This window comes from Leucoraja erinacea, chromosome 5 (genome assembly GCF_028641065.1).
Source record: "Leucoraja erinacea ecotype New England chromosome 5, Leri_hhj_1, whole genome shotgun sequence".
Taxonomy (NCBI): Eukaryota; Metazoa; Chordata; class Chondrichthyes; order Rajiformes; family Rajidae; genus Leucoraja; species Leucoraja erinaceus.
In genome coordinates this window covers 38,296,978-38,441,156 of record NC_073381.1, presented here as the reverse complement: position 1 = coordinate 38,441,156, position 144,179 = coordinate 38,296,978, and the positions used below count along the sequence as shown (strand labels likewise).

At 41.8% G+C, this 144,179-nt stretch overlaps 1 protein-coding gene across 1 annotated transcript; it reads right to left on the bottom strand.

The window, feature by feature from the left end:
• Positions 1 to 39,035: 39,035 nt before the first annotated feature.
• On the bottom strand, positions 39,036 to 90,375 carry apoba (apolipoprotein Ba). Its single transcript, XM_055635394.1, has 29 exons — positions 90,236 to 90,375; positions 89,536 to 89,574; positions 88,663 to 88,778; positions 87,407 to 87,552; positions 84,209 to 84,365; positions 80,616 to 80,771; positions 80,386 to 80,492; positions 78,743 to 78,828; positions 77,034 to 77,259; positions 74,596 to 74,823; positions 74,222 to 74,339; positions 73,979 to 74,125; positions 72,916 to 73,127; positions 72,215 to 72,452; positions 71,157 to 71,336; positions 70,874 to 71,062; positions 69,853 to 70,020; positions 68,620 to 68,825; positions 68,372 to 68,527; positions 62,853 to 62,974; positions 60,673 to 60,883; positions 59,313 to 59,491; positions 57,746 to 57,945; positions 55,526 to 55,668; positions 53,564 to 53,985; positions 45,271 to 52,962; positions 44,827 to 44,944; positions 41,310 to 41,490; positions 39,036 to 41,072 (listed from the first exon to the last, which is right to left on the bottom strand). The coding sequence occupies exons 1-29, from the start codon at positions 90,291 to 90,293 to the stop codon at positions 39,360 to 39,362; spliced, it is 13,914 nt and encodes a 4,637-aa protein (XP_055491369.1). The 5' UTR covers positions 90,294 to 90,375; the 3' UTR covers positions 39,036 to 39,359.
• Positions 90,376 to 144,179: the final 53,804 nt, after the last annotated feature.

Genomic DNA, 144,179 nt, shown 5'->3' with positions numbered 1-144,179 from the left:
ATTACAGTTGTTTGTGATTTCACACTGCTGCTTTGAAGAATGACACGCATGCGTCCTGGCGGGGTTCTTTACGTAATCCCTCATCGTAACGCCTCATAAAATACAGATCAAACTTCAAACTGGTAAGTTCTCGTTTAATCTTACTATTTATCAGCCTTCAGTCCCATCAGTCTACCCAACACCATTTCCTGCCTAATGTGATTTCCTTCAGTTCCTCCATCAACCTAGGTCCTCTGGCCACCAGTATATCTGGGAGATTGTTTGTGTCTTCCTTAGTGAAGATAGGTCCAAAGTAACTGTTCAACTTGTCTGCCATTTCCTTGTTCCCCATAATAAATTCACCTGTTTCTGTCTTCAAGGGACCCATATTTGGCTTAACTAATTTTTTCCTCTTCACATACCAAAAGAAGATTTTACTATCCTCTTGCCTTTTTAGTTATCTTCTGTTGCTCTTTAAAAGTTGCCCAGTCTTCCCGCTCATCTTTGCTATGTTATGCTTCTTCTCTTTTATGTTTATACTGTCCTTGACTTCCCTTGTCAACCACGGTCGCCTCTTACTCCCCTTAGACTCTTTCTTCATCTTTGAAATGAACTGATCCTGCACTTATTGTATTATTCCCAGAAATAGTCCCCATTGTTGTTCCATTGTCATCCCTACTAGGGTATCTTTCCAGTCAACTTTGGCCAGTTCCTCCCTTATGCCTCCATAGTCCCCTTTGCTCAACAGTAATTCTGACACTTCCGATTTTCCCATCTCCATCTCAAATTAAAACATCACTGCCTTGGCGACGAGGATGGGATAGAGTTTGTGAAGTCAACCTTTAAATACAGTGCAGGACTGTTTTGCAACATGCAGTATTGTTTAACATTTTAAACAGTGAATACGGAGCTGTGTCACAGTTGTTTGCGAACTGGGCACGATAGGCCATAGATCCTTCTATGCATGGAACTGGAGTTTAAAATAGTTGCTGTACAAATCGTCGAGAGTTTGTCAGGCCATCTCTATGTTTAAGAAGGAACTGCAGTTGCTGGAAAATCGAAGGTAGACAAAGATGCTGGAGAAACTCAGCGGGTGAGGCAGCATCTATGGAGCGAAGGAAATAGGCAAAGTTTCGGGTCAAAGACCTTTCTTCCGGCTGATGTGACTATCTCTATGTTGTGTCTACGTGGCAAGATGATGTCCTTGGGATTGTATAGGATTTTAGACTGAGTTTTTTTTGTCGAGTTCCTCAAGCTGTATAACCTTTGTACAGCTAAGTTTTAGCTGAATTGCCTCACCAGAACAGACAGGAAATCGGGATTTTTGAACGGACTTTAAAAAAAAAGAGAACGACACGATGTCGGCATCCACGAGCTACATTGGAAACCTTGGCACTTTCGACAAGAGTAGAGAGCCGTTCAGCTCCTACATGGAGAAAGTGAACATGTTTTTCATGGCAAACAACATAATGGAGATTAGTGGTGAAGGAGTGCTAGTGACTGAAACAAATAAGGCAAAACGCATGAAAGCGATTCTGCTCACGGAGATGTAGTGTACGGCACACTCGTGAATCTCCATGCGCCCTTAAAGGCAAAAGACGTGCCATTCAATTACATTATGAAGAAGTTGGAGGAGCACTTCAACCCAAAGCCTCTGGGAATTGCAGAAAGCTATAAATTCGGCACTAGAAACCAGAAGCAGAATGAGACAATCAACGGGTACATTGTTGCCTTCAGAAAATTAACTTTACAATGTAAAGGGCATGTCCCACGAGCATGCGACTGCATGCGGCAAGCGCGACCAAACTGGAAGCAGGGGCCGCGTGGGGGTCGCATGGAGATCGAGTGATCCCCGTACAGGGCCGGTCCCACGAGCATGCGACTGCATGCGGCGAGCGCGACCAAACCAGAAGCGGGGGCCGCGCGGAGGTCGAGTGAGTGATGTGAAGTTCGAGCGAAGTCCGCACGTGACGTACGGCGTCAAGAAGCCGCGTCCGGCGTCGAGACGCTGCGTATGCGAGTCGAGGCGGTGCATACGGCGTCGAGGTGGCTGCGGGCTGGCAGGCCGTTCCCGCGTGGAACTTTTGAACACTGTCAGTTTTACGAAGTCCCGCGCGATGTCGGGACCAGCTCCGCACAACTCCATACGGCTCCGGCGAGCGAAGAGGGACCGGCCCCGCGAGGCCATACGGCTCAAGCGACCATGTTAGGTTGCGCTTGCCGCATGGAGTCGCATGCTCGTGGGACATGCCCTTTACTTTGGAACCTTTCTCAGGCGCGACAGATTTGTTTGTTGTCTAAATTTGAATAAATTTGTTCCAAACTCATGAACACTCCAGATCTAACATTCGAGAAAGCATGCAAGATTGCTACCACAATGGAGATGGCATCAAAGATTGCTCGCAAGTTTTGTCCACCACAGACTGCAGTGGCCGTTTACAGTCACAAGGTACTATGGCCAAACCAAGAGGCGCTAAACCAAAATCAAAGTATGGCGGGGAGCCGAGTTCACCCAGTTGTTATCGTTGCAACGGTAATCACTCATCCCGATTTTGTCAGTTCAAAATGGCCAAGTGCTATAACTGCCAGAAGAAAGGCCATATCGCCTCAGCATGTCGGGCCAAGCTTAAAACAGGAAACCAACAATCTGCGTGAAACAAGCGACAACACCAGAAAGGAGTTCACAACTTGGAGATGCACACGGTATTGGGGGTTCGGTATTGAGCACACGGTATTGGGGGTTCAGTATTGATATGGATAGAGTACTGGCTGGTAGACAGGAAGCAAAGAGTAGGAGTAAATGGGTCCTTTTCAGAATGGCAGGCAGTGACTAGTGGGGTACTGCAAGGCTCAGTGCTGGGACCCCAGCTATTTACAATATATATGAATGATCTGGACGAGGGAATTGAATGCAACTTCTCCAAGTTTGCGGATGACACGAAGCTGGGAGGCAGCGTTAGCTGTGAGGAGGATGCTAGGAGGCTGCAAGGTGACTGGACAAATGCATGGCAGATGCAGTATAATGTGGATAAATGTGAGGTTATCCACTTTGGTGGCTAAAACAGGAAAGTAGACTATTATCTGAATGGTGGCCGATTAGTAAAAGGGGAGATGCAACGAGACCTGGGTGTCGTGGTGCACCAGTCATTGAAAGTAGGCATGCAGGTGCAGCAGGCAGTGAAGAAAGCAAATGATATGTTAGCATTCATAGCAAAAAGATTTGAGTATAGGAGCAGGGAGGTTCTACTGCAGTTGTACAGGGTCTTGGTGAGACCACACCTGGAGTTTTGGTCTCCTAATCTGAGGAAAGACATTCTTGCCTTAGAGGGAGTGCAGAGAAGGTTCACCAGACTGATTCCTGGGATGTCAGGACTTTCATATGAAGAAAGACTGGATAGACTTGGCTTGTACTCGCTAGAATTTAGAAGATTGAGGGGGGATCTTATAGAAACATACAAAATTCTTAAGGGGTTGGACAGACTAGGTGCAGGAAGATTGTTCCCGATGTTGGGGAAGTCCAGAACAAGGTGTCACATTTTAAGGATAAGTGGGAAGTCTTTTAGGACCAAGATGAGAAAAACATTTTTTCACACAGAGAGTGGTGAATCTGTGGAATTCTCTGCCATAGAAGGTAGTTGAGGCCAGTTCATTGGCTATATTTAAAAGGGAGTTAGATATGGTCCTTGTGGCTAAAGGGATCAGAGGGTATGGAGAGAAGGCAGGTACAGGATACTAAGTTGGATGATCAGCCATGATCATATTCAATGGCAGTGCAGGCTCGAAGGACCGAATGGCCTACTCCTGCACCTATTTTCTATGTTTCTACGTTTCTATGAACCCAGATAGAAATGAACTTGGGTTGTACACCATTTATGCAACCAACATCGATAAGCCTATACCAGCCAAGGCAAGGGCTTTCGAACTAAACTATTGATTAATGAACAGTTAATCCGTCCCTCTCTACTCCCTCTCTACTCCCTCTTCACCTATGACTGCACACCTGTACATGGTACTAACACCATCATCAACTATGCAGATGATACAACGGTGATTGGCCTCATCAGCAACAACGATGAGCTGGCCTACAGGGAGGAGGTCCAGCACTTAGCAGCATGCTGCGCTGACAACAACCTGGCCCTTAACTCCAAGAAGACCAAGGAGCTCATTGTAGACTTCAGGAAGTCCAGAGGCGGCACGCACACCCCCATCCACATTAACGGGACGGAGGTGGAACGTGTTTCTAGCTTCAGGTTCCTGGGAGTCAACATCTCCGATGACCTCTCTTGGACCCACAATACCTCTACTCTGATCAAGAAGGCTCATCAGCGTCTCTTCTTCCTGAGGAGACTGAAGAAGGTCCATCTGTCTCCTCAGATCCTGGTGAACTTCTACCGCTGCACCATCGAGAGCATCCTTACCAACTGCATCACAGTATGGTATGGCAACTGCTCTGACTCCGACCGGAAGGCATTGCAGAGGGTGGTGAAAATTGCCCAACGCATCACCGGTTCCTCGCTCCCCTCCATTGAGTCTGTCCAAAGCAAGCGCTGTCTGCGGAGGGCGCTCAGCATCGCCAAGGACTGCTCTCACCCCAACCATGGACTGTTTACCCTCCTACCATCCGGGAGGCGCTACAGGTCTCTCCGTTGCCGAACCAGCAGGTCGAGGAACAGCTTCTTTCCGGCCGCTGTCACTCTACTCAACAACGTACCTCGGTGACTGCCAATCACCACCCCCCCCCGGACACTTATTATTATTTATTCAAATCATTTGCTATGTCGCTCTTCCAGGGAGATGCTAAATGCATTTCGTTGTCTCTGTACTGTACACTGACAATGACAATTAAATTGAATCTGAATCTGAATCTGAATTGAATCTGAGTTAATCGATATGTGTATTGACACAGCAGCAGATTGTTCGGTCATGGGCAAAGACCTGATGAAACATAGTTCCCACAGACACCATTGTTTGAGAGTAAGGTCAAGCTGAGAACCTACTCAGGCAAAGTTTTGGTAACATGCGGCCAAATGAACTGGAAAGTTCAGCATAATGGTCAGTCAGTAACACTGCCCATCATAGAAGCCAGCTACAGAAATAAACCAATCCTCCTTGAAAAGAATTGACTGAGTAGAATAGAATTAAACTGGAAGAACATTTTCAGCGTTAATTTGTCCAAATCACATCTTGAAAACGTCATAAGTAAACATGCAGAAATATTTATTTTAATAGATATTAAATCTTTAGATATGTTGAGGAAAAAATAGTAGCAAAGTCAAATGTGGGCCCCTTGAAGGCAAACACAGGTGAAATTATTATGGGTAACAAGGAACTGGCAGAAGAGTTGAACAGGTACTTCGGATCTGTCTTCACTAAGGAAGACACAAACAATCTCCCAGATGTACTGGAGGACAGAGGATCTAAGGGGGCAGAGGAATTGAAAGATATTTTCATTAGGCAATACATAGTATTGGGTAGGCTATTGGGACTGAAGGATGATAAATCACCTGGGCCTGACGGTCTGCATCCCAGGGTCCTCAAGGAAGTGGCTCTAGAAATCGTGGATGCATTGGTGATCATTGTCCAATGTTCAATAGGTTCAGGATCAGTTCCTGTGGATTGTAGTATAGCTAATGTTATCCCACTTTTCAAGAAAGGAGCGAGAGAGAAAACAAGGAATTACAGACCAGTTAGCCTGACTTCGGTGGTGGGAAAGATTATTCAATTATTGAAGAGGTAATAATGGGGCATTTGGATAGCAGTACAGGTGCACAACCTTTTATCCGAAGATCCAAATAACGAAAACCTCCGAATAGCAACATTTCCGGTGGGCGGCGCGACTCTGGTCAGCAGTGGCCTCTGCAGTCTGTCCGCGTTTTATTATTTTCTGTCTGTGTTTAAATGTAGTTTTTGTTATTTTTTGTTGGGGTGTGTGTGTGTGGGGAGGGGGGGGGGGAAACTTTTTTAAATCTCTCCCTGCACTGGAGACCCGACCTTTTCTCGTCGGGTTTCCGTTGTCGTTGGGGCCGCAACGAGGAGCGGCCTCCAACAGGAAGAAGCCGGGGACTCTGGTGCTACGACTCACCGTCGCCGTCGCGGGGCTGGCCGAGTCCGGAGCGGGTGGAGCGGTGGAGGAGCGCTGCTGCTGCTGCTGCTGCTGCTGCTACCGGAGAGTCGGAGGCTCCAACGGCAGGTCTGTGGACGGCGGCACCGGGAGCCCGCGGGTCCCTGGAGGGAGACCGCTTTTCAGGGCTCTCGCAACGGCGACTTCCCCCGCCCGAGTTGCGGGGTTGAAGAGCTCCTGGAGCGGGGCCTAACATCACTGCCCCGCGCGGCTTGGAATGGCCGCGGGACTCTGCGAGCGCACGCCGGGGGCTCTAACAGCAAGACCCGGTGTGCGACCTCGCACCACCCGGCGTGGCTTTAATGGCCGTGGGACAATCGCCATCGCCAGCCGGGGGCTTTGACTTTGACTCTGACATCGGGGGGGGAGAGTGCAGTGGAGAGATAAGTTTATTAGGCCTTCCATCACAGCGATGTGATGGATGTTTATGTAAATTATGTTGTGTCTTGGGTCTATGTGTTTGTAATGTATGGCTGCAGAAACGGCATTTCGTTTGGACCTCAAGGGGTCCAAATGACAATGAAATGTATCTTGTATCTTGTATTTTTTCGGTCCTTGAAGAAAGGTCCTTGAAAACGTTCACCGAGGGCGGCCCGCAGAGGTGACAGCGGAACCTCCGGTCGGTCCTCGAAGAAAGGGGAACTAAATCCCCATTCATAAAAGAGAAGGTGAGGGTATATTGCGCGGGAGGGTTAATAATTGACAATATGCTGCTACCTGCCCGCTGAGTTAAAACGTTCCCACGGTAGACTCACGATACACAGTGTATCATGAGTCTTGCGTGGGAACTTCTCAACTCAGCGTGCAGGCAGAAGCAGATTGTCGCTCCCTTCAATTTCACCCCACCTACACCCCTCTGCTCCCCGGCCATGTGTGTGACCCCATCCCTCCCCTCTCCAGCTCCCCGCTCATTGCACCGGCGCGGGGGCTTTGAACTGTCTTCACGTCGGCGATGGCAGCATACAGTGCAGTCACCGGAGACGTCGGGACCAATTGGACGTCGACCACCAGGCCCACAGAGAACCCAGAGACCCACAGCCTGCAGCAGCCCAGCCCAGCCCCGCTCCAACTACAGAGGAACCTGGGTTGCGGATGACGGGGCGCAGCTCGGGGCATCGTAGGGGCCCATCGGGGAGCGGGTTCCTGTTGGTCCTGACGTCTCTGGCCACCTGCTATCCTCCGGGAACTGTACCTCCCTTGCAGGAGAGTGGGGTTGTTTGCAGTTGCAAAGGGAGGGGGCAAGGGCGGTACAGTTCCCAGTCTCAGCTCCAGTCCAGGGGGGTGACCGGAGACGTCAGGACCAACGGGACAGCGACCCCCCAGGCCCACTGAAAGCACGGAGATCCCAGAGACCCACAGCCAGCAGCAACTCCAGCCCAGCCCCGCTCCAACTCCAGGGGAACACGTAGGGGCAGAAGCGGATGGTGTGCAAGGTGTTCTTGGGGTGGCGCAGCTCGGGCTGTGGGCAAACTGCCACTTGTCGCCGTAGCGGCCCATCGGGGAGAGGATTCCTCTGGAGTTGGAGGGGGAGGGGGGTATTGTGCTGTTTGATCGCCCCCTACTATCCCAGGGACAAGTAGCACAGCGGCTTTTTAGACTGGTGGGCAATCACTTCCAAAGTTCTGGCCACACAGTCAGTACACCTCTCCTACACTGCATTTCATACAAACATTTATTCTGCAAGAAAAAAACTGCATTGAAGACTCAAACTCGCGACCGAGTAACTGCCGGGATCAAGGCGCAAACTCGCGACCTTGCGGATATGAGCCGAGCACTCTACCATTTAGCCAGCCATTCAAATCTACGCTAAAAAATTTCCATTCCGAAGACCGACAAATTCTGAATTACGAAAAGTGTCTGGTCCCAAGGCTTTCGGATAAAAGGACCTGTAATAGGATTAGTCCGTCAACATGGATTTATGAAACGGAAATCATATGGCCTCCCAGTGGCCTCCTCCTGCACGAATTTTCTATGTTTCTATGTAAATTACTAAACAAAATAAATTGAAAAATAGAAAAAAAACTATTATTTAAAACATTTTAAACTGATAGCTAATAATAATGATAGCAAATAAAATGGGTAAACCACTTACCTTCATTTATCTTTTTTTTTAAACAGGATTGACAACCACTTTCAAGTAATGTGCTGGTTCTTCCATCTGCTTCTCCTGATATTTGAAGGGAGCTGGTGTGAAATGCATCTTTCTCCCCTTACCTCTGCAAGTTAATATTCCAATACTGCGACAGTGGTGAGTCCAGAAGTGGAATGTCCCAACATAATAGAATGTCCCAACAAATCAACACCATAAGATAAGCATGACCCACCATATTGCCCATTGAAAGACAAGGAATCGGTTAAAATGTGTTCATTTCACCATGCAGTGCAAAAACACTAAAGGATACTGAAGCATACAGCTTGAAGGAGGACTCACCCAGAAAAAGTAATAGAAGCAGTTGAAATCTGCAGACGATTGAAAAAAATGACCTACAATTAAATTATTTAAAGAATGAAAGGGAGACCCAATAGAAGTATATAAAATTATGAGAGACATAGATTGGGTAGATGGTCAGAACTCATTTCCCAGGGTAGAAATATCAAAGATGAGAGGGTGTATCTTTAAGGTGAGGGGAAATGTTTAAAGAAGATGTGCGGAGCAAGTTTTTTTACATAGAAAGAGGTTATGCCTGGAACATGCTGTCAGTGGTGATGGTGGTTGCAAATAGGATGGTGGCATTCGAGAGGCTATTAGATAGGCTTTTTTCACGTGACAGGATCATGTTTAGGCAGAGGTGATTAGTTTAACTTGGTATCATGTTTGGTATGGGCACCGTGGGCCGAGAGGCTTGTTCCTGCGCTGTACTGTTCCACAATCTAATATTTCTCATTGCAATATATGGAAAGAGATATATGGAAGTACAAAAATGGAGAGAAACAAAGATTTTGAGACTCCCATAATCAATGGAGTCCAAGGAATTATTCATTAAGAATTTTTTTTGCAATTTTTCATGCATATGTGCTAGAAATAGGTTGGAACAGATTTTTTGGGGGATAAAAAGGAAGACACAGAAAATGCAATTTAAATTTGTTCGATTGTATGGACTATAATTATCTTGGTAGATAATATCATCATAATTGGTTTTAAATAAAATAGAGGCCACAGAAGACAATAGTTAACCATTTAAAAAACATTATATTTTTATCTGTGTGTATTTTGCATACTTAAACGTAACTAATTTAGACCTTAAATTACTGCTAAGACTTATTGTATCGTTGTTGATACATATGACAAATAAACACTTTTGACTCTTGACAGTGTACAATGTCACGCCCTTAAAGCCCTGTCCCACAGTATGAGTTCATTCCAAGAGTTCTCCCGAGTTTGCCCTGATTCGATCTCGGAGATTGACGGTAATGGCCACTCTTCCGCTCTGGTGGATATTTTTCAACATGTTGAAAAATCTTCATGAGTCTTCCCGTGCTTACCTGCCGGTAGCGAGTCTTCCTGAGTACCTGCCATTAGCGTTACGAGCCGCTAAGAGACGTCCCCGAGCTCCGACTTACCCGCTGCATTCATTCTCCGTGCTTACCACGAGTTTGATTTTATTTTAACTCGGGAGAGCTCTTGGAATGAACTCGTACCGCGGGACAGGGCTATTACTTGTAACAATATTTCTGGTGATAGTGAACTTAAAGCAATTTGATGAATCAGATTTGATGGTTGTTTTATTGCCATTAACTCAGATGAAACAGAAAATTAACGGCAGCAATGGTTTAATTTAATTTGTGATAAAGAAATGAATATTAACTCATATTTGTGATGGCAACTTCCACTGGATCTTCCATATTCTATGTTCTTTCCCATTCAAAAGTAAAGATGCTGATGTTTTGACTTCTGTTCCTAAAGTAGTTGTTCAAGGGCCAATTGGAATTCAAGGAGCAAAGAGACCTTTCTGAGGTGCAGGACAGGGGGGTTATTTTTTTAACAAAGTAGTTCACTCACAAAAAAAGCATGCAAGTGCAGTTTTTCTCATGCAGGTTTGCTTGCGATTCTGTGTGAACACGTTGGTTGAATATCTTACTCATGCATTAGTTTCACACAGTGACTGTACATTATTAGGCATGCACATGGCCTTTATTTGATGGATCTTTAAACCCTTTTTAATTACATTCCCAGAATGTGGGCGTTACTGGCATGGTCGGAATTTACATCCCTTCTCTAGTTGCCTCTTTGTAATGCAGCTGGATGGCTTTACCCCAAATTCCCATCATCTGAGCACCAGAGGAAAACTTAAGCCAAATTTTAGTATATTAATTAAACTTCATTATTTAATCTATTTGCTCTTTCAATAAATTTTGTTATTAGTTTCATTACTGAATATTATTTGTGACAAATTTATTTTCCATTATGTATATTATGATAAGAAGAATGTATAAAAATTGTTGCCAAATGAAACACCACATAAAAGTGCCAATGGCAAAAAAATCAAACAAGCATTATATCATTACAACTGCAAAAAAATACAAAACATTGAATTAGCAGTTGTAGAGTTCAATGTTCAGATTCACAATTTAATTGTATACTAGATTTTTTCTGTTGTTTTATGACTTTTATGTTGCTTTGGCGAGATGAAATTAAACTATGAGATGCATTGGGCTCTATTTAAGGCATTATTGTAATCTGCAAATACTGGAATGTAGAGAGCTTGTAAAAATATCACGTTGTACAACATATTATGAGCATCTATTGTTTGTGGACCTGCAGGTGCACTCATTGCACTATTTTATGCACCTAAATATAAAATATCTGAGCTGCTCAAAAAACCCCCCCAATATATTACCAGTTTTCACAATTTCAAAATGAAGAATGCGTGAGACAGGCAATAAGAGAAAATGTTCCCAAGTTTTTCAAAATGTCCTGTTTATGATAAACAGTTGTGGAATAGAATAACTATCACAGTAATTATTGCATAATGAAACGTAAAGCTGCTTGTTCATGAATAAATATGCTGCCTTTGATCTGACAGCTGGTATAGTTTGCAGCGTGTGCTTTCAGTCATCACCATTGATTAACGTTATTAGCACGTGCATTGACTTGACACAATTGCTACCATTCTCTGTAAAGCCATTGTATTTAACACAAGACCATTTAATGCAGGTGTTTGCCAACGTAGCTGCAGCATTAATTGAAACCGCATTTCAAGGCATCAACAAGAACAGAGCCGTATGATATTTTCAAAAGTCCAAGCATGCAAATGGCTAGAAATGTGGGATATCTGACGTAGGACAATAAGGAATGAGCAAACTGGAAGGGAAAACATAGTCCGCATAAGTTTCTGAAAATAGTCACAAAGGTAAAAATGATAAGCTCCAAAGGAACTGATTACATACGCATCTATGTCATCTATACACGGTGCCACTTATCCAGTGGCGTAGGGTGGGTTTTGAGCACCTGGGGCAGTTTAAAATATTGCGCCTCCTCATTAGCGGCTAGCCATGGCCCATGAGCTGTTATAAATCCAAGGGGGGGACACGTTTTTGGTCTCTTCCTTTGGGGGATGCGACTTCTTTTGTCGTATCCCCCGTCTCCGCCTGCGCCGAGGCCTAATGGCGGAGCTGGCGGCCTCGGAGCTGGGGCAGCGGCAGCGGCGACCAGAACTCGGAGCTGGGCAGCGGCAGCGGCAGCTTTGACAGCGGCAGCGGCGGCCTGACCTCGGAGCTGGGACAGCGGCAGCGGCCGCCCGGCATCGGAGCTGGGACGGCGGCGGCAGCGGCTGGGATGGCGGCAGCGTTAGTGACAGCGGCGGCCTGGCCTCGGAGCGGGGGCGGCGGCAGCAGCCACACAGCCTCGGAGCGGGGGCAGCGGCAGCGGCGGCCTGGCCTCGGAGCTGGGACAGCGGCGACCAGAACTCGGAGCTGGGGCACGTTCAGGCGGCAGCGGCCACTCGACCCGACCGCGGGCCCAGTGGACGACAGCGGCGGCTGGGACAGCGGCAGCGGCCTCGGCGCAGAGGGAGAATAAGAAGGGATGAGACAAAGACTTAAGACTTTTTAGGGGCGCAAAAAAATTGTTGGATAAAAAAAAATTATAAAATGGCAAAAAAATTTACATTTTATTACAATAATTCAGGGGAAGGCTGCCAAAGAGGTGCAGCGTGCCTTTAGAACAAATTTTTTTGCCATTTTATAATTTTATTTTATCCAACAATTTTTTTGCGCCGCTAAAAATGAGCGCCCCGGGCAATCTGGCACCCCCCCCCCCCCCCCACGCTGCGCCACTGCACTCATCATATACGAGTCTAAGTCAGCAAGCCCTTTTATTTAGATTGCCGGCACTTACTGATATTACCAGGATACTTACCAGTGAATGGGCCGTAATTAGTCAAAGTTTTATGAAGGATTCTTGATTATTACGGCTCTCAGAGGTTATGGGGAGAAGGCAGGAGAATGGGGTTCTGAGGGAGAGATAGATCAGCCATGATTGAATGGTGGAGTAGACTTGATGGGCCGAATGGCCTAATTCTGCACCTATCACTTATGATCTTATGTTTACACCCATGGTGCATCAACTCCAACAGAAAATGAATTTGGAAAATGAATTTGCCCCAGGGTGGGCATTGAATTGCACTCGATATTCCCAAGTTAGGCCGGTGAATAGTGGCAAACTGGTCCTTTGCACCTTGCTGATCAATGATTCACATGCCCTTCCCCATATACACGTACCTATCTTCAAATTGGATTTGAGATGTATATTCTGAGGAGTATCAGGTCAGGTTTGAAATGTCTACATTGAAGTTAGAGTTGTTGTTGTTCAGAGGAGATGTGAATTTTCAAATCCTCAGTGTGGATACATCTTGTGTTCATTCTGTTCAGATGTAAAGGAAATGTCCTCTCTCTCTATTACTTCTGAAGGTGCTGACAATAAAACTTTGATCCTTATAATCACCTTATTGCTGACAATAAGACAATGAGACAGCACTGCATCCAAGTTGGTTTAAATCAGCATCTGCAGTTCCTTCGTACACACTTCATCCAAATGTTGTTTACTATGTGTGTGTTCATTATCAGTGAGGCCAATTTGTTTAATTGTGGCACTAGGGAGAAATTGCAGCCAGATTTACAACTAATCTCTCAGTATTTACATCCTTGTACAACCTTCCGGCAGGAGCCGTTCAACAATGAGGAAGAGCTGGAATTTTTATTGACTTTTCACTTATTTACGCCGGCGTGTTTAGTCTAAATTTAATGCCCAAACACCACAATTGCTGGTTTGATGCTCCTCTTCATTTGCATCCACATCACCCTGAGCACTGCACAGATTGATGTTTAGTTTATACAATAATTACTGATCTATATGGCTCAGTCACAAGAAAGATTGATAACATTCAAAGACCAAAGGTTGCTAACCTTCAAAAGATTGTGCGGGAATTACAGATTAATCTCCCGGCAACAGCTGCAAACAACTCACGGGATACACAACTCACCAAATACAGACAGCATTAAAAGTTGTTTTTTAAATCACCTTGTTTATTAAATATAAAAACAATGGTCATTAAACATTATATGCATCCTGAATGGGTCTAAAATTCTGAATGAGTCTAAAAAGGCAAAATAAGTAGAGGGGTTAATGAGTAAATGACAGCCGGAGTTTAATTTAGATGAAGTCAAAGGGGCAATGCTCAATGAAAACAAATGAGCTTGTTAACTCCTTGCACACTGAATGTGTGAGAGAAAGTAGGACAGTTACAATGTAGACTCTCACCTTCAGTGGCCCATGAAAAACTTGCGATAAATTGAGTGTGAAAACAAATAGACCTGATGACACTTAGCTGTAACATTGCATTTGCTATGCATTCCAAACTACTTAAGGTGAAAAACGAAGCTGCCAATGTGGTATGTTAAGGTAAAATAGTGCTTACAGAAATGAAAAATCACTTGCTAAATGTAGACATTTCAACGCTGACACCATGCTCTGCAGAAGAAACATTACTTAAATCTAATCTGACATTAGATACATGCATATGGGGGAGGGCATGTGAATCATTGATCAGAAAGGTGGTGATGGTGCAGCTCAATTGCTGGTAAAGTAAGTTTTGTTCCTACAGTAAAATAATTGACTACCTTGTCAGGAATCTGTTGGAAACATGCTAAGTGTGCAGATGGGAGAAATGCAGGTGGTACATAACTTTTCAGATGTTTCAAAGTCTTTGGCACGCACTGTACATTTATAATCTACCTTTATTAATTTACTGTAATTCTGGTGTTCGTATCACAATGAAAACAGTCAGACACATGAGGCAATGTAGTTGCTTGGCTTTCAGATTCTACCCACAGTTGCTCATATACTGATCCATACAACCAAGTCCTGAGCTTTTACTAAAGTGTGGTGGTTTATCAACAATTCCCAAAATGCTGCTGTAACAGTAGAAAAGTCGGCAAGGGTCTCAGCACAAATTCTGCTTGCTCCTTTCACAATTAAAAAAAAATCTGAAGCTGGCTTCATCACAAAAATGGCCACCAATCTTTGTGATTATTTACATATTGCTTTTCGGGGCTCTAACTAAAGACCAGAAAATGGAACTGATTGAATGGTTCTAGCAAAGACTTGATAGGCCAAATGTTCTCTTTTTGGTTTCCATTGCTTTTTGCTGTTAGTTGTGGCAACTTGGGCAGACTCCAGAATAATTAGCTGGATCTTTTAATTTTTTCTCTCAATGTTTACGAAGGAATTAACAAGTGTATAACACCACAAAATTGTTGAAAATTTATAGAAGTCATTTTCGGTAATTAAATTTCCTTTGAGAAATGTTTCAAATGCTACTCAGTGGCACAGATTTATTGAAATTGTATGAAAAAAGGCAAATATGTTTGAGCAGATGCACATGGGAATTAAAGTAATTTTCCAAACGGGCTCAATTTGGATGGACTTTCCACTGGACAGATTTTTGTGCCAATTATCTTCATATCCAAATCAGCAACAAAAAATTATCACACATCATCTTTTACTGACAGAAAGCAAAGGCGACAAAATGGTAAGGAAACCAAAAATGTCAAGATCCAGTCTTAACAAGGGCACAGACAATTTCAATAAAGTTTCCATACTCCTGTATTGAAATTCTTCTCATCACTTACTGCACCTGCATGTTAGCCTTCAGTTTAAAAGCCCATTTGAACATTAGGTGAGATGCTGCCTGACCTGCTGAGTTACTCCAACACTTTGTGCCCTTCTGTGTATTAACCAGTATCTGCTGTTCTTTGCTTCAACAGTCAGCTTGTCCATTTCCCCTTAAAAACTATATTACATCCTCCTCCATATACATCATCCCATCTAATTGAATAGCATCAGAAAACTTGGGAATAAAGTTGGATCATTAGATTAATGTAGCATTAATGTGAATGGTGGTTGCTGGTCAGTAAGAACTCGGTGGACCATAGGGCCTGTTGTCATGCTATCTCTCTCTCTCTCTCTCTTTCTCTTTCTCTTTGCTCACTGTCTGAGAACAGATTCTCAATCCATTTCAATAAATTACCCTCAATACCATCTCTGGAGAGAAGGAATAGGTAACGTTTTGGGTCACCCATTCCTTCTCTCCAGAGATGCTGCCTGTCCTGCTGAGTTACTCCAGCTTTTTGAGTCTATCTTTGGTTTAACTAGCATCTGCAGTTTGTTCCTATACCCTCAATACCATGTCCTCTAACCCTGTTGATCAATGTTCTACGTGGGACCTTATTGAATGCGTTCTGCATCTGCCTTACCTATTCTACTGGTCGCATTCTCAATGCACTGTATCAACTTTGTCAAACATAATTTTCCATGGGGGCTCTGTTATTACTCCTTCGTTTTTCATTTGTTTTTAAGATAATCATAAAGGATTGTTTAAGGTGACAAAAAATTCCTAAATCTTATTCAGATAGATGATTCAATTATAACAATTCTTTTCAATGGTCTCAGTAACATGCCCTTAGTCAATTATACTGGGAGAGGTTCTACATTTTGTCCCTCTCCAGCAGGTTGTATCTTAATATTCCAAATAGATTAAAATTGCAATGTTTATTGGAGCTGAATGTCCACCATTTATGTCTTTTTGGATCTGAGTACAAAAGAGATGTCGTAGTTTAAATCACAGAAAGATCGGTTTTCATTGATACGGTTCATTGATCGGTTTTCATTGATGCGTTGAAGGGATCAAGGATTGAAACCATTTCTGATCTGGTTAGCAATTTATCAAAATGCTCCTTTGGTGTTTAAGCATCTTCATATCAACATACAAAAATGTTGGGCAGAGTAGCAACTCCATAATCAAGCTCAGACATGATTAGACCATGATTAGACTTGATGAGTCAGACCAGACTCGATGTTCTGAATGACCTAATACTGCTCCAATTTCTTATAGTCAAGATGATCCATAATATTAAAACATGTAATCTTCTTCTAACTACCTCCAGAGTTGGGAAAATACAGAATTAAAGACCAGTAAAAGATGCCTACTCTGGATTATTTCGCTACAAACTGCTTGCAACATCAACATCATCCCAGGAAATTACGCATTGCATATACTACACTAACCACCAGTAATAAGTCCCAACAATGAGAATACCACAATCCATATTGTAGGGAAGAGATGATGGTAATGAGGAGGGAATGATACCTACATCAACTGGACTAAGCCCCACTGGATGTTGTGCCAGAAGTTAACACCGGAGCTTTTATTTCCTTTCATCAGAGTATCTGGGATTGGACATTGAACATTGCATTTTCTGACCCATGAAGGAAAACGACTACAAACTCAATGACTTGCTGCATCATTTCATTTGGAAATTCATCAAACCAAACAACTGAAAGAGTGGAGAGCATGCCACTATCTGCTACCTACGTGGCAGCTTGGAATGACAAGCTAAATCATTACTCTGCTTGGAAGAATTTTCCACTATTTTAGGGTGTAAGCTTCTCACTACAACATTATAACCATTGTGCCAATGGCAATGTTGTTAAAGTCAAGTTACAGTATAGATTTTTCAAATTTAGACTGCAACATTTGAAAACCCACACACCCTTTGAACACAGGAGTAGAGAGCACAAAATTGAATGCATTGGTCAGTAGACAAGGATATTTGATCTCTAAATTTTAATGCACAGAAAATCCTGTTGAAAGTGATGTGTGCAGTTGAATTCCTGGCATGTGCTCCCACCGTGCGAAGCTCTGCACTTGGAATGCAAATTTGTAAAATCTTCCCTTATAAATGAGGCTTAAGTGAAATTAAATTTGTCATGGTGAGGATAAACCTTCCATTGAATTTCACTGATCTAATTCTGAAAATAAACCTTTCAGCTGAGATGTGCTTGACTCGAAATATTTACTTCAAATCTTTTATTTTTCACTTACCTCCAATACTAAGCTCATTTCACAGAACACTCTCACAGTATGATCATTATTGGTAAAATACACTGCTTAACAACCTGTTTAAGAAGCAACTGCAGATGCTGGAAAATCGAAGTAGACAAAAATGCTGGAGAAACTCAGCGGGTGAGGCAGCATCTACGGAGCGAAGGAAATAGGCGACGTTTCGGGTCGAGACCCTTCTTCAGACTGATGTGAGGGTCGGGGGGGAGGTGGAGGTGGGGAGAAGAAAGGAAGAGGCAGAGACAGTGGGCTCAGGGGGAGCTGGGAAGGGGAGGAGAAAGCAGGGACTACCTGAAATTGGAGAAGTCAATGTTCATACCACTGGGGTGTAAATTGCCCAAGCGAAATATGAGGTGCTGCTCCTCTAATTTATGGTGGGCCTCACTCTGGCCATGGAGGAGGCCCAGCACAGAAAGGTCGGATTCGGAATGGGAGGGGGAGTTGGAATGCTGAGCAACCGGATGGTTATTGCGAACCGAGCGGAGGTGTGGACGAAGCGATCGCCAAGCCTACGTTTGGTCTCACCGATGTAGAGCAGCTGACACCTCGAGCAGTGGATGCAATAGATGAGGTTGGAGAAGGTGCCGGTCAACATCTGCCGCACCTGGAAAGACTGCTTGGGTCCTTGAATGGAGTCAAGAGGGGAAGGTAAAGCGACAAGTGTAGCATTTCCTGCGGTTGCAAGGGAAAGTGCCAGGAGAGGGGGTGGTTTGGGTGGGAAGGGACAAATTGACCCGGGAGTTACGGAGGGAGCAGTCTCTGCGGAAAGCAAACAGGGAGGAGATGGGAGCATGGGGCCAGTGTGGCCCGTGGAGGGGCAAAAATGTTGGAGGATTGGACGGCTGGTAGGCGGAAAATGTTGGACAAAGGGGACTCTGCCCTTTGTTCGGGGGATGTGACGAGCTGGTAGGTGTGGACCCTGGTGAGGATCAAACCCCCGGAAGAATGAGGACTCTGCGATGCCCTGGTTTGACGAGCAGATGCAGCATAGGAGGAGGTAGGGGGGAGTCCTTACAGGAGGCAGGGTGGGAAGAAGTGTAGTCCAGATAGCCATGGGAGTCAGTGGGTTTGTAGTAGATGTCGGTCAATAGTCTATCACCTGCGATGGAGGTAGTGAGGTCTAGAAATGGTAAGGAGTTCGGAAATTATCCTGGTGTAGAATGCCGGAGGAATTTCCGTGGAGAAATGGATGAAGTCAGTGAGTTGTGTGTGTGGGTGCAGGAGGTAGCAAAAGCACCTCGTCGATGTATGTGCAGAGTTTGGGATAGGGCCATGGTAGACACAGAGGACTTACCCTACAAAGGGCAGGCATAGCTTGGGGTGGCGTCCCATTAGCAGCCTTGTAGGGGAGTTAATGGGAAGAAGTGTAGTCCGGATAGCCATGGGAGTCAGTGGGTTTGTAGTAGATGTCGGTCAATAGTCTATCACCTGCGATGGAGATAGTGAGGTCTAGAAATGGTAAGGAAATGTCGGAAATTATCCAGGTGTATTTGAATGCCGGATGGAAGTTAGGGTTGAATAGGATGCAGTGGAGGTATGTGGAAATAAGTTTGGTGGGACACAAACAGGCAGAAACAATGGGTCTGCCAGGACAGTCAGGTTTGTGGATTTTGGGGAGAAGGTAAAATCGTGCCGTACGGGGCTGGGGAATGATGAGGTTGGAGGCTTGAGAGGGCAGGGAGCTGGAATTGATGAAGTCAGTGATAGTGCAAGAGATGGTGGCCTGGTGCTCGTCTGTGGGGTCATGGTCCAAGGATGAGTAGGAGGAGGTGTCTGAGAGTTGGAGTGTGGCCTCAGCCTTGTAGAGATCGGCACGCCAGACTACCACGGCATCTCCCCTGTTGGCAGGTTTGATCACCCAGTCTGGGTTGTTGCAGAGTGAAGGGCTGAACGTTCCGTGGGGGAGAAGAGAGTGAGAAAGGGGAGTGGAGAAGTTGAGGCGGTTGATGTCCCGCCGGCAGTTTAAAATGAAAAGGTCTAAAGCAGGTAGTTGGCCATGAGGGGGATTCAAAGAGGAGGGGGTCCATTGGAGACGAGAGAAGGGGCCATCACTGGGGGGGTGAGGACTCCTTCCTATGGAAAATCACTTTGATGCGGAGTAGACGGAAGAAGAGCTCCACATCGTGGCAGACGCGGAACTCATTGAGGTGGGGACGGAGGGAAACAAAGGTGAGGCCTCTGCTGAGGACAGACCGTTCAGTATCCGAGAGGAAGAGGTCAGGTGGGATGGTGAAAACACAGCAAGGATGGGGGTTGGGGCCAGAGGAAGGCAGGTGAGTGGACGGAGGTCCGAGGCGATGTCTGGTAGGTGGGTGGAGGGAGGGTGGTCAGGGAGGAGGGTGGTATGAGGACTATAGTGTGCATGGGGAGAAGCTGGGGTCATATGGTTTGAGGGGGAAGGGGGAAGGGGGAAGACCCAGTGGAACATCTACTGAGGTTCCCTGTGTTAGCGGGACCAGCACTAGGACCCAGCGCAGTTAGACCCTGTGATGTCAGAGTCTGCAGTGTGGAGACTTCAGGTCCGGGCAAAGCGTCCGGTGAGGCTCCGAGCATCAGCGGGCCAGGTGAGGCGGTGAGGTTCGATGGTCCCGGTGAGGTGATGAGGTGAGGAGGTCCCGGTGAGGCGGAGACGTTTGACGATCCCGTTTTGGTGGCGAATCGGTGGAATTGAGGAGGTAGCGAGGGTCGGCGTTATCGGTGAGGCGGCGATAGAAAGAGTTACCGGTGAGGCAGCGAGGATCAGCGTCATCGGTGGGTGGGTGAATGTCGGCGGCAGCATCCACGTGGACGTCAGCGACAGCGGCGTCTTTGGTGGTCCGGGCCTGAGGTCAGTCCGGGAGGCGGTGAGTACTGGTGCTGCTCCTCGTGGCCAAGATGGTGTAACGGGACTTGGCCTGATGGTGTTCGGGCAGGTGGCACAGGCCAGTTTTGGGGCCCGGGGCTGCAGGCGGTCCAGTTGCGGAGTGTCGGTGGCAGGAGCAGCCTGGAGTCGGGCGAGTTTAAGGTCCTTGGTGGAGTCTAAGTGGGCCAGGAATCGTTTATTGAAGACATGGATCTGCCGTAGGATGAAGTAGAGTTGGAGTCCGTTGCAGGTCTGGGTGAGTGAGGTCCGAAGTTTTGGGAGAGTCAATGCGAGGTCCTGCTCTTGCCGGTGCATCTCAGCCAGAGTAGATCGCAGGGCACGGAAGGAGAACAGCCGTGTATGGCGGCAGATAGCCAGTCGGTATCTATAGTCCAGGTTGGGTCCGAAATGGGAGGTAGGGAACTGGAGCTGAAAACCATGAGGTACAAGATGGATCCGCAGGCATGTCGCGAGAAAGCAAACATGGCTGTGGTAATGGGTTTGGGTTAAGATGTGGTCATAGAGTTGGAGGGAGGGGGGAATCACAGAGGGGGGGCAGTGAGCGAGGAGGTTGTTAAACTGTCTTCGGAGAGAGGAGGTGAACTTCATCGAGTAGGCATACTTTGAGGAGATTTCGCAGTGGAGTAGACAAATGTTTAAGAAGGAACTGCAGATGCTGGGAACTCGAAGGGAGACAAAAATGCTGGAGAAACCCAGCGGGTGAGGCAGCATCTATGGAGAGAAGGAACTTGTAAACAACCTGTAATTGCTTAAGGGCTTTTAATTGATGGAATATTAGAAAGGAAGTAGCATTTAGATATGAAGGAGTTTTGGGTGAAGTCTTCCAGAAGCCCAGTTTAGAAAGATTTTGGAAGGTGGAACTAGATTATGTAAGGCAAATGAGTAGGGTAAATCATTTGAAAGGACAACACTGGTGTGGTCCTCTTGCCAGTGGTTTGAGTGGTTTGAAGGAAATTGTAGGGAGAATGGAAGTGTACATAAAGGGGATCTGTCAACCAAGAAGCATTTTTGAAGGACATCAGAGGATCGGTGAAGCCCTGGGGTAAAAAAAATGCCCATTCAACCCCACGCCTGTTTTATTGTTCAATCAGTTTGGATGTTTATCTCAACTCCATGTACCATGTTTTGTTCCATTTTCCTGAACACTTTCTTAACTCTAAAGTCTGCCACAAATGAATATGATTTAATGCAGGTGCTGGAATATTTCTAAAATCAACCTTTTATTAATTTTATTTATAGATTGTAGTCCCTGCATTGATATAAACATTACTTTAGATTCTCAGCTCTTTTATACATAAGAAACCTGATTGGGAACTGTGAAGGATTTGTCATATGGTGTGTGGCAAGTATTGTCCAGAAGCCTGAAGTATTTATGGCTAAATCAACATCAAATTGATGCTGGTGATTGTTGTAGGGATATCCTGAACATGTCTCTGTTTTGGGTCTTTGTGGAAGGATCTTGGCTTGTGGAAAACGTTACAGGAGCTTGTCGTAGGAAAAAAGAAGCTATAAGAGAGACGCAAGAATAGCTCTATATATCTTTTCAGTGGTATAATTGACATTTGCTTCACAAGCGAGATGTCTGGAGGTGAATGTGAAAAGCATCTTTTCTTTTGCCTTACCTTAAGTTTAGCATTGGAAAAGTGGCAGAATTAGAGACAGGCGGTGGTGAATAAGCTGCAACCAGAGCACGGAACCAATGAGCTTCATTTGGTTTTGATACAGGTTCACAATCTCTTATCCGAAAATCTTGGGACCAGACACTTTTCGGATTTCGGAATTTTTCGGATTACGGAATGGAAGACTTTTAGCGTAGATTTTAACGTTTTGCGGCCACGAGTGCTCGGCTCGTGGCCGCAAGGTTGCGAGTTTGCGCCTCGATCCCGGCAGTTAAAAATGTTCGGTTTTCGGAGCTTTTCGGTTTTCGGAATTTCAGATAAAAGATTGTGAACCTGTAACGCTGAATCTCTGGTTCAAAATTGACTTAATTCATCCTACTACATTCCAAAATAATCTGCCCCTTTTTATAAATTAAACCAATCAACCAGCCTTCCAGCCTTGAAATGTTATTATTTATTAGAAATGTTATTTTATTAACAAGCAATGTATTTGGAGAAAAGGTCATGTGGGTTCTTTATTAGGAAAGAGACATAAACAGTGCTTGACCTTTACAGATGTCACATATTACAAAGGTGTAGATCTAGACGGGACATAATGTAAGACCAGGGGTCAGGTAGCTGGATATTGTTCGGTGGCACATGCTGACAATTATATCCCATGTTTATTGTCTGCCCATCAGAAAAGATCCTTTTTGTTCCATGATACATAGTTTTGCACTGCAGCTGTTTTAAAATCCTCACATGGAAAACAATATGAAGCGATGGAAAGAATTTGCAGTCTGATTAACAATCCGATTGGCTGTATTGTGTGAATGCCCCTTCCACAGTGGCCATTATCTTTATATCTGCTGATAGAGCTATTAGTTCTATATGAGCTCTGGGAAGAAGGGATCACTAGTCCAACATGACAAGCATGTGTTATACATGAATACAGAAGTAAATATCTGTGGTATAAATTAAACTCGTGTCTTCCTGTTCATACGTATCACTACCTTCTCTAATGCTTAGTCTAGTTTAGTTTAGTTTAGTTTAGAGATATAGGGCGGAAACAGGCCCTTCGGCCCACCGGGTCTGCGCCTACCACTATCCTACACACACTAGGGACATTTTTTACATTTACCAAGCCAATTAACCTACAAACCTGTAAGTCTTTAGAATGTGGGAGGAAACCGAAGATCTCGGAGAAACCCCATGCAGGTCACGGGAAGAACGTACAAACTCCGTACAGACAGCACCTGTAGTCAGGATCGAATCCAGGTCTCTGGCATTGTAAGGCGGCAACTCTATCCCTGCGCCACCGTGTCACACATTGTCCAGCCATGTTCTGTGCAAGAATGATATCACTAAAAACATAATCAAGCAGACTATTCTTGGCCATTTGCAATCTTGTATGCGCTTTCTGTTCCTCTGGTTGAGTAAATCTAATATAGACCCTGCAGATTCTCAGTCCTTTTTTTAAGTTACCACCAATTGCAGCAACGTATTTGCAGTGTGTCAATTCACGCTCACAGTGGATCTGTTACCTCCCAAGCATCCTTAAGGTAATGTGGCTGCGTACACTAGTTGGGAGTCACCAGATTAATTTGACACCCCTGACTTTGACTTTTACATAGACGCAAACTGATATACAGACTGATTCCAGGGATGTCAGGACTTTCATATGAAGTAAGACTGGATAGACTTGGTTTGTACTCGCTAGAATTTAGAAGATTGAGGGGGGATCTTATAGAAACTTACAAAATTCTTAAAGGGTTGGACAGGCTAGATGCAGGACGATTGTTCCCGATGTTGGGGAAGTCCAGAACCAGGGGTCACAGTTTAAGGATAAGGGGAAAATCTTTTAGGACCGAGATGAGGAAAACTTTTTTCACACAGAGAGTGGTGAATCTCTGGAATTCTCTGCCGCAGAAGGTAGTTGAGGCCAGTTCATTGGCTATATTTAAGAGGGAGTTAGATGTGGCCCTTGTGGCTAAAGGGATCAGGGGGTATGGAGAGAAGGCAGGTACAGGATATTGAGTTGAATGATCAGCCATGATCATATTGAATGGCGGTGCAGGCTCGAAGGGCCGAATGGCCTACTCCTGCACCTATTTTCGATGTTTCTATGTTTCTATGCAAAGTGCTGGAGCAACTCAGTGGGTCAAGCAGCATTTTGGCAGGTCAGAACCCTTCCAACCCAAAACGTCAACATGGTCTATTTCTCCAGAGATGTAGCCTGACCCACTGAGACGCTGTAGCACTTTGTGTCTATCTTTGGTATAAACCAGCATCTGCAGTTAAGGAACTGCATATTTTGACTTTTATATCACTGAAATATGAAATGTTATAGAATGTTAATTATAAAATATTAATTAAAATAAATGTCACTCTTACATCCAGTTAACTGAAGAGGGCATCTGTAGCAATAAAATCTTATGATGCATATTATACATAACATACCAGGAAGGCATTTAAATCTCCCAGAAAAGTCTTAACTTACAATATATTTGGTTAGAAAATGGAAAATGTGGAAATGATATCAAAGATAGTGAGAATTATTCTTATGATCCAAATAAAACAAGACGCTCTCCCCTGTACACCACCTAGACTTGCACCTCTTTCTCCACTGCCGTTTCTGCTCCTCACTCTACTGCCCTTTCCACTTACATTCCTTTCACAACTCTTCAATCAGTTTTTGTCCTAAAGCCATTTCCCAATTGGTCTGTTAATGGAGGTCCTACAGCCCAATAGGAAAAATCAGGAGTGGAGACTAAATCTGGTCAAATTCCCACAAGCAATATTCTCCTTTGCGGACATTGTGCCTGGCCTTCAAAGGTGGACATTTCTGAGATTCTGCCCAACTAATTACAGCTGGTCTAATGTGAACATACCTTAGAACTTGCTCTTATTCAGAGTGATCTTGACCTGATCGGAGGCAAGGGATTGAAAAAGGTGCTCCATGTTTCCCACTGACTTCACCGTCTGAAAATCAGATGTATCCAGTGCCTTGCTGCCATAGCGCTGTCAAAATGGAAAATATTTATTTCTGTTTGCTTTCTCATTCATGATATTATTTTGTGAGTGTATCATTTATACTAATTGATTTGATTGTACAATTTACAGAATTAATCCAATAATCATCCTATTTCAAGCCTCAACCGCGAGACTTCCTTGGGAAGTTATAAACCAAAATGAATAATTTAATAAGCTCCAGAATACCTTTCACATGTGCCAATTGTGGTTAGACTTTGTTCACGTTCACCAAAGAAAAAAATAAATACACTTCCAGCAATCTGAGATCTCCTATTTATTTTTCAATTCAGCCCTTAAAAAAAGTGTAACATCATAACAGCTCATAGGTCCATTGTTGATTTAACGTCAAATACTGAAAGCCAAACTTATTGTAAACCTTTTATTCAAACTCAAGGTTTTTCAGTGACCAGGGGAGTCTTGTGAAAGTGATCTGACTAGAATGTATTTCTTTCGAAACACTCATAATTAACTGTCTAACTGTGAATTAGTTATGAACAATTAACTAACAATTGTCCCTATGATAAAGCCAAACAATCACCATTTTCTTCCATGAAAGCAATTCCATTCATTGCCATAAAAAAATTATCAACCCAAAGGGTCAACCTGCCCATCTCTTTTAAATTGAAGCAGGTCTATTTTATATATTATGTGTAGGTGTCATGATTCACAAAGCAGAACAATTCAACAAGCAAATAAAGGGAATCTGGCACATGGTTACGATTTTTAAAATATCATAGTGAAAGGCATTAAATATCCTTTCAGAACTAAATAAATTATTTATAGGCTCACCGTCAATAGCACATAATTGAATATCTTTTACTCTGATTGAGAAGTAATAGCTATTATATTATCTGCCATTGCTAATTTCCTTTTAAAAGCAATACAGTGTGTCTGCAGGGCTAACATGAAACTACACACATACAAAATAAGTGTGGTTCTCACTTGCTGTTTATTAATGTCCATCCCCTTTGTGTAGCTTTACTTAATGTGACTGCACACTGTGACCCAGCATGAGTAGCTCAAAGTTTCACCGATGATCCCAGAGTGAAACTTCAGTCCTTTCTTCCCTAACCATTCCTTCAGCAGATGCAGAACACAGTTTAATAACTGAAAGTACCCAGCAGTTAAAAATTTCATTAGTTTGAAAAAAATAAAGGGAGACATTTTATCAATAGGTTGATATTGGTGTGCTTTTTGTCAATTTGACCCATATCTAATTAGATTATTGTTGCAAGTGAGACAACTGTTTCTACAGCGACCTAATGTTCTGCCTATTATGTGCACATGATCTATAACCTTTTAAAATACTACTGTGGGAAAGCAGCACACTTCGCTGCAGACACAAGCCATAGATTCCTAACAGGTGGCAGTCTTTCCCTTAGCAACATTTGTTACAGAATCTCTATGTTCAGTATATTGAAAATATCAGGGGGCACAGTTTCCAACCAGGTATCCAGGGGAAATAAGTAAAGAGAATGTAAGAAGCCATAATCAACATAAGTACAAGCAGCTGCTGTGGGTTTATGAACTTGGTTGAGATCTGCAGCTCAGGGGCTTAAGATGATTTGTGGCCATCTGCAGCGCCACCTTCTGACCTTTGTGAAATACAGCAGCGTAACAAACCTTTGGAAGGGATCTCCAGCAATGTGACAATTGTCTTTCCACTTGTTCATGGCAACCAGCCCATCTTTATCTTTGTAACTTCACATAAATAAATGTGAGTAAGCAAAGTTGGTGGAAGTAGCTAACTAGATACTTGAGTCTTGTTCTCACTCGAAACAAAAGTGAAAATTAGCTCAAGGAATAGTTTGCAATCTCTTAAAGATCAATTATGGGAATTTCCAGTTGTTACTGAGGGTGGGGAAGAAGGGGAGGGAAACTGTTTTAATCATAGCAATAAAACAGAATCCATCAGCATGCACAACTTATTCTGAAGAATTCTATTCACTCCAAGACTGAATGGCCGCTCTGTCAGACCATAAAATATATAAGTATCTTTTAATGAGAAACATGTAGGACAGTTTCATCTCCCACCGAGCTTTTTAAAAAAAAACGCTAATCCCAATAACATGGATATATTAAGTTGAGATAATTAAATTCTGGTTCCTTTATGGAGCAGCACGTGGTTATGGCTAATTGAGAATCCATATTCTCACAGTTATGAATGTAAGAACATTTTCCTTCAGCTTAAACCTTTAAACATGAACAGATAAATGACTTAAAGATAAACAGCAAGGTGCAACAAATCAAATTAGACGCTTTAAAGATCAATACATAAATGGCCCGAGAACTGTTGGCTGTTCCATGTGGAACCTCTGGCATTACCCAGTCCCCCCCCCCCACCCCCCGCGTAATCGGCGAGTAAATTTGTGATTTCGGCACATGTAGGTGCCTTTATGAAATCCTAAATATCCTGACAGCTGTTCACCACTCTCGTTGGGGATACTTTGTGCTGGGCTTGAATGGAATCCATCGCAAAGGTGGATAAAGTTCCTGCAATTCCTCAGCCGTAACACTCAGGTATCCACCTACAGAACTGAGCACTGGAACAGTGTTTAGGTTGATTTCAAGAGGGAAGACGGGAATAATACGATTTACATTTTTCTCACTTTTTTGTGTTCAGTTAAAGGTTTTTTATAGGTATTCTAAAGTGCTTATAAATGTGTTTTTTGTTTTTTTTAGCCTTTTTAGATATTAGTTTTTAAATGTTTAAAAATATTTGATTTGCACTAAAGTTTGAATTTTTCTAAATGCCAAACATTTTCAAAACATTCAATGTTCTGAGAGACACAAGAAACTGCTGCAGGTGCTGGAATTTTTAGCAAAAAAACGAAGTGCTGTAAGAAATCATCGGGTCGGGCAGCATCGGTGGAGGGGAATGGCAGACGACATAAACAGTCTGAGGAAGGATCCTGACATAAAATGCCGTTTGTTCATTCCCGTCACAAATGCTGCCTGACACAAATGAGTTCCTCCAGCATTTTGTTTTGTGTGCTTGTATGTTCTGAGAGCTTGTCAGCAAACTAACTCAAGAGGTGTGGTCTTTCAACTTTAGTATCAGTGAAGTTTGATTTGTTGGCAGGAGCCTGTCATGAGGCTGGAGCCTGCTTCATCCGGGATGCTACAACCAAGGAATCTGCCAATTCCTTGTGACTTTATTTAATTGGAAGGAGTTGGAAGTCATCTTCCACTGGAATGGTACATGGAGAAGATGGTTGAAAAGGATGCCTACAATGACTTGTCTCCTACCTTGATGGGCCATGATCGCTGCTGCTCTGAAATCCCCTGACATCACTTTAGTTTTCCATACATGTTAGACAAAGCACCAAGGTAAACAATCAGCCACGTGCAGTGATCCTGGCATGAAGGGCTGAGCAGCGTCAGCCAGCTTTCATTTCTCATGATTTTAAGTCCTTCCAACTGCTTCCAAGTGACGCCCAACCCACTTGACTATTTGCCACAGAAGCACATTATTTGCATACAATCACATATTACAATTGCTCCACACTCTTAAATCTCTATCTATACACTGTAATGGCTCAATTGGAATCATGTATTGTCTTTCTGCCGACTGGATAGCACACAACAAAAACTTTTCACTACACCTCGGTACATGTGACAATAAACTAAACTGTTTTAGATGCTAGCATTCCAATTTGTAATATGAGGGCTACTGGGTGTTGGAAATACAATCATATCATTGCAGTCGCTGCACAATTAAAATGTCGTTGTTGCCTTAATTTACAACTGCCTGTCTGCAACTATGTTGCTCCATCCTCTTCAATCATGCTTAAATCATTAATCACTCATTCTCCCTTCTCTACGATCACACGTGAAGGTTGTGCAGATGTGGTGTTGACATGAAAACATATAATTTCAGACTTTTATCCTTGCTGTCGTTTCTAAAGGGAAATCAACCCCCTGATTTATAGCACAAAATGCAGCACTTTGTGAAATGCATCTTATCCTCAATAATAAAGTGCATTACAATCAATCTTAATGAATAATTGATTCTGCCTAATGAACAACCATGAATGATAGATTAATTAACTGTTTGAAAAAGATAAGGCATGCTTCCATTGAGTTCTTTATTTTAATAATATTAAAGATTTTTTATTTTGCAAATACATTGCTGACAAGTGCAAGATTTTAGTCCAAGACTTTTCAGCTGGCATTTGGACAACAAGAAGAGTGAATTGAGAATTTGTCCCACCCTTCAGGAATATGCTGACTTTGAGTTCTGACTGCCTCTCGATGACAGTATACTGTACATACAATAATGATAAATACAACAAAGAGTGCAATGACAAGTGCAAAACAGCAGAATGGTGCAAGTCTGTAGTGCAATCTAAGTACAGGTGCACAACCTTTTATCCGAAAGCCTTGGGACCAGACACTTTTCGTAATTCAGAATTTGTCGGTCTTCAGAATGGAATTTTTTTAGCGTAGATTTTAATGGCTGGCTCAGTGGTAGAGTGCTCGGCTCATATCCGCAAGGTCGCGAGTTTGCGCCTTGATCCCGGCAGTTACTCGGTCGCGAGTTTGAGTCTTCAATGTCGTTTTTTCAGGTATGAAATGCAAGTGTCGGCATTTGGAAGTCCAAAAAAAGCCGCTGTGTCTTGTTGGGATAGCAGGGGGCGATGGCACAATACCCCCCCTCCCCCTCCAACTCCAGAGGAATCCGCTCCCCGATGGGCAAGAAGTGGCAGTTTGCCCAATTGAGAATTTGTCCCACCCTTCAGGAATATGCTGACTGGAGCGGGGCTGAGTTCTCTGGGATGCATGCTTGCAGTGGGCCTGATGACAGTATGACGTGGCCACTACAGCTACAAACTACCGCCCTTGCCCCCTCCCTCTGCAACTGCAATACAAAGGGCGGTACAATTCCCGGAGGATAGCAATGGACCAAGGAACCCGCTCCCCGATGGGCCCCTACGAAAGCCGCGCCCCGTCATCCGCAACCCAGGTTCCTCTGTAGTTGGAGCTGGGCTGGGCTGCTGTCTGTGGGTCTCTGGGTGTGCACGTCCAATTGGTCTAAGTGACTGCACTGCCTGCTGGCTGCCAAAAGACAGTACTAAAATGCAATGACGGGGAGCTGGAGAGGGGAGGGAAGGGGTAACACACATGAATGAGGTAGAGTTAAGAATAAGCTGGCCTGCACGTGAAAGTTCAGCAAGACTCACGATACATGTGTATCTGGTGGGAAGCGGGCAGGTGATTGGATCACCTTCTCTTTTATGGATGGGGATTTAGTTCCCCTTTCTTCGAGGACCGGCCAGAGGTTCCGCTGTCACCTCTGGGGGGCCGAACGTCCTGTCTCTAAAATATTGGGGGCGATCCAGGTTTCTCAAGGAATCTCCCCGATGGGCCGCTACGGTGACGTTCTCGCCCAGAGCCCGAGCTGCGCCACCCCAGAAGAGACGTACCCCTTGCAAAGGAATACGGGGAGCTGTGGTGACAGGGAACGGGGCCTTAATCTGGGATCTCCGTTTGCCAGCCTTCGGTGTTCTGATCTCTGCGACGCAAGCATGACGTGTGAAGACAGTGGACTGAATGGGAGGGGAGGGATCACAACCTGTGATGGACCAGGCTACAGTTAAAAGGTTCCCACCACTCTCTGCAGGTTCAGGCCATCAAGAGCGGAGCAGTAGCCATTATCAGGCTGACATGCATCCTGTCCTTTTATATTTAGTTCCCCTTTTTCGAGGACCGACCGGAGGCTCCGCTGTGATTGCGGGCCGCCCTCGGTGACAACAGTGATATTATTGGCAATCTTCGGATAAAAGGTTGTGCAAGATAGTGCAAAAAATCTAAAATGCAATGACCTAATAACTGAATGAGGTAGAGTTAAGAATAAGAGGACGTGGCAGTGCATCTGGGAAGAGGTGCTTGGATCACGAGTCTGATAGCAGTGGGGAAGAAGCAGTTCTAAATATTGGATGCCCAGGTTTCTCAAACTCTGGTACCTTCTCCCAGAAGACAGAAGAGAAGAAAGGAATAGCTGTGGTGACAGGCATCCTTAATGATACTTCCAGCCTTTCTGATGAAATTTAGGGATCAAACATATGGTATATAGTATTGACGGCTGAACTGAATAACAATCGGATAATCAATTGTTTATTACGCATTTTATTGGCAACTTTAAAGATCCTGGCCACCTAGTCTTTAGCTTTCACCAGTGTTGAGGGTCAGGAAGGAAGAAATGTTATGACCAATTCTAACTGAGATGGAAGCTCAAGGCCAAGGTCCAGAAATTTAGGGATCAACTCATATGGTATCAAATATTGATGGCTGAACTGAATAACAATCTGATAATCAATTGTTTATTACGCATTTTTATTTTCTCTCCTGATCTTTAGCTTTTCATTTGGCTCTGTGCTAATAGTTGTAAACATTTTTGTTTCCTTAGAGGAATTTCCAATGGAATGTTCCTGTCTGGGGACTGATTGATTGGTAATGAGGGGCAGAATTCAGAGAAAGGGTGTCTTAATATTTTTTGGATAGCCAAATAATTCAGTGTATATGATTTATTTTAAGTTTTCAATATTTTGTATTTAATAGTCAATGATGGGCTTTGCTGATCAGAATTTAGTTCTCACCTCAAATAACTCAAGGAAGGTGGTAGGAGTGTGGTAGGAGCTATCATCTTCAACTGTTACAATCTTGTGGCATTGCTAGTTCCACACATTGCCATTAGAAACTTAGACATTACACAATGTACAATAGACAATAGGTGCAATAGTAGACCACTTGGCCCTTCGAGCCAGCACCGCCATTCAATGTGATCATGGCTGATCATTCACAATCAGTACCCTGTTCCAGCCTTCTCCCCATATCTCTTGACTCCACTATCTTTAAGAGCTCTATCTCACTCTCTCTTGAAAGCATCCAGAGAATTGGTATCCAGCGCCATCTGATGCAGAGAATTCTACCGATTCACAACTCTCTGGGTTTAAAAGTTTTTCCTCGTCTCCATTCTAAATGGCCTACCCCTTATTCTTAAACTGTGGCCCCTGATTCTGATCTCCCCCAACACCGGGAACATGTTTTCTGCCTCTAACGTATCCAATCCCTTAATAATCTTATATGTTTCAATAAGATCCCCTCTCAACCTAAATTCCAGTGTATACTAGCCCAGTCGTTTCATTCTTTCAACATATGTCAGTCCCGCCATCCCGGGAATTAACCTCGTGAACATACACTGCACTACCTCAATAGCAAGAATATCCTCCCTCATTTTTGGAGACCAAAACTGCACACAATACTCCAGGTGTGTTCTCACTAGGGCTCTGTACAAATGTAGAAGTATCTTTTTGCTCCTATACTCAACTCCTCTTGTTATGAAGGCCAACATGCCATTAGCTTTCTTCACTGCCTGCTGTACCTGCATGCTTACTTTCTGTGACTGATGTGGACACCCTGAACTTGTTGTACTTCCCCTTCACTATTCTGACCTAATGATGAAAATGGACCACTGATATATTTCCAAGCCATGATGATATTTGAGTTGGAGGAGATTGTGCAGTAGACGGGGTTCCAGGGCATTGTTGCCCTTGCCTCACTATGTGGTAGAGAAACATGGTCTTGAAGGTGCTGTTGCCATGTCAAATTGCTTCTAAACATGACAAGGAACACCATTGGAGGGAGGGAGGGAGGAAGGGAGGCAGGATCGCAGGCAGGAAATGCGTAGATGGTGGACTGTGTGCAAAACAAAATTGTCCCTTTGTCTTCTATAGTGTTGAGCTGTTGTTAGAGATACATCTATTAAAGCTAATGAGAGTTGATCAACATATCCCTGACTTAAGATATTAGAAAAAAAGTGTGAATTTGAAGCTCTAGTCAGTCATTTATAATAAGCAGATAAATTATAACATTGATATAATGTACCATCCACATTTTATTTCAAAGTCTCGTGACGAGACTACGTGAAGAACCCGGCAGCCCGCATGGCATGAGATATACGGATGCATTCAGAAATGCTCCGTCAGAGCTTTAATGGTGAAGGTAAGGTTTGTTTTGCAGGAACGATGCTTCTTGTTTCAACGCGGGTTTGATTTCCAAAAAATAGACAAACCAAGAAACAAGAAGAGATGTGCCGCTGTAAATTCAGCGGGGAATGACGGCAATGAACGAGGTTGGTAGCTGGTACTATCGAGCTTAGAAATGCTGACAGGCGCGGCATAGCAATCACCGCTAAAGCTCCGAAAGGGAGCAGCTTGTCAAGCCGGTCTCGGAGACGTGAACAGGCACAGCCTGCACAATAATCTCCGTGAGAGCTCTGAAAAGGAGCAGCATGTTGACCCGGGCACGGGATGCTGGCAGGGTGGCCGGGCACGGAGACGCTGGCAGGGTGGCCTGCACAGCAACCTCCACGAAAGCTCCAAAATGGAGCAGCTTGGTGACCCGGGTTCCGAGACACTATCAGGACGGCTTGCACAGCAACCTCCGCGAAAGCTCTCAAAAAGAGCAGCTTGTAGCCCCCGGGTTCAGGGAAGACCAAGTCGGAACTGGTTGTCCAAAAGGACAATACTGGCCAGGGAGGCACTGCCGCAACATCTAAGGTTGAGGTTATCAGTCAACTCACAAGAGTGGGGATAACTGGGTGAGAGGCTGGTGATGGGGAGCTGCATTGCACTGATACAGGTAGTTCAATTCAGATATCTGAGGATATCTCCCGAGGCTGGGAGTTTGAGGATTTACTCAACAAATGGATAATACCTTTCAGCTCATGACTAAAAAAGAGCTGCTAGCAGTCGGGTACAAAATTTGCCACTCCCTCGGGGATAGGTGAACCAGTAGAGGCAGAACAGGCAAGTGGCATTACATACTTGACTTCCCACCAGCTGAATGAGGAGAATATGCAGGACAATGCTGAAATGTATGTTATTCCTCATAACTGCCAGATTTGTGATGTACTGAAGGTTAATATCGCCATCTGGGATATTCTGATTGGCTAAACGAAATCTTAAGATTTAAAACTCCAGCGAGTTTGGAGAGCTCTCACAAGAGGGATTTCAGTGTTTGCGAGGTCGGTGAATAGAACACAACATTCTGAGGTGCAAGACGCCTTAGCACTGCTGTGTACGGATATCATCCCTAACAAGTTAGTGGGGCGGGTCCTGGGCCTACACAACTAAGACAGAGCCAGAGGCCTTTTTTAGGAGCAGGTTCATAACACTCACCATGGAGACAGCGCGTGCCACACACTCAGTCTCAACCCCCAGCAGGCCACGATGTCAGAGCCAGAGGGAAGGGATCGAACAAAAATTGGTGTCAGCAGATGCTATCAATCAACCACCTAATCCCGTTGAGATAGGTGAGTATTTCTTCCTTCAGCTGCATAAAATGTACGGAGGATATTCAAGTCAAGGATATTTTGAGACTGTTCAAAGTAAGTGGGAAAAGATAGCCACTGGCCCTTTTATTTTACTAGCCATAAATGACTATAAATCTGACATTCTGTCTGACCAGTTTCCTCTATTTATATAACTGTATATTTCCTATATACTAGTTGTGGTGGTAGGTGGAATGAGGATGAGTTGAGACATGGCCATAAAATATGGCATCAACTATTTGGAAATGCTAGCAGCATTCCAGGCATTGAGAACGTATTGTGGGAATTACCATGATACGCAAATTAGGCTAAATTAGGGCAATACAACAACAGCAGCGTATGTTAACCATATGGAAGCTTTAAATCTCAAACATGTGATGCACTAGCAAAGTCCATTTGGGTGCGGTATATAAGAGGAAAATATGGGTGTCAGCTGTACATCTGCCATTTGGGTACAACATTGAAGCAGTCACCAGGTCAAGAAATCCCTCATTCTGCCTTATCGGAAGATGCCTCCAAAAGATAATTCAAGACGAGAAAAACAGGAATTATAGTAGTGCCAAATTGGCCTACTCAACCATGGTTTCCATTGTAAAAAGGTCTGCTGAAAGAAGCTCCAAAATTTGCTCACAGAGACAAACAATGGTTAGTTCAAACTATCACTCGTACACCGCATCCACTGCATGATCGTATTGATTTATTAATTTGCAGGATTTAAAGAGACCCTTCAAGCTTATCCAGCAGGACAGTTGACGTGATCACTGCAGCTTGGCGATGTGGCACTAGAGAGCAGTATGCTACCTACATAAAACAGGGAAAAGGTTTTGTGAAGAGATGCATGTGAGCTACATTAAAGCAGAAGTAGCAGAGGTTTGGGGGTTTCTTTCAGTTTGGTTTTATGAGAAGCGACTAAGTTGTAGCACAATTAACACTGCTCGCAGTGCCTTATCATCGTATCTAGTGCTTGGAGTGGGGCAACATACAATTGGCTCTCACCCACTGGTGACAATGTTTATGGAAGGTGTCTTTAATATGAACCCTCTAAAGCCTAGATGCAAGGTAGTGTGGAATGTGTAATCAGTATTATATTTTTTACGCAAATTGGCAGCAGCGTCATCCCTAACGTTGGAGCAGCTACTCATAAGTTAGTCATGCTTATGACACTTATTTCAGCACGAAGAGCTCAGTCTTCACACAATCTCTGTCTGGATAACTCAGTCATAACAGACAAGAGGGTAGCATTTTACATGAATGAACTCCTAAAGCAGAGTAGGCATGGTTGGGTACAGTTGGAGCTGGCAGCATACCCACCAGATCGGAGACTGTGGGTGTTTATTATGAGAAAAAGTATAGTGAGGTTACTAAGAACCTACGAGATGATGGAAAAGCTTTCTTCATAGTTATAAAGAAGTCTCACAAGAGAGTGTCAGTACAGACTATTTCATGACTGATAGAGCGTATGCTGTTGGAAGCAGGAATGAATACAGATAATTTCGAGTCACTCTCCACCAGGGCTGCTGGTACGTCGGCAGCCAACAGCAGGATGGTCAGATGAACGCACTTTCGGAAGTTTATAATAAACCACTTAACAGGTCTGGACGATTGCAGATAGAATTCTGGACGATGTTACATGAGCTGTTTTTCTGTAAATCCAAGGTTAATGGGACTGTGGTCCAGTTAAAGGCAATGTACATGAATGTAGAGTTAGCATCATGTGTTAATGGCCTATATCTTTTCTACTATTTATGGTTTATCTGGGTAGTGTGTTCACATACAGATTGGTTTACTGCATGAAACCTCAGAGCTTCAAAGGCTTCACGTAGTCTCTTCACTACGTAGACTTCGAAATAAAACAGAAAGATTAAACGAGAACTTACCGTTTGAAGTTTGATCTTTATTTTATGAGAAGTTGGAGTGAAAGACTTCATGCCCTCCACTCTCAATCCTGAATCTCATAAATTTCATTTAGTAAGTCAAGGGTTATTAATCTTTCTACAGCTTGATTCTGGTTCAACTGGACTGTGGTTTCATACAGTGGCTCTGAAGACTGATGCGCATGCGGGCTGGTAGTTTCTTCACGTAGTCTCTCACTCCAACTTCTCATAAAATAAAGATCAAACTTCAAAAGGTAAGTTCTCGTTTAATATTTCTATTAAAATGCATAAATAGGTGAAAAGTATAAAATCTATTATATATGTGATTCTTCCTCAAAAATGTAATACATGAGTGCATTCCTTACATCAATAATAATTTTCCATCTAGATTTAAATGTGCAGTTATTTCTTTGGCCTCATACTTCCCAACTGCAGGAGTTTGCCAGCTTAACACGGGCTTCTTATAATTTCAGTGATTCATATACTTCATCCTATGTGAATATCAATGTAGAGTTTTTGGGGCTTCAGAATTGAAACAACTTGCCTGCTTCATTTAAAAGTAAGTAACAGAATCACAAAAACAATTAGCCGTTCAGTGCAATTGCTGGATTTCATTCCTAAGCAAATTTGTATAATTATACTTTCAAGATAAATTGAACTGTGAAAATGATTCTCAATGCAGCTACTTATTCAAATCTTTGATCACAAATTATTTTGTGTCCTTTTGGGTAACTTTGCTCAAGATATAGTGGAATTTCTCTGAGCTGGTTTCAGAACTTCCTGCACATCCAAGATTTGGAACCGGCATGGAAACATAAGTGGCAGGATCTGTATTATTAGTATAAAGAAATTGCAGTGTGGTTGATTGCATTTTTAAAGGATAGATTTTAAAATATATATGTTTCATCAACAGTTCAGTTTTCCTACTGTGACCAGTTGTTCTGGAAAACACTGGCCCTCCAGGCTTTCACAAACACTGATACATTTAGTAAGACTGAACACCATAGATGAACATTTTGTTCTCTTGAAACTTTGGTTGATAATGGATGACAACCATTAATGAATAACTACTGGGCAGCAACAACAGATAGGTGGAGGGGCATGAAGTGTAGAGAAAGTAGGGACTCTGCAGAATGACTTGGAGAGGTTGGGAGAGTGAGCTGAGATGTAACAGATGGAATACAGCGAGCAAAGTGTAGATTCATGTATTTTGGTAGTAGGAATAAAGGCATAGACTATTTTCTTACTGGGGAGAGAATTCAGAAATTGGATGTGCAAAGGGAGTGCTGCTGCAGAATTCCCAAAAAGTTCATTTGCAAGTTGAATAAGTAGTAAGGAAGGGAAATGCAATGCTAACATTTATTTTGACACGGGAGAATACAAAATCAGGAATTTAATGCTGAGGCAATAAAGCACTGGTCAGACTGCATTTGGAGTATTGTAAGCAGTTTTGAGCACCATATCTGAGGAAGGATGTGCTGACATTGGAGAGGGTCCAGAGGAGGTTTACGAGAACAATCCCAGTAATGACTGGGTTAACATATGATGAGCAATTGACAGCACTGGGCATGTACTCGATGTAGCTTAGAAGAATGCGGAGTGACCTCATTGAAACTTACTGAATGGTGAAAGGCCTGGATAAAATGGATGTGGAGAGGATGTTTCCACGAGTGGGAGAGTATAGGACCAGAGGCCATAGCCTCAGAATATAAGGACATACCTTGAGAAAGGAGGACAGGAGGAATTTATTTAATCAAAGGGCAGTGCATCTGTGGAATTTATTACCACAGGAGGCTGTCAATGGATATTTTTAAAGCAGAGATTGACAAATTCTTGATAAATAAGGATAACAGAGGTCATGGGAAGGAAAATGGGGTTGGGAGGGAGAGATAGATCAATAGACAATAGATGCAGGAGTAGGTCATTCGGTCCTTCGAGCCAGCACCGCCATTCAATGTGATCATGGCTGATCATCCCCAATCAGGACCCCGTTCCTGCCTTCTCCCCATATCCCCTGACTCCGCTATAGTGCCCTATCTAACTCTCTCTTGAGATCATCCAGAGAACCTGCCTCCACCGCCCTCTGAGGCAGAGAATGCCACAGACTCACCACTCCTTGTGAGAAAAATTGTTTCCTCGTCTCTGTTCTAAATGACTTATGTTTCCTGCCTCTAGCATGTCCAAGCCCTTAGCAATCTTATATGTTTCAATGAGATAACCTCTCATCCTTCTAAACTCCAGAGTGTACAAGCCCAGCTGATCCATTCTCTCAGCATACGACAGTCCCGCAATCCCGGGAATTAACCTTGTAAACCTACGCTGCACTCCCTCAATAGCAAAAATGTCCTTCCTCAAATTAGGGGACCAAAACTACACACAATACACCAGGTGTTGCCTCACTAGGGCTCTGTACAACTGCAGAAGGACCTCTTTGCTCCTATATTCGATTCCTCGTGTTATAAAGGCCAACATGCCATTCGCTTTCTTCACTGCCAGCTGTACCTGCAAGTATACTTTCATAGACTGATGTACAAGGACCCCCAGATCCTGTTGTTCTTCCCCTTTTCCCAAAGATCAGCCATGATTGAATGCTGGAGTAGATTTGGCCTAATTCTACTCCAAGAACTTGTGAATAAAATCTTCCACATACTTATAACATTCTTGCTATTATGTGTGCCTATAAAGAATTCAAACTTTAGATGGATGTGAAATGGGCAGATACCAGTATAATATAGTCCCATCTAATTTCACCATCCACTTGTTCAAGAATAGTATTCTGATGCAGTAAAATATTTCTCTCTTGTACCCCGTCACGAAGTTAAAAAGAAGTCTAATCACAGCCAAAATTACTTTATTTTGTTTTAATAGCTGAACAGTTGGAGCAATACGTTTTATTTTTTATATTTGTTACAATGAAACAATCTATAAAAAAAACTTGCTAAGTTATTTATAACTTTGCCTTTATTCTCATTTGAAAACTGAAATAATAAATGATTGTGTGTTTTCCATTCACAAGAATGGTACGTTATGCATGCTAGATGGTTTGATTTAAAACAACTTTAAATATTAAGATGCATTTTAAAATTTTGATTTTCTGTTCTTTGTTTCTCGTTCTTCCAGCAGAATTTTATTTGTCTGATACTGTTCCAGAATTAATTCTAAGCTCGAGCAGTACCTCTTTGTACCTTCTGTTGTCCCGTGATAAAAGTTGTGTTCATTGTTCCTTCTTTCAAATTGAGAACCTCATCAAATGATTCCCAGTCAAGAGAGTGTGGAACATTAATCTGAAGCTCTCCAGGTGCCCTTTTCACGATAAATCCACTGAATAGTTCATTTGAAATCAATTCCAGGAATTTAAATAGTTGTTCAGTAAATTTGCTGCAGTTTTCAAAAAACAAATCAACTGCATTTCTTGCATTATCAATTAAACTTGGATAAATTTCATCAAGATACGAAAAGTCGTCTATTTCTTTCTTGAGTGCCCGTTTATAGGTATTTGCTTGCTTCTTCATGTCTGCAAAAAACTCTTTCAAATTTTCTTTGATACTTTGAAGATATTCATCAATTATTGCTTGCCCATCATCTTGAAACTCTGACTGCATGATTACATAATATTCATTTAAAGTATCAACGGAATTATTAATGAACATGTTTGCTTCTTGTTTCAGAAAATTAGCTCTTGCAAGACTAGCATCAATTAAATGTGGACCTTCTTTTGTATATTCCGCAAATCCTGTCAACGTTTGAATTAACGTTTCATCAATTTCATTGAACTTGTCCGTCCATCTAAATAAGTCATTATCAAAATATTCTTCACGGATTGATTTGCAATATATGCTTCCTGCCCGAATCTTTTCAATAAGGACTTGCAACAGGTCTTGGCTCATTTGAATCAGTCTTAAAAGATACATTTTCAAATCTTCTGTAAAGTATGCATATGCTGAATTGACACCATCATTGTACAACTGATACGTTTTAGATTTTACTGTTTCAAATTTTACATTGGCTAGTTCTTTGTACGTTGAAGCCAGTTTTTCAGAAAAGATCAGTATATTGTCCTTTAGGGATTTTAAATATGGTTCAAAATTAAAACTCTGCACTTCTTCTAAAGTTGCAATCAGCTCTATTTGAACTTTCAGCAGCAATTGTCTTAACTGTTTAATTATTTCTGTGCTGTTGATGACTGTATTAGTGCCAGAGACTTTGAGCTCCAGTTCCTCGATGTACTTGACTGTCCCTTGAAGACTTTCTTCCACAAATTGATCAACTCCTCGAATAATGGTTTCAACATACTGTTTTGCCTGCATTATGAAAAGCTTATATAGTTCTGGAACTGTATAAAAGTTTTCATGTCCAGGAACCTGAAACCTGTGACGTTTTAGAAAACTGGCTGCTGAATCAACCGAGTCCATTACAGTATTCTGATACTCATGTTGTAAATTAGAAATGTCACCCAATAGTGTGGTGAATGTATTGTTATAGCCTGCATTTGTAAATTCTATTGTTGCTCTCTTGTATAATGTCTTTGCGTTGTGTTTCATGTTCTGATAGTTTGAGGTGATATCTACAACTGTAGACTGGAAATAACTATCAGCTTCTTTAATGCTATTGACTGTATTTGCATATACATCGTTGATGTTCTGCTTCATCAAGCCCTTTACTTTTGGACTGACAGCACTAATCTCAATTCCAAGGTGTTCAGTGTGGTACTTGTTAACCCAGTCATAGACAGCTCCAATCATCTTTGGTACTCTTTCTTTTGTGCCTTCTGCTAAATCTGGGATTCCTTCTTTCCATTTGAACAGCAATTGAATATTTTCATTGTCCTCCAGTGAAACACTACTTTCCAAAATAAGGATTTTAGCAGATGGCTGTTGAAAAAAAAAAGAAAAATTACATTGCATGCGAGTGCTATTATTTTATGCATCTGATTAAAGCAGCTTAGAAATGATCTGTCCACGTAAGGTAGTTTATCTGAGAAATCATGACTTAACAGTGCTATCACGGACCTTGGTGAGAAACATATTTTGTGACTAACTAAATAAACCAAATAACAGTTGCATTAATAACTCCAGACATTATTTTTCATAAACATGAAAGTTACATACTGGTTTGTGGAAATATAGCTTTCCATACAGAACATCGGGATTTTTCGTTTCAATGCTCATGCTGAGAGATCCTGTAGAAGGAGTGGAGATGGAAGAAGAAAATCTACTATCATCTTGTTGCAAATGAAATTCAAAATCTGTGAAAGTCGGGCTGTTGATGGCTACATCCCATTGAAGAATCCTGATAAAGAAACCAAGAGAAATAGATCGTAAATTAGAGCAGAAAAGAAAAAATACTGTTTCTCTAGGTACAATAAAAATCAATTTCAATGTGATTCAATACAGTTCTGTTGAAGATAACTAAAGCTAAAACATTAACTGTTCCACAGATGCTACTTCACCTGCTAATATTTCTAGCGTTTTCTATTTTTACTTCAAATTTGCAACATGTACATTTTTTTTTTATTTTCAAGTCATGTTTTCCTATAAATAAGGTAGACATTCAGAACCTTTTTCCCCCAATGTGGAAATGTTATAAACTGGCGGGCATAGCTTTAATGTACGAGGGTGAAAATCTGATGGAGATGTGCAGGGCATGTTTTTTAAAAGCAGAGAGTGGTGGGTGCTTGGAATGCTTTGCCAGTGATCGTTGTGGAAACAGATGGATATAAGAAGCCTTTAAATAGGCATGTGAATATGCAGGGAATGGAGGGATATGGGTCACATGTTGGGAAAGGAGATTAGCTTGATTTGGTGTCATATTCGACACAGACATTGTGGGCTATAAGGCCATTTCCTGCACTCTACTGTTCTAATCATTTGAAATATTATTTATGCCAGTAGATTAATGTCTTTGCTATTTGATCTGTAGTAAAGTGTAACACAATAGGATTTGCAAAAGCCACAAGCTATTTATTCTATAAAAGTTAAGATTATTAAAAGCATCTGAATTCTGTCATTAGTGTGCAATCTGGAAGAGATATAGAATAACATATAGATATAGAATGGGTGATTTTTTTTTAAACTACACTACCACTTTCCAGCAGCAGCCCAATATCACTTGATTCCCCTAACATCCAAAAATCTACAATCTCTCTCTGTAAAATAAACTCAGTGACTAAGTCTCCACAGCCCAAAATATATTCTACAAAACCAATTAAAATGAACAGGGGGAAACTGAGATGCAATAAATCAAAAGGTGCTAATCAGCTGTTTCATCATGAATGGTATTGTTGGATTTCACTCTCCCCATGAATGGAAGATTTTCCATCATACACCTCTCGTGAACCACGATGGTATTTATATTGCTGATTCAGTTGAATTTCTAGTGAATAGTGCTCTCCCACTCCACCAAAACTACAGAAGAATGATGATCAAACCATCGAGCATTGAGAACAGGTGGATTGGCTCTTCTTCTGACAATGGTCATTGTATAACACAATTTACTAACCAACTAATACAGAATCTTGCTGTGAACAAACATGTACACGTTCAAAGGAGTTGCAACTAGAATTTGACATTTTGCAATTATCGCAGAACATCCTTTCTTCAGAACTTTTGATGGTAAGAGAGGCAAAGTTTAAAAAAAGATGTAAGATAGGCACAAAATGCTTGAGGTTCTCAGCGGGACAGACAGCATCTCTGGAGAGATGTAAATCGAAGGTTTAAAAAAGATGTGTTGGGTAGGTTTTGTTTTACACAGAAGGTGTTGGTGGAGGCAGCTACAATAGTAGCATTTGAGAGGCTTTTGGATAGGCACACAAACATGCAGGGAATAGAAAGATATGGATCACATGCAGGCAGAGGAGCTTAGTTCAACTTGGCATCACATTCAGCTCAGACATTGTGAACCAAACAGCCCGTTCTGTGCTCTACTATCCAATGTTTTTGTTCCACGAACACAATTATTATTAATCCTAAATGACTGCTTATTTACTCTAGGTCAGTAATGCTCCACTATTTCTAGGAAGATTCCTGTGTGTTCTTTTATGATGAGAAGCATTTTTTGTCAATTTCTCTGTCCATTCCCTATTCTCTAGTATAATATCTCAGTCTGTTGGTGAAGGCTCTCTTGAACTTCTACAGGTGTATAGTTCAGAACATATTGACTGGCTGTGTGACGGCCTGGTTGGCAACTTGAACGTCCAGGAGCGAAGAAAATTACAAAGAGTGGTGGACACTGCTTGGCCCATCACAGGTACTGACTTCCCCACCATCAAAAGAATGTATAGGAGGCAGTCAAAAAGGCATCCAGCATCAGCAAAGACCAACACCATCCTGGCCATGTTATCATTTCACCCCAACCATCGAAAGAAGGAGTCAGAAAACCATAACAATTAAGGGCGGCACGCTGGTACAGTGGTAGAGTTGCTGCCTTACAGCACTTGCAGCGCCAGAGACCCGGGTCCGACAGCAACTATGGGTGCTCACTGTGCAGAGTTTGTACGTTCTCCCCGTGACCTGCGTGGGTTTTCTCCAATATCTTTGTTTCCTCTCACATTCCAAAGACATACTGGTTTGTAGCTTAATTGGCTTGGTATAAGTGTAAAATTGTCCCTAGTGTGAGTAGGGTAGTGTTAATGTGTGGGGATCGCTGGTCGGTGTGGACTTGGTGGGTCGAAGGGCCAGTTTCCATGCTGTACCTCTAAAATAAACTAAACCAGGTTCAAGAATAGCTTCTTCCTAATAGCCATCAGGCTCTTGAACACAACACAACCCTAACCTCAATTGTGAACTATGGACTGTCTTTGGGTGTACTAATGACTTTGGACTTTTTTTCAATTGCAACCCTAACCTCAATTGTATTGGGTTATTACCTTATTGAAAATAATATGATTTTTTATCAATTAGCTCGGTGTATTGTGTTTAGAAGCCATTTATGCTGCCGTAAGTAGGAACTTCAGCTGTTGGTACATATGACAAAGAAACTCTCCTGACTCTTGCTATCATCTGTCGTGGTTTGTAAAGAACCCATATTTTTAGCCAATCCATGTTTTTTTACATACATATAAAAGCTCTGACAGTTTGTTTTTATGTTCTTGCTAGCCTACTTACTTATTTTATTTTATTTTATCATTCGATAGTATTCCTTTGCTGATCTCTGAAAATCTACATCATGGAGATTCTTTGGCTCCCTTAACCCATGCTGACCATCAAACACCATTAATAATACGGTTACACTAATCCCACGTTTGTACTCCACTCATACCCATTCGGTGATCGACATATCAGGTGTTGTTTACAGAACCTAAATTACTTTTCCAACTCAAAAAACTTTGGGATATGGAAGGAAACTGGAATATGTAGAGGAACTCCTCAAGTAATGAGGGAACTTTCAACCTACACATAGACAGCATCAGGGATTAAAATTGAACTCAGATTGCTGGAGTTGTGAGACAGCAGTATTACTAGCTATAATATTTGAATCATATTAAAATATGTTAATTCACCAGATCCAACAATCAAAGTATAAATCGATTTTGTGCTGAGCCTAGGTCCATTAGAATTAATTAAAAGTCAAATTAAACGTAAACAAATTATTTGTCACCTAAAAGTGTCATGAAAATATACAACATACCTGAAATAATCAGCAACAACAAATTTATCCTCCCAGTTTAGACTTAAGTCAGGATGTGAAAACAAGATTTTTTCACTCAGTCTGTATTCATCAACGGTTTCAATTATTGTTTCAGTGACTATGAAAGAAGAGGAAATTGTCTTTCATAAATATGATAATCTCTTCTGATTAAATGACTTATTTTCTGCAAAATACTGAATTGCCTACATTTTGTTGATAAATTTATATGAATAATTATAAAAATGTTTTAGAAAACAAAAATCCATGTTAACAATTTAAAAATGACAATTGGAGTCTCAGAATATGATTGGTATATTTAACAGGAAAACAAAAAAAACTGAACGGAAAGTGCATTCACAGATGTCATTTATATGGCAAATAGCATTGTCATTTTTAAGGATAAAAGATCAAAAGATAAAAGATATTGCTATCTTTATAGCTTACCCTCCAATTCATATTCCAGAAACCTCAGAGTAGAACTGCATGTGGCTTCCACTTTTGCCGTAACTGCTTGGTCTGCTTCCGATTTCACACTTGCAATCCATGTAGTGTTGTATATTGGTGACATAACATTGATGTTTCCACTTAATGATTTAAATGCTGGGATAGCAATTGCTAAAGGCAGAGATATTTTCAGGGAGGGTATCTCCACTGTTCTGGCTTGGAATACTAGAGCTGGTGGTTCAGAATCTGCAGTTTGCTTTGTACTGGTGCTCTTTTTGAGATGCTGTTTAGCAGTCCCAAAAAATGTTGGTAGGGTAAACGATGAAATCCCGACTATGATTTCTGGTGTTGTCACATCAAGATAAGGGATGTTGTTATATTCTACATACTTAGAATCAATGTTCATATTAGGAAAGCTTACTGTAGGAAAATCCGGCAAAGACACTTCAAACGGAAGAATGTTTGTCCTGAATGGAATAGCAATATTTGTGAAGTTAATTGTGTATGAAGGCACTTGAAGAGTAGTATATGGAACTCTAAATTCAGGGGTAATGAAAACGCTTGGTAATTTTAATGCTGACAAGCGGAATTTGTATGAAGGCACAACAATGTTTACCAATGGTACTTTGAGTGTTGGAAATGTAATATCACTGTTAAATGGGTGTTTATCTGCTGTTGGAAGTAGGTTGCCGAGAATCCGTTCTGGAACATTGTTGATCCATTCGGGAAAATTAAGTAAAATTTCAGGGACAATTAGTTGTAGACCATTGGCTAAGCTCTGGACTGGGAGAGAGATAAGGAAATTATCTTCACTCTTCATGCACACTATTAGTGCAGATGCATGGAGGTATTGTTGCTCCTCTTCACTGGTAGTCAGACTAAATTTCAGTACATCCCATAAATTTTTGTCATAAACCGGAAGCCAGATATTTTTCAGAAAATCTACATGTCCGTGCAGGGAACCGGCCAAGTCAAGACGTATTTCGGTTCTGTTGTTTAATAGTCCTACCGCATCACTGAAGCTAGTTGAAGACAGGTGGCCAATATTATTCCATTTCAATGCTTGGCTCTCTGGTGAGATACTTACAGTGACCTGCTGTTGTACATCTGCCCTTTGCCACCAAGAACTGGGTTGATTCAATTTGGCATCTAAATTTCCTTTTGCACTCCAGGGTGCTAATTCTAGTGTTGCTTTAGATGTTTGACTACCTCTTGTAACTCCATTAATAAGCGTTATTGCATTATTTCCAGAATGCTCCCACACAGCAAAAATCCGTTTTGTGGTGGCCTCTAAAGCAAGGTTTTCTTTCATTTCGATGTTAAGATTATTGCCAGAAGGTGTCTTAGCTGATGAACTTAAATCAAGTTTTGCATTTGAGCGAACATTATTTGAACTGAAATAAACATTGGCTTCATTGTTCAAACTACCAGTAAATTTGTGTTTAAAAGCCACACTTCCCCGGGCCTGAATGTTAGCTGAAGTTTCCAAATTGAAGTAGGATGCAAGGTCTCCCAAGGAGAATGAATGTACAGCATTTCCTTCAAGATCAGTCCCAACTGAAGGCACTAACAATCTGTAGTCAAGAGACACCTTTGATTGCACATTGGGCTTAGATTTTGTATTACCATTCAAATCATGAGTGAAATTAAGAATTAAGTTAGGAAGTTTAATATTTGCTTTGGTATTAACTGAAGCATCCACGTTGTTCCATGATAAACTTAGAGTGCTGTTGTGCTTTCCATAAATGGTCTCATGGTTAACAGAAATAGTTGTTGCTAATTTCAGTCTTCGCCTTCTTGCCAAGCTTGTTGTTCCTTCTGCTTTAAAGTCGGAAGTGAAGATAGACGTAGATGAGACACTATAGCGAGCAATGATGTCTGACTGGTTGAAGAGTTCAGCATGCGCACCAAGTGTCACCAAGCTTGATTTGAGTGAGAAATCATAAGTCAAATTGCCCATAGCTGGAATCTTGATAGAATCTTGTAGAGCTGGCATTTTGATCCTTGGAAAAGACAATGTATAAAAACTGTCCGGAATATTCAATGCAAATTCAAAAGATGGTATAACAAAACTGTAGGAAGGCATGTTGAAACTAATAATTGGTAATCTAAAGGTCGGTGTAGTAATTTCTCTTGTAGCAACAAAACGGAAATTTGGGATTGCTAGTCTGTAAGGTGAGACTTCAGCCTTCACTACTGGTATGGTGTAACCTGGTATTTGAAGAAATTTTGGCAAGTCATTTGAAGCAGGATTCGTTTGTGTTTTATCATCCCGTATTTTTCTTGATAAATTCCAAATGGTGTTTCTGACATGTTTAAAGGTATTTTCAGATACGTTTAGGAGATCTTCAATCCGGTTGTAAACAGGTGTCAAATCAATTTTAAAGTCATGAACATCTTTATTCTTACTGTATTCAGTCCTTATGCTTAAGTCAATCGACTGTCGTGTTGTTCTCAAGAATGATTTGAGTCCTGCATCTTCCCACAGGGAATAATCAGTGACAGAGGGAAGTTTGAATGCCGAGTGAACTATTGAAATATCTGGGATAGAAATGGGTTGACGGAGGAAATCGAGGTTTGCGTTACCATTCAATGCAAAAAGCAAAATGATATTTTCATCATTATTACTTGCAACAATATTATGAATGTATTTGTACTGATTGAATCTTGAAGTTACTTGCCAGCCACAACGTTGCTCATTTGGATTTAATATCAGTTCATAGTTATTCGAGAACTCTACTTTTCCAGTAAGTGTCATAGGTAAGGAAACCTTTACATTAACGTTATTATTTGCCTTTGCAACAAATGCAAATGGTTCTGCAGCAAAAGTAAAGGAATTTCTTACTGTGCCTGTGGTACGACCACTAAGGTCGGTATTTTGAAATCCTATCAATTTTACTTCCAACAATGCTAAATCTACAGTTCCATTCACATTCATGACACTAGTTCCAAGGTGAGTAACTGTTGTATCTGCATTCAAAACCAAATTGGCATTAAATGAAGGAAAGATCTCAGTCTTTAATTCTTGTTTCATCTTTAGGTATTTGGTGTCCGTGTTGCCAGCAAATGAAAGTACAAGAGCAGGTGCGCCAAAGTTGAATTTCAGCTCGTTTTTGTGTAATCCTTCATCAGAGTAGTCTTTGAAAGAGCATTTTCCATTTGTAAATGTTCTGACAGTGCTTGTTACCCCCTTTCCATTTGCAGAAGCTTCAACAGTGTTCCTCAGCAAAATTTGACTTGATGTATGTATACTTGGAACATTTAAATTGTGTCGATAATTTGTCTCCATTCTTGCTGAAAGTTCGCTATCTATTTTAATTTCTATACTATTCTTTGCTTCGGCCGTATAGGGTTCAGAGGTAATTTTGATCAAAGTCTCTGCATTTCCATTCACAACTGTTTTCCTGAAATTAAGTGTTCCTTTGTGATCGATCAGGAGAGCTGTGTGGTCAAGCTTCACATCTTCACTTAGTTTCAACTGATTCTGCTCAAGAGCTGTTAACTTGGCTTTAGCTTCTAGGTCAAAGGATAGAATGTCTAAATCTGATTTTCCTTTTGCGGTGATAAAAGCGAGAAGTTCAGGCTTGCTTTGATCAACTGTGCTGTTGTGAATTCCAACACTGGTGTGCAAGTTGTAAATAGGAGATGAAATATTGAATGTGCCGCTGAGTTTTCCAAATGCCGGAACATACACTTTGTGAGGGACACGAGGCAGTTGGAATTCTGGAATTTTAATATCATTTAGCATGAAGTTGTTTAAATTCACTTTTGGAATTCCTATGGAAGGGATTTGCAACACACTGAAATCAATTTCAGGAATTGTTATACCTGGTAATGACATAATGGGGAAATTGAAATCTGAAAACACAGAGATCTCTCCTGTGGGAATTTCAAAATTCTGTATGTCCTGAATTGTTGTGACAATGAATTCCTTAATCGCTTCCAAGTTGATTGGGAAGGCAGGGATAGTAAATAAATTCAAAATTCTGATTGCTGGTATTTCAAATTTTGTAGGAATCTTGATATTTTTAAGATCATTTAAATTGAAAGTGTAAGATGGTGTTGTTAGATCTGTCAGAGGAACTATAAAAGACGGAATGACAAGCTGTCCACTTTTAACAGTACGAATACTGAGTTCAAATTCAGGCACCAGTATTAGACCTAGGTCCAGCTCTGGAACAATAAAGCCTTCTTCCAAGTGAATGTACATTTGATTCACGACATCTGTGAAATTATTCTCTTCAGCCAAACTGTTAATTTTCTCTTTTGCATTCTCATATGCTGTTGTGAGGTGACGAACAAGCACTTCATAATACTTAACAGCATCCTGCCAGTATTGTTGCAGTTCTTCATAGACATTCATTTTATTGATCATGTCGTGGAGATCCTCAATCATGCCACCATACTTGCGAACCAGATCATTGTGAATCGCCACAGTTATATTTCTGAATACATCTACCATCTCAACAATGAATTCATTGATGTTTCTTTGTGCTATGTAATCTGTTATTGAAGACTGAATTGCTTGTATGTATTTTGTCATAGCCCTAACTTTTTCTTTCAGCTCAAATGCTCTGATTTTATCATTGACAACATCACTTGTTTCTTGGATCCAATTGTTTGTTTTGTCAACGAAGGCATTATAATCAAATTCTTTTAAATCTTTAATAACTTTCTTAAGGAATTGATTAATATTGGCAATCGTTTTCTGAAAGTCATATAATCCTATCTGTTCAGATAGTTCACTGATATACTGAACAGCTCTTTCAATGTATGATTTCACATCAATCTTTTTAAGATAGTTTACAATTCCCTGTATTGTTTCCTTTACCTGATATTGTTTAATGAGTTGCACTGTTTCATCCAACAGGTTTTGAACCAGTGTATCAAGTTTAAATTTAGTAATTATCTTCTGAATCTTGGCATTAATTAAGTTAATACTATAATCTATTTCTAAGACCTGAGCCACATACTGAATATTCTGGTAGGTTCGCCTGATTAAATTATTTACTTCTTGTCCAAATGAAGTTAATTTTTGTTTCAGTTTTTCAATTAGTTCATTGAAGTCAATCGTTGAAATTTGTTGGTTTATTCTCTCAGCAACTTCCAACAAATTGATGTTCTGGAGATGTGCCCGTAATCCACGCAATATAATTCTGAACTCTGAAGCAACTTCTTGAATCCATTGTGGAATTTCTTGTAGAGCAAGCTCCTCAAAATATTTCTGCATTTGAATGACGATTTTCAGGGATTGTTGGGTTATTTCATATTGCTGATCAATTTCTCTCACTGCCTTCACAATCTTATTAATGAAATTTGCAATCGCTTCCTTCAGATCAGACGTGTCGTATTCTTTAAGGTAGTTAAGATAAATCTGCATGTTGGTCACTGTAACATTGGAAAACTCCACCAAAGCAAGCTGAAGTTGTTCTGCTGATTTTCCATACTCTGTTACAAACTTGAGCACTTTGTCTTTCATTTCATTAACCTTCACATCTAAATTCACACCTTTAATGTAATCATTTGTTTGGCGTAAAAGAGTCTTGTATTTCTGGGCAAACTGATTAGATTTCAAGTCCAACAAAAACATGTTAATGGCATCCAATGCGTTTAGAATTACATTTTTTACAGAGTCAAAGTACAGGGGCATGTCTTCCATGAATGGTATGTCCAAAATATGAACATTTCTATTTTTGTCATATTGCAGATTGCCGAAAATTTTTATCTTTGATGGCACAGTTGGTTCAACAGTGTTCTCCTCCGTAGAGGCGTGTTTAAATCCTAAATCAACCTCTGCTTCACTTGCAATTTCTATCCCAATATTGTCTGGATTGTTGTAGGCATTGATAGTTTGCATGTAGCCATTGTTGTTGAACTGACCTTCCAGTTTCCACATGCTTGTTTGCTCACCTGGATTCAAAATAACATTCAAGGTGTTTTTCAGAAGCGTTTGCAACAACTTCTGATCATTCATGCTATGTTCAGAAATACCTTCATAGCTGTGGCGAAGTGCAAAGGCAAATGGTTCTGCCTTCATTTGGAATTTGTTGTTAAGCTTTCCATTGTGCCTGCCCCATTGATCAATATTTCCATTTGCAGTAGTATCTGCTTCTAAAGTGAAGACAAATGGAAGAGCTGCAGTGCGAATCAGATTCTGAAATTGTAGTTGTTTCGATTTGCAAGATACATCACTGTAGAAATATGCAGATAGTCCAACGATTTCCAAGTTTAATTTATGATTAATTTTATTAGATAGCACTTTTCCGGTTGTGTTTGCACTTAATAATGCTTTCCATTCTGCACATTGTAATTCATAAGTATGTTTCACCTGATGGGCCATCTGTTTTCCCACAAATTCACCCTTCAAGTCAATCTTGAATGGTTCAAGCAGAAGCTGTCCAGTATGGGCAAGATCTAGTTGTTGGTAGTTTAATTTCTCATTGTAACTGGCTGAAAGTGTGAAAGGTTGCACGAGCACTTTGAAATTTTGCTGATATGTGTTTTCAGAATCAAGGCGACCATCAGTCTGCATTTCTCCACTGCATACCCAGGAATTGACAGTAACGTGATTTACATGCTTAAGTGTAGCTTCGTGGCATGATGTCTCTGTTGTTGTATGAAGAACCAGGCCTTTTTCTTTAGTAAGTTGAAGATTGATGTTATTGCTTGCTTTGGTTTCCAAAATTACACCTGAAGATTTACAGAGCATGTATATTCCACTGTTATCTGCTCTTCCATTGATATTCAAATTAACTAAATGATTGTCTCCATTCTGGATGTCAAATATCATGTTGGCTTGTGATTGCTGAACATTAGTAGTGAATCCAAGTTTTAAATCAATAGGATCTATATTAAGTTTTGAGGTCAGTTCAGTTGACAGACCATCATTTCCAATGGTCAGAACACCGTGGTTATTTACACCATTGCCATTATAACCCACATGCCATTTATTTTCAACTTCAAGTTGTTCTAATATTTTAACACTTAAGCTGTTGGTTGCATCTATCTCATTATACTTTCCTGTTGAATTCATGAACAAAGTAAGCTGTCCATCAGTGTAGCTGAGTTGATCTGCAATTTCTACGGCAATGTCAAACATTTGACCACGCAGTTTGTTCTCTGCCTTCAGTGCTTTACTATTTTTAATCAATTTTATGTTGCTCATGAAGTCGCCTTCACTTGACTGGCCTGAAGTATCACATTTCAGTTCATATTTCTTGCTCGTTAATCTTACTTTGATGTTGTTTCTTAGGTTTAACCTTGATCCCTCGGTGTTAGAGGAAAACGTGATACCATCACTATTGAATTCATTGTTCATTCTATTGGTAATTTGGAGATTTGCACAATTGTAATTTAAAATTGAACTTCCTTTGCCTTCTTTGTTGGCGTTAATTGTTTCAGACATGGTGTAGTTCCAGGTGGAATAAAATGTAGATACATCTAATGCTCCTTTGGCACGGCCTTGTATTTCAAAATTGGAATCATGCCCAAACCCAAATTGATATGATGAACTCAAAGAGGTCTTTGCTCCTCCAATACTGTATGCCTCCCATTCAAATCCTACATCGTTTTTACCATTTGAACCAATATATTTTGTTGATAACTTTCCTGAAGTCGTGAGCAGGGTATGTTTAAATGATCCAGTGATGAGAGTGGATGCTTCCTCTTCAGTTTGATTTGAGGACAAAGAACCTATGATACATAAACATACATTTATTTTGGATTCAGATCGGAATTAAATTTAGGCAAAGTACATTTAGTAAATTGATAATAATTAAAGATGTAATATAATGGCAATGGAAGTTTGTAAAATTCAATAGCTGTAATTAGTTTTCATGCCAAATGCAGTTTGCATAAAGGAGATACACGAGACTGTAGGTGTTAGAATTTTAAGCAAAAAACAAACTGCTAGAAGAGCTCAAGGTTTCAGGCAGCATCTGTAGGGGGAAATGGACATATGACATTTTGATAGAAATGGTAGATGAAGGGTCCCAATCAGAAATGTTGTCTGTCCATTTTCTTCCATAGATGCTGACTGACCCTCCGAGTTCCTCCAGCAGATTGCTTGTTCCAGTTGATTTGATTATTTAAAAATATCACTATCATTGGGAAAAACTCAGAACAATTATCTTCCCTCATATGCTTAAATAAGAGATAAATGACATTGTGTGATCATATATAATGTGATATACTATGACAAGTTAAAGCTCCCAATCAACAAAACTAGTTTTCAAAAATATGGTTATTATAAAGAAGAATTAATTATTACAAAAATTGTTAGTAATACACTCACCTTTCACTTTAAATGACAAATAATCCAGAAGTGCGTCTGCTTTGATGTCTACATCAGCTGAAAATGGTCTTCCCTCTTTCTTTGCATTACTTTCACATTTTAAGTCGGAGGTCCAATTATAATAATTACTGTTCAACTGGGAGAAGAATTCCAGTTTGTTAATTGAAGGAATCTGGAGCTTGTACGTTTTGGGAATGGTAACAGAAGGAATGGAAGTTACGTCTCCAACAAGTGGAATAAATACTGATGGTATGGTGTAATAATTGGATGGTGAATTGATTCTAAATACTTCCTTTGCCATTGGAGGATATCTTACAGTTCTTGGAAAAAGTTTGATTTCTTCAAACACTTTGCCACCAAATGGAATTGGAACTTGAATGTCAATTTTATTTTTCCCAAATGTGCCTGCGATGGAGCCACGACTGTGGTGGGAAAGATGAGGGAGAGGGGAGAGAAAATAAACAAGATTAAAGAAAGACAATGATTTTTATATAAAGAAAAACTTGTAACAAACTGATTCATTCTGTGCATTTTACAGCAAATGGGAAAGGGATGTGGTCAATAAAAGACAGAAGGATAGGGATTGGTGTGAAATAAATGAAAGAAACAGTTTAAACAAAATACCAATAGCAAAAAATTGCAGCAGGATCTTGATCAGTTGGGCAGGTGGGATGATAAGTGGTTGATTGAATTTAATACAGAGAAATGTGAGGCATTGCCTTTTGGGAAGTCTAACCAGGACAGGACCTACATAGTGAATGGCAGGGCTCTGGGGAGTGTTGTAGAGCAGAGGGATCGAGGAGTGCAGGTACATGTTTCTTTGAAAGTGGCACCACAGGTAGATAAGGTGGTCAAAACGACATTTGGCACACTGCCCCTCATCAATCAGAGATTGAGTATAGACATAGGGAGGTCATGTCACAATTATATAAGATGTTGGCGAGGCCGCATTTACAGTATTGTGTTCAGTTCTGGGCACCTTGTTATAGGAAAGATATCAATCTGGAAAGGGTGCAGACAAGATTTACAAGGATGGGCATGAAATATAGAGTGGTTGAGCAGGTTAGGACTCTATTCCTTGAAGTGCAGGACAATGAGGGGTGATCTTATAGAGGTGTACAAAAACATGAGAGGAATAGATCGAGAAGATCTTGGCTAGAGTTGGGGAATCCGGAACAAGAGGACATAGGTTTAAAGTGAGGGGGGAAGGATTTAATGGGAATCTGAGGGATAACGTTTTCACACAAAGGGTTGTGGGTATATGGAACAAGCTGCCAGAGGAGGTAGTTCGGGCAATGTTTAAGAAACATTTAGACCGGTACATGGATAAGACAGGTTTATAAAGATATGGACCAAATGCAGGCAGATGGAACTAGTCTAGGTTGGTAGGAACATGTTGGTCGGTGTGGGCAAGTTGGGCTGATGGGCCTGTTTCCACAATATATGACTATGAGAGTTCTTAAGCTCTGCTGGGTTTATCCTGATACAGTATCAAAAAAGTAGTTACTCAATGTAATGGACCATGCTGTGTTCTCCATATGGTGTCCAGCAATGCCCTGGGGTGACAGAAGCATTGCCATATATCACTTCATTGTACCTACATTTGACAATTGATGCATGGAAGTTGGAGATCTATTGAAACTTCCAACAGGAACTCTGGAATCCATTCTGCAAGATCCGCCCATATACTTATAGGGAAGTGGTGGGATGTTAGAAAATTGAAGCAGGATTAATTTGATGGCAGGAGGTCATTGTAACTACATATTTTTTCATTTCCCACATGACAATCACTCAGATTGGCCCGCTACTAGGTGGATAAGCTAGAGATTGGAGCATGGAGCCTGAGATCCTTGAGATTGGTGCTCGGAATCAGAATTAAAGGGGGAGCAGAGATGGCATTTTCTGTTGCTCATTTGAAAAAGAAACTCATGGACCCTTGATAAAATAAACAAACTAACTTACTTCTTCAGAAACAAAATTTCTGGAAGAGTGAAATATGAGCTCATTTGCATCAAATCCATGTTCCTCAGAGTTTCAAAATGGTTTTGAATAGTGGGAGCAAATGGAACTTTGCCATTAGCCTGTTCCAACCATTTTTTGCTGGCCTACCAAAGATAAAACAAGTGTGTTTGTAACTGCTGTACATTGATCCTTTTTAACAATTCCTTGCAAATGAAAAATCAATATGTAATGAAATGTATATTCTTCAATAATTCTTTTGTATTTGTTGAATGAAAAACTTTACTCCAACTTTCAGTTCCTACTGTTGAGCACATTTTCATTGTGTAAATTGATCCAACAACAATTTTAACATGCTCGAATGCTCAATAATGCTTCTAATGAACAATTATCAAAACAAGTTACAGAAAGTGCTAGGTTAGAGAGGTCTGTAAATAACGTACCATGGAAAAGTGTATTAACTTAGATAAACTGAAGTGAAGCAAAATCTCCATATTTAACTATCTTATGTTGGCAGCTTTGTTGTCAGAGGCCCTAGAGTTGGATGCACAGTTCAGGTCAGACAGAAATGCAAGACTGCAGTCAGTCAAGTTTTTGGTGACTATGGAATGGGGTATGTGGCAGAGTTCTAGCCAGAAAAGATAGCTTGGTATTGATATATATTTGGAGGAAAATACTTGCATTGTCAGACAACAGACCAGAAGCTATGGCTGTTGGCTAGGTCATGGGAAGATAAATATTGTATAAATTATACATATTAAAAAGGACAACATTTTGCGATGTTGTTTGAGTAACTGTTGCTGGATGAGAAACAAATGTGGGTGGGATAGGAAGGAAGATTGAACCATGGAGAAGTCTAGCGATAATGGTGCAGAGGATGGAAGACATGCCATTGCTGCTGATTCTCTGACTGTGACTCGATACAGAGGAACAGAACGAGCAAGTGTAGACCAACACAGCTGGTAGGGAGAAATGATCATATCAGCAATGACAAAGGTTGTAGGCCATCAAAGAAGGACCAGGATTGATAGCTTGCTTGTGTCATAATTACTTTGTTGGTTATTTATGCCATTGTTTAGTGGCCTAGGAAGGGCCAAACCTAGAAGGTAGGTATTTATGTATGTCACAAGGGACTATATATACTGGAATCGTGAGGGAAAATAAATAAGCTGCTGGAGAGACTCCGTGGGTCATGTGGCATCTGTGGAGGGCAGATGACATTTTGGGTTGGGGCCCTTTAGGCTGATGGAGGAAAGAGATAGCTGAGAGAAAGTGAAAGGTGGATCTACATAAGGAGAAGTTAATTTGCAGTCAAATGGAGGAGGGAAGAATAGCAATAGTAACTAAGGCTGGAGGTAATAAGTATAGAATGCAATAGGGTGCAAATGGTGGAATCTAATAAGGAAGGAAGGTGTAGAGTTAAATGTAGAGTCAGTGGGAGGGATGACGGGTAGAAGGGAACATGGACTGGGGAGGAGGGAATTGTAAGAAAAATGGGGGATTCCAAGTACGAAGCAGTGGGTGATGAGTGGATGGAGCAGATTGACGAGGTGAAACTAGGAAAGGAACAAGGTAGCAGGCTGGAGGGATGGAAAGAAAGATGTGCAAGGATATAGGAGTTAGGATGAAGCAGGATAGTTGAAAAAAAAAAGAGGAAGAAGATTACCTGAAAACTGAGAATTTAATGTTCATACTATGGGGTTGTAGACTAACCAAGCAGAATAAAAGGAGCAAGGCAATGACAAACACACAGACTCTGCCCACCAGCATCAGTTGGAACCTCCAGTTGCTAGCCATCTTAATTTCCCCTTGCTATCCAACTGATCCATTCTTAGCCTCCTCCACTGCCAGAGTGAGGTCACATGCAAACTAGAGGAGCAGTGCCTCACAGTCTACAACTAACTAGTATGAACATTGAATTCTTCAATTTCAGGTAACCCTCCACCCCCCCCCCCCCCCCCCCCCCCCACCCCACAACCCAGTTCCTATCCCTCCTCCATTCATCTCTCACCCCTCACTACTCTGGGTCTCATATTTTTCTTCCCCCTCTCTCCCCCCCCCCCCCCCCCCCCCATTCCATTGCACCCACTATCCCTGTCAACCTCCCTTTCCTTATTAGATTCCACCAAATTTCATTCCATTGTGGACCATGAAAGTCAGAAACGATTACATTGAACACTCTACGCTGAGGACTCAAGGATACATTTTTACCCATTATCTTACCTGCAATGAATTGAAAACAACATGCCTGATCGTCATATCAGTTTGGGCAACCTTTTGATCCAGGAAGTTATCGAGGTGCATGTTTAATGTATTTTGGTATTCTGATGTGTCAAATAATCCCATGTTTGCAATCTTCTCATTAAGTGTTTTAAGATCAGATGTTGCTTCTGAGTTCCACGCTACTTGGACCTTCTTAGAATCTAAAAATGATGCAGATTGCAATGAATTGCACATATTTTAATTTTTAAAAAAAAGCATTTTATTCATGAATCTGATTATAAAGTTGCTTCAATTGTAATTTTATTTCTCTCATTTTCATTGCAGATCAGTTGTTCTCAATATTACAGCCTGGAAATTAATCATGAGGATTGATTTTTATTTAAAATTTAAGTGGCACCTTATCTCCCCCCCTCCCCACCCCCCTGCATTTGAGGTGGCACACGACACAAACCGTTTTGAATCTGCGACTCCGGTCTGCACCACACAAGCTTAAGGTTCCAGGATGATAAATCAGTCAGCTCCCATATTGATACAGCCAGGCAGAGAAGAAGGGCCATGTGAGGGCTTGAGCTCTTGATTGATCTAGAAAGAGAGGTCCTAATCTTTCTACACCTATTCCAACTTTATTAGCTTCTCTTGGGTCTATGTAAAGATTGATAGTTCAATTATTGAATGCCTGCACTATACGGTTAATGGATGAAATGAATAGGTTGTCTCCTTAAAGTTTGAATCTGTGCCCAAAAGATGTGAAGAATTGAAAGGTTATATACATGTAAGCAATCCCTCATTTGTTTTAAATCAGCAAGGCTGCTTTGTATCTGTTGGCTCATTTGAGGACTGATTCAGGAAAGTTTTAAGCTTTAATGGACGATAATGTGACTACCCGTTTCCTGTTCTCTGCTTTCCAGCTGCTGACCATTTCTTTTTTAATTATAAACTAAATAATGTTGTTGGAAAATATTCTCTTTATTACTCCAAAAAGAAATCTTAGAATCCACAGAATAAAATGATTTGAAGTAGAAAATAATAGTTGTATACATATAGTAATACTAGTAATAGCTTTACTTCTCTTCCATTGTAAATTGCCTGGTCTCGAATTGGTTCCATGGTGTTACAGAATGCCTCGTTCGACATGAGGCCTATTAATGGTCTCCAGAGATGCTGCCTGGCCCGCTGAACTACTCCAGCACATTGTGTCTTTTTTGTGAACTGGCATATGCAGTTCCTTGTGTCTATATTAATTGGATCATAGATCTTTGTAACATTTTTACACTGAAAATATGCTGATTTGTTTACTTCTGGACCTCCTGATCTCTTTTCTATGCAAACCTGAAAAACATATTATTTAAGGAGGTGCATTCCACTGTTCCAGTGAAAGCAATAAAATGAACAATGTGCATTGAAAAAGCCCACATTAAGTGCAATCAATGACTGCTATTGTTTTGAGGGAACATGTACTGAGAAAAACTGGCCTGTTCCAGCTTCCAGTTTTCAATTCCTCAATTGCATTATAAGAAAATATAGAAATGAAAATCAAAATTTAAAATAGTCCTTATTAGTCACATACCATATTTGAAATTGGTTTTGTATGATGCTTTGAACTGAGGTATAGAGGCTTCCATTTTGAGTTCAGTCAATAATCCGTCAGGTAAACGTCGAATTTGCGTTCCAATATTTGTATTAACATCCAGGTGAGGAATGGAGAAAAAGCCCCGCAGCATGAGTTCTCTCTGCTCATCATTATAGCTTTAAATGAAGAACAATAATTGTCAGACTTGATAGTTTTTATTCCTACTATTTTTACATTGGTAATTATACAGTTTATGTAATTAAATGTATGCATTCTGCATCCAATGATATACGAGCTGGCAGTGTTGTGGAAATGGCACATTTCAAGAACTTAAAATGCCACAAGGGCAAAAAAACAGACACTAGGAACCTAGCATTCAATTTCACAGGCGTCGTTAACTTTACACAGTGCATTTCTCCAAGCGCATTTTACCTGTGCTTTCGATAAGTGAAATCTCCTAATCTGAGGAAAGACATTCTTGCCATAGAGGGGGTACAGAAAAGGTTCACCAGACTGATTCCTGGGATGGCAGGACTTTCATATGAAGAAAGACTGGATAGACTCGGCTTGTACTCGCTAGAATTTAGAAGATTGAGGGGGGATCTTATAGAAACTTACAAAATTCTTAAGGGGTTGGACAGGCTAGATGCAGGAAGATTGTTCCCGATGTTGGGGAAGTCCAGAACAAGGGGTCACAGTTTAAGGATAAGGGGGATGTCTTTTAGGGCCGAGATGAGAAAAACAGGTGAATCTCTGGAATTCTCTGCCACAGAAGGTAGTTGAGGCCAGTTCATTGGCTATATTTAAGAGGGAGTTAGATGTGGCCCTTGTGGCTAAGGGGATATGGAGAGAAGGCAGGTACGGGATACTGAGTTGGATGATCAGCCATGATCATATTGAATGGCAGTGCAGGCTTGAAGGGCCAAATGGCCTACTGCATCTATTTTGTATGTTTCTATGTAATTACTAATTACGTATTCTTTTGAGAATTTGGCTGGGATTGCTCAAAATCCTTTCACTTCACATCTGCAACTGGCAAGATGGTGCTTTTGGTCATTTGGACTGCACTGAAATAACTTAAACAAAGGCTTTTTGTCTGAAGCATTAATCCTTCTACTTTTCAGATGTTGAAAAGCCTGCAATGTATTTCAAGTATTTGCAAAGGTAAAATTCCAACCAAATTCCATAATAAATCATTTGGAAGGGAAAACATCACTTTATGTATTTTGAAAATAGTGTTTTTCTTCTTTGACATTAGATGCACTTTTTGTTTGTGAAGAATTGATGTGCTTTTTACTATTAGCTAGCCTTGCTTGTAATATACAATTGTAGGTCCAATACAATATTTTATACACACCTTGCTTGGCCCTGGATGGTCACTTCACGTACATTTTTGTTTGTGGCATCAAATCTAAGAATGTATGAGGTCTTGCCCTGTGTAGATCTGTCTTCACCTCCTAGCTTCACGCCAACTTCTACATCAAATTTGGGAATCTGAACATCTGCTGTCAGACTGTGCTTGTTGATATTGTACTTCATTTCAACTGCAACCTCAACATTGTCACTGCCTATTAAAACAGAAAACGTTATAGTTATCACAAAGCAAACTAACTATGGTTAACAACGCTCTAAACAACTAAAACTATAAATGAAAATCGCTCATAGCAAATTACAACTTGTAGAGCCCATTTATCTGGAGTTTAGGTGTAGGCGTTTTCCTTTTTTACTGTCTTTGCTTTTTAATGTGCAAGGCAAGGTGTGTTCTTGCACTATGAGTGAGTAAAATTCTATGCCAACATTTTGACTGGAGCAGATTATTTTAATGGAAATAATTTTATGACTGATAAGATGACATAAGTAAAACATATGGTGGAAGTAATTTTATATTTGCAAGTCCCTCACAACATTAAGATAGCCAAAAGCTTTCTTAATCTTCAAAGGGTCCATAACTAACATGTGCAACTTCAACCCTTGAATCACACAAGTTGTCTCTCAGCAGTTCTCAATGAGGAGATGGTATCTTCAAAGTGCAGTTGGCCAAGAATACTGCAGTAAATTCACACCGAGTCATGTGCCATCACAATAAAAGATGGGCAACCTCCCCATTGGACTCTGTCCAGCAGCAATGCCTGCACTGATTTGAGTGTTGACACTGAACACAGAATTATAGGAGGATTTGTTTTAATATGATTCGGAGGTGACTGCCAAAGAAGTGGAAGAACAGCACTCACTAATGAAGAGTGCTACTGCTGACAGCCACACCATAATTTCTTGAAGCTGCTTTCATCCACATGACCCACTTGATTTGCAAGCTGTTTTGGGGGAAAAGGACTTGGGGTTGCAACTGCAGAGAAAATATTGTCTCACATCCACCTCTTTACTGGTGCTGCAATTTTCATTTACTTATTATGACACTATTCATCCAAGCAGGTCTATGTCTTCTAAAAGTGTCCCTTCCTGTTCAGCCCATCAGTCCCCATTCCTGCACCTTATTTTCACGTGATCCTTCAATCTACTCCCCCTCACATACCCAGCAACTCTTTGATTCTTTTGTCTCATTTCTACAGGCAGAGATAATTTACAGACACCAGACAATCACTGTATCTTTGAGGAAAGTGGAGCACTTGGGGGAAATCCAGATGTGGAGAACTCACACAAACAGCACCCAAAGTTAAGCTTGAGGCCATGCCACTTGAGCCACAAGGCAGCGGTATAAACACCTATGCCATCTTAGTTTCCCAGTGTATAGAACACAGAGTGGACAGGAGGGTAATTTCCAATCTGAGAATTAATTCCTAGACCTAGCTCTTCAATATCACAGGTCAATATTATAGGTCAATGCAAATACATAGCCATGGCTAAGCTCAACTTCTTCAGAATCAGGTCTTTCTCCCGTCAGCTTTGAGATTAAACATAAGGTCATAAGTGATAGGAGCAGAATGAGGTCATTCAGCCCATCAAGTCTACTCTGCCATTCAATCATGACTGATATATCTCTCCCTCCAAACCCATTTCTCATAGCTTCTCCCCATCACCCCTGACACCTATACTAATCAAGAATTTATCTATCACTGCCTAAAAAAAAATATCAATTGACAGCCTCCACAGCCTTCTGTGGCAAAGAATTCCACAGATTCACCACCCTCTGCCTAAATAATTTGCTTCCCATCTCCTTCCTAAAGGAACCTCCTTTAATTCTGAGACTTTGACCTATGGTCCTAGACTCTCCCACTAGTGGAAACATCGTCTCCACATCCACTCTATCCAAGCCTTTCACTATTCGGTAAGTTTCAATGAGGTCCCCCCTCAACCTTCTAAACTCCAGTGAGTACATGCCTAGTGCCGTCAAATGCTCATCATATGTTAACCCACTCATTCCTGGGATCATCCTTGTAAACTCCCTTGGACCCTCTCCAGAGCCAGCACATCTTTCGTTAGATATGGGGCCCAAAATTGCTCACAATTACTGACTAATGGATTAGCCTGTTGGGGGACTGCTGTTCAATACATTATGCAAAACCATTTAAGTCAACATACCATCGGCCACAACAGCAAACCTAAGAGAGTGTTCCAAATCCTCTTCAATTTTCGGGGACTTATATGTTAATGATGCAGAGTAGTCTGTAACTGTGCCAGTAGGTTCGATTTGAAGTACAAGACTGAAAAATGAATAAGACATGAACAAATTAATATCACTGGCCCAGGATATTCCTGTAATAATTAGTCAAAGATTTGACATAAAAATACTTTGATAGGGAGAGTAAGTTCTTGATTACAATTAAACTTTGTTCTCATATTTTAGAGTTGATCCAGAATTGAATCAGTACATGGAATTTATTATGTTACTGATATATTCAGAAGTTATACATAAACAAAATATTATGCTAAAAATGTGTAATTATAATTAAACATGTTGGATTAATATCAGCAGGCAAGGTACATTCAGCACAAGATTAATGAGCTAGAATGTGTTGGCTTTGGACTGTGCCTTGTGATTAGAGCAAAGTTTAATTGCAAAGCAAAGTTTTCAAGAACCCTGCTGTAGAAAGGATGCCATTATGCTGGAAAGAGTGCAGAGATGTTGTCAAAACGCGAGTGCCTGAGCTATGGGGAATGTTTGGGCAGGCTAGAACTTTATTCCTTGGAGTGCAAGAAGATGAGGGATTTGTCTCCAGCATTTTGTATCTATCTTTGGTATAAACCAGCATCTGTAGTTCCTTCCCACACGGTAATCTCATGAAGGTGTGTAAAATCTTATGGGGAACAGATAGGGTGAGTGCACAGAGTATTTTACCAGGGTAAGGGAATCAACAATCAGAGGACGTAAATTTACGGTGAGAGGGGCAAGATAGGAACCAGGGGGGTAAATTCTGTACTTAGAGGGCTGTGGGTATGGAATCAGCTTTCAAAGGAGGTAGTTGAGGCAGGTTATACAAGAGCATCTAAAATATACTTATATAGGTACATGCATAAGAAAGGATCAGAGTGATATGGGCCAAATATGGGAAAATGCAACAAGCTTAGTTGGGCCAAAGATAGACACAAAAAGCTGGAGTAACTCAGCCGTTCAGGCAGCATCTCTGGAGAGAAGGACTGGGTGACAATTTGGGTTGAGACCCTTCTTCAAACTGGTTAGGGATAAGGGAAACAAGAGATATAGATGGTGATGTGGAGATATAAAGAACAATGAATGAAAGATATGCAAAAAAGTAACGATGATAAAGGAAGTGCCATTGTTAGCTGTTTGTAGGGTGAAAATGAGAAGCTAGTGTGACTTGAGTGGGGGAGGGATAGAGGGAGAGATGCCGGGGCTACCTGAAGTGAGATAAATCAATATTCATACCACTGGGCTGTAAGCTGCCCAAGCAAAATATGAGATGCTGTTCCTCCAATTTGCATTTAGCTTCACTCTGACAATGGAGGAGACCTCGGACAGAAAGGTCTCTGTATGAATGGGAAGGAGAATTAACGTGTTCGGCAAATGGGAGATCAGGTTAGTTTATGTGTGCTGAGCAAAGGTGTTCCGCAAAACAATCGGCCAGTCTGCGTTTGGTCTCGCTGATGTATAAGAGTCCACATCTTGAACAACGGATACAGTAGATGTGGTTAGAGAAGGTGCAAGTGAACCTCTGCCTAACCTGAAAGGACTGTCAAGGTCCCTGGACAGAGTTGAGGGAGGAGGTATAGCGACAGGTGTTGCATCTTCTGCAGTTGCAGGGAAGGTACCTGGGGAGGTGGTGGTTTGGGTGGGAAGGGAAGAATTAACCAGGGAGTTGCGGAGGGAATGGCCTCCATGGAAAACGGAGAGGGGTAGAGATGGGAAAATGTGGCTAGTGCTGGGATGCCGTTGGAGGTGGCTGAAATTTCAGAAGATTATGTGTCATATGCGACGGCTGTTTGGACCATTTGGTCAGCATGGATGGGTTGAATTGAAGGGCCTGTTTGCATGCTGTACGACTCATGACTCAGATATGTTTTCTACCATTTACAGTAATGTGTATATTTAATTGAGTATTGTTTGAATGGCTGCTGATGTAATGCCAGCATTGCCAAAGTAACTCTCCCTTGAGGGGCTGTGAATGGGGTCTAAAGGGCAGCAAAACATGCAGAGGGGAGTGAAGCTGATGATGCCAGAACCTACTGTAAACCATGAACCATCTGCACTCATGCCTATCCTGCATGTTGGAATAAATACCTAAATATCCGAGCACCAGGACTCAACAGTCAGTTGTTGAACTGAAGGACTGGATACTCCCGGTATCTGGCCTTTCAACTATATGCCAGCGGCAATTGCAGCAATTGGGTGGGGTCATCTGCTTTCATTTTGAAGGTAAATTTAGATTTTTTTTATTTTTATTTTTTTCTTTATTTCAATGCTTATTTATGCATACTTTAGCAGCAATCCCATGTTTTAAAAATATTTGTTTTTCAATTTTTATTTTCGTTTTTCATTTTTTTCATTACACTTTTGGAAAGATTAGCAATCTTTTTACATGCGAGTTTAGTTTAGTTTATTTTGTTTATAGATACAGTGCGGAAACAGGCCCTCAGCCTACCGTGTCCACCCCGACCAATTATCACCCCGCACGCTAGCACCATCCTACACATTAGGGACAATTTTTACAATTTTCACCGAAGCCAATTAACCTACAAACCTGTACATCTTTGGGGTGTAGAAGGAAACTGGAGCACCCGGGGAAATCCCACATGGTCACGGGGAGAACGTACAAACTCCATAGAGAAAGCACCCATTGCCAGGATCAAACCCAGGTCTCTGGCAATGTAAGGTAGCAACCCTCCCGCTGTGCCACTGTCCCACAGTTGTCAAAAGGCCATCAGACTAGATCATGGGCAAAGCCTTTGTTCCAGCTGCCTGATCACGTCACTACTCTTCATGGAACATCGATTATAGCAATGCTAGCAATACTTCAGCAGCCATTTAACCAATAGATATCATGTGCAAAAATATGTTGTAAATGATAGAAAATATAATTCTTGATAACAAATTAACATTGTTTTTAATCGCAAGGTATGGGCCAAAATCAGCCCAATTGAGCCCATTAATTCCATATCTCTCTCAGACAACATCTTGCCTGGGCAGCTTAATTCCAACATTTCTTTTTTGCAATTTCTAGCACTCATTGTATTTTCTTTTCCATTTTCATTTGTGTGTATCAATAACATTTACGATAATAAAATGCAAACTATTTCTTTTCAAATGTTTCAACATTGTTCCGCAATAATCAATCAGGAAGCTATGTTGCTCCAAAAATGTTTAATTCTCAGGTCATTCCCAAGTTTCACTAGTTTATGTGAGTAAGAAGATATCCAGATTTTATTTCTAACTTTCAAGATTTTGGCCCATTATTCCAGATTCTTTCATCAGAGAAAATAGGTTATCTAACCCGTTTAATTTCTACATCATTTTAAACACCTTGCTTGAATTATTCTTTAATCCTTTCATCTTCCAGCCATAAGATAATGTAAACTAATCTTTCTTACTATTTAAAATGTTTTAAGTCCTAATATGATTTAGGTGAATATTGATTGTACACCTCTGAAGTTAATACAGTTTTCCGAGACATATAATAAAACTGAATGTCATATTTTAATTGGAATGTAATGCAAGTTCACACAATTGAAATATGATTTTCCCTTATTTATATTCCAATTTTCTTGAAATAATCTTCCTTATTCAAGACTTTGATAAAAAGTAATTTTAGTGCCTGTTTGCCAACTATTACATGGAAATGTAGGAAATTCTTTGGTTAGCCATGAATTATTTAATGTAGAATGGTTCCTGAATCTTCCACAACTGAATTTAAGGAGCATTATTGTGAGTTATATAGAATGAAAGCCAAGTGGATGGAATCAGTCAGGGCTACATTAAGAGGATGGAATCAGACAGGGCTTTGAGGAATGTAAAGAAAGGAGGAAAGAAATCAAGCGGGCAATTAGAGGGCCAAGAGGAGTTTGGTGAGTCAGATTAAATAAAATCTTAATGGGCCTGTCCCACTTAGGCGGTTTTTTTGGCAACTACAGGCGACTAGTTTGTCACCACATTCTCGCCAGTGGTCGCTGGGAGCAGGCTCCTCAGTCGCGCAAAAAGTCGTAGTGTCTTTCAGGTTCCGCTAAATTTTCAACATGTTGAAAATTTTTTGGCGACAGTGGCTTTGACGCCAATGAGTGTAGCTTGACTTCTCCTGATGTAGGTGCTGTCGTAGGTTGTCACCAGGATGACGTAGGTCGTCACCAGTTTTTCGGTGACCTGCTACGACTACGACAGTCGCCGCAGTTGCCTAGAAAAATCGGCAAGTAGGACAGGCCCATTAAGCTTTTTACATTGAAAAGAAGAGGGTAACCAGAGAGAATGTTGCACCATTCAAGGATAAAGTGGGGAATTTGTGCTAGGTGTTTGGGGATATTGGTGAGATACTAAATTAATAATTTGTATCTGTTATCACCAAGGAGAAGGATATGAAAGACAGTGAGATCAGTGTGTAGAATATGAATATGTGTGGGCAGTTTTGAGATTAAGGAGGAAATGTTAGGGTTTTTGAAGAGCATTAAGATGTATAAATCATCGGGACCAAATGGGATCTATCCAAGGTTATTGAGAGAAGCAACAGAAGAGATTACAGGAACCTTGACAAAGATCTTTGCAACTTCTCCAGTCATAGACGAGGTCCCGGAGGACTTCAGATAGCTAAAGTTGTTCCTTTATTTAAGAAGGGAAGTAGAGAGAATCCAGGAAATTATAGGCCAATGACCTCACGTCAGTGGTATGGAAGCCTATGGAGAAGATTCTTTGGGATAGGATTTATTCTAAATTGGAAGAGAATGGGTTAATTGTGGACAGTAAGCATAGCTATGTACATGGCAGGTCGAATCATACTAACTTGATCACATTTTTTGAGGAGGTGATAAAGGTGATCGATAAAGGTGATCAATGAGGTGAAGGATGTTGTCTACTTGGATCTTAGTGAGGTATTTGTCGAAGTCCCCCATGGTAGGCTGATCCAGAAGATTAAGACGCATGGGATTAACAGTGGCTTGATCGTTTAGATTTGGAACTGGCTTACTGATAGAAGACAGAGGGTTGTTGTGGAAGGTCAATATTGAGGCTGGTTGTCTGTGAACAGTGGAGTTCCACAGAGACCTCTGCTGTTTGTAAATTCAGTACAGTGAGCACCAAGTATCGTGATCAAAGCCGGTTTGATGGAGCCGTGAGGTAGCAGTACTACCTGCCACCCTATTGTATGGCATTTCTAGAGGATTACTGGGTGCACTGAAGTTATCTTAAAGTAGCTATGTATATAAATCACCAAATTGATTGGAAAACCTCCCATCATAGACAATGGTTGGAAATCAGTCAATCTAGTAGACAACAGCTACGGTTTCAAGTTTGCTTCATAAATTGGTGCTAATATTTATAAGAAAACTTCATATGGTCTTAGCAGAGCCTATGCTCCATTTGCTCTGCAATCATTAAATATTGTCAATAGTTGATATTTAAGTTGATTTTAGAATAATTGATTCATTGACATAATACTGACCTTGTTTTTCCAAGATATGGTGCATCAGAGTATACATGGCTTCCACAAAGATTAATCCCTGTAAACAATGGTCTGCATGTTTTACTTTCTTCTTTGCTCTCCATGATAGATGAGATTGCTTCAGTTTTTGCACTGTGGATCAGAGACTGTCTGGTGCTGCAAAGGACCAGAATGTACACATTAAAATACATCATCACTATTGAGTTTCCATGAATTTTACAAACCTGAAAAAATAATTTTGCACCAACCTGAAACTTAAGAGTTTGACTGGCTCCTTGGGTGCTGGGATGTTGAATTTTATCTGATTAGAACTCATGCTGATCTCAGCTTCAAAACCAGATTTAAAATATATGTTGCCATTTAACCGGATTGCATTTCTGGAAAAATCTGGTACATTGACACCTAACTGGATCACAATCTCAGTTGCAACTTCAGGCTTAATCAAACCTTTGATCTGCAATGGAAAAATATTGATTTTTAATAATAAATTCACAAATCAGTATCCTACCATTCGCATAAGAACTCTCACTTAATGTGTATGTATCGGATTACATAAAATCTCAGATAGAGATTGCCCATTAATTAATTTTAACTGAATAAAATATTTTATTATTTTATATTTGTGATCACTTGTTCCATGTAGTCGGTGTAATGAAACGGATACCAAGATGAGCTCTAGATCCAAAGTCCGTTCCATTACAAATTGCCTTTATATACTGTATCTCCTTATAATTCCTCCACCCCACCCCTGTTGGCCAATCTTCATTTACAGTTATGTTACACATTGACTTGAACATTCAATAGCAATTTTAACTGGGCTCCCTTCATCTTTCATCCAAACATGCCGCAAGCCAAAAATCTGTCACCCATCTTTTAATACAGGTTACGTTTTACTCTTGAACTTGCTGAACTGTTTAGGTTCCCAGTTAAACAATGCTTTGATTTTAAAATGTTCACACTCTTAGCTGCTCTATGGTTTTGCATGTTCCTGTGGTCACAGTGTGCAGATTAATAGCAGAATTTTGGGAGATTGAAGGAAATATTAGAATAGGATAGTGGAGGTAATGGGGTTGATTACAAAACAGGAGTACATTCAATGAGCTAAAATGGTGTCCTTATATACCAAGAGGAGATGTAAAATATAGGAAATCGTAACCTCCTGTCCCATAACTCTGCAAAATCCATACCTCACAGTTTTGGTCTCTTGAGTATTCCTGGATTTAGTAGCACCTCCAATGGTAACAGTTCCCAAATCCTGGAACTCCCTTCTCTCCACCTCTCTGTCCCATTTTTAATTATTCATTCTAGTAACTCCTTGTGCTTACATTATTTGGCAATGCTTCCATGATGTTTCTTGTGTAAAGGTGCTTCCTAAATACTAATTGTTGTCTTGCTGTTAATTGGCTTGGTCATCTTAAACATTATTATATTTTAACAGATACAAATAAAAAGGCATGTCAATGTTTAGCGTGAGTTATTACCTTTTTTCCTTCAAATTTCATCGCTGCTTTGGCACCAGATGTGACTGTACCAGTAATAGATAGTTTCAGAGGGAGACCAGCTCCAGTGGGATAGATTAACGTGCTGTCCATGAAAATATAGTGAGCAAATAGTTCATCACCTAAACCGTTCAGGAAAGCTGACCTGACCTACAAATACAAAGAATAATTGGCAATAAAATCAATATATCAAATATTCCTCAAATCTAAAAATCATTCATTACTTTAATTGTTGCACTCCTTAACGAGGTTTTTATCGTTCTTTTAAGCGCACATAAAATGTAGTGACCCACATCAATATAGTATACATCAAAGATAGACACAAAATGCTGGAGTAACTCAGCGGGTCAGGCAGCATCTGTGGAGAAAAGGAAAGGTAATGTATCGGGTCCTAACCCTTCTTCAGACTAAGGGTCGGGGGAACAGGAACTGGGAGATATAGAAGGTACTTAGGACAAATGAATGAAAGATATACAAAAAGCAACAAGGAAAGGTGGAACCTACAATGGTCCATTTTTGACTGCGGGGTAGGTGATAACGAATTATGCAGACAGTGGAACTCAACAGGATGACAGCGTAACTAGTATGATGACTAGGGTAGGAGAGGGACGGAGAGAGAAGGGATGCAAGGCTTACTTGAAGTTAGAGAAATCAATATTAATACTGCTGGCCAAGCGAAATATGAAGTGCAATTCCTCCAATTTGCATTTGGCCTCACTCTGAAAATGGAAGAGGCCCAGGACGGAAATATCAGTATGGGAATGAGAAGGGGAGTTAAAGTGTTTGGCAAGCAGGAGTTCACACAGGCGAATTCGGACAGAGAGATCAATGCAATACATCAATTAAAGTTCAAGCCTCAAAAGTGTCCAGCAAAGGCCATTTCCAAAAAGAGACCAACTCATCTTCTATCTCTGATCATTCAAATATAGTTCTCACGTTTTTATTGAGCCAAATATCTTTGTTTAAAATATCATATTTGAAAATGTTACTTGTTGTGCTTTACCTGTGCTGGAAGGCTTTGGAGTAGTTGGAAACTTTTTGACATCATTTCTTTCAGCATCTTGAAATCGCTGCCTTTGACATATCCAAGTTCATTTCCAAAGATTCTCAAGAAAGCTTCTACTTCTGGTGTTTTTTGTTCCATTTCCTTCAACATTTTTTGAAAATTCTGTGTAAGTTCCTTCATCATATCCTATGAAACAGCAAAGACATAAAGTACGGTTACGATCTTAAATAGCCTACAAATATATTCTGGTTCAAATTAAGACTAGTTTTCAGGCACATACTTCCTGCGGATGTTCATCATCTTTGATGATTCCAAACCACTTGAATAGCACTTGTGATACTTTCTCTGGAACCTTGCCATTCACCCAGTATAGTGACTTCATTGCACTATTTGGGAAAAATCCTTTTGGTCCAAATATTGCCTCGAGAGATGGTTGAAATCCATTGCCTTCCAAGCCAATCTGTTTAAAATGGTAATAGTGTTTAATTCTTAAGCATAGCATTAAAAATAATTAAATCAGTAGGTACAAAAGTATTTTTTTTCTATCATACTAAATTTATAAAATTGATTGTTGTTGTATGGTTGAATTTCATAGTCAATAATTTATATTATGGCCATTTTCTATTTATCAGTTTTCTACCACTCTTATTTGCAACTATTGTTCTCTGTAATGACACATAATTTGGTAATTGGGGAGGGAGCAGGTGGTAGGGGTTGAAGAAGATGAGGTGCAGTACAGAGCTGGCTGCTATTTCCTGCCCCCTAAATATGCTCATTTTAAAGTCAAGGGAGGTTCTGATAAGCAGGTGAAGGTTGGGGGAAAGTTCATGACTGCAGCAGCCATTAAAACTACGAGGACCAGAAGGAGCTGAAGATTTCCGAGTCTCCAATTAGCACTAACCTACCAGAACTGATAGAGTTTAACAAGTCCTGGAAAACCTGGATGGCATAAGTCCAAGGTCCTGACTGTAGTTCAAGAGACAATATGTCCTGTGAGATGTTCTCCAAACTTTCCCTGACCCTCTGTCCTGCTTGTGGATGCAGTTGGTGACATGGAGGACTTAATGTTTAGAGAAGTTTCTTATCCTAGCAGTGACAATCATTTAAGTACAACACTCATAAAATAATCCTTCTTAAATGTATTTAGTTATCATCACAGATTAATTAATCCCCATTTTCAACTGATATCAAATCACAGGTTTTATCAGAGGGGCAGGCCATAACAAACCAGCAATTACAGGAAGCTTGGCTATTTTTCTCCACTATTTCACAGGAAACAAAATTAACTCTAGTATATACCAAATGTAATCAATTCAAGAAATACATATGAATACCAACCTCAAACAGGTCCACAGATTCTCCAAAAACATTCAAAGTAGTTTCTAACATTACAGCTGTTGGCAAATTACTGTTTGAGTCGAAAATTATATTGCTTTGCAGTCCACCTTCCAGTTTACCCTGTATTTTTGGAAGCATAATTTTCTCATATATGTTATAGTTTCTAGAATATTTTCTGAAATCCTTGGGTGTTGGGAGCTGAGTATCTTTTAGAGCATCTGCCACTTTGCTTTTCAGTCTGTGCAAAACAAAATACAGACATTGGTTGAGTTACAAATGAGTACTAATATTACATTAGGACTGTCTTCAGTCAACAGCACCAGGTAATAGACATGCATGAATTTTAGCCATTCCAGGTCCCAACTAAACATTAACCCAAGGAATGAAAAACATACTCAATCGCAATTTTATGTTATATCAGAATGTGAAAAGGAACAACACTGTTAGCGTTTTTTTTTACATCAATTGAAAGTTACAGCATAGAATCAGTTTCTTCAGCTTACCGAGTCCACACTGACCATCAATCACCTGTTCACACTGGTTCTATATTATCCCACTTTCACATCCACGCCCTTTAAACTCAGGGCAATTTGCAAAGGCCAATTAACCTACAAACCCGCACATCCTTAGGGTTATCAAGGCTTTGGCCATTCCAGCATCCATATCCTTGAACATGAGGTAAACATTTCAAATTCACTTACTCTTGGACCATGGGATCCTTGGATGTGAGAATGTTCCTAAGATGTGTGGAAACAAAACTTTTCACTTGTTCATTTTCAAACTTTTGTAGAGTTTTAATGATTTTTCTGAGGTTTTTGGATGTTGGTTTCTTCATGACAATAAGGTAGGCCCCCAGTCTCTTCAGAACAGGTGAACCTTCATTTGTATATACTTCAAAAAGTTCAGTACGAATCTGAAAGTAAATGATTAACAAATGAATAATTTGTACAGCACACAAAAAAAAGTATCTTTCAGAGCCTTTTCATTGTATAGATCTGGAATAGAGCTAGGACCACTGCACAAGTGAATTATATAACTAGACGATAAACAAAATGGTGAGACTTAGTGTAATGGGATTCTAGTTGATTAGCATCTGTATTAATAGTTTGGGCAACCAGATCAAGTGTAATAACAAGTTTGCCAGATGATGCCAAGGAGGAGGACAGTGTGGGCTGAGGTATATAAACAGGTTAAATGAATGGGAAAGATGTTACAGAAAAATGTTAAATCATATAAAGGGAGCATTAAAGAAATATAAAGAATATATAGGACTTGAAATTTCTTGTACATGAATCACTGAAATATAATGTTCAAGCAATCAGAAAGACAAACATAATGTGGACTATGATTGCAAGATTGGAGATATCCTGATCTAATAACATAATACTCAGGTAAAACCATGCATGGAATATTATGCATAGGTTGGCTCTTCCTACATATGGAAATATATATGCACGCAATAAAGGAGTGCAGTGAAGGTTTAGTAGATTGATTCAGAAGTTCTCAATTATTAGTGAGATTTCACTTCAATACATGGACATTGGAGATTCAAGAAGCCACCTCATCAAGAATAACCAGGCATGAGTATATTTATAACAAAACAAGTGTCATTTTCAAACTCCCCAATCTGCGATGCACCTTTTCCCCAGAATGTCTAATTTTTTCTTTATATTTTATTAGCAATAGCTTGTTGGTCTTTATCTTGAACTGTTTGTTTCTTAATAAAAAATGGTGCATAGATACATTATCCAGAAGAGTCAGTACCTCATCAGTTAAGGTCATTTGTCTGAAAGCTTGAACAGCAGCCTGCTGAACAGAGGAGGAAGCCGTGGCACTCTTAACACAGCTTAAAAGTGACATTGTAACTTCAGGATTTGCATCTTCAATTGCTTCTCCCATATTTCCCAGTGCCTGAAGAATGAAAAAAAATATCGCAAGTAGATATTGTGCTCAACCCATTTAATAATGTTAAAATATTCTATGTTAGTCACATTCTATATTTGTTACCTTCAGGGTGAGGTAGATTTTGTTTTCATCCCCAGAGCATTCATTTCCAATAATGGACTTTATGTAGTCTGCAACTTGCTTTAGTTCTGGCACAACAAGCTTCCTTTCATTGTAAAATCTAATAGAATTATGAGAGAATTAACAATTTAATAATATTGAACAATTTAAATATATAATTAGCTTCATCTATAAACATATATCATGACATCAATACTTGTGTATTGTTTGTTATACCTAAAATTAATGTTAAGCCATGAGGTAATAAGGCATTTACAATTTTATTTTGAGCAGCAAAATGATATAGTTTGTGTTTTCTGGAAGAGTTTGGTTTATACAAGACAGGTGTTTTATTAACCAAGACGTAATGTGCTTACCTTCTTACTGTGTGACTCAGGGCATAAAGCATAGCCCTCGTTGGACGAACCTTTGCCATATTAAGAATGTGCTGAATCCCGTCCTCAGATGGTGAAGCCATGAGTCCAACTGAATAGGTAATTGCATCTGCCAAGAATTCAGGGACCGATTTGCTTTGCAATATTTTTAAGATGGTTCCAAAACACCCTGAGGTACCACACTGGAGAAGTGCTTGAAAAATGACAGACCTATTAAAATGAAAAAGGATAGTTTGAGTTCAGTAAATTAGGTGATTATTAATTCCTAACATTAACAAGCAAGTCCTTTTCTGCCAACAAAATCATACATTGCTAAATTCAGAAACATATAGGAATATGTCCTTGGGATCTTACATACAAAAGCATTTACCCAGATCCTCAGCCTAATGTTATCAGTCACCTGCTGCACAGTCACTCTAAGTTGGAGTGGGTTTCAGAAACAATGTTCTTCAGATAAACCTACTCCAAGCTGCTTAGCTGCAAGGCTCAGTACAGTGTTTGGCCTTCCTTGTACCATCAGTCAGCCATGCCTTGAAATCCTTTGCCACCCTTCAAGGTTTTATTATTGAAAAAACCCTGTCTTTAAAATGGGGTGGAACATACGATTCAAGACAATCTATTGGCAACTGGAGTCAACTTATTCAGAATATTAGATTAATTTATTCAGAACATTTGGTCCATTTAAGGAGTAGTGGAAACAGAACCTATAAAATTATCCCAATAAAAAATAATTTCTGCAGCAGAATGCAGCAATGGAGGATTATTATATACAAGTTATGTGTATCAACTCAATCTAAGCAAATTAGAGAACTGAATTCAACAAGCTGTTGACAGGGAAATTACCCAATCACCTCCTGTCTGGCTGACAGTAGCATCGTCTCTGAAGCCGTTACATTAACTCAGTTAAATTGAACAATGTTAAATTATCTTATATTTCCTTTCATTGGAGCTGATTTTGACTCTTTTACATTATAGACAATAGACAATAGGTACAGGAGTAGGCCATTTGGCCCTTCAAGCCAGCACCACCATTCAATGTGATCATGGCTGATCATCCACAATCAGTACCCCATTCCTGCCTTCTCCCCATATCCACTGACTCCACTATCTTCAAGAGCCTTATCTAGCTCACTCTTGAAAGTATCCAGAGAACCGGCCTCCACTGCAGATAATTCCAGATTCACAACTCTGTGTGAAAAAGTGTTTTTTCATCTCCGTTCTAAATGGCTTACCCCTTACTCTTAAACTGTGGCCCTTGGTTCTGGACTCCCCCAACATTGGGAACATGATTCCTGCCAAACCCTTAATAATCTTATATGTTTCAATAAGATCCCCTCTCATCCTTCTAAATTGCAGAGTATATATGCCCAGCCGCTCCATTCTCTCAGCATATGACAGTCCCGTCATCCTGGGAATTAACCTTGTGAACCTACGCTGCACTACCTCAATAGCAGGAATTTTCGTCCTCAAATTTGGAGACCAGAACTGCACACAATACTCCAGGTGTGGTCTCAGGTGTGGTTACTAGGTTTGCTGGACAATCCTAGCATAATAGGATGGGCAAAATTTTCACCAGAATTATGAAGAAATCTGTCTGCACCATTGGACTCTTAGAGCACGATGAAGAATTTCGGTTTAGTTTAATGTCAAATGTACAATGAAAAGATTTTGTTGTGTGCTAACCAGTCAGCAGAAAGACAATACATGATTACAATCGATCCATTTACAGTGTATAGATACATGATAAGGGAATAACATTTAGTGCAAGGTAAAATCAACAAAGCCTAATCAAGGATAGTCCGAGGATCATCAAAGAGGTAGATAGTAGTTCAGCACTGCTCTTTGGTTGTGGTGCATCCACACTGCCACATCGAACTGTCTATATTTAATGTTAAATCCAGATAATTGCATCCCGAATGACAGAATGTATTCTACGGATTATATTAGTTAAACTATGAATATTATAATTCAGACCTATAAGCTCAGCAAGGCATGGCTGATTGAACATTGTTCTAGTATCTCACTGCTTGGCTTTGCTTAACTTCTCCAGATGGTTCAGCAGCATTGAACATAATATTGTATCTGCATTCATGGTGACTGTGCGTGTCATTTACAACAGTACATATGCCTTAAATTATTTAATAAGCCTTTGCTCCTTCTTGGCAGGGAGCATTGCTGGACAGCACATCTCAATATTAGTAATCTATTACTTACAGCATTACTGTTATGTGTGCAGTTCATATTATGAATGGAAAGATAGTAATTACTTGTCCCAGTGGGCAGCCATTTTAGAGTCGTAGTAGGGTCAACTGCTAATTCTGCATACAATTATTAAATTATAATTGTTATTAAACACTTGAAATGTTATTAAAGTGTCCTTTAAAACAACATTCCCAAGAAACAGGGCTGTTCTTGATTACCTGGGTTTTTCCATTTGAAGTAGCTTAGGCAAAGCTGTTTCAAGAGTCGCTCCATCCAATCTCCTCAATTCAGCCACAAATATTTGGAACAAGTCAGCCCTTTGTTCACGTTGACCATCCTCAGAGATTCCTGCCAGATTCCTTAGTGCCAATAGCGCAGAATCTGCATTCTGTGCTCTGTTATCAAAGTCATGTTCCAAAGTCAATTCTTTCTTGATGAAATCACCTGTAAAAGATTGATAAAGAATTTTCCATTTTTGCTCTGAAATTCCCTTAAAGTAATTCCCCCTTTATTTCCTTGGCATGCAGTCCATGATTTGCAATTGTAGAGTGGGAGTGACATATTAACTGAAAGCGAATTGTTTATGGTAGCAAGGGCTCGATGTCAACTGTTTAAGGCGCAGTTGCATACTCATCATGAGACAAATGGACAAATAGGGGACTGTCACATTTATGAATACTAGAGTTGAGAGTTCAGCTACTGACATAAAGTAATTTGCCCACAGAGTGTTGGGTGAGAGGGTCCATACCCGAGGTGGGAAGATTGGAACATTCCTTGTGTGACAGAATAAAGTCTCTTTGGGAGCCTGACTGGTGCTGCTCTAAATCCAGTAGTATTTTACCAGCCGCCTATTAAAATGCAACACCTCCTTCACTGCATACCCACAGGTAAGAATGCTTGGTGTGATTGTTTAATTGATTTGATTTTTACCTTTTTCAGACTTGGGGGAGTTTATGCAGAAGAGAGAGGCAATGCAAGGAGGCACAAGCCTGATTCTGCTGCAATTTGTGAGTCAATTTTAGCCTAATCTTATGAGACTTGGCACCTTGAGCAATTTGCAAGCTAGTGGGTCAAAGCTGCGGTTGTGCCCTTTGAAGCTGCCATCTGTTTCCAATGAGCATGATTGATTGAAAGATGCAGCATGCAAACAGGCCCTTCGGCCCACCCTGTTCATCATTAACACTAGTTCTAATGTTATCGCACTTTCGCATCCACTCCCTATTGACTAGGGGTCATTTAACCTACAACCTTGCACATCTTTGGGATGTGGGAGGAAACTGGAGCACCTGGAAGATACCCATGCGGTCACAGGAAGGATGTGTAAATTCCACTCAGACACTGAAAGTCAAGATCGAACCAGGATCTCCAGTGCCGTGAGGCAGCAGCTCTACCAGCTGTGCAACCCTAAAGGCTGGCTCCGCACCAACACCACACATATAATTCCAGTCAGATATTATTTTTATATTTTCATCCTTCTTCCATTCATCAGGCCCCTTTTATTCATACAAAAATCAAGGGTGGGGGATAATTGAAAGTTGACCCATCTGTTTATGACATTAATGAAATTATCTGTAACGTATTAAAAAATCTATTTTCTTATTATCATATTAGAATTTTGGTGCTTAATTCCATGATATTCCATTCCTTAAAATTTTGGAGTGCCAAATTATTAATGACATTTAGATTGAGAATTACAAAATCAAAATAATCCACTTCCTAAATAATCCTATGTTTAAATCTATATCTTATTAAGTTCCAAAAAAGAAAATCAAACTGCCCTTCACAGACACTTAAAAGTTAAAGAAGCTGGAGACTTATTTGTGTACCGAGTGAGATTGTGTGAAGCTAAACAATGAAAGAAGAACATTCTTAGCAAAATTATTATTCATTTCCATAAAACATTTACATACAAAGATCTGTATCTTACCATTAGCAAAGTATCCTGTATTAATTGGCGAGACTTCTAAGAGTTTCAAAGTCTGCTTTACAAGTGATCCGGGTCCTTGATAATCGCTAACAAAAAAGAAAATCAATTTTATATCTATTACTACTATATCATTGACAACTCTCTTAATGACTTAATTTATGCAGTGTGTATCTTGGGTCATGGCCCTCGGATGTGGAACAGGTGAGAGACCATCTCCAGCCACTAATTTTAAAACTGGCATATTATTGCAACTTGGTATAAAACTATTTTGTTTTATTATGAGCAGATGGGTAGGCTACTTTCTGGTAACATTCAAATGTAGCAGGCATGATGTTATATGAAGTACCATTAACTCTGCTGAGAGCAATGAGAAAGTGCTAATGCAACTTTATTCCATCACCCACTGTGACATTTTGAATAAATTATGAAAAGAAAACTTGCACTGATTTTCAGAATTTTCAAATAATGTTCATGGGTGTATTGTGACCTCTCGTGCTGGAAATTATCTGGTCAGAATAAGCCTGTTTTGACTAACGGGAAGCAGTCAAAGGCCTCACAAATGTTCTGGGTTAGGTCTTGTTATGGTTCCATTAGCAAATGTTTCTTTCAGTAGATCCTCCTCCAAAGCCCAAATGTTCAAAGAGGAAAAGACTATTGAGTGATAGGCAGCAGTGGAAAAGGCAAGTTTTGTGAGAAAATTAGTCACAAAATAGAATTCAGAAATCATTTCAGGACTGTAAAGGGCACTGGAGGAGTGGCTATGTTAATGGTAGTTATGATACACTTAAACCCTCCAGTAGAGGGAGTCACAACAACATTTCCATCAGCTCCAGCTCTGAAGCGAACCAGGTGCAGAAACGGGCTGTCTGGCGTGGCTGGAAGTTCTAGCAGCAAGATCAGTCCATGGTCAGACAGTGGCTGGCTTGGCTCTCACAGTACCTGATGTGACCTGATGGAAACTTGCATTGGGGATCGCATGATGTTACACACTAGATAAATGGAGGTGATGCATCAAAATGTAAGGAACCGACATTGCTTGAATAGCAGGCGGCAAATAAGGAAAGAAGCTCAGTGAAAAGAATGTGTGGAATGTGTGGAAATAGGAGATTATGCAAAGTTTTTGACAAGTAAAGAAAGCAGAGAACCTCTGAGACAAAGAGTCAGCATATCACTGCCTCATATTATTCTTTTTATTTTTGTACTCTCCCTTGTAAAACTGAAAAGGCGAAAGGACATGGCAGCTGAACAGCATTGAGTACCTTAATCCCTGATACCAAATCAATTTTTTTTTTTACTGGGGAAACAAAAAAAACAATTGAAAATTTCAAAAAGGTCCTTTACACTTTTTGATTCTTTTGAAAAGGCATTTAAAAAAGAACCAGTGAATGTGATAGCAGTCACTATTAGAGGTTGAGATATTTTGGAATGTGTAGTAACACAAATACAAGAACAATCCAAAATTGACGAAGAGAGTAAAGCTAGAAATCTCACAGGTTGACATAAATACATTTAAATTAACATAAAGTAAGTAGGTGGAGGAATAGTCATTATATGGATTAAAAGATATTTTAACAATCTTGGAGCATGCATACTATGAATCAGAGCCATATTTGAGTGAAACAACATACTTGTAAGAGTCATACCTGAAAAGGTGTTTCTCATCGCAGATTGCTTCTGTCACATGTTTCTTTACATCAAGGGTATACGAGCAAGTTTGACTGCTATATAGAATAGGCTTGGCAGATTCTGGCTGTATGTGTTAAAAGTTAATTAAAAGTTATTAGGAAATAATTATGTTAGAGAAAGGCATTTTTTTTAAACTATAATTTGCAATACAAATTACCATTATAATATACTTCTTTTATTTCCTTACCAATCTTGTAACCATTGCCAATGGACTAGTGTAGTCTGTGACAGCCTTGAATTTGTTACAGTCAACAAGGTCTCTTCTAATTGTAATGCGAGAAGCACGACTGCCTTCTCTGTCCTCCACCATGACAATGCTCGAGCAGTTACCATACACAGTTGCCTGGATGACAAAAAGGGAAAATTAGTTTTTATAACAATTAACAGATTTATTTGTTTTTAATATCTTTGATGTTTAAATATAAAGGTATGTATGGAACTTGCCGATCAAACATTCATCGTAAGCTCCAAAGAAATACAAAAGAGACAAATGTGTGGTAAATAGATTTCTATACAGCCAGGTGCAAAGAGGTCATAAAGAAGATTAAAGTATTTTCTAAATAGCAAAAGAATGAAGGCCCAGTGTTGATGGGTTAAACAAATCGATTGATTAAAAAAACACAAAAAAAGAAAAAATAACAACTGTGGTCAGAAAACAGAATATTTTGGGTGAGGTGGCCTGCTGCAGAAATAGGAAGTCCTGATTAGATCACCCATGGTTCTCAGTCCTTTAGAAATGGTAATGCAGTGAAGATTTAATGTAATGGTGTCTGAAAACAAAAATGAAATAATAGAAAAAACTCATTTTGTGCATTTTCCAAAATCCAGAAAACTAAGTAATCAAGGTACATGGGAAATTAATTGCATTCTAGAGAGATAATCTAATTCTACACATTAAGAAACAAAGACTAACCCAAAATAATGCAGTTACATCCTACATGAGTAAAGAAAGATCCATTTCTGCATTTCAAATGATTGTATTAGTTTATGCATGCAATTATATGTATAATCAGAGATTTAAGGTGATTTAAGGATTTTTATTATCTTAAGATATTAGGTGACATGGGATGAAGATGGGTGCATGGTTAGCTATGCTCGCAGTGAATGTCAGAATAAACTTGGGTTGAATGTCCCTATACTTTAGTCCCAGGCTGAGCACCAGGGAAAAGGCAATTCTGGATTTAATGGTGGAAGTTAGTGGAGTGGCTATTATTAAGGAGAAGGTGCTTGGGAAGCTGAAAGGGCTGAAGGTGGATAAGTCACCTGGACTATAGGCCGGTTAGTCGGACTTCAGTAGTTGGGAAGATTTTAGAATCCGTTATAAAGGAGACTTAGAAGTTCATGCTAAAAATAGGCCGAAGTCAGCATGGTTTTGTGAAGCGGAGACCTTGCCTGACGAATATGTTGGAAATCTTTGAAGAACTATATAGCAGGACAGACAATGGAGAGTCAGTGGATGTTGTTTACCTAGATATTCAGAAAGCCTTTGATAAGGTGCTACATGTGAGGCTGCTAAGGAGCATGAGAGCCCATGGTATCAAAGGGTAGATACCAGCATGGATCACAGGTTGGTTGGATGGCAGAAGGTAAAGAGTGGCAATATTTTGCTTTTTCTGGTTGGCTGCCAGTGACTAGCGGAGTTCCAAAGGGGTCGATGCTGGAGCCGCTACTCATTACGTTGTACAGTATATTAATGATTTGGATAAGGGGATTGGAGGCTTTGTGGCCGATTTGCGGATGATAGGAAAATAGGCAGTGACTAGTGGGGTGCTGCAGGGCTCAGTGCTGGGACCCCAGTTATTTATAATATATATTAACGATTTGGAGAAGGGAATTAAATGTAACATCTCTAAGTTTGCAGATGACACAAAGCTGGGTGGCAGTGTGAGCTGCGAGGAGGATGCTATGAGGCTGCATGGTGATTTGGATAGGTTGGGTGAGTGGGCATGGCAGATGCAGTATAATGTGGATAAATGTGAGGTTATCCACTTTGGTGACAAGAACAACAAAGCAGATTATCATCTGAATTGTGTCAGATTAGGAAAAGGGGTGTAACGCAACTTGGGTATGCTTGTATATCAATCATTGATTTAAGCATGCAGGTACAGCAGGCAGTGAAGAAAGCAAGTGGCATGTTGGCCTTCATAGCAAGGAGATTTGAGTATAGGAGGAAGAAGGTCCTACGGCAGTTGTATTGAGCCCTGGTGAGACCACACCTGGAGTATTGTGTCTAGTTTTGGTCTCCATATGAGGAAGGGCATTCTAGCTATTGAGGGAGTGTAGAGTAGGTTCATCAGGTTAATTCCTGTGATGGCGGGACTGACATATGTTGAAAGAATGGATCGACTGGGCTTATATTCACCAGAATTTAGATGGGTGAGAGGGGATCTTATGGAAACATATAACATTCTTAAGGGATTGGACAGGCTAGATACAGGAAAAATGTTCCCGATGTTGGGGGAGTCCAGAAACAAGGGTCACAGTTTTCACCAGAGACTTGTGAATCTGTGGAATTCTCTGCCACAGAAGGCAGTGTAGGCCAATTCACTGAATGTTTTCAAGAGAGAGTTAGATATGGCTCTTAGGGCCTACGGAATCAAGGGATATGGGGAGAAAGCAGGAATGGGGTACTGATTTTGGATGATCAGCCAAGATCATATTGAATGGTGGGCTGGCTTGAAGGGCTGAATGGCCTACTCCTGCACCTCTTTTCTATGTTTCTAGGTGGAGGGGCAGATAGTGAAGAGAAAGCAGGGACTCTGCAGAAGGACTTGAACCATTTGGGAGAGTGGGCAGAGAAGTGGCAGATGGAATATAACTTAGCAAATAATGGAGTTATACATTTTGGTAGTAGGAATAAAGGCATAGACTGTTTTCTAGATGGGGAGAGAATCCAGAAATCGGAGAAATCCAGAAAAAGCGATTTGGGAATGCTTGTGGGAGATTCCCAAAAAGTGAATGTGCAAATCGAATCAGTAGTAAAGAAGGCAAATGCAATGCTAGCATTTATTTTAAAAGGGCTAGAATACAAAAAGAGGGATGTAATGCTGGTCAGGCTGCATTTGGAGTATTGTGAACAATTTTGGGCACTATTTCTGAGGAAGGATATGTTGGCTCTGGCGAGGGTCCAGAGGAGGTTGTCGAGAATGATCCCAGGAATGAGTGGGTTAACATACGAGCATTAAACGGCACTGGGGCCCTACTCGATGGAGTTTGGAAGAATGAGGGGTCCCCTCTTTGAAACGTACAGAATAGTGAAATGGCTTCGATAGAGTGGAGAGGATGTGGAGAGGATGTTTCCACTAGTGGGAGAGTCTAGGACTAGGGTTCATAGCTCCAGAATTAAAGGACGTTTCTTTAGGAAGGAGAAGAGGAGGAATTTCTTCAGTCTGAGGGTGGTTAATTTGTGGAATTCTTTGCCACACAAGGCTGTAGAGGCCAAATCAATGGATCGTTTTAAGGCAGAGATAGATAGATTCTTGATTATTACCGGTGTCAGAGGTTATGGGGAGAAGGCAGGAGAATGGGATTAGGAGGGAGAGATGGATCATCCATGAGCGAATGGCGGAGTAGACTTGATGGGCCGAATGGCCTAATTCTTCTCCTATCACTTATAACCTGATCACCTACCGAGGCAGCTAATGATATTATCTTATAATTCCGAATTAAAGTATTGTGCAATAAGTTTACTTCAGTTATTGCTGTCGGGTGAATTTCTAACAGTTAATTCGTGTATTCAAATCACTAAAATTGTCATCGAGCAATTTCAATAATACATACAATGTCAACCAACTGCTCATCTTCATTCAAATCCAATGGCACCAGAAGAGCAGAAATTATACCCCTCTTGATGTTAAGGATGTTGGTTGGTTCATTTTCATGTGCATATAGAGTGATGCCCATATGTCCATGTGATGTGGTGAATTTCAAGATATACCTATAAAGCAACATATTTCAACGTATCAGAAAATTCACAGAAATAAAGTGTCACATTGGCTTGTTGTGACAATACCAGTCTGACTTCTTTAGCTGTAGCTGTTTCCACCAGTCCCTTTCTCCCGCCCTATCACATATAACATAAATTACGAATGAGGAAGTATGCCGAACCATATTATCTTTAAATATCTTAAAGTATTCTAAATTTCAGCATTCAATTATTCCTCAATTTTTCCAGGATTATTAATGCCTTCTGAGTTGCCCCAACAACATTATAGTGCCTGCCTGAATCTAAGACAACATTATGTGAGCATGCATGGCTAAGATATATCAAAACTGATATTGTGGCATTTCTTAGAATTCTTGGCAACACTTAGATTTATTGTAAATAGAGAATATATCCTAATACAGTGCCCTCCATAATGTTTGCGACAAAGACCCATCATTTATTTATTTGCCTCTGTAATCCATAATTTGAGATTTGTAATTACAAAAATCTCATAAGGTTAAAGTGCACATTGTCAGATTTTAATAAATGCCATTTTTATACATTTTGGTTTCACCATGTAGAAATTACAGCTGTGTTTATACATAGTTCCCCCATTTCAGGGCACCATAATGTTTGGGACACAACAATGTCATGTAAGTAGCCATCTTTAGTATTTCGTTGTATATCCTTTGCATGCAATGACTGCTTGAAGTCTGCGTTTCATGGACATCACCAGTTGCTGGGTGTCTTCTCTGGTGATGCTCTGATATAAGTCTGATATAAGTTAATCTTCATCTCATCTGTCCACAATATCTTTTTTCCAGAACTATTACAGCCATCTTTAGCTTATGCTTGTTTTGGGGGCTAGTCCCCTTCAGTTTTCTCTTCAGCATATAAAAGGCATGCTCAATTGAGTTCAGATCGGGTAATTGACTCGGCCACTCAAGAATTGACCATTTTTTAGCTTTGAAAATCTCCCATGTTGCTTTAGCAGTATGTGTGGGATCATTGTCTTGCTGTAGAATGAACCGCTGGCCAATGTTTTGAGGCATTTGTTTAATCTTGAGCAGATAGGACGTATCTATACATTTCAGAATTCATTATGCTATTACCATCAACAATTGTATCATCAATGAAGATAAGTGAGCCAGCTCCTTCAGCAGTCATACATGCCCAGGCCATAACACCCCCACCACCACGTTTCACAGATGAGGTGGTATGCTAAGGATCTTGGCCACTTCTTTCCCTCTTCCATACTTTGCTCGTGCCATCACTCTGATATAAGTTAATCTTCATCTCATCTGTCCACAATATCTTTTTTCCAGAACTGTGGTTGTCCTTTTAAGTACTTCTTGACAAACTGTAACCTGCCTATCCTTTGTGTACGGCTAACCAGTGATTTGCATCTTACAATGTAGCCTCTGTATTTCTGCTCATGAAGTCATCTATGGCCAGTGGTCATTGTCAAATCCACACCCGACTCCTGAAGTGTGCTTCTGATCTGTCGGACAGGTGTTTGGGGATTTTTCTTTATTATAGAGAGAATTCTTCTGTCATCAACTGTCTTCATTGGCCTGCCAGTCCCTTTGTGATTAGTAAGCTCACCAGTGCTCTCTTTCTTCTGAATGATGTTCCAAACAGTTGATTTTGGTAAACCTAAGGTTTGGCTGCTGTCTGTAACAGTTTTATTCTTGTTTCTCAGTCTCATAATAGCTTCTTTGACTTTCATTGGCACAACTTTGGTCCTCATGTTGATAAACAGCAATTAAAGTTTCCAAAGGTGATGGAAAGACTGGAGAGGAAAGACTAAGTGCTGAGAGCTCTTTTATACCTGCATTGTGGCAATTAAACACACCTGAGCAATTGTAAACGCCTGTGAAGTCATGTGTCCCAAACATTGTGGTGCCCTGAAATGGGGGGGGGGGACTATGTATAAACACTGCTGTAATTTCTACATGGTGAAACGAAAATGTATAAAAATCCCCTTTAATAAAATCTGACAATGTGCACTTTAACCACATGTGATTTCTTCTATTACAAATCTCAGATTGTAGAGTACAGAGGCAAATAAATAAATAATGGGTCTTTGTCCCAAACATTATGGAGGTGGTATGTGTAACTAAGAGGCCTACTGCCAATTTGAGAGACCCTCATTGAAGCTGATCAGTGCAGATCCAAGTGGGAGCCAGGCATATCCTGATTTCAGACTTAAGGATGGCTGCTGAAGCTTCAATAGCATTCAACACCAAATCTTGAGCATTTAAATACATACATGATTTGAAGAAAGAGTTTAGGGAGATGTAGGAGGAGCTGGGAGTACCCAGGTTATCACAATCGTCTTGAGTTGTTGACACAGACCCTGTGGGACTTATTTTCAGGTCAATAAAAAAAATAAATTGCATTGATCTATCTGCAGAGGCGCAAGATAAAGTTAATCATGCCAAAGAACGATTTCAGGTCAGCCTCTATTCCCATCTGGCTTGAGAACATATTGTCTGCATGTAACTGGTTATTTATCCTGACAACAGACTCATTTTTTGATCAATCTATCCCAATATTACATAGGCCATCCCAAGTAATGAATGGGTTCAATTTCTGCAGATATACATGTCAATTTTGTGCGCAAATCAGAAAAAATACAAAAATCACGATGTGACTAGACTTTCGCATTATTACAATGAATGGCATCAAAAGTACTTCAGGGTGAAAAGAAGGAGGGGGGGGAGAGAGGGGGAGAGAGGGCACCTTGATAATGTTGTAAGTTCAATAGCATTTACAAATTCCAAAAAAATATCGATGAACTAATACTATTCAGCTGCCATCATTAGTACTGATCATTTCTGTCATGAAATCTACTTACAGACAAAAATAACACTGCTTCAATGAAGCAAACTCCAAGTAATGTCAAACATCACATTCCACTAACATAACCATCCCCACTTGATCCACGAACACCTTGTCTCATCCACAAACCTTTTGGGAACTTAACGACTTATGGGAGAACTCGTATAGAAATATAGTAAATAATGATCAGAAATACTGAGGTCCCTTACTTGGACATAGCCTCCTGGAATGCGTCACTGTCCTTTGAAGGATCCAAGATCGGCGTGCCATCAGCGTTGATGCCTTGTACTTCCTTCAAGCTGCACGATTTTATCCGCATGGAGTAGGTACAGTACTGGGGCACTTCAAGTTCCAACTGTGGGGAAAAAGGCACAGTGTGTCATTGTATGTGTGTATTTATTTCAGTGTAAGGTGTGAGGAATTTGCAATGCACATTATTCTTTAAAAAATTCAGATCATCTCACATCTTATTTAAAACAAAGCTCATCATTCTTGTGGGTATAAATAATGTGCAGTAAAATATAGAATTAGTGCAAATGCAAATTAATATGTGAATAAAAGTTTACATCAGCATCTAAAGATCCACAGTTTAAAGATATTAACTCATGATTTTTTAAATCGTGCGTTTATCCAAATTATTTTATTTCAATGTTTGGACAGCCTTTTGCTTTGTGCAAATGAAAAATGTTGACAACACAACAAATTAATTCAAGAAACATGTTTTCACCAACGTTCAGGTCTGCTGGGGACTTGTGAAGACTTGTAAAGGCTTGCAGTAGAGTGGTAGACATTGCCCAGTCCATCACAGGTACTGACCTCCCCACCATTGACAGGATCTATAGGCGGCACTACCTCAAAACGGCAGTCAATATCGTCAAAGACTCACACTACCTTGGCCACACTCTAATTTCACACCTGCCATTGGGAAGAAGGTACAGGAGTCTGAAAATCGTGAAAATTGGTTTTTGCACCAGTATTGGGGTTGTTAACTTGCTCATTTTGTGTTTTTATCTATAGTCTGTGTGTATAGTATTTACATGCCAGTTATATTGCTGTATATACGAATTTCATTGTTCAGTTGTTGGTTCATAGGACAATTAAGCATTCTTGTCCCTCGAGTACTCCTTGTGAAGGTTCTCCCCAGATGCGTAATCTACCTGCTGTGCCATAATCCACCCTTCAGGTGGATTGTTTAAGGAGGAAGCGTGAATGGCATCAGTACATTGGAAGAGAATATATGGAATTGATGATACAACAAATGTAGAGAAAGACCAATGTGTATATATGATAAAAATGCAATATTGGGGGGGAAAGAAGTCCTCAGCATGGTGAGATGTCCTGGCATATTCCGTTTATATTTCGGATTTCCAACACCAAGAGTATTTCATTTCTTGAAAATAAGTACAAATCTTCTGAGGGGTTTCCGAGTAAGATTTGGTCTTTTTCGACAGAAATTCCAACTTACATTGCATGATATGTGGACACCGGATCGTGAGGTGTCCGTCCCGAGTATTCCGTTGGAGGTCTCAACTTCATAGCGGTAGGAGAACACCTTCATATTTTTGAAACGAGTGGTATGTTCTACATTGGACAAAGTTAATTCATGTTATTATTTACTTGTCGCGTAAAACGGCCTCACCCTGAAACTGATGCTACACGATTGATCACCAGCCCCGTGTGTGTATTTGGGGGTCGTAGCCAAGCCTTGTGATGCTTCCTCAATGATTATGATATCGAAATTTGTTTTGTATAGCGAGCTACAGCTGCAACATTTCAAGCCCCCAGTAGGTAGCGCTGATCCACCAGCCGACCACAGATTTGAAACGCGGTCACAAGAAACTGTTGATGCCAGAATCTTGCGCAAAACACAAAGTGGATAAGACAGCCGGTGTGAAGAAGGTTCCGGGCCCGAAACATCGCCTTCCCATTCCCCCCACAAATGCTGCCTGACCTGCTGGGTTCCTCTCTGATTGTGTTTATGCAACAAAAAGCATCAAACTTCCACAACCATTGCTTATATGTTATGGTTCTGTGACAGTTTTTTATGTCCTTATTTAGAGGAATGTAGATTACCGTGTCTCTTCAATGTTATTAAAAAAATGTTTTAAGGCTCTGTCAAAATTGTACAATTACCCCCGATTTTCTCTTCCATCGCTTACTAGAACAGCATTAAAATCCATTCGTTGTGGATAGTTTAATTCCAGCTGTCTAGGTTAATCGATGCTAAATAAATAAGATGCGATTTCATCTCCCCGTTTGTAAATGTGGTTGGTCTCAAAATACTTCCTGAGATTTGTCAAATGTCGGTAGCAATAGGGATGTAGTTAACACTACTTACTTTGGCATGGTGTGTAGTTTTTGTCTTCGGATCCATATTCTAGAAAATGAAGATAGATTTTAAAGTGAACACTGTGAACAACTAAAGTAAAGGGTTTCGGACCGAAACGTTGGCTATTTCATTCGCTCCATAAATGCTGCCTCACCCGCTGAGTTTCTCCAGCGTTTTTGTCTACCTTCGATTTTCCAGCATCAGCGGTTCCTTCTTAAACTAAACATAATGGGTACGCGTTTCTTTTCAGTTTCGCCCGACCATATTAAATACATGATTTTAGCAACAATCCTTTGAATTATTTCGTTAATAATCAATGTAAAAATGTGGTTTTGTTATTTATGTGAAAAATCGAGGTAAACTACTCAAAGATAAGGGGGCAATCTTCCGATGACTTAAAACATGTTAATTTGCGTGAGATCAATTGAATAATTGTTTCTTATGTTATGTTTTAAAGGAAGTATAATTATGTATCTTCTCGTTGTAACTAAAGCATAACAAGTTTAATTATTGTGAACTAATTTGGATTAATATTACTCGGAAAGTACACGAATTACTGTCTTTCCTTTGTAAGATATGAAATGTAGGTTTCAGATGAAATAAGTCAGCAATGAAATATCTACTTGAATACACAGCATATAAAATGAGGTACCAATCAATACCATATTTTAAATGTGATTTAATGGGTCATGAATTGTTATGAACTTACGTGCAGAAGCCCAGCTACCGAGCAACAGTATAAGACTGAGCTTCGTAGTGCAGCCCATATTGAGCTGCCGATGCTCCTTCCAGTGATCTTCCAGCGAAGTGACTACGCAGTTACCTGGCTCGGTATTTATGTAATCAGCGGGCCAATCTGTTTGTGAAGTTCACTGCAGTTGCAAAAGTTATCGGGAGGTCCAAAGGTTACATCTGGGTATTCACGCGTTTGGGGCAATTGCGGCTGAACTCTTTTCATAAATAATTTTATTGTTCTGATGTGAAGCTACGTTAACCGCGATGGTTCCTGCTTGGGAAAGTATTCGTTTATTTTTGTATTAATTATGAACTAATAATACGATTGCTGAATATTGTGGGAGGGAGGGGCTGAAGGGGGATTTGAACTAACATCAACTGGATTGGTTCCGATTATGTCATTAAACTAAGGCGAAACACAGAGCAGTTCATCGAGATAATGTTAACCACAGATAGTGCCTGCCAACGTACTCTGACTGATTTATACGAGTGAAATTCGCGGAGGGGTGGGGAGGAGTTACTCGCTTGGCGAGAAATTGTCTGTGGCTCGCCTTGGCCTGAGAAGACTTAAATTAGACTCAGTGACAACACCATGGATTTTGTTGGATAATATTTAGGTGGATATGAACAGTACATTATAAACAAAACACATGATGGAAATCTAAAATAAGAATAAAAATGAATAGACATCCTCAGCTTGTCAGGTAGATGTGATATGTCTCAGACAGTCATCCTTGGTCGTGAAGTGGAATATTTAAGTTATTTAAAATAAACTGATTGATTAAATGGCAGTGGAAATGGTGGGCAAATAAACATTGTTCCCCATTGATGTGTTGCACTAAATTATCCAATATTTTTCCAGAATCCCCAATAGGACACAAAGAGTAACGCAGCAGGTCAGGCAGCATCTGTGGAGAACGTGGATAGGTGACTTTGGGTCGAGACACTTCTTCACACCATCCACCTTCTCCAGAAATGCTCCCTGACCTGCTGAGTTACTCCAGCATTTTGTGTCCTTTTGTGTATTAACCAGCATCTGCAGCTCTTCGTTTCTACATATCTCAGAATTCCCAGAGAATGCCATTTGCAATATTATCTGGACTACTTATCCTGGCACATTTTCCCCAGATTAATAACTGCATTTGAAACAGAGGAAATTTGGGCAAGCTGAGGTCTACAGAAATGTAAGCTGTGTAGAAGTGCACCGGAATAGAAATGTAACATACTGGAAATGCTCAGCAAGTCAGGTAGTAGATAGATATATGCCATTTATTGTCACTATACATGTACAGTGAAACTGAAAGCTGCTCGTACTCAGTGCATACATACAATTTTACACAAAAAACAAGAAACAGAAAAACAAAACAGAAGGGAGATGGGGGGGGGGGGAATAGGTGCACAAATTCTACGGCGCTACATACATATATACAGATGGAAGTCCGTGTTGGGCGGTGTAGTCAGTGCATGTGTGGATTTGAATTTATGGTAGATATAATTCTCGGGAAGCAGCTATTCCTGAGTCTGTTTGTCCTGGATTTGATGCACCTATAGCGCCTTCCAGAGGGCAGCAGGTCGAACAGTCCAAACGCAGGATGGGAGCTGTCTTTGGTGATCTTCTTTGCCCTGCTAAGGCAGCGGGAGGTGTAGATGTCCATCAGGGAGGGGAGAGGGCAACCAATGATCCTCTGCGCTGTCCTGGTTACCCTCTGAAGCCTCTCCCTGTCTGCCATGGTGCAGCTGCCATACCATGCTGTAATGCAGTATGTCAGCAGGCTCTCGATGGACGAGCGGTAGAAGGTCAGCAGCAGGTTAGAGTCCAGGTTGTGCTTCCTGAGAACCCTCAGGAAGTGCAGCCGCTGCTGAGCCTTCTTGATGACCGCTGTCGTGTTGTCCGTCCAGGAGATGTCAGCAGCCGCGATATGGACGGCGAGAAACCGGAAGGTGTTGACCCTCTCCCACACACTCGCCGTTAATGTGTAGGGGGACTAAGTCGGTGCTGTGCCTCCTGAAGTCGACAATGAGCTCTTTTGTTTTCCTGGTGTTCAGAGCCAGATTGTTTTCTGAGCACCAGGTTGTCAACTTCAGGACTTCCTCTCTGTAGGCTGCCTCGTCTCCCTTTGAAATAAGTCCGACCACAGTAGTGTCGTCAGCAAATTTGACGATGCGGTTGTTGTTGTGGGCCGGACTACAGTCGTAGGTGTAGAGACAGTATAAGAGGGGGCTTAGCACACAGCCCTGTGGGGAACCGGTACTCAACCTGCGAGTGGAGGAGAGGTGGGGGCCAAGTCTCACAGTCTGGGGCCGGTTTGTGAGGAAATCCTTAATCCAGGCACATGTGACAGTGGGGAGGCCGAGAGTGACCAGTTTACCAATGAGGATGTCCGGGATGATTGTGTTAAAGGCTGAACTAAAATCCACAAAGAGCATCCGGACGTAGCTCTGCCCCTGCTCCAGATGGCTCAGCACAGAGTGGAGAGCTACGGTGATGGCGTCTTCTGTAGATCTGTTTTGGCGATAAGCGAATTGGTGGGGGTCGAAGTCTGGTGGTAGATAGTCCTTGATGTGCTGGAGGACCAATCTCTCGAAGCACTTCGTGATTACCGGAGTGAGGGCAACAGGACGGTAGTCATTAAGGCTGGTGATGGGAGACTTCTTCGGCACAGGGACGATTGTGGCTGATTTTAGGCAGGACGGAATAACTGCCTGGGCCAGGGAGAGATTGAAAATTCTGGTGAAGTATATGTAGAAAGAAAAACAGAGTTCACCTTTAATTTAAAAGATGCTTAATGGGCACTGGAATAGTTAGGTTCAGAGCAACCAGAAGGATGGTTGATTGTTTCAGCAGCAAATAAGTTAAGGCAACCAGAGAAAGGCATTCACCTGGCAAATGGGGTAAATGATACTGGTGAAGGTTAAATACTCAGCTTGCAATTAACAGTGTAGCAAATTGAGGAAGCTAGAAAGATATGGAGCAAGAGCTATTTGGCTCTTTGAATCTGCTCTGTCAATCAATACAATGATGGCTGATATCAATCTCAATACCGTATCCCATCGCCTTTTCTCATAGTCCTTGATGCCTTTTGTGTTTAGAAATCTCTTTCCTTAAATAAACTCAACAATTTGACTTCTGGTTTGGCTTTGGCATCTGTGGTGGAGGATTGCATAAATCCTCAATTTCTCTGTGAAGAAATTTCTTCCCATCTCAATCCTAATTGGTTAAATGACATAAGAGTGAGAGCAACCTGATTTAACCAGAGGAAATGGCCAGGGAGAGGGATGGAGTCAATGGGCAAGAACTGAAATTCATGATGGTGATCAAAGACTGTGGTTTCACATTTCCCTATTTCTATTTATCAGATACATCTGAATGTGGGTCAAGCAATATGAAAAGTCTGAAGCAGTGGAAGCTGGGAAGAGGTGTGTCCAGGTGAAGCAGGGTATGGAGACACAAGGGACTACAGATGCTGGAACATCAAGCAAAACACAAATTGTTGGAGGACCTCAGCGGGTCAGGCAGCATCTGTGGAATAAATGGACAGACAAAGGGTCTGTTGACTCTACCTGTAGCAAGGCAGAAAACCCATAGGGACCATGTAAAATGTACATCTTACTAGAACCATGATTACATCCTTGACCTGCCCAAATTCTTCATATTTCAGTCTTCATTGTTTCTTTATAAGAGTTAGAATTTTATGCAATAAGCTCGTTTAATTTACAATCGAATTTCAAAAGATCCAGGGATATGCTAGGCTAAAGCAAGTCACGTAAGAAGAAATAAAGGGGACAATATCCAAACCACGTCTGTTAAGCCAACTGAAATGCCATTGATAAAGTGGACTAAAGCAACTTGCCTGAAGTAAAACATAAAGTGCTAAAGTAAATCTGCAGGCCAGGCTGCATCACTGAAGGAAGGATAGGCGATGTTACAGGTTGAAACCCTTACATAAAATAATTTTGCTCCAAAGGAAGCATCGGCCAATTTTATCAATCCACATGTATTCTTGACTTAATGATTGCTATAGTTACCTGTTTGTTGAGCAAACAGAGATAAGGAGAAACGTTGACATTCCTGCCATTAACATGACCCTAGCTGGCCTAAATAAGAGTCCTGTTGGTGTTGTTTAGATGCTAGAAGAGAAACGTTGGCTTAGAAATTACTCCATGCCCAAAGTTTATGAAAATTGCATAAACAGCAAGAATGTCAGTTGCCAGGTCCACTCAGTAACGTTGCACGGCAAACTTACTTAGTCAGCTTCACGATAATGTTCTCCATTAATGGGTCACAAATTCTCTTGGTTTTTAGCATTTAGCACAGTATATGCAATCTTTGCAGTAACCTCTGAAAGGGAGTTACCATAACATATGCAACACTCACCTAACTACTGGGGGGGGGGTTCCAACTGAATGAATGAGTGTTGTAATGATGGAAGAAAGTGGGAGAGCATTCTAAGGGATTTGGCGAGGCTAGTGAACAACAGAACTTGCTGGAGTCCTGCTATTTGTGCAGGGAAGCTATGGAGACCCTCCACAACCACAGCTGGGTAGTCCCAGTCAGAGCTTGCTAGGGAAGTCCCTGATGCAAACAAATGCCTGTATCCTCTCTGTCTATTCCTCAGGGCTACAGGAAAATAGAGGCCGTTTCCTCTTTTGAGCCTGGAGTTTGGGTGATCCTCACTAATTTGTGAAGAGAAAACTGAGATGAGTGACAGAAATCAACAGCTGGTGCCTTGAATGATCTTGAGGCGAGAAGCTGAGAGTGGCTGTCTCCTGACCTCAATGAGCAAATTAACCAAACAATTTTGATTTGAAGTCTTAGGGGATGAGAACAACTCAATGAGGACAAAAAATGCAGTTTGAGTAAGAGGTCCTTTAAAGGCTTCTTGTTCTATGTGGAAGAGGTGAGGTTATTCTAACAGGAAGAGGTGATGCTGAAATTTTCACTGTTGACATTTTATGCCAACATTTCCTATTGCAAAATGAGGAGTTGAATTCTCTGGGACCAAAGCACACAAAGATATATGTAAAATTATTCTGTACTGGGCTAAGTTGGCTTTCACTGGTATAGCAGCATTTTTTTATAATAATAATGATAATAATAATAATAATAATAATAATAATAATAATAATTTATTTTATTGTCATTGCACATAAGCGCAACTGATGATTAAAATTACGAAGGTTACATGGGAAAAGTACTTGATATATATTCACAAATGTTCGATTAATGTAAGACATAATCTAATTCAATTTAAAATTTTACATAGATTATATTATTCAAAAACAAGATTGAACAAATGTTATCCAAATATATCCCCCATTTATGATAAATGTCTATCCCAAAACGCAACTATAACACACTTTAAAACTTTATAGATTTTGGAGTGATATTTTCGAAATATTTACAAAATTATTCAAGATAAGAATGGAACCTAATACTGAAATGATTATATTTGGAGTAATGGAAGATGGGAATAAATTGAACACATCTCAAAATTTATTGTATGGTTTAATAATAGCAAAAAAATTAATACTTAAATTTTGGAAAAATACATCAATACCAATGCTTAAAATGTGGATTGCAAGTATGTTGGACACCGCACATCTTGAGGAAATGCGATTCCTCCTAATGGATAAATCAGACCAATTCATAACGAGTTGGTCTCCATTTGTCGTCTTTTGGGAATCATATGGTGCAACACAATTGTAAAAACCAACTGTTTCAGGACTGGACGAGGGATGGTCAAGATTATAAACAATGATCTCCTTACCTTTTTTTTATGCCTTATTCTCTTTTTTCTATTTTCTTTTCTTCAACTTTCTTCACTCATTCGTCTTTTTCTTTTTCTTCACACACTATATATCTCACGCCTTTCTATCCTTTACTATCTAATTTATTTTTCTTATTCTCATCTTTCTTTATTATAACAAAAAAAATAAGAAGCTGTACATAAAATGTATTATGAAAATATATATTAGGCACTTTGGTGCCATATGATTGTACTTCTAATAAAATATATTTTTTTAAACATAAGCACAACGAGATTTGGTATGCAGCGTCCATCCAATGTCATAACATAAATAACTAATAAAATTTAGATTTAGATACCCCAAGAACATGGTTTGTAAAAGAACAGTAAAATAGTTAAAACAGTTCAAACAGACTAAAGTGCAGATGTGTCTGTGCGACGTGACCATCTGAGGGAGACAGTTCATGGGGGGGTGGGGGGCACTCAGCAGGGCCGGTTCAGAGCCGCTATAGCTCTGGGAATGAAGCTGTTCCTGAGTCTGGAGGTTCGGGCGTAGAAGGCCTTGTAACGTCTGCCGGAGTGAAGTAGCTCGAACAGTCCATTACAAGGGTGTGAGGAGTCTTTATGGATGCTGACGGCCTTCCTGTGGCACCGTGTGTGGTAGATCCCCTCCAAGGCTGGTAGCGGTGTCCCAATAATCTTCTGCACTCCGTGGACGACGCGCTGAAGAGCTCCCCTCTCCGCCTCCGTGCAGCTGAGATACCACACAGAGATGCCATACGTTAATATGCTCTCTGTGGTGCAGCGGTAGAAGGTTGTCAGCAGCTGTTGGGGCAGACCCGTCTTTTTTAATGTCCTCAGGAAGAACAGTCGTTACTGTGCCTTCTTGACCAGCGCAGCGGTGTTGGTGGACCATGTGAGGTCCTCTGAAATGTGAGTGCCCAGAAACTTAAAGCTGGACACTCTCTCCACACTCTCCCCTAGATGGAGAAGTAACATGAATGTCCAGCTCACTGTCTGGTAAAAATTCCAAGCTAGCTCACAAACTGGTGAGTGTAGAGACCTTGGGATAAGTGGGGTGGTGGACGTCCAATAGTGGGATGGTGGGTCTATGGCTGGAACAAATTCTAGGCTTGAATTGGCCCACGGTGTTTAGAGGACACATACAAAAGCCAAATTAAAAACAGATTTAGGATAAATTTTACTTCTAGACTAGAAAGGAGGCCCAATCCATGTCATGAGATTTCTATACTTAAAAAAAGCTACAACACGGTGTATGTTATGACTGTCCTTCCATATCATGTTGGCTTGAGAACTAATGCAAATTTGTTGGCAGGTCATTGTTTTAATTTTCCACTAACGACATCTCATTTATGCTGGGCCATCCCAGTTAAATTCAGGCTCCATATCTTGCTTGCTCAAAGTGCCCAAAACAGCTGCATAAGTGCTTTACAATCAAAGAGAGATAATGTACCATGCCGTACTGCAACTCCAATAAACAATACAAAAAAAGGCCAGAAGTCAATGATATCAGCAATTATCAGATGCTGCATTTTCAACTGCCTTTAATTTTGATATAGGCTTACAAGTTATTGTCAGTTTCAGGAGCAAAATTGCTTTGTGTACCATTTTTTTATTTTTTACCCCATGTAGATTGATAATAAGTGCATTAAATATAACTTAAAACTTGTTTCAAATGTTCCTCCACATCTCCTGGCACAACTACAACATTTTAAACTATTTATTTACGATCAGTGCTGGATGAACAAATCTCCTGTGACTACCCTTTTTCTGGTTAAACAATGTCTTGATATGTTCATTCTTATTTTCAAAATCTTCTTTACTTTAACCTCTCCTGTCTCTGCAATCTCTGGATCCAAAATATGCTAATGGATCACATCATTCAGGTCTTTTGCTTATCTCCTTATTCATCAGCAGGTTTATTAGTTCCCATACAATTGGCTAGCAATGCAAGTTCTTGAATTCCCTCCCTGAACCTCGCCATCGCCATGCCTCTCTCCCCTTCTTCAAAACTGTCCTTAAAACTGTCCTTTCTTTCCCAAACTGTTTGATCATTCCCTTGATATTTTCTAAATGACTGGACAGCATTTTCAACACTCCGTTGTCTTCAACACCTGTTTTTTGACGTTTTACATGTTATAGAAATTGAAGCTACTGTTATGCTTTCTTAATTTTGTGCATCTGCAGCCTAATTTTAATTCCACAAGATGAGTGAAGATAACAAAAAACACAATTCCCTGATCACTATGGCAGGTTGTAGACAAGGAAAACCAGGGCAGAGTACTGCTCACTGAATGCTTACCAAACTGGATTTAATTAAATGAACATTTTGGTAACTTGCTGGTCTAAAATTCTTGAAATTTTTCCTAAATTATTCGTACATTTGGCACATCTCAAAATATTTAGTCATTGTATAAAGTATGGCATAGCATAACAAAAGTGCCTTTTCTGATCGAATCCTCGCATCCAACAATCCCATTTATTTTCCTTTTAATTAATAATCCTCTGATTCCTCATTGATCTTTTACACTAACGCCCCCAAAATGTCACCACTAAACCTCACGGCCCATGATATTTTAGCAAAGATTTCAATAACTATTTCAATGGCATATCATTGGATACTCTGTATTTAGCTAGTTTAGTTCTTTTAAGAATGAGAATTGTTCTCTGAATTTGTTCACAGGCAAATTGACCTCCAAACCAAACGGTGCCCATAGGTTAAGCAAAACAAGTGGACACCAAGTAATCTTTAAGGAGAGGTTGAGCCAGGTAATAGCACAATTGAAGTGTTCTGCAAGCATGACAGAGCTATCAGTTGCGCAATTAATTTATCACATGGCAGGTCAGTTGAAGAGGATGACTAAAATCACACAAGGGCCTTACAACAAATACAAGAGTTATTTATATACTTTAACCAGTATGTAACATTTATCCATTGCATGCATTTGAATTATGCTGATTGAGTAAGGCTGACAAATGAATTTCTGGGATAGAATATTTTCAACTAAATCTGAGTGATGCTAGACAGCTGGTCATTTAAAAATGATACGAAATTCCAATAATATTCACAAATTAATTTATCTTGTTTCCAAGCAAGTGGAAGAAACTGGCTAACAATGAAACAATTAAGGAACATTATAGCTATATTTTCAATACTTTACAAAATAAAACATTAATTGTTTTGAATACAGAGATATTCCTCAAAATATACTTTAATTTTCTGTTTTCAGTGACTGTTCATCTCTGATATCAACCTGTGACCGACACACCAATTTCTCTGATCTAAAGACATAAAAACTTTCATTCCCATGGACATTTTGACATGACTTTTGCCTTCTTGCTCATTTTGCTTTACAGCCTGGAAGCATATATTTCCATCTAAGTATTCAACACAGCCAGATATTCCAGACCTAAAAAACAAAATGCTGGAATCACTCAGCAGATCAGGTAGCCCCTATGGGAAGAGAAACCCTCATCGAAAAGGGTTCCGAATTTTCTGTTTTCATTTGAGATTTCCTGCATCTGCATTCAATGTAAAATCAGCAGCTATCTAAGAGGAGCATTGCCAAAACAACATTAGTGAAGCTCAGAATATATTACTATTTCAAATGAAATGTATACTGCCTTCAGGTTGTTCAGCACCAACTGCCCAGATAATGTGATAGTTCTCTGTGCCTATTATTGATAGTTCTCTGTGCCTATCTATTCATAAGAAAGTCAAATGAACAATTATCATGGGACTCTCAGCATTTCCGAGGAAATACAGCACCTCCTAGGTTGGATGTCTAACAGCACATAGGGTGAAATTTCTAGGAATCACATTGTGGTTGATTAACTACCAAAATAGTTGCAGTTATCCAATAACCAAGAGTTTTACTCCGCTAAATTATCTGCTAGTTGGCAATTCTGCCTTTCCTTCTTGTCTGTTGAAGTCAGTGGATTAAACTCCATTAAAAATCAGCCAATATTGTTCTAACATTAAGGCACGTGCATTATTTTTTTAATTCTCTAAAGATTTTTTTTAAAGAATTTGTTTATTCTCCATCAGCGTTGATAAGATCTCTCTGCAGAAGTGTAGCTCTGCCTCTGAAATTAAATTCTATTGGCTTCAGTGGAATTTACTTTTGGAAGCAGATTACAATGTGCTGGTGCATTTGTTGAATGGATAAACGTCTAGCTTGGAACAATTTGAACATTTGGTGGTTTGATACAATTTACAATGTCTATGATTCACCTTATCAGTTCATCCAGTATTTTAGGAAGTTCCTTCTGTGGATGTCTTCAACTTCCATTATTATAATAAATGTGAGTTCATTTGGAGAGCGTTCAGGTGATTCACCTCATGATCTAGAACACATTAGCAGGAAACTAATTCGATTTTAAGACTGAAAGAAACAAGATTATCTTTTGAAAATGGGGTTCACTCTGCAGATTTATTTCTTTGGCTGCATGCTCCAATCTTGTGTATGTTACGCTTTTTGGATTTTAACTACTAAACTGATTAGTTCAAAGTGCATAATTTACATTTAATGTACTCACACTAAAAAAAGTCTGACATCACAGCAGTTGAATTGGCATTAAATCCCCCTGGGCCACTGCAATTTTCCAGCTTTATTTTGTAATTAGAAATTAATTGGTATTTAAATATTAATCAGGTTAACTGAACTGTAGAATTTTATAAAGAACTAGACCAAGTGCAGACCCGTTGGGTCTGTTCCCCTAACGTGCGGTTGTGGGGGGGGGGAGGCGGCATGCAGCGTCACACACACTAACTATCCCCCCGCACTCACGCTAATTACCCCCTTGATGTTATATTAATATTATTAATTTGCTCCTTTTACCCTATAACCACCCTATCTACTGACGCATAGCCCCCAACTTGCAGTCACATATAGAGAGGGGGGGAGAGGGGGGTAGAGAGTGAGGGCAGAGAGAGAAGGGGCAGAGACACAGAGTGAGGGGCAAGAGGGAGAGGGGGTGGCGAGGAGAGAGAGGGGGTGGAGAAACAGAGTGAGGGGGAGAAGAGGAGAGGAGGGGGGGGCGAGGAGGGAGAAAAGGGTGGGGGAGGGTGGGGGAGGGTGTGAGAGGGGGAAAGGGAGGGGGTGAGGGGAGGAGAGAGAGAGAGGGAGAGAGTGAGGGGAGGAGAGGGGGGGAGGGGAGGGAGGGGGAGGGGGGGAGGGGGGGGGGAGGGAGGGGGGGGGAAGGGAGGGGGGGGGGGAGGGGGAGAGGGGGGAGGGGGGGGGGGAGGGGGGGGGAGGGGGGGAGGGGGGGGGGGGGGGGGGGGGGGGAGGGGGGGGGGGGAGGGGGGGGAAAGGGGGGGGAGGGGGAGGAGGGGAGGGGGGGAGGGAGGGGGGGAGGGAGGGGAGGGGGAGAGAGGGGAGAGAGGGGGGAGAGGGGAGAGAGAGGGGGGGGAGGGAGGGAGGGAGGGGGGGAGGGAGGGAGGGGGAGGGGGGAGACCACTCTGACACCATGTAGGGGTGGGGGGAGGGGGGGGGGTAGAAAAGAGATGCAGGAGGGGGGGGGGGGGAGGGGGGGAGGGGGGGGGGAGAGGAGAGGGAGGGGGGGAGAGGAGAGGGGGGAGGGGAGAGGGGGGGGAGAGAGGAGAGGGGGGGGGGGGGGGAGAGGGGGGGGGGGGAGGGAGAGGGGGGGGGGGGGGGAGAGGGGAGGGGGGGGAGAGGGGGGAGGGGGAGGGGGAGGGGGAGGAGGAGAGGGGAGGGGAGGAGAGGGGGGGGGGGGGGGGGGAGGAGAGGGGGGGGGAGGGGAGGGGGGAGGGGGGGGGGGGGAGGGGGGGGGGGGGGGGGGGGGGGGGGGGGGGAGGAGGGGGGGAGAGGAGGGGGGAGGGGGGGGGAGGGGGGGGGGGGGGGGGGGGGAGGGGGGGGGGGGGGGGGGGGGGGGGGAGAGAGAGAGAGCCTTTTTATTTCAACCCAAACCCCCCCAAACAACCATTTGCAGGCAGTGCTTTTTTACTTTAACCATATTTTCATTTTCAAACCACATTAAGGGTACTTACTCACAGTTGTGTGGACATGTGTTCAGTGTTATTCACAGCTCAGAGAAACGTGACCCTCTGCCTTCCTCCAGCTTGCAGACTAATTGAGGCACACCACTTTCTGGTTTTATAGTCCATCCCCCCTGCCGCCAGCGGGGGCAGCAGAGAGAATGGGGAATTTTGTAAAATCATGAATATCTCTGTCATTTTTCATCGACTGGAAAAATCCTCGGCACACATGCGGCTCTGAGCGAGGTGGCTAAAAATGACGGCCGTAGGTGGTGGCGTTCTCTCGGAAATTGCAGCACAGATCACCAAAACCGGTCAAGAACACACTTTTAGTAATATTGATAATGTTATTTGGTATTTCCAATTAGGAATTAAAGCTTTTTAAGGAATTATTGCAAACTAATTAAATAATTTCTTGGGGATACCAATGTGATATGAATTTCATCATACTAGCCATCCAACAGTTTTCCTTGTATAACAGAAAATACTGTTTTCTCTAGATGTTGTTCAGCTTCCTTTTGAGGGAACTGATCATCTGGAATTACTTTTTCAAAGTCTCCTGCCAGCTTATCCTGGTGGGGCATCTCTGAATAGAAACTCAACTTGATCATACAGTGGGCACAAAAGCAAGTCACCTGTGACAAAGAACAGAGAAAGGTACAGCACGGCCCCTTTGCCCCACATTAATGGTGCAAAACATGACACCAATCTAAACTAATCACATCGGTCAGCACATGCTCCATACTCCTCTATTCCTTACATATTCACATGCCTATCTAAAATCCTCTTAAACACCACTATCATATCTGCCTCCATCACTATCCTTGGCAGTGGATTCCAGGCACCCAGCATCCTGTGTAAAAAAAATGGATTGCACATCATTCCGCTAGCCCTGTTCACCTTAAAGCTATGCCCTCTAGCCTGGCATTTCAACCCTTAGAAAAAGGTGCTGAACTGCCTACCCTATCTATGCCCCTCATAATTTTATATATTTCTATCTGGTCGCCCCTCAACCCCTGTCATTACAGAAAAGAAACAATCCAAGTCTGTCCAACCTCTCCCTGTAGATAAAACCCTCTAATCCAAGCAGCATTCTGGTAAATCACTTCTGCACTCTGGCCACCACATCCATACTGTAATGGGACACCCAGAACTGTACATAATACTCCAAATGTGGCCTAAACAAAGTCCTATCAAGCTGCATCATAACTACTCGATCTTATACTCACTGCCCCGACCAATAAAAGGACTGGACAAGGTAGATGCAGGCAATGTTTCCCAATGTTGGGGGAGCCCAGAACCAGGGGCAACAGTCGAAGAATAAAGGGGAGACTATTTAAAACTGAGATGAGAAAAAAACGTTTTCACCCAGTGAGTTGTGAATTTGTGGAATTCTCTGCCACAAAAGGCAGTGGAGGCCAATTCATTGGATGCATTTAAAAAAAGAGTTAGATAGAGCTCTTGGGGCTGGCGGAATCAAGGGGTATGGGAAGAAGGTAGGCACGGGTTACTGATTGTAGATGATCAAAGGCCAAAAAGGCTCTTCCTGCACCTATTTTCTATGTTTCTATGTTTCAATGAAGGAAGGATACCATAAAGCTTTCTTTACCACTCTACCTACTTGTGTTGCCAATTTCAGAGAGCTGTGGACCTGGACCCAAAGGTCCCCCTGTACATTAAAGCTGTTAGGGGTATTGGCATTATCTGTATACTTCCCTTACATTTAACCTCCCAAAGTGCAATACCTCACACCTGCTCGAATTAAACTACATCTGCCACTCCTCCACCCAAAGGAATTCTAGCATCTAAGCATCAAAGCCCATGTCACACATGTGATGAAATGCCCTTCTCTTATGTACATGACTGTGTTTGCAACATTAACAAACTTGACACTATTCAAGAAAAAAACAGCTGCTTGATTGGCATCCAATCAATCATCCCAAACACTCAAGTCTTCCACAATTGGTGCATTGTGGTTGCCACAGATACCATCTCCAAATGCAGTACATTTATCTACTTTGACAGCACCTCCCAAAAGAGCAATTTTTAGCATCATGAATGACAGGAACGACATACAAGGGGACAGGGATGTAATGCTTTATAAGACATTGGTCAAACCCTATTTGGAGTATTGTGAGTTTTGAGCCTCATATCTGTGGAGGGATTTGCTGGTTTTGAAGAGGTCCAGAGTAGGTTTACATAACATATGGAAGGCACTGAACTTGTACTTGCTGGAGTTTAGAAGGATGAGGGGTGGGGGGAATTTCATTGAAATTTAACAAATAGTGAAAGGCTTGGATAGAGTGGATGTGGAGAGGATGTTGCCCACTAGTGGGAGAGATCATAGCCTCAGAATTAAAGGACGTTCCTTTAGGAGGGAGATGATGAGGAATTTCTTGAGAGTAGATGTGGAGTGGATACGTAGATACATAGAAAATAGGTGCAGGAGTAGGCAATTCGGCCCTTCGAGCCTGCACCGCCATTCAATATGATCATGGCTGATCATCCAACTCGGTATCCCGTACCTGCCTTCTCTCCATACCCTCTGATCCCTTTAGCCACAAGGGCCACATCTAACTCCCTCTTAAATATAGCCAATGAACTGGCCTCAACTACCTTCTGTGGCAGAGAGTTCCAGAGATTTACCATTCTCTGTGTGAAAAATGTTTTTCTCATCTCGGTTTTAAAGGATTTCCCCCTTATCCTTAAACTGTGACCCCTTGTCCTGGACTTCCCCAACATCGGGAACAATCTTCCTGCATCTAGCCTGTCCAACCCCTTAAGAATTTTGTAAGTTTCTTTAAGATCCCCCTTCAATCTCCTAAATTCTAGCGAGTACAAGCCGAGTCTATCCAGTCTTTCTTCATATGAAAGTCCTGACATCCCAAAAATCAGTCTGGTTAACCGTCTCTGCACTCCCTCTATGGCAATAATGTCCTTCCTCAGATTTGGAGACCAAAACTGTACGCAATACTCCAGGAGTGGTCTCACCAAGACCCTGCACAGCTGCAGTAGAACCTCCCTGCTCCTATACTCAAATCCTTTTGCTATGAATGCTAACATACCATTCGCTTTCTTCACTGCCTGCTGCACCTGCATGCCTACTTTCAATGACTGGTGTACCATGACACCCAGGTCTCATTGCATCTCCCCTTTTCCTAATCGGCCACCATTTAGATAATAGTCTGCTTTCCTGTTTTTGCCACCAAAGTGGATAACCTCACATTTATCCACATTATACTGCATCTGCCATACATTTGCCCACTCACCCAGCCTATCCAAGTCACCTTGCAGCCTCCTAGCATCCTCCTCACAGCTAACACTGCCCCCCAGCTTAGTGTCATCCGCAAACTTGGAGATGTTGCATTCAATTCCCTCGACCAAATCATTAATATATATTGTAAATAGCTGGGGTCCCAGCACTGAGCCTTGCGGTACCCCACTAGTCACTGCCTGCCATTGTGAAAAGGACCCGTTTACTCCTACACTTTGCTTCCTGTTTGCCAGCCAGTTCTCTATCCACATCAATACTGAACCCCCAATACCGTGTGCTTTAAGTTTGTATACTAATCTCTTATTTGGGACCTTGTCGAAAGCCTTCTGAAAGTCCAGATATAACACATTCACTGGTTCTCCCCTATCCACTACTAGTTACATCCTCGAAAAATTCTATAAGATTCGTCAGACATGATTTACCTTTTATAAATCCATGCTGACTTTGTCCAATGATAATACCACTTTCCAAATGTGCTGCTATCCCATCTTTAATAACTGACTCTAGCAGTTTCCCCTCTACCGATGTTAGACTAACGTCTGTAATTCCCCGTTTTCTCTCTCCCTCCCTTTTTAAAAAGTGAGGTTACATTAGCTACCCTCCAATCCTCAGGAACTACACCAGAATCTAAAGAGATTTGAAAAATTATCACTAATGCATCCATTATTTCTGAAGCTACTTCCTTAAGTACTCTGGGATGCAGCCTATCTGGCACTGAGGATTTATCGGCCTTTAATCCATTCAATTTACCCAAGACCACTTCCCGACTAACCTGGATTTCACTCAGTTCCTCCATCTCCGGAAATAGTCCCCTGCTATTTCCGGCAGATTATTTATGTCTTCCTTAGTGAAGACGGAACCTAAGTAGTTATTCAATTGTTCCGCCATACCCTTGTTCCCCATGATCAATTCACCTGTTTCTGACTGTAAGGGACCTACATTTGTTTTAACTAATCTCTTTCTCTTCACATATCTATAAAAACTTTTGCAGTCAGTTTTTATGTTCCCTGCCAGTTTTCTTTCATAATCTATTTTCCCTTTCCTAATTAAGCCCTTTGTCCTCCTCTGCTGGTCTCTGAATTGCTCCAAGTCCTCTGGTAGGCTGCTTTTTCTGACTAAATTGTACGCTTCATCTTTTGCTTTGATACTATCCCTGATTTCCCTTGTTATCCACGGATGCACTACCTTCCCTGATTTATTATTTTGCCAAACTGGGATGAACAATTTTTGTAGTTCATCCATGCAGTCTTTAAATGCCTTCCATTGCATATCCACCCTTTAAGAATTAATTGCCAGTCAATCTTGGCCAATTCACGTCTCATACCCTCAAAGTTACCTTTATTTAAGTTCAGAACCATTGTTTCTGAATTAACAATGTCACTCTCCATCCTAATGAAGAACTCAACCATATTATGGTCACTCTTGCCCAAGGGGGCACGTACAACAAGACTGCTAACTAACCCTTCCTCATTACTCAATACCCAGTCGAGAATAGCCTGCTCTCTCGTTGGTTCCTCTACATGTTGGTTTAGAAAACTATCCCGCATACATTCCAACAAATCCTCTTCCTCAGCACCCCAGCCAATTTGATTCACCCAACCTATATGTAGATTGAAGTCACCCATTATAACTGTTTTACCTTTGTTGCACGCATTTCTAATTTCCTGTTTGATGCCATCCCCAACTTCACTACTACTGTTAGGTGGCCTGTACACAACACCCACTAGCAATTTCTGCCCCTTAGTGTTTCGCAGCTCTACCCATATCGATTCCACATCCTCCAAGCTAATGTCCTTCCTTTCCATTGCGTTAATCTCCTCTCTAACCAGCAATGCTACCCCACCTCCTTTTCCTTTCTGTCTATCCCTCCTGAATATTGAATATCCCTGGATGTTCAACTCCCAGCCTTGGTCACCCTGGAGCCATGTCTCCGTGATCCCATCTATATCATCATCATTAATAGTTATCTGCACATTCAACTCATCCACCTTATTACGAATGCTCCTTGCATTGAGACACAAAGCCTTCAGGCTTGTTTTTACAACGCTCTTACCCCTTATACAATAATGTTGAAAAGTAGCCCTTTTTGATTTTTGCCCTGGATTTGTCTGCCTGCCACTTTTACTTTTCACCTTGCTACCTATTGCTTCTACTCCCATGTTACACCCCTCAGTCTCTCCGCTCACACATTTAAGAACCCCACCATCTCTTATTCTCTGTTTATTATTGTTTCTTCTTTCCCCCCTACATGTTGGGTCTGAGTGCTTTCCTTCTCTGCCTCCTGCCTCACACACTGTCTACTGGCTATCTCTATTTAAGTCCCTCCCCCCAACCGTTCTAGTTTAAAGTCTCCCCAGCAGCCTTTGCAAATCCCCCCGCCAGGATATTGGTCCCCCTCGGGTTCAAGTGCAACCCATCCTTTTTTACAGGTTTGCACTAGTGGGAGAGTCCAGGACCAGAGAGAGGGCACAGCCTCAGTATAAAAAGGACATACCTTTAGAAAGGAGATGAGGAGGAATCTCTTATGAACTTTATGTGGGTGGTGAAAACCTCAGGCGTTGGATTCAGGTAGTGAAATAGTGGGAGTGTCGATCAGTTGGGGAAACAAACTGGGACAGAGTGAAGGTAGACACAAAATGCTGGAGTAACTCAGTGGGACAGGCAGTATCTTTGGAAAGAAGGAATGGGTGATGTTTCTGGTCGAGACCTTTCTTCATACTGGACAGTTCTGGGACAGAGTGATCCAGCTGAAGAAGTGCGAGTCATGGCATAATTGAATTTCTAGGCTACTGTAAACTAATGAGAGAGTTGTGTGGAATGTTATGTTTCTTTGTTAAAGGTGGGATTCTATTTTTAAAAGAGAATTTGAGAAATGCTCAAACGAAAGCAAAGTTGCAGGGCCTTACATCGCCCGGCGCGGCTTTAAATGGCCGCGGACTTGCTAGTGCCCGCCGGGGGCTCCAACATCAAGACCCGGGGCAGGGCCTTACATCGCCCGGTGTGGCTTTAAGTGGCCATGGGACTTGCTAGCGCCCGCCGGGGGCTTTGACTTTGACTTCGGGAGAGGAATGGAGAGCAGGGGAGAGACAAGTCTTTGCAGTGAGGAGGAGATTCACTGTGATGGATGTTTGTGTAAATTGTGTTGGTGTGTGTCTTGGTTCTTTTCTTGTATGACTGTAGAAACCAAATTTCGTTTGAACTTCATGTGAGGTTCAAATGACAAATAAACGGTATTGTATTGTATGTATATGGTGAAAGAATTGGATTGACTTTATTGCTCTTCCAGAAATGTGCAGATTCAATGGGCCAAACTGCCGCATTTGTGGCTATGATCCTGTTATGTGATAAACCAGTGTTGCTTTGAAAACAGCTAGATAAATTTTGTTCTGGGTGACTTAAGTGATAAATTGTGCTTGCTTTGAGAACTATCAGACTGAATCTGGATTGAGAATTCAACCTTATACAGCAGTCAACTACTTAAGAAGATAAATGTTGTTATTTGGATTTATTTTGAGAGACTTCAAGCTCAAGACAACACACAGAATAAGTCAGATTAATGTGCTCTAAACAACATACTCATAGCAGTGACAGGCCAAGTTGATGACTAGGGTTGCCAAAATCTGTTAATTTGTTAATCAATGTAATAAATTAACCAGTAGGTATAGCTGGTTGCAAATTTATCCTTTCATGAATCTTCGCATCACAACTGTTTCATCTTGAGATGAACACCATATCGATCCCTATTGCCGGGATCAAAATTATAATATATATGAGGACCAAATTAACAGAACTGCTTCATAATACAGTTCATTTAAGTTCCATTGAACTGCTTCACCGCACATTCAGCACCTTGCAACCTGAAGCTGGTATTATCTAGTTCCCATACTCCGGTTGCGAAATAGAATCAGATAAATTGTGGTAGACTAACAGTACAATTCAAAGGCCACATTACAAGTAATTGAATCACATGGGAGTCTCTCTTTGCACGAGTTGTTATTATCCAGAAGGAGAAATAACAACGCTAATAGAACAAAGCATAAAATAACTGACAGAGGTCAGAAACCTGTTGTTGGTTTGTCTGCCCTTTGTACTAAGGTTTAATTTAAAGGTAAAAGCTACATCTCTTTTGCTCTTGCCAGTATGTTTAGCAAAATAACTATATAACCCAGTTATTTAGTCTGATTAAAATTGTTTTTCTTGTTCAGACGTTGTATTTCCTCAAACTCTCACTGTAACTGCACTCAGATAGCTATTGATGCTGCAGTGGAAGTCATCAGAAAAACACAGTGAGCTACCATTTATTGAAAGGTGAAAGGGAAAAGATTTAATAGGAATCAGAGGGGTAACTTTTTCACGTGGGTGTATGGAACAAGCTTCCAGAGGAGGTAGTTGAGGCTGGGACTATCGCATGGTTTAAGAAACAGTTAGACAGATACATGGATAGGACAGGTTTGAAAGGTTATGGACCAAGCCCAGGCAAGTGTACGAGGGTAGCTGGGACATTGTTGGCCGATGTGGGCGAGTTGGGTTGAAGGACCTGTTTCCACACTGTATTACTCTGTAAATTGGGAAGCCAGAGGTAATAATATAGGTGGAGGGGGGGGTGTTGGGGGGGGGGGGGGGGGGGGGGGGGGGTGAAATGGGCGTGAATCCAGATTGAACACATGGAAAAGAGAGTGGGGGGGGGGAGAGATACAAGTGGAGAAAAGATGAAGAAGGGGGGAGGAGGGGGGGTTAGTTACCTAAAATTGGAGAATTCAATGTTCATACCTTTAGGTTGCAAACTACCCAAGTGGAATATGAGGTGCAGGTCCTTAATTTTGTGTGTGGCCTAGGCTTGCCAACTTTCTCACTCCCAAATAAGGAACAAAAGGTCGAAATAAGGGACAAATTCCCAACGGCATCAAGTACTGAAGGCCTTCGTCGAGTCACCGCTGACCAGCTTAACCCATGACTTTTTTGCTTCCCATTGCTTGTTATAGCTGCACAGTCTTTTCTTTTTTGCAGGTTTATCCATATTTGCATATGCCAAACTGACCGAACAACACCAGACGTTACTGAAACTTTTTGTACAACTGATGCGCATAAGGGAGCCTATGATTGGATGACAGGTGAATAATTTGTGCGTGACGTCTACAGCACATGCAACACACACGCACGCTGTTGTATCAGATCTAGGATCTGTCTGTAAGTGTGCCCTCTGCTGATTACAGAGTACAGATGCTCCTCGACTTACGATGCTTCGACATGATATTTCGACTTTACGATGGTGCAAAAGCAATACACATTCAATAGAATCCGTACTTCGGGCTTTGTTTTCTACTGCACGCAAAATCCAGCACCCCATCTAACTCATGAACCGATGATCAGCCATGAGAAGGAGGGGTAGTGATGTCGGCGGTAAGCGAAGGTCTGAAGGTCGGACAGCTGGCCGGACTGTCGACCGACAGGGCCACGGGCAAGGTGCTGCTGCTGCACTCCATGGGCTGCACTACATCGGGATGGGTGAGGCGGGGCCAGACGCGGCGCTCTGACCCGACAGTCCACTCGACCCGACTAGTGGCATTCAAATACGGGACAAGGTGGTCCTGTATGGGACAAACCAATTCAGCCCAATATACGGGATGTCCTGGCAACCCTACTTACTAATCAAGAACCGGACAATCTCCGCATTACAAAAGACTTGGCCTCCACAGCCATATGTGGCAATTGCTAGATTTTCCTTGATTTGTGTCATCCTTGACATGTGTCCTCCTTGTGTCCTCCTCGTTTTCACACCTTAACGTTTCTTATCTATGTGTCTCCCTCTCCTCTCACTATCAGTCTGAAGAAATGTCTCAACCCGAAACGTTGCCCATTCCTTCGCTCCAGAGATGCTGCCTGTCTCTCCAGAGATGAAACCTGAGTGTCCCACTTGGCACCGCTGGCGGTCCCTGCAGCTGCAAGAATGGGCAACTTCGGCATGTTCAAATACGGGACAAGGGCGGTCCCGCATGGATCAAACCAATTTAGCCCAATATACGGGATGTCCCGGCTAATATGGGACAGTTGGCAACCCTAGTGTGGCCTCACTCTGACAATGAAGGCGGCCTAGGACAAAAAGGGCAAATTGTTTGGAAATCAGGGCAGAGCCTGGATTCTTGTTGCGTCTGCAAACAGGATGCAACTGGATTTTTGCTACAGGACAACATGTAGAATGATCGGGATGTTGACATGGTATTCTAACACTTAGTTAGGTCTCCGGATTATTAAACTGTGCATATAAACATTAAAGAGCAAGGGTACAACAGATAAGTAATCTTCATTGTGCTCATGAAGAGGTATTCAAAGAAAAGAAGCAAATTTGTAACAAAAGCAAGAGAAGGAAAACCAGGCAGAAGCAAAATACCTTCATGATTGTATTGATTGAAAATTCTGTTTACGCACAGCACCAGGGACCAAAACACATTGAGATGATGCAAGCCTCACTTATGTCATTGTGACTGAGTTAAAATTTAGCCCAAACATTGATTCAAAAATTCACTAATTAAACAAAGGCACTGCATTCCTTGCTTCTTCAACATGGAGTTGATCTAAAACTGATTGCAGTTATACAAAAAACAACCGGTTCTTGAAATTGCAGGTTATGGTTGCATTCAGATGATTGGCAGTCAGAAGATACATCTTCTCATCTATATAACTTTATGAAGCTGAGATTCAGATGTCTACTGATCTAGATTAGCTGGAAGAATTGTTGGCTCTCTGTGATATATTCAACTGCATCATAGTCATAGAGTGATACAGTGTGGAAACAGGTGCTTCGGCCCAACTTGCCCACACTGGCCACTTGTCCCAGCTACACCAGTCCCACCTGCATGTGCTTGGTCCATATCCCTCCAAACATGTCCTATCCATGTACCTGTCTAACTGTTTCTTAAACATTGGGATAGTCCCAGCCTCAACTACCTCATCTGGCAGCTTGTTCCACCCACCACCCTTTATGTGAAAAAGTTACCCCTCAAATTCCTATTAAATCTTTTCCCATTCACCTTGAACCTATGTCCTCTGGTCCTCGATTCTCCCACTCTGGGCAAAGATTCAGTGCATCTACCCAATCTATTCGTCTCATGATTTTATACACCTCTATAAGATCACCCCTCATCCTACGCTCCAAGGAATGGAGACCCAACCTACTCAACCTCTCCCTATAGCTCACACCCTCTAATCCTGGCAACATCCTCATAAACCTTCTCTCAACCCATTCAAGCTTGACAATGTCTTTCCTATAACATGGTTCCCAGAACTGAACACAATATTCTAAATGCAGTCTCACCAATGTCTTACACAACTGCAACATGACCTCCCAATTTCTATACTCAATACTCTGACTGATGAAGGCCAATATGCTAATAGCCATTTTGACAACCTTATCTACCTGCGACTTGACCTTCAAGGAACCATGTACCTGTACTCCTAGATCCCTGTGCTCTACAACACTACCCAGAGGCCTACCATTCACTGTGTAGGTCCTGTCCTTGTTTGAAGTCCCAAAATGCAACACTTCACATTTCTCTGTATTAAATTCCATCAACCATTCCTCCGTCACCTCAAGATTCTGCTGCAAACTTTTACAACCATCTTTACTATCTGCAAAACCAGCTACTTTTGTATCAACAGCAAACTTGCTAATCTTGCCCTCCTTCTTATGAAGAATAGAAAATTAATGGTCAAAATTCCATGTAAATCATTTCTATTTCAGTTACTTGGTAAGGATATATATCTCAAGAAATATTATAGATTGATGTAGGTGGATATAGCAAAGCATTCATTACCATATTTGTGTATAAAACTCAATGAAATTAATTGACATATTTTTTTAACAATATCAAATATTTTATATTCTTTCTTTAATTCTCCAAATATTTACCCTAAAAATGCCTTTGGAATAACTGAGTTGACAGCTTCAGGTTTTTGCTGCATGAGAATAAGTGAGGTCAGAGCAACCACTTCATACATGTTGGAAAGATGGTGCATTGTCACAGTGAGAAACAATATGAAATAAATCATTATAACTACCGATTACAGGTTTAGAGGTGGGTGTTTAACTTTCAGCAATAACTAAAGTGGATGACACCTTTTTGCCAACTGAAGCTGAAATGAGCCCAAATTTCATGTAATCCCAGTGAAGCATATTCTACAGAAGGAGGTTTCACATCCTAGCCTATGTATCTTCTGACAGTCAACATTCCTGCCAGCAGCATTCATTAAATGAATACCATTGGGTTTGCTACCTGAAGTATTTGTAATCTCAGTGAAAGGATATAACAAGAGGAAGAAAAACGAGTTTTTTTTCTGAGAATAATCTGGTGGTGAATGGGGTTAGAAGCAGCCAGGGAGATTTAAGCATATGTTGGTAATGTATATACATTTAACACAGAGCCAGATGGATAAATCAGCTTGTCCCAACTCCATTATAAGATAAGCATAAGTATTTTATGTTTCCCCTTTAGGAGATCTTCAGTGGTTTGCTTGCCAAGAGTCTGAGAATATTATCGGCAGCATGTAAAATGTAGGTTGCAGGCAGCCACAAACACATTTTAGAAAGGATGCTACAATGGGAGTCATATTTTCACTCTGCACATGAGTAGTATTTGAAATTTGTTGCTGACGCCAAGAACATAGAACAATACAGCACAGGAACAACCCATCGGCCCACAATGCCTGTGTTATTACTGAACGAATACTTTGTGTATAAATGTGCTATCATATCAGCTGCCACCATTTTCCTGGTAATGTGTACAAAATCTTGCCTCATAAATCTCCTTTAAACATTCCTCCCCTCACCTTAAGGCTAATCCCCTTGTATTTGATATTGCCAGTCACGATAATAAACCAAACTAAACTCTTCTTATAGCAAATGCTTTCTAATCCAGGCAGCATCCCAGTGAACCTCTTCTGTCCCCTCACCAAAGGCTGCACATCCTTCCTGTTATGCTGCAACTGGAACTGTGCATAATGGTCCAAATGTGGCCTGTGCAAAGTTGTACACAGCTGCAAACTGAGTTCCCAACTTTTTATAATAATAATAATAATAATAATACATTTTATTTATGGGCGCCTTTCAAAAGTCTCAAGGACACCTCACAGAATTTAACAAGAGTAAAAAAAAACATATAATCAGAGTAAAATAAATAATAAAGACGTCACTAATACACAAATTAAAGACATAATTCATAAAGACAAAAAATCAAAAACACAATGTGAAGAGAGAGCAGAGGGAGCTAAACCGCGCCAGCGTACACTCTCCCTTCCGACAGCCATCTTGGACACAAACTAAAATAATCACTAAAACATAAAAATCATCCCCCCACAATGGTTACCACTGTGGGGGAAGGCACAATGTCCAGTCCCCATCCCCAGTTCTCCCAAAGTCAGGCCTATTGAGGCCTCCACTATTGCCTCTACGGAGGCCCGATGTTCCTGGCCGTTCTTGCCGGGTGCTGTTGCCCCGGCGTCGGGAGAGTCCTCTCAGCGGCTGGGCCACCTGGAACGGCCGCTTCCTTACCGGAGACAGCGGCTTCCAAAGCCGAATAGGCCGCGCCGGTTTGGAGCTACCAGGCTCCCGATGTTGAAGTCGGCGCCGCCCGCTCCGCTCTGCAGACCCGTAGCCCGGAGGTGTTGAACTAGGCAGTCACAGCTCACCGGAGCTCCAGCGCGTCAATCCAGTGCGGCGACCCAGGCAAGGCATCGTCCGCTCCGCTCCGCGTTATCACTAGTGCCCATCTTAAACTTTGGCACTAAAGAAGTCCCTGCCTACATTGGGAAAATTAAAGTCATCCACAACAACTACCCTGTTGTTTTTATATTTTTCCATAATCTTCCTACATATTATAACACCAGCAAAGTGATTACACCTTTATCTTTCCTACCCATATTTCCTCATTGTATGAGCCCTCCAGGATGTCCATTCTAAATACCAAAGTGAAATTATCCCTGATTAATAGTGTAACTCACCCACTTATTTTACACTCATCTACACCATGTCAGAAACATCTGATTTCTGGAACTCTACTCTCAACCAAGTTTTTGTCATGGCTACAACACTACAGTTCCATGTACTAATCCAGGCTCCAAGTTTATCTGAATATTCCTTGATTAAATATACTTCACTCCATCATCCCTAGTGTATTTATTAACCAGGCCCTGCCTGTCCTTCCTTTCAGACTTTATTGACCTAATCTCTACCATACCCTCAATTCATCCACTTGACGACCCACTAAACTCTGCAAAAGCCTTTAATAATACCAGGGAAGGCTTATCTTCGACTGGGAATAGTAGCACAGATCACCATCACATTGAATGTTTAGGTGTCCCTAAGATGGACACATTATTCAGACAATATGTTTTGATTTAGGGCTTAATTGTTCATTTAGTCTAAAGCAGAAAGTAATATAACTTAAACAAAAACAGAAAATACTGAAAAAAACGGAAGAAATCAAGCAGCATCTATGGAAATAGAAATGTATTCAACATTTTTCTTCGATCAGAAACTTTAATTCTTGTTTTCTTTTCCACATATACCATCTGACCTGTTGAGTATTTGTAGCATTTGACCTTTTTATTTCAGATTTCTAGCATCTAGTTTTTTTTAATTTTCAAAATTCCTTCATGTCTGATATCCCATCAATATCTGGGTGTGTCCTTTGTAAATGATGTGACACATAAGAACAGAATCATGACTTGTTGTCTCATTTCACAGTAAAGATAATAACAGGTCAAGTCATCAGCTATGGTCCAACTTCCAGTCAATCTCAAGAATTGTAACCCACTTTCTATTACTATGGAAGCTACAGGAATAACATGTATTCCTTTTTAGATTGTTTGGAATTCATTTCAAAGCATCGCTATATCACTACCTCTCTAACCCACTTTAGATGCTTTTTAAAACCAACCATTTTCAGCATTTTATCCAACATATCCTTCAGCTTGCAGTAAAAATCTTTTTACTGAAAATAGTTTTGTTAAGTTCCCAGTTTTCATTTATGGTGATGCAGATTCTACATAGGCACGTCGTTGTTGATTTTGCAACTTTTTAAGTCAGTGTGCGGGATTTCTACTTTGCATTTCAAATCTTCACAAAGCTGATGATTAGCATAAACCTTCGCTAAATTAACACTCTCCTAATAGACAAATGAGATTGTTAGTAGGAGATTACCATGGAACCTAGAACAGCAAGGCATTTGACAAAGTTCCGCATGGTAGGCTGCTATGTAAGGTTAGACTGCAAGGAGGATTAGCTGACTGGATAGAAAATTGGCTTCTTGGAAAGAAGCGGAGGGTGATGGTGGAAGGTTGTGTTTCGGACTGGAGGCCTGTGACTAATGGTGTGCCTCCGGGTTCAGTGCTGGGCCCCTTTGCTGTTTGTTATCTATATCAATGATTTGTAAGTTTGCCGATGATGCTGAAGTAGGTGGCATTGTAGATAGTGAAGATAGTGCAGCAGGATCTTGATCGGTTGGGCAGGCGGGCTGAGGAATGGTTAATGGAATTTAATACACAGAAGTGTGAGGTGTTGCATTTTGGTAAGTCTAAATAAGGTAGGACCTACACTGTGAATGGCAGGGCTCTGGGATGTTGTAGAGCAGAGGGATCTAGGGGTGCAGGCACATAGTTCCTTGATAGTGGCATCACAGGTAGATAGGGTGATCATTCAGCACAATCGCTTTCGTCAGTCAGAGTATTGAGCAAAGAAGTTGGGATCTTATGTTACAGTGATACAACACATTGGTGAGGCCACATTTAAAGTATTGTGTTCAGTTTGGTCACCCTGTTATAGGAAAGATGCCGTTAAGCTGGAAAGGGTGCATAGAAGTTTTACCAGGATGTTGTCTGGACTCGAGAGCCTGAGCTTCATGGAGAGGGTGAGCAGGCTAGAACTTTATTCCTTGGAGCACAGGATGAGAAGGATTTTGAAGAGATGTATAAGACCATGAGAGGAATGGAAAGGGGAAACGCACAGAGTCTTTTACTCAGAGTAAGGAAATTAAAAACCAGAGGACATACGTTTGTGAGAGGGAAAGATTTAAATGTTCCCTGAGAGGCAACCTTTTTTGCATAAAACAATAGGTATATGGATTAAGTTGCCAGAGGAGATAGACAAAACATGCCAGTAACCCTGCGGGTCAGGGAGCATCTCTGGAGAGAAAGGAGGGGTGATGTTTTGGGTCAGGACCCTTCTTCAGAACAAATTTGTGCTGGCAACAGATGGCCAAGGGTGGGTGGAGCCTACAATGGCCCATTGTTGGCTGGGGAGAGGTGATAACGAAGGGATACAAAGAAGCGAATAGTGGAACTAGTAGGCCAATCGGGGTGGGGGAGGGAGGGGAGAGAGGGAATACAGGTGTTACTTGAAATTAGAGAAATCATAGTTCACCTCTGGATTGTAAACTGCCCAGGCAAAATATGAGGTGCTGTTCATCTAATTTGCATGTGGCCTCACTCTGACAGTGGAGGAAGTCCAGGACAAAACGTTCAGTATGGGAATGGAAAGGCGATTGGGCCTCCTCCACTGTCCATTTTAACACCCCTCGGTATGGGTGATAACAATAAACTTACCTAAGCTAAAGAGCTTTTGTCATATTAGCTCTCCTACTGTAACTCTAACACCACATTTCAATCTCACTCTCCAAGATACTGAAGTTTAGCAAGTCGGGTATACTAAAAATATTTAAATATACTTAATTTGTTTTTCATATACGGTATGTGGCCACCGCCGGAAAAAAAACAGAGATTATTTCCCATCTTAATTTACTTTCAGGACGAAATGCCGAATTGCCTATCAAACTATTGTTTTCAATTTGGCACCTGTTAGTGCATACCTGAATGTTATTTTAATTCCTGCTGTACGCAGGTAGGAAATGTTTCCTTTGATGATGAGTTGTAAATTCTACAACATTTAACAGTGATCATCCTCACTTCTGACCAAAGGAAGGCTATTTGTATGTTATTGAAATAAATGTCAGCAAGATCTACTAAAACAGTTAAAGAAACTTGAGGATTATTGTCCTATTTCCAAAATGATTTCTAATAAATTAGAATCTAAAAATTATACAGCAAAATTATATTTCCATTTGTCCACAGTACTTAAAATAGCTTTTTGAATGAGATATCCAATTAGAGCCACTTTCCTGCTCCTTACAGAAAGCATTTGTCTTTCTAATTACATGTATTTTTTCCTAATATTATGATTGAAATATTTGCAGAATTTTCAGAATTTAAAACACATATTTTACGTTTTCATTTAACCTGCTCTGCACCGTCAGCAATCTCAGGAGTGCCAGAATTTAAAATCGTAATTAAAGCAAAAGTCCTCAATGTTGTGCAAATTGCCTTCCAATAATATTAAGGCATTTAATAGTAGGATTAAACGAGAATTTACCAGTCTGAAGTTTGATCTGTATTTTATGAGGAGTTACGATGAGGGATTATGTGAAGAGCCCGTCCAGCACGCATGCGCGACATACTTCAAAGCAGCGGTGTGGAATCACAGAAAGACACAATAATTTAAATAAATATAGTAAAGAAAAGGAGAGCTTAGATACCAGTTGATCTCTATTATTGAGGGTGGGAGCGGAGGGCACGTAATCCCTCATCGTAACTCCTCATAAAATACAGATTAAACTTCAAACTGGTAAATTCTCGTTTAATCTTACTATTTTACTTCGGAGTCACGTAAGTGACTACGTGAAGATTTTAAAGCTCTGTGATTTCAAACCGTGTAACAGTTCACACTTCACTCACTGCCGAAGTCGTTCGAGGGAGGAAGTATGTTATCGTAATGAACCATGAATCTGTTTGTAAAAACAATAATGGTGTTTATTAAAAAACATAAAACAAATTGTTCCCCCGGGCTAAATTATATATTTGCAGATTCTAATATTTTCTCTGCAAATGATGCAGGTTCTGCCAACGGCTTATTATAAAAAGTTTGAAACGTTCTTTCCCCAGACCACCCCGCTGTAGCCAGGATGTGGTCTATTGGTACGTCCATTCTCTTAGCCGCCGACGTGGATGCTGCCCTGGTGGAGTTAGATTTATACATGTTAGTATTTATACCAGCGGCTTTCAGCACCTGCTTGAGCCATCGTGAAATGGTTTGGCTCGTCACCCGACCATAAGGTTTCTTGTGGCTGACCCATAAGGCTTTTTCTCTCCCTCGAGGGATTCTAGTTGTGTCAATATAGTTCAGTAGGTGGGTCATGGCACATAACCGTGGTTCTGGTGGGTAAGCCCGGAATTCCATGACTGGGTTTGATGTTCCTGGCCTGCTCTGTTTGACCAGCCCCTGGATAGTAAATGAGACATGGTCTGGAGTTACGACCATGTTGTCCAATCATAATAGGTGAAGTGACTGGACTCTTTGTGCTGACACAAGTGCCATCAGCATGACCGTCTTCAGAGTTAATTGTTCCAGGGTGAGGGACCTAGCTGGTGACCATCCCCTAAGGTATGTCAGGACCACACTGACATCCCAGATTTGGGTATACCTAGGTCTGGGGGGATTGGAGTTAAATATCCCTCTCATGAGCTTGATCACCAGCGGGTGGGATCCCATGGCCTGTTGTCCTGATGCCTGAATTAAATAGGCAGACAGAGCACTTCTGGCTGTATTAATGGCGCTGTAGCTGAGTCCTTCATTATGGTAAAGGCCTGCCAGGAACTCCAGTACATTGGTTACAGTTGTAGTTGAGTATGTGGTTCCTGTGTCCGAACAGTATTTTTCCCACTTCTTGATACTTGACAAGTATTGTTTCCTTGTGGATACACGGTGGGATGCTGTCATGGTGTTGATGGTGTTTTCTGACAATCCCAGGCCCAGCAGAGGCCTTTTCAAAATCTGCAACCCAGGAGTTTAATTATATCGTGGCATGGGTGGCTTATGCCAGATACTGGGTGAGTTAGCAATTCTGGGCTACTGGGGAAAGTCATTGGGATCTCGACGACCATGTCGAGGAGCACTGGGAACCATGGCTGTGTAGGCCAGTCGGGTACTATCAAAATACCTGAAGCAGAGTCCATTTGTATTTTGCGTAGTACCCGACTGATGAGGCAGAAGGGAGGAAATGCATAAAAGAAGAAATTTCCCCAGTCCAGCGCGAACGCATCTACCGCTGCTGCCTCAGGGTCTGGTTCCCAAGCGACATACATAGGAACCTGGTGATTTAGTCTGGATGCAAATAGATCGATATCTGGCGTGCCATATTGCTTGGTAATTTTAGCAAATACTTTGGGATTTAACATCCATTCGGTGTTATCATTGAATTTGCGTGACCTGGTGTCTGCCACTGTATTTAGCTTACCTGGTAGGTAAGTTGCTGATAGCCAAATATGTCTGTCGACACACCATTGCCAGATTGTGTTGACCAATTTGTCACATGATATCGATTTTATGCCGCCCATATGGTTAATATAGGCCACCACCGTGGTATTGTCTATTTGTAACCGAACATGCAAGTGATGCATATTTGTTGAATATGCTTTTAATCCATAAAATGCACCCAACATTTCCAGATAATTTATGCCCAGTGTAAGTAGTAACGATGACTCTAGGTTAGTCCATCTACCACCTGTGCTGGATATGGAATTAGTTGCTCCCCAGCCATGAGCACTGGCATCTGTTTGAATAATTAACGTAGGGTTAATTATGATGATAGGGCTGGAACTATGCCAAATGTTCTCTACCCACCACTGTAACTCTGATATTGCTTCAGTGGGTAATTTCATGACTCGGTTAAAGTGACCTGCATGTCGTTTTAATGCCTGCACTTTCGCTCTTTGTAAGTTTTGATAGTGCAGACATCCAAATTGCGTAGCTGGAAATGCTGCTAACATCTTTCCAATTACTCTCGCCACTTGTCGAATGGTTGGTCGATCGTTGATCATTAAATTGTTACATGTTTGTGCCAATTCTGCTGCTTTGTCTTTTGGCAAAGTTACAGACATGTGGACTGAGTTAATTGTGAATCCCAGTTAGTCCATGGTTGTGGATGGCGTCAACTTAGATTTATCTGGATGTAAGACAAATCCCAAGGTTTCAAACAATTGTTTGGTAGCTGACACAGCTGATTTAGCCAATTCCATGGTTTTGCCTACTATTAAGATATCATCAAGATATGCCATGACAATATGTTTTTGCCAAGGCTGGATTTAGTATCTTGGTGAGTAATCTTGGGGCTGATGTTAAACCGTCAGGCAATGCTTTAAACTGCAATTGTTGCCCCATCCAGGTAAATTTCAGGTATCTACGATGATCCTTTTGAATGGGTAAGCATCTTTAAGGTCGATGCTTGCCATGGACCTTAAAGAACCTTTGGAAATCAATTGTTTGGCAGTTACAAATGTTTCCATTTTGAAATGTATATACTTAACAAACATATTTAGTGAAGTTAAGTCAATGATGATGCGACGTCCACCATCTTTTTTAGTTTTAATGAATATATTAGAGACAAATTCCAAGGGTTCATGTTTGTTTTTTTCAATGATACCCTTTGTAATTAGTCTCACCAGTTCAGCTTGTCCGTCTCGTTTTTCTTCAACTGAGAGGGAAAAGACCCTTTGGGGTGTATGCTGAACTGGTGGCATGTTTTCTTGAGTAAATTCTATTTTGTATCCACAAATGCAGTTGAGTATATATTTGTCATTCGTGATAGCCCTCCATGCTTGCACAAACAGGTGTAATCTCCCCCCTGTTAGTATAGAACCCCCACTTTTTATATGCTGGTAGGAACCAGGCCCACCTACCTCCATGGTTACGGGTGTTTCTTCTGTTTCTTTGTCGGACGATGTGTTTTCTGATGTATTGTCTGATGTGTTGCTGTTGGTTGGGGGTGGCGCATTTTCCATGGGGTCCGCTCTGGGCCTTGGCCTAAAAAAGGCTTCCGGTGGTGATGTGCAGAACCCGAGCTTTCACCAGTCCCATAGGGTTGACGTCGAAGAATAGAATATTTAATTACATAATATGTCAGATACATACTTAGTTAATGCTTGCTGGGAAGCTACAATACTGAGTATTTGGCAGCAAAAACAAGGGGGCAGATTATTATCTCAATGGGCTTAGGTTAGGTAAGGGGGAAGTGCAGCGAGACCTGGGTGTCCTTGTACACCAGTCACTGAAAGTTGGCTTACAGCAGGCAGTGAAGAAAGCTAATGGAATATTGGCCTTCATAACAAGAGAATTTCAGTATAGGAGTAAAGAGGTTCTTCTGCAGTTGTATAGGGCTCTGGTGAGACCACATCTGGAGTATTGTGTACAGTTTTGGTCTCCTAATTTGAGGAAGGACATCCTTGTGATTGAGGCAGTGCAGCATAGGTTCACGAGATTTATCCCTGGGATGGCGGGACTGTCTTATGAGGAAATTGAAAAGACTAGGCTTGTATTCACTGGAGTTTAGAAGGATGAGGGGATATCTTATAGAAACATATAAAATTATATAAGGACTGGACAAGCTAGATGCAGGAAAAATGTTCCCAATGTTGGGTGAGTCCAGAACCAGGGGCCACAGACTTAGAATAAAGGGGAGGTCATTTAAGACTGAGGTGAGAAAAAACTTTTTCACCCAGGGAGTTGTGAATTTATGGAATTCCCTGCCACAGAGGGCAGTGGAGCCCAAGTCACTGGATGGATTTAAGAGAGAGTTAGATAGAGCTCTAGGGGCTAGTGGAGTCAAGGGATATGGGGAGAAGGCAGGCACGAGTTATTGATAGGAGAGTGATCAGCCATGATCACAATGAATGGCGGTGCTGGCTCGAAGGCCAAATGGCCTCCTCCTGCACCTATTTTCTATGTTTCTATGTTTCTATGAACCATCTCCCTTGTGGAAAATAGCTACACTTTAGCTATTCTGAACTATATATTCTGAGAATGAAGCACAATGTGTTTCCATTCTTTTTTTAAAAGGTTTTATGTGTGTGTTGCCTGATTCCTGTTAAACTTTAACAGCTCCTCGAGTTGCGTATCTGTTGGATTGTTTGCGAATGGCAGATTAGTAACAACGATATAACATTTGAATTTATAAGCTTTGTGATCAACTCAATTTTGTCAACTGATCTTTGTTTTACTCCTCACTGACTATCTTTGATATCCTGATTATCAATATTCATGATTATACACCAATGAGAATAATTTGCTTCTATAAAGGGGGAGCAAATAAAATATCTCAGTAATAGTATAGAACCAGGTTCAAAATACCAATTAAATTTTCCGTTATTATACATAATTCAAATTTTATCATACATATGCAATTAATTAAATACATATCTATATTACTAAAACTCTTCTCTTGTGTGTGTGTGTGTGTGTGTGTGTGTGTGTGTGTGTGTGTGTGTGTGTGTGTGTGTGTGTGTGTGTGTGTGTGTGTGTGTGTGTGTGTGTGTGTGTGTGTGTGTGTGTGTGTGTGTGTGTGTGTGTGTGTGTGTGTGTGTGTGTGTGTGTGATCTGGGCACAATCTGGTTCATTCACATTTTCTTCCAAACAGCCTTCCCATTTTCACACATTCTATTCACATTTTTCCCATCGAGGTGATAAACATCTTCCCGTCACATTCCCAACTATATTTCCAAACTAATTAATCGTTTAAAGTTTTAAAAAGAGCCAGAAAACTCACCCATTTCGTAGAAACCCCCCAAATAACGTCACAATGGACTTGCAAGGCAGGCGGGACACTTTGGGAGGGAGGGGCACTCCAATACACGTACGGCGGCTACCCCCTCCCCTCCCTCTACCCCCTCCCCTTCCTCTACCCTCCCTCTCTACTCCCCTCCCTTCCCTCTCACTCTCTACCCCTCTCCCTCTCTACCCCATTCCCCTCCCCCTCCCTTTCTACCCCCTCCCTCTCTGCCCCCCTCCCTCTCTAGGGATTGAAGAGGGAGGGTGAAGAGGAAGAGGAGGGAGTGCTGGGGGATGAGGAGAAATGAGCCGCGCCTGCGCAGTTGGGCGCTATGCGTGAGTGGTGCAATATTGCGTTGGGGGAACAGCTTGCGTTGGGGGAATGGGTGAGTGGCGGAATCTTGCATTGGGGGAGCAGACGCAATGGGTCTGCACTTGGTCTTGTAAACATTAAAATCCTTCATTTATTTGGCCATTAACTCAAATCATGGAATTAGTTAATTAAGTAGGGAGGCTTGTTTCTCATCACAACGATAATCCCTTGATAATACAGCACCCTAAAGCATCAGTCTTCAGTTTTTATGTATGTTCAAATCAGTGAATTTCTGAACCTGAAAAAATGACTACATAAATAGTTGTTAATTAAATCTCATATTTCCAAAGTTTCATAATAATAATAGTAATGATAATTATGATAATTATTAAGCCTGTCTGTTGGCTAAAGTAATTAATCCTATGTCTGCAGAGTACACCAAAGAAAGTAAGCAAAGAGGGTTCCATACTTTTATCAGTCCACCAGATTAACTCTTTGAGTTAAAGATGTGTAAATTGAGTGCACCCATTGAAAAGAATGAATATTTGTTAAGATGTTTAAATTACACTTGTATTATTTGACAAACAACTTACTCAATAAAATTGAGATAGTTTGTCTTTTCAAAGAATATACATTTGTGTTTATATTAATTCCTACCAATTACACTGATCAATGAAAAATGTCTTACAAATCCAGATTGCTACCTGTTAATGCTCTATCTGGCATTTGTTTTTTATTTCATTCTTCATATTTAATTCCCATTTCTCTATTGTACATGATATATATAAATTTCTTGGACATAAATATAGAAATGGTAGGCCAATAAGTCTGCAAATGATACCAAATTTAATGGAGTTACAAACAGTTCGATAGGCTGTCACAGGATACAGTGGATTACAGATCATTTACAAACATGGTTGGAAAAATGGCATATGGAGTTTAATCCAAACAAGTGTGAGGTGTTGGACATTGGTGGTCAAATGTAAGGGAAAAGTATGTAGTTAATGGCAAGACTCTTAACAGCATTGATCTTGGGGGATCTTGGGGTCCAAGTCCAAACTGCCCTGAAATTGGCTACACAAGTTGATTGAGTGATAAAGGAAGCTTGCCTTCATCAATCGGGGCATTGAGTATAAGAGTCAGGAAGTCACGTTGCAGCTTTGTAAAACTTTTGTTAGACTGTATTTGGAATGTTGTGTGCAGTTCTGGTTATCCCTGTTATGGAAAGGTTATGGACTATCGAGAGCGTGCAGAAGAGGTTTACCAGAATGCTGTCTGGATTAGACAGTATTACCTATAAGAAGAGGATGGTCCAATCTGAATTGTCTTTTCTGGAGTGTCAGAGGTTGAATGAATATCTTACAGAAGTATATAAAATTATGGGAGACATGGATAGGGTAGATGATCAGAATCTTTTCCCAGGGCAGCAATGTCAAAGTACTAGAGGACATAGCTTTAAGGTCAGAGAGGGGAATTGAAAAGGAGATGTGCAGGACACATTTTTTACACAGAGAGTGATGGGTACATGGAACGCGCTGCCTGGCGTGTGGTGAAAGCAGATAAGATAATTATATTTAGGCATGGAGGGACTGGGGGATATGGATCACATGCAGGCAGAGGATATTTGTTTAACTTGACATCATGTTTGGTACAGATAGGCACGAAAATTGCTATCAGAACATGGGGGGACTGGGGACCGGGGGGGGGGGGGACACAATTTCTTGGCGGGCGCGCGCATGTGCACACTCACACACGCGCGAAGCTTCGAAGGCTTCAGCCGTGTGCCCTGTGGAGACCCACTGTCAAAATAAACTTAAGCGAGAGAGGTGGTGGAGCGAGCACTCGGTACTGGTGCTCGGTCTGTTCAGCAGCAAGGGTGAGATCAACATCAGACAAGGTGCTAGTGGGGAGAAAAATACTCCATAGAGACAGCGCCCAGAGTCAGGATCTAAACCCGTGTCCCTGGCGCTGTCTCTCTCTGTAGCTGTCAGCAGCCGCTGCAGACCCTCCGCCTTCCAGATAGAGAACTGCATCCCTGGTGGTGACCCGGTCCCGGTTCCCTCTGCTCATCGAGCGCAGACTCCACGCTGTACCGAATCACCCCCGAGTCAAGCGGCGCGCTGGGCTGGAGAAGAGAGCGAGATGCATGCGAGGCTTCGGCCGTGGGCTTGAATCGGCCCATTTACTGGGTCTTTCATCGGCCGGCGAGGGCTTCAACATCGGGAGCCTTGATTGCCTCGATGCAGCAGTTTGATTTTAAGCCACGACGGGCGCTGAAAGGCCCCGCGAACAGGCCGACTCTGCCCTTAGAAAGCGGCTGATAAAGTCCGGATGACAAAACATGGGGGGGGGGGTTGTCCCCCACCTCTCAAAGCATGAGGGGGACGTGTCCCCTGTACCCCCCAGGATTTTCGTCCCTGGGACAGACACTATAGGCAAAAGAGCCTGATCCTGTGATATATTGTTCAATGTATCGTATTTTATGTTCGTTTCGGGGTAATTTCAAAATTATTGTTTTATTTGTCATCCTAAGAAGGAAAAAAAGAAGTGAGCTGAGTTTAACATAGAGCAGAATCAGAGTTAACAGCATTTATATCCCAAGAATTTATCTTTGTAAAACTGTAAATCTTATAAGGAAGCATATGTAGGATATACCACCAAGATTAATATGCTATAGAAAGTTCTCAGGTCAAAAGGTAGACAATGGCATATTTGATTGCACAATAGCTAATTTGCGAATTGATCCAAAAGCTGGCATTGGTATTCAGAAGTAAAATATTATCAAACATGCTTAGTCAAATGCCTGAAAGTCCAATGTACCTTTTTGTTATCTCTGTCTGATAAAACATAGAACAAAGTTGCCATGCAGAAGCGTTACACATATAAACCTTTCAGCATGTTAATCTACAGAGAGTGTACCCTGGGCCACATCGGGTGAAATTAAAATGGCACTTCAATGTAAAAAAAAAACACCGATTGACTAAAATTCGCACCCAAAGAGGTAAAAGATCCGTATTGTGTGCTGCTTGATCATATTTGATTGACATAAACCAGCTCTGGCCATTGCTCCCCTCAGGTCCAGGTAGATATGAACAAAATGGCAACAACAGTCAGGAATTTCCAAAGATGATTACTTTAAAAATATATAACTTTATGGTTGTCCCATTATAAATAAGTTCATGGTATAACTGAAAAATTCTTGTGAATAGAGATGGCTAATCTTCATTAAGATGAAGACACTTTGGGCAGCACAGTGGTGCAGTGATCGAGCTGCTGCTTCACAGCGCCAGTGACCTGGGTTCAATCCTGACTATGGGTGTCTGTGGGGAGTTTATACAGTCTACCTGTGACTGTCGGTTGGCTCTGGGTGCTCCAATTTCCTCTCATATTTCAAAAATGTGCAAATTTGTAGGTTAATTGGCTTTGCAGATAGAACTTAGAACTAGTGTACAGAGTTATAAATGGTTGTCGTGCTCGGCAATTTCGTGGACTCTCCTGTTTCCCATATTTACTAAAAAAACTGTGCAAACCTTTGTAGGTTAAATCATTGTCTTGGGTAAATAATTTGCCCCCAGCAGATAAATGTGATATCTGAACTTAGAACTAGTGTCACAGAGTTATAAATGGTTTCTCGGGGACATGGTGGACGGCAAAATGGGTTGTCGTGGACATGGTATGCCAAATGGCCTGTTTCCACACTATCTCTAAGCTATACTAAAATTAAATACTTTTCAACATGGAATTGATTCTAATGTCTTCCTACCTTTGCAAAGGTACTTAAATCATATGCTACCTGAGTGGTGACTGCCACCATGCAGATAATTTGTACCTAGTAACATATAAATGTGATATCTGCTTATTTCATCATTCATATTGCTCCATATTTTTCTTTCATTCCTACAGACGATTAGTATATTTTTAAGAATGTTTTCTTTCACCTGCCATTTCAGAAATCTGGTTAAGTTTATTCCAAAATGTATTTTCACTATCTGAAGGAACACACTGGGGAGATTTACAGTGCACGAACACAACTGCAAAGATTACTCGTACATGCTTTATTAATAAGTAATGACATTAAGATGTATGAAATGTTTTAAAAAAAAAAAAAAGTTTAGAGGTATTTTACTTAAGTATGTTGTGAAGGTGAGATTCAACCTCATACCCACCTTACAGCAAATTGAGTGGGCATTGAAAGACCAGGAATAAAGGGAAAGATTATGGAAGCTAAGGAATAAAATGATGGTGCCACTAAACTGGTGTAAGAAATAACATTTCCCCAGTTGGGGGGGGGGGGTGATGAATAAAGGCAAAGGCAAATTTAATGTCTGGAACAAACAAGTGCTGATCAATTAGTGCCACAGATCCTCAGTGATTGGTGTCATATGCAGGTGTCATAGACTCAGATATTCTATTCAGCGCAGAAAAGGCTCTTTGTCCCACCATGTCCATGCTGGCAATCGAGTAACTATCTATATTAACCTCATTTACCAGCATGATGTGTAGCTTACTATGTCCCGGTGATTCAAGTGTTTGTTCAGATGCTTCTTCAATGTTGCGCAAGTACCTGCCTCCACCATTAAATCTCTCACTCTTTACCTAAATATCTACACTCTGGTCTTAGACATCTCTGCCATGGATAAATTTCTTTCTATCTACCCTATCTATCACTCTCATAATTTTGTATACCTCTATTATGTTCCCCATTTGCTTCCAAGGAAAACAAACCTAACCCAACCAGTGTGGACCCATAACTGAAACATTCAATCCCAGGCAATGTCCTGATGAATCACTTCTGTACCCGCACCAATATAATGACATCTGTCCCAGAGTGTGGTGGCCAGAACTGAACACAGGTAATGATGGACTGGTGAATAGTAATGTGGACCAGGTAATATCTTATATATTAAGATCAAAATCTTAGCTTAAGTTGTCAAGTTTATTGACATATGCACAAGTATGCTCAAGTGCAGGTACAATTGAAAGATCTTGTTTGCAGCAGCATCACAGCATATAGATTCAGACAAAACACAAAAAAATATATACATAAATCATACATAAAAATCACTAAAAGAAAAATGACTGTGCACTAAACACGACATTAGTGCAAAAATATAATTGGGAAACAAAGTCTATGGTCGTGCAAGGGGTACCCCCACAGCCATCAGGCTATTAAACTTGGCTCGGACAAAACTCTGAACATTAATAGACCATTATCTGTCATTTGCACTTGATCAGTTTATTTATTCATGTGTGTATTTACGTATATAATGGTATAGGGACACACTGATCTGTTTCTAGTCAATGCCTACTATGTTCTGTTGTGCTGAAGCAAAGCAAGAATTTCATTGCCCTGTCAGGGACACATGACAATAAACTCACTTGACTCTTGACTTGATGTTCCGTTGTCGAGGTAAGATTAGGATTGAATTAGTTGGTTCAAAAACATGATAGTTACAGGACAGTAACTGAAATTGATGGTTTGGGACTTCAGGCTTCTGTACCTCTTGCCCAATAGTAGCACTGATAAGGGAGGCACATTGGTGGGGAACCTTGATGATACTTTATATTCTGCTTCTTGAGGCAGTAACCCATATAGATGCTTTCAATGGAGGGAGGGCTGTGCCCCTGATGGACTAGGTCAAGTTTTCCACTCCCTGCAGCCTCTTAGGTCCCTGTGGATTGGAATTGCCATACCTGGCTATGATGCAACTAGTCAGGATACATTCCACAGTACATCTGTAAAAGTTCATTGCTTGGAGACATATCAAATATCTAAGCCTTTGGGAAAGTAGAAGTGCCGATCTACAGTAATTATGATTACCCCAATGGGATTGGTCCAGGACAGGTCATCTGAGATGTTAATGCCCAGAAATTTGAAGCTTTTAACTCTCTCCACCGCCAACTCATTGCTGAAAATTGGCATATGATCCCCTCTCTGGATTCAACAATTAGTTCCATGGTTTTGTTGACATTGAGCAAGAGGTTGTTGTTGTGACACCACTCAACCTAGATTTCTCTCTCCTGAACACTAACTTATCAAGTTAGCAGTAAAGTTGCTGCCTTACAGCGCTTACAATGTTAAAGATTCTGATTCGATCCCGACTATGGGTGCTGTCTTTACGGAGTTTGTATATCCTCCCCGTGACCGCGTGGGTTTTCTCCGAGATAGATAGATAGAATTACTTTATTAATCCCCTTATTCAGGGGAAATTCAGATGTCCTTGCAGCACACTAATAAAAATACAACATAGCATTCAAGAAGTTTAACATTAAAACATAAAAACATCCCCCCACAGTGATTCCCACTATGGGGGAAGGCACAAAGTCCAGTCCCCATCCTCTTGTCCACCCAGAGTCGGGCCTATTGAGGCCTCCACAGTAGCCGTTACAGGGCCCGATGTTCCCAGCCGTTCTCGCCGGATGATGGTATTCCGGCGTCGGGAGAACCCTCAGCGGCTTGGGGTGCCAGGAACGGCCGCCCTCCTACCGGAGACCACGGCTTCCAAGCCAACAGACTGCGCCGAACGGAGCCCCACACACTGGAGATCTCGGCGAGAGATACCAGGCTCCGGGATGTAAAGTTCAGCGCTGCAGCTGGCCGCTCCACAGATGTTTCTATCGGCAGTCCCAGCATACTGGAGTTCCAGCGCGGCGACACAGGCAAGGCATCGCCCGCTCCGCGACAGCGCTCCAACGCTGTGCCGCCGCCAAAGCAGAGGTTCTGGCCAGGTCCCCTCAGTAAACGTCGCTCCAGGACCCGCTGGTAGGCCGCGAGGACAGGTCAAGGGTGCTGCTCGGAGGAAGGCAGCCTCTCCGACCAGGTAGGGACTTCAAAAGCAGTATCCCCCTTCCCCCCCACCACCCCCCACACATAAAAAAATTAGAGATCTTCGGTTTCCTCCCACACTCCAAAGACATACAGGTTTTGTAAGTTAATTGGATTGGTATAATTGTAAATTGTCCCTAGTGTGTGTAGGATATAGGATGTTATTAATGTGCAGGGATCGCTGGTCAGCGAAGCCTCAGTAAGCCAAAGAGCCTGTTTCCGCGCTGTATCTCTAAACTAAACTAAACTAAACTAAACTAAACACCAGAGAATCAGCCAATTACCGAGGTGCCATTGGCAAATTTATAGATGGCATTGGAGCTGGGTTTACCCCCACAGTCATGCATATAAAATGAGTAGATCAGCGTGCTAAGCACGCAGGCTTGTGTTGATAGTCAGTGAGGGGGAGATGTTGTTCCCAATCCATTCTGATTGAGGTCTGCAATGAGGAAGACAAGAATCCATTTGCAAAGGTACAGGTTATGGAGGTGGGTGATGAGTTTGGAGGGACTGATAGTGTTGAAGGGTAATAGTTGAACAACAGCCTGCTTCTTTGGTCCTATTATCTTTCTAGATGGTCCAGTGCAGAGTGGACAGCCAGTGAGATAGAATCTGCTGTTGACCTGTTATAGCATTCAGCAAATTGGAGTGAATCTAGGTTGTTTCTAAGGCAGGAATTTACTTGCATCATCACCTCTCAAAGCACAGTCATCATTGAAACAGGTCACCATGCTCCTCTTGGACATTAGTATGATAGATGGCCTTTTGAAGCAGGGTGAAACCTCGGAATGCAGAAGTGAAAGGTTGAAGTCCTTGAATAATCTAGCCAGTTGATCTGCAAAGGTCTTCAGCACTTGGCAAGGTACACTGTCTCTTGTCAGAGAGAACAAGAGGCAAAGTACAATAAAGCCATTCATATTTGCACATACTGTATTCCAGTTTGGACGCATTAGAATAGACTAAAACTATTTTGGAAAATGGTGGTATGACACATGCACATTGTGGTGCTCAATGTGAAGGAAGACAAGTACTTGTTAAGGGTATTCTGACACCACATTACCTGAATTGCATAGCTCATCAGGAATATGTCATAGGAATAGCAAAAGAGTGTTGCACCAGTCCTTGGTTATCTGGATGCTTTTGTTTTCCTGGCTGCAGAAGTTTTGTCTTGTTAAGCAAATGGAAACTAACAGACTGCCCTCAATCAGTGACAAATATTTGTGATGTGGTATGTAGAACTCTGTGGTCTTTACTTATCTTTAAATAAATAGAATGCTCTGTCTTAGATGAAGGTGGAGAAAGCTTGTTTTGCTTTTGAATGGGCAGAGAAATATGATTAACATTTGATGTGATTCCAAGAAAAAGAATAATATCACAAACCCTTTGGAAGCATTGTGAAAGCTCATTCAGGATTCAGCTATTGGCCTTCATAAGAAAGATGTGCCTAATCTCATTGGACATACTGGCTTCCAAGTTTAGAACGGTGCCATTGAAGGCCGAGGGTGCAGAAAATACCATTATATGCAGTCCCCACCATTAGCTCCACCCACATCGTCAGTGGTGGGGAGGGGTGGAAGTAGTTGAGGCTCAAATACAAGTCTGAAAAAGTGAGGATCTTTAAAATAGTGAATCAATTCTTACAAGCGTGCAAATAAAAATGATCACAAAAAATATTTGAAGATTTTTATATCTGAAGTCCTGGTATTAATTATTGAAGTCTTGGAACAACAAGCTTCGGCAATTTTATAGAAAGCAATGAAAATTCCATGGAAAATATTAGTTTCATGGATGGTTATCAATAAAAAATGTTTACAATTAAATTAGAGTAACAGCACCTCCAGAGATTTTTATGGTTCTTATCTAAATAGTTGTAAAAATGCTTTTAATCACAGCATGTTGATCTGAATAATCAGGTAGAGATGTGAGTGCGCAATACATAGGTCACAAACTATAGGACTTTGTACCCCTACCATCCAGGCTGGCTTAAACTTTGAACAAGATAATAAATCTGTGTGCGTGGCAAGAATGACACTTGGTAAAAAACTTCATTACACTGTTTAAAAATTAGGTCATTTCACTTTTAATATTATTTTCTTGGAGCAATTATTTACATGTGGAACCTCTTATTTGTGCTTGGTGAACAGAATTCTATAAAATTGTGTTTACCTTTCTCTTAATGAGATGCACTTAACAAGGCAGGAATGATCAGATAGCTTTCAGTAATTGTTTAGAATGACTTTTCTTACCTTTGTCCTATACATACGAACAAGCATTTGGGAGAACGGTGGGATGAATTTATCGGCTGCTGCAGGGCGACAAATGACTGTTCTTGATGCTAGCTGTAATTTTCCAGGAAGAATATGTTGCTGTCCATTTTGCAAATCTTATCTGAGAGACACACCTTTCAGGCCAGCAGCAGTGTCCTTTTTAGAACAATCAATTGCATTTAAAACCTCACGTGTATAAAGTCTTTTACATAGAAACATAAAAAATAGGTGCAGCTGGAGGCCATTCGGCCCTTCGAGCCAGCATCGCCATGATCATCGCTGATCATCCATAATCAGTAATCCATGCCTGCCTTCTCCCCATACCCCTTGATTCTGCTAGACCCAAGAGCTCTATCTAAAGGGCCTGTCCCACTGTACAAGATAATTCAAGAGCTGTCCCAAGTTTTAAAAAAAATCAAACTCGTAGTAAGTACGTAGAATGTATGTAGCGGGTATGCCAGAGCTCAGGACATCTCTTAGTGGACCGTAACGCTAACGGCAGGTACTCGGGAAACGCGGTAAGCTCGTGAAGATTTTTCAACATGTTGAAAAATGTCCACGAGAACCCCGAGTACCTACGAGCGACTACTACCGTAATTCTCTGAGTTCGATTCAGGGGAAACTCGGGAGAACTCTTGAATTACCTCGTACAGTGGCACAGGCCCTTAACTCTCTCTTAAATTCATCCAGTGAATTGACCTCCGCTGCCTTCTGTGGCAGATACTCTTTATTCAAAACAGAAATTGATAGATTTCTGGATGTTAGGGGAATCAAAGGATGTGGGGCTAGCATCATAATGTCATAAAGAATGGGAAAAAGCATCTTTGGCTCAACCTGTGCACACTGACAAAGATGCCCATCTAAGGTATGCTAATCCCATTTGCTTATATTAGTGCAGGAAAATGGTGCTGAGAAACAGGAACAAGAGTGATCTTGATGAGTGAGCAACAGTAGTCCTGTTTCTATTATATTCACCGCCATCTTTCTAGGTCAATTGGATATATGCTGGCCTTGCCAATAATGGCCACATCCCAAAAGAGGAAATTTAAAAACATGCGCAGTAAAACTGTCTGAAATTATCTGGGTTTGCAATCTTTGGCAGGTAAAGATAACATTAAGTTTATTTTTTATCCTAATTACTGCCTGTGATCTGTTCAAATTCTGCTCATTTGCACATGGAGCAATATGGCGTGACCTATAATGGTTGCCTTTAGTCTTAATAATGAAAAAAATATAGGAACCTGCTCTGTAGCATTTGAGACGTTATTCGTGGAGGTATTGCCTCGTCATCGCTGCACGTATCTGGAGTGTTTGGATTTGGCAGTGGGGTCTTCAGATTTAACACTGTTCTACAAGCCATTTCAAACGCATGAGTGGCTGTCTAACAAAATCTTAAACTCCAACAAGAAGATTTGGTTATCAAACTTTGTGCTGGTGACATTAAAAAACCCACCTGTCTCTTGCTGATGTCTGTGAAAACGGAATTAAATTTAATAGCATATGAGTCAAAATAAGCACCCTTATTATAGCACCAATCAGAAAAGCGAATACAGATCCTCCCCAGGTTACGACAGGGCTCTGTTCCTGACAACAGTTCATAACCTGAACAGTATACAAGTCAGAAATGTGGTCACAAACGGAGTTCCCACAAGGCAGTTAATGCCTGCAGCAGTGGATAGCCCAAGTCTATGATAATAAGGTAGACACAAAATGCTGGAGTAACTCAACGGGACAGGCAGCATCTCTGGAGAGAAGGAATGGGTGAGACCGTTCTTCAGACTGATCTATGATAATAATATTTTTTTAAACTTACAATGTTCTATAGATTCAGGACCAGTTCCTGTAGATTGGATGGTAACTAATGTTATCCCACTTTTCAAGAAAGGAGCGAGAGAGAAAACGGGGAATTATAGACCAGTTAAACGGAAATTGGTGGTGAGGAAGGTGCTGGAGTCGATCACTAAAGAAGTAATACTGGTGGAATTGGAAAGCAGTAAAAGGATTGGTCCAAGTCAGCATACATTTATGAAGGGGAAATCCTGCTTGTCTAATCTTCTGGAATTTTTTGAGGATGTGACAAGTAAAATGGATGAAGGAGAGCCAGTGGATGTAGTGTATTTGGGCTTTCAAAAAGCCTTTGATAAGGTCCCACACAGGAGATTAGTGGGCAAAATTAGAGCACAGGGGGGTAGGGTATTGACATGGATAAAGAATTGGTTGGCAGATAGGAAACAAAGAGTAGGAATAAACGGGTCTCTGTCAGAATGGCAGGCAGTGGCAAGTGGAGTGCCACCAGGCTCAATGTTGGGGCCACAACAATTTACAATATATATTAATGATTTAGATGATGGAATTAAAAGTAACACTAGCAAATTTGCAGATGACACAAAGCTGGGTGGCAGTGTGAACTGCGAAGAGGATTCTTGGAGGTTGCAGGGTGACTTGGACAGGTTGAGTAAGTGGGCAGATGCATGGCAGATGCAGTATAATGTAGATAAATGTGAGGTTATCCACTTTGGCGGCAAAAACTAGTAGGCAGATTATTATCCCAATGGTGTCATATTAGGAAAAAGTGAAGTTCATCGAGTCCTGGATGTCCTTGTGCATCAGCCACTGAAAGTAAACATGCAGGTACAGCAGGCAGTGAAGAAAGCTAATGGCATGTTGGCCTTCATAACGAGAGGATTTGGGTATAGGAGTAAAGAGGTCCTTCTGCAGTTGTACAGGGCCCTGGTGAGACCACATCTGGAATGTTGTGTGCAGTTTTGGTCTCCTAACTTGAGTCTGGACCTCTTTGCTATTGAGGGAGTACAGCGTTGGTTCACTAGGTTAATCCCTGGGATGGCGGGACTGTCATATGAGGAAAGATTGGAAAGACTGGGCTTGTTTTCACTGGATATTATAAAGGGACCCATTAATCCCTACTCTTTGTATCCTATCTGCCAACCAAACTTCTATTCATGTCAGCACTCTACCCCCAATACTGTGTGCCTTAATTTTGCCCATTAATCTCCGATGTGGGATCTTATAAAATGCTTTTCAAAAGTCCAGGTACACTACATCCACTGGCTCTCCCTTGTCCATTTTCCTAGTTACATCCTCAAAAAAATTCCAGAAGTTTAGTCAAGCATGATTTCCCTTTCGCAAATCCATGCTGACTCAGACTGATCCTGTTCCTGCTATCAAAATGTGCCGCTATTTCATCTTTTATAATTGACTTCAGCATCTTCCCCACCACTGATGTCAGGCTAACTGGTCTATAATTCCTTGCTTTCTCTCTCCCGCCTTTCATAAAAATTGGGATAACATTAGCCACCCTCTAATCCACAGGAACTGATCCTGAATCTATAGAACATTGGAAAATTACTACCAATGCGTCCACTATTTCTAGAGCCACTTCCTTAAGTACCCTGGGATGCAGACCACCAGGCCCTGGGGATTTATCAGCCTTCAGTCCTATCAGTCTACCCAACACCATTTGCTGTCTAATTTGGATTTTGGTCAATGGAGGATGCGTTCTCACTGGATTTCCACTCGCACTGGGCCACTTGGACAATAAAATCACTTTTGTCAGGCTGTTGTTTATAGACTACAGCTCGGCGTTCAATACCATCATCCCCTCCGAGCTGGTTATGCGAGGAAGTGTGGTGTTGTGGAGCTCCCGTCCAGACTCAGAAACTAGTGAATTTAAACATCTTTTTGGAATTCGGAGGACGCACAACGGTACTTTTAAACATCTTGGAGTATCGCAGCGATGTTGCAGAGATTTATTTTAAAAGTTTCTGCTTGTTTTGAAACTGCTTATCAACTGAATGCGTAGCTCCCACAACTGTGGCTGGCAACCTGCCAGGAACTGCGGCACACCAAAAAGAGGGAAGAATCGTGCTAGACTTTCACACCTGCATCCGGAACAACCACCCCTTACTGCCTCGTCGATGCTGATCGGGCAGGTCTGTCTTTTGTGTGGTGTGGGAGGTTTTCTGCACCTGCATCGTCTCAAACTCTTTCTGCGGCCTTGGAGCCTGGAGCTAACGATGAAGTCTCCTTTCTCTCGGCAAGACCAACGGAGATAAGAGGTTTCCAACAACAAGACTGCAGCCTTTAGTTGCTGCAGAAGCAGCGAAGACCAGCTGGGATTGTCTGCGGAGGTCAGCAGTGGCCAGGGAACGCCATGTGTGTGGAGCCATTCCTTAAGGGCCTGTCCCACTGTACAAGGTAATTCAAGAGATTTCCCCTGATTCGAACTCGGTGAATGTCCTTAGCGTGTCCGTAGGAGTTCGTGGATGTCTTGTAACGGCTCGTAATGCTAACGGTAGGTATTCGGGAAATCCGGTAAATTCCTAACGTTTTTTCAATGTTTTGAAAAATGTCAACGAGTAAAAAAATACTCGTGATGAAAAAAATGTTTACTTTTTACTCGTATGAGCCGCTACGAGACATCCGAGTTCGAATCAGGGGAAAACTCGGGAGAACTATTGAATTACCTCGTACAGTGGGACAGGCACTTTAGTCTGCTTCGGAGGATGTTGTCGGGCATGGTTCTACACGAGCCGGACATGGAGGTGGTCCTCTCGATCTATGCTGATGACGTGCTCTTCATGGTCACCAACCCCGTCGACCAGCAGAGGATGCGTGAGTGCCAACGAGTCTTCTCAGCCGCCTCTGCCAAGATCAACTGGGGGAAATGTTCCGGACTCTTCATGGGTCCCTGGCAGGTGGATTCCCTCCCGGAGGAGATGAGGTCTTTCATGTGGAGTACCATGCACCTCCTCTACTTGGGAGTCTACCTGAGTCCCGTTGCGCAGACCTGGCTGGCGAACTGGCAGGACCTGGAGATGAAAGTCGTCACCCGATTGGGTCACTGGTCGGGTCTCCTCAGAGTGATTTCCTACCGGGGCAGGGTGTTGGTCATTAACCAACTCATGGCCTCCCTGCTCTGGTACAGATTGACCACATTGGTCCCATCAGCTGCCTTTGCTGGGATCATCCAGAAGAAGTTGGTGGACTTCTGGAGCAACAGAAAGCACTGGGTCTGTGTAGCTCCTGAGTCTCCCGATCAAGGAGGGCGGTCAGTCGCTGTTGTGCATCCGCACCCAAGTTGGCAGCTCCCTGTGTCAGGACCCCACAGAAGTACCTGTACTCAGGGTGTGGTCCCAGGTGGCACGTGCTGGCGACGCACCTTTTCCAATGGGGCCACTGCCTTCAAGGAGGTACGTGGATCCCGATGGTGGGCGTCAGCCGTGCCGTCCTGCTGGGGATGCCCGACTTCTACCAGGACCTGTTGAGAGACTGGAACCTGGTTGCCGTCGACTGTGCCCCCCGTCCGCAGGCAGAGGACGACTGTCCGGGTGTGAGAGCAGCCGTCCCTTTCCCCGCCCCATCGGGTTCGGGGGAGCTCAAACGTGTGGAGTACTTGAGGCTGAGCAAAGCCCCCGCTCAGCTGGAAGTACTCGTCGGACCCAGGTGCAGTAATCCTTCCCGGGAGCCGTTCCCACACAACATGAGCTGCCTTTCCTCGACACCCTTCATCTACCTCCGTGATGAAGGGAAGCGTCTCCTGTATGGACTCCTCCTTCACACCATGCATTTCCTTGCGCTGTTCCACCGTCCGGACACTAAGTGGCGGTCGGTGTTGCCTTCCGGTCGCGAGGGGCGCCCTCGGTGGGGTTCCCTCTATGCAGGGATTCTCCCCCTCTACTTCGGGGACCTGGGGTGGAGGGTATTGCACCGAGGTGTTCCCTTCAACCTGTTTCTCTCGCGGTTCACAGACTCGCCAGCCGCCTGCCACTTTTGCGGGCTGGAAGAGTCTGTGTACCACGTGTATATGGAGTGCGTGAGGCTGCAGCCACTGTTTCAATACCTAAAGGGGCTGCTCCTTGCCTTCTGGCTGCACTTCTCACCCACCATCCTCATCTTTGGACACCCTGTGCGTAGGGGAGATGGTAGGGCCGAGGATGTCCTGGTTCGGTTGCTCCTGGGCCTGGCTAAGCTGGCCATCCGCGAGTCACGGCGCCAGGTGGAACAGGGCTCTGCCCGAGCCGACTGCCTGCCCCTTTCCAGGGTTACGTCCGTGCCCGGGTGGTTTTGGAGAGGACTAGGCACTGTCCACGGGCACCCTGGAGGATTTCTGGGACCGCTAGGCACCGTAGGGGCTTGAATGCATCCTTGATAAGGATTGCAACATAGTTGTAGAGTCATTTACTTAGTATATTTGTTTGTCTTGTATTATGGTGGTGGGTTCTACTTTTTTTTTATTGTATTGTAAATATTAATTTAATAATTGAATAAATTTTTTGATTAAAAAAAAAAAGCTGGTTTCCAAGCTCACGGAGCTCCTGCACATCCCTCTGCAATTGGATCCTCGACTTTCTCATTCACAGCCCACAGTCTTTTTGAATTGGCAGAAACACTTCTTCCTCATTAACAATCAGTATGGGAGCACCTCAAGGCTGCATGCTCAGCCCCTGCTCTATTCACTCTATACTCATGACTGTGTAGCCAGACATAGTGCGAACTCCATCTTCAAGTTCGCCGACGACACCACCATTGTTGGATGAATTACAGATGGTGACGAGTCAGAGTAAAGAAGTGAGGATGACCGATTGACCAAATGGTGCCAGCACAACAACCTGACTCTCAATATCAGTAAAACCAATGAACTGATTGTGGACTTTGGAAGAGGAAGGTTGAGGACCCACAATCCTGTTTATATCAACGGGACAGAAAGCTGCCAACTGGTGGAGGGAGTCAAACACTTCAAATTCCTGGGCATGCATATGTCCGAAGATCTTTCCTGGACCCAACACACTGATGCAAATATAAATAAAGCACATCAACGCCTCTACTTCCTGAGAAGATTATGCAGAGAGTCAGAGAGGATTCTCTTGAAATTCTACAGGTATACAGTAGAGAGCAAATTGATTGGTTGCATCATGGGCTGGATCGGCAACTTGAATGCCCAGGAGCGAAAAAGACTGCAAAAAGTTGTGAACATTGCCCAGTCCATCACCGGCTCTGACCTCCCCACCATCGAAGGGATTTATCAGAGTCGCTGCCTCAAAAAGACAGCCAGTATCATCAGAGACCCACTCCATCCTGGCCACACACTCATTTCCCTCCTGACATTGGGATGAAGGTGCAGAAGCCTGAAAACTGTAACGTCCAGGTTCAGGAACAGTTTCTTCCCTAGTCATCAGGCTATTAAACACAACCTCAAATAAGCTCTGAACTACAATAGAATATTATTATTGTTGTTGCACTACTAATGATTGTTGTTTGTGTGTACATATATGTGTGTGTGTGTATATATATATATATATACTAGACCAAGTGCAGACCCGTTTGGTCTGTTCCCCCAACGTGCGGTTGTGGGGGGGGGGGGGGGGAGGCGGCATGCAGCGTCACACACTAACTATCCCCCTCCCGCACAGGAGAGGGGGGGAGAGGGAGAAGGGGGGGGGAGAGGGGGGGGAGAGGAGAAGGGGAAGGAGAGGAGAGGAGAGGAGAGGGGAGAGGAGAGGAGAGGGGGGGGGGGGGGAGAGAGAGAGAGTGCCTTTTTACTTCAACCCAAACCCAAACAACTATTTGCAGGCAGTGCTTTTTTACCTCTAACCATATTTTCATTTTCAAACCAAATTAAGGGTACTCACAGTGCTGTAGACATTTGTCAGTGTCATTCAAAGCTCTGATTGAGGCGCACCACTTGCAGAGTGATTGAGGCACACCACTTGCAGAGACTGATTGAGGCACACCGCTTCCTTATTTTATAGTCGCTCCCCCTCCCTCCATCAGGGGCAGCAGAGAGAATGGGGAATGTTGTAAAAACATTTTCATCGACGGGAAAAATCCTCGGAACACACATGGTGGAGGGGGGCTCTGAGCGAGGTGGCCAAAAATGACGGCCATAGGTTGCGGCGTATTCTCGGAAACCGCAGCACAGAAAGCCGAAACCGGTCAAGAACAGAGTTTTAGTAATATAGATATAGATGTGTGTGTGTACTTGTGAGTATGTGTCTATATAAATACTGAACTGTTGCAGATGTTTAGATGCTTCCAGCATGAACGAGGTGGAGGTAAGAAAGGAAAGGAAGTTGATCTACTAATTAGGGAGAACATCACAGCAGTACTCAGAGAGAACTTTTTCCGGAAGTGGCGGCGCTGCCCTGGCAGCAGCGGCTCGCCTGCAGTCCGTTGGTTTTTACTTTTTTGTATTGTTTTTTTTCGTTTTTGTCTAGTTATGTTTTTGGTTTTTAGGCTGTGTTTATGTGGGGAGGGGGGTGGGGGGTGAAACGGGGGCTGCTGTCACTCCCTTCGGGGGAATACGACCTTTCTGTCGTATCCCCCTTCTTTGCCTCCGTCTACACTGAGGCCTAGCGGAGCCGGCGACCTCGGGACTCTGGAGGCAGCTGACAGGACTTGTCCTGGGCTCGCTCCCGGCCCAGCCCGGGATGGAACGGTGCTCCCGTGAGAGCGGCATGGTGAGGGGCTGGAGTGGCCCAGCCCGAGGGAGGAACGGCACTCCCGCTGGAGTGGCCCAGCCCGAGGGAGGAACGGCACTCCCGCTGGAGTGGCCCAGCCCGAGGGAGGAACGGCACTCCCGCTGGAGTGGCCCAGCCCGAGGGAGGAACGGCACTCCCGCTGGAGTGGCCCAGCCCGAGGGAGGAACGGCACTCCCGCTGGAGTGGCCCAGCCCGAGGGAGGAACGGCACTCCCGCTGGAGTGGCCCAGCCCGAGGGAGGAACGGCACTCCCGCTGGAGTGGCCCAGCCCGAGGGAGGAACGGCACTCCCGCTGGAGTGGCCCAGCCCGAGGGAGGAACGGCACTCCCGCTGGAGTGGCCCAGCCCGAGGGAGGAACGGCACTCCCGTCGGAGTGGCCCAGCCCGAGGGAGGAACGGCACTCCCGCGGAGTGGCCCAGCCCGAGGGAGGAACGGCACTCCCGTCGGAGTGGCCCAGCCCGAGGGAGGAACGGCACTCCCGCTGGAGTGGCCCAGCCCGAGGGAGGAACGGCACTCCCGTCGGAGTGGCCCAGCCCGAGGGAGGAACAACACTCCCGCAGGAGTGGCCCAGCCCGAGGGAGGAACGGCACTCCCGTCGGAGTGGCCCAGCCCGAGGGTGGAACGGTACTCACGTGAGGGCGATCCGGTCCGGGGGCTGGGATGGTGCTCCGGTGGCTGGGACGACGTTCTGGCGGCGGTGTCCAGAGTCCTGGGTTCAGCCGCGGGCCGGCGGCTGCGTGTGCTGGACTGGAGGTGCGGCGGCTTCGACCACCCCGGGCCGCAGTGTTTGAACCGGCCCGTTCACGGGGTTCGGTGAGCTGCGGGACTGTTTGTACCATCGCCCGGTGGGGAATCGCCTCAGTGCAGAGGGAGCAGAGGGAGAGACTGCAACCCTAAGATTTTTGCCTCCACCACAGTGAGGAGGTGTTTGGAGGACTCACTGTGGTGGAAGTTAATTTATGTTTATTGTTGTTATTATTGTATCATTGTATGTATGACTGCAGGCACGAAATTTCGTTCAGACCGTAAGGTCTGAATGACAATAAAGGAAATTCAATTCAATTCAATTTGCCTGGGGAGATATCTAGCAAGGCTGAAGATAGACATAAAAAGCTGGAGTAACTCAGCTGGACAGGCAGCATCTCTGGAGAGAAGGAATGGGTGACGTTTTGGGTCGAGACCCTTCTTCAGACTGGTTAGGGATAAGGGAAACAAAAGATATAGATGGTGAAGTGGAGAGATAAAGAACAATGAGTGAAAGATATGCAAAAAAGTAAAGCCCCCTGTCCCACTTAGGTGATTTATTCGGCAACTACAGGTGACTAGGCTGTTGCCACATGGGCGCGGGGTGACCCCTATATGGTCGTGAGCAGTCTCCTCAAGTCATGTTGTAAATGTAAAAGTCGTAATGTTTTTCTGGTCGCCGCTGGATTTTAAAATGTTCAAAACCTTTAGGCGACTATGGACTTGACGTAACTTGTCTACTCCAGTCGTAGGTGCTGTCATAGGTTATCGCCATGATGATGCAGGTTGTCACCAGGTGATGTTGGTTGTCACTGGATGCTGACTTGGGGGAAATTCCATTGGCGATTACCTACGTCAACCAGCAACAGGTATCGGCGACTGAATTGTCTTCAGTTGGCTTCAGTTGTCGCCGACAGGATCATTGCTTGTCGTAGCTTGTCGTGGGTGGACGTAGGTTGACTTTGGTTGTGGTAAGTTGTCTCCTGTGTTCATAGGTTGTCATAGGTGTGGTCGTAGGTGGATGTCCTAATGGGTCGCCAGTTGTCGGTAGCTTGCCGTAGCTTGAAATTGACTAGGTGGTAGGTTGTCGTGGCTTGTCGTAGACATTGTCATAGGGCGGGGTCCAGTCACCGCTTTTTTGGCGACCTGCTACGACTGTTACAGTCGCCGACAGTCGCCGAAAAAATTACCTAAGTGGGACAGGCCCTTAACGATGATAAAGGAGACATGCTTTTGTAAGCTGGTTGTAGGTTGAAAATTAGCTAGAGCGACTTGGGTGGGGGAGGGATAGAGGAGAGAGGGAATGCCAGGACTACCTGAAGTGAGAGAAATCAATAATCATACCACTGGGCTGTAATGTGTAGGAAAGAACTGCAGATGCTGGTTTAAATCGAAGGTAAACACAAAATGCTGGGGCAACTCGGTGGGACAGGCAGCATCAGCATCTCTGGAGAGAAAGAATGGGTGACGTTTCGGGTGACACTCTTCTTCAGGTGAGACCTGAAGAAGGGTCTCGACCCGAAACATCATCGATTCCTTCTCTCCAGAGATGCTGCCTTTCCCTTTGAGTTACTCCAGCATTTTGTGT

Coding starts and splice junctions, on each gene's coding strand:
- apoba (XM_055635394.1), bottom strand. CDS start 90,293: ATGGGCTGCACTACGAAGCTCAGTCTTATACTGTTGCTCGGTAGCTGG. Junction 70,021..70,873: donor TCCAAAGCCTTCCAGCACAG/GTAAAGCACAAC, acceptor TTGTATTTGTAG/GTCAGGTCAGCTTTCCTGAA. Junction 62,975..68,371: donor CCATATCTTGGAAAAACAAG/GTCAGTATTATG, acceptor TTCATTTTTCAG/TCTTGTACTTCAAATCGAAC.